The following is a 144,179-nucleotide window of genomic DNA, read 5'->3' on the forward strand; positions in this document are numbered from 1 at the left end:
AAGAAAGCGGCCGTGGCTTTAATTAAGGTACAGCCCCAGCATTTGCCTTGTGTGAAAATGGGAAACCACGGAAAACGATCTTCAGGGCTGCCGACAGTGGGATCCGAACCCACTATTTCCCGGATGCAAGCTCACAGCCGCGCGCCTCTATGCGCACGGCCAACTCACCCTGTTATTTAAGTTTTATGTATTCATATTATTTTTTATGTAACGACTCTTATTAATAAAAAAATGGTGTAAAAAAAGAAGTTCAACAGGATCTTCTCATTTACCATTGAAGTATGTCCATCTGGCCTTTAAAATTATTTGTCTGGACATGCAGAAAATGAGGACGAAAGTTCGGTAACATTTCAATGGTGATTGGCATTACAGATTATATGGCTTATGTTTACTAGGCTCGATGTTCAATAATTCGAGATGTAGACATTGCAATAAAGTATTAAATTTGGAGCTGTGTATTGCCTAGGTTATTTTATAAGTTCAAATTATGGAAGTGTTTCAACGGGACTGTGAAGTAAATATTCTCTTCGGTATACTTGAAAGAGAGCGTAAAACCTTTAACTATACCAAGCATTTAAAACCTTCATTCCTTCATAAACTTAAGACATTAATTATTAATCCTATAGCACATCTTTCGTGCACTCAACAGACTTGCTCTTGAAAGAGCTATGTCATTACCGTTAACTCGGACGTTGACAACATTATGTTAATGATTTGGTTCAGGAGTTTGAGTCATCCTTGGCCATCAGCCTCGAGTACTCACTATATTTCTCTTCCTCCCCTTCCCCTTCCCCTTCCCCCTCACCCTAATCTATCTATCTCTCTCTCTCTCTCTCACAGTATCATGGCTTTTTAATATTTTTGATCCATCGATTTACGAATTCTGCCAAAATCACGTCTGTCAAAAAATGTTTAACCTCCTGCTTCCTGGATGAATACAACAAAAGAGAATTAATTCATGAACAATGCTTTGCATAGTACATTCGCTAAACAGCCTTATTTTCCATGAGCCAGTGTTAATAATTTTGTAAATCTTTGACTGTAGGCCTAGGTAAGATAATTAGATTAACACGTTAATTATCAGCATTCTCGATATTTGCTATACTTGACGTTAACCATCGCACATTATTTTTGTGTAGTTTACGTTATAATGCTTAAGTTTGTTTTTTAGATTTCTAACTTTGGTGTGATTATATCCTTCGTTACTTTTTAATTTTGAAATAATTGTTCTGTATATGGTTTTCAACGTATATGCTATATAAACGGGCTCATTAGCCTCAGTGGCAAATTTTAGCAAACAAACTCAATTCAATTCTAATTCTGTGTAATTTTGTGTTTATTTGTTAGCTTTATTTTATATAGTGAGTGTCTGTCGTGAGATGTTAAATTGTATATACAGGGTATAGAAAACGTGCTACGGCAATGGAAATCAAGATAATTAAAATGTAGATTGGAACAAACACTCAAGTCCAGATCCTTAGCTAAATTCGGAGCTGAAGTAGTAGCGGTGTTGGTTGTGGTATCATTGGACTGACGATTCTTTGGGATATTTCGTAAAATACTGATTTCACTCTGCTTCTTGACCAGGGTATCTCTGTGTATTGCACGGTGAGCTCTGCCAACGTGTATGCCTACATCCCTATAGGATCGATAATATTTTCCACAGTGCGTACATTGTTCACCGTGTGATTGTTGTTCGTTGGAAAGATTTATTAGCCCTACTATGAACACGTATATGTCACAATACAACTTATAATTGAAATACTCTTATCGAAGCACTGTTATCCGGAAAAGAATATCAAACGAACCACCGTTGCAAACGCCTTGCCACTCGGTCTTATGGCATACCATCGGTATTTTTCAAATGTTATTTATTCGGGGCGTCGACCTAGAAAGGTCTTTTGCCTCTACTTTGCACCATATGTTATGAACCTGCGTGTATTTGGAAATTGCGGAAGTGTAAAGTGTTGAATGTGAGGAAAGGAGCGTTAAGGACGACACAAACCCCCAGTCCCCAGGCTAGGGATATTAATCATTTACAATTAAAAACCCCTGACCAGGCCGGGAATTGAACAAGGGGCCGCCGGGTGACAGGCGGACGCGTTGCCCCTACAACGCGTGACCGGACTACCATCGGTATGCTGAATACAATGTTTCTTCAGGCTGAAAGCATGCGTAAATATCTTATCATATAATAGGATTTCTCCCGAGTATGAATAGTTAGGTGATCCTTCAAGGAACCTTTACTCTTAAAACTATCACCACAAACAGCACAAGTGAGACAGAGCTACTAAGTCCGACTCGTTGGCTGAATGGTCAGCGTACTGGCCTTTGGTTCAGAGGGTCCCAGCTTCGATTCCCGGCCGGGTCGGGGATTTTGACCTTCATTGGTTAACATAATTCCTAAGGCGCGGGGGCTGGGTGCTTGTGCTGTCCCCAACATCCCTGCAACTCACACACCACACATAACACTATCCTCCACCACAATAACACGCAGTTACCAACACAAGGCAGATGACGCCCACCATCATCGGAGGGTCTGCCTTACAAGGGCTGCACTCGGCTAGAAATAGCCACACGAAATGATTATTTACTATGATTAAACAGAGAAGACTTATGCTTCTCAACTTACCTAGGTGGTACATGCGGATGCTTCTAATTCAAATAGTGTTCCTTTAATGTGACGATTTTGCTCGCTCAATTCTAACATCCTCTGTACGACGTTGAGGACAATGTATTCGTTAGACTGAAGAGCTCCGATGGTCTCTATCGGCTGTGACCATACTGCGGTGATTTTTTTCTAGGCTTATTCACCTTGATGTCGTTAAATGTACGATGACATCAGTTAATCACTGTTGTATATGGTGGACATCGATAACTAGATAATACCACAGATAATAATACAGTTTTCAGACTCATACCTAACAACTGTTCTCTTTCCTCGTTAGTGGTTTAAAAGTCCACTATCTCAGATAGGAAACCTATTTTGCGGACTATAGGATAGGAAAGGACTAAGACTTGGAAGGAAGAGATGGTGGCTTTAATTGAGTTAAAATGTGGTATGAAAATTAGAAATCACAGAAAACCATCCTATGGGCTTACGACTGCAGGGTTTGAACAGGAATTACGAGTAAATGCAGCCTGCATCATCTATATTTCTTATATTGTTTTTATTGTTTCACGTGGCGAATTCAAGTGGCTTGGCCCTCTCTTATAACTACACGAACATTATACTGAAGCATTAACTTATAATCTAATAGAGTTGCATTACTCTCTTGCATGAATAAACGAATTTGAGTAGTATTCGTACATTAGCCAGTATGAATATAAAGTGATATTGCTCAAATACATACAGAATATTTATACATACAGTATTAGATGACTATCAACTAGGTCTACACATACAAGAAAAACACTCCCAATCGTTTCTCATTTACACGCTCAGGTGTCAGATACGCGCATGTCAGTCGGTAGTTTTCAACATGTGGTTCCTGACACTGGTTGGTAAGGAATTTCGAAGACTGGAACCGGTCACAGCAAAGAAAAGACAGAGAAAAAGAAGAATGAAGAAGTTTGTTGTTATGTTAATCTGTTAATCTGTGGTGTATTACATAGTTATGATTTTCATCGTACACAGCAGTGATGCACTGATATCATCCTACATTTTTCTAAGTCATGGTGAATAAACAAACCAAACCAAACCACATGACGCAACAATCCCGAAGGACCGTTGCCTTCCAAGCGACCGCAGCTCAGCCCGAAGGCATGTAGATTATGATGTGTCGTGTGGTCAGCACGACGAATCATCTCGGTCGTTATTCTTGGCTTTCTAGACCAGGGCTGCTATCTCACCGTGACGAAGCTCCGTAGTCACGCAGGCTGAGTGGACTCCAAACCTGCCCTCACATCCAGTGAATAATCCCCAGCCTGGCCGCGAATCGAAGCCGAGCCTCCGGGTAAGAGACAGGTATGTTAACCTTACGCCAGAGGGCCCGTTAAAGGTGAATAAACCGGGCGAGTTGGCCGTGCGGTTAGGGGCGCACGACTGCGAGCTTGCATCCGGGAGATAGTGGGTTCGAATCCCACTGTAGGCAGCCCTGCAGATGGTTTTCCGTGGTTTCCTATTTTCACAGCAGGGAAAATGCTGGGGCTGTACCTTAATTAAGGCCACGGCCACTTCCTTCCAACTCCCTCCTAGGCCTTTCCTGTCCCATTGTTTCCATAAGACCTATTTGTATCGGTGCGACGTAAAGCCAATAGCAGAAAGAAAAAAAAAGGTGAATAAGCCCAGGAAAATATCACTGCATTATGGCCATAGTTAGTAAAGAGTTAGTAAAGTCTAGCAGAGCTACTGAGCCGGGAGAAGATATAGTCCTCAAGGTCGTTCATGAGGACTTGACCGAGTTGTCCTCTCTGGTGCGATTCTTTGTGGAATAATATATTAAGAACACCGTCACAAAGAAATTTACAGACAATTATCACGATATTGAAGTATGTCCTTGAAGAGGAATAGGAAGGGCAGTGAAAATGCGAAAGGAGAAGACGAAGTGAAATTTAGGGGAAATGTAATGAGGTGAGTAGCTATGCAGGGTATGCTATGTGATATATTAACGTCTTTTCCCTGTGTTCTTGATAATAATTTGTTCACTTTCTGACAAACAGCGTTCTTGGTTCAAAATTATAAGTCCCTGACATAAACCTTACCAGAAATGGTGAATACATTACTATAGATAATGTCCGATACTCATCACACGGAGGTTTTCAATAAAAGTGTGAACTTCTGCCCTTTTAGAAACAGTTTACATGAAAACATTCTCCACAACTTGCCCTAACAACTGCTTGTTACTTTCCTAACTTTATACAACTTCTTCTGTCTTCCTTTAAAACATTTCCTGTACCTTGGTGAATTTGCAGATGGGATCTTTGTCGTTCGTGAGGACTTGCCCCGGTTTTACAGTCTGTTGTCATGCTTGGAGCAACCTTCTTAGACGAATGTATAAAGAACTACACCATTATAAAGAAATGTTCAGACATTGATCGCGATATTCAATCTAACATTGTTTGGAAAAGGCTTTAACAAAGGATTTCTTTGGTTAGAACGGACATATTTAAGGGAAGCTTGGCTAATGATTAATATGTAAGTGTAACTGTAGATCTAATAAACAATTTGCCGAAAAATCATGCCAGTGTTATATTTAGTTACTGAAAAACATAAAATACTGAAAGAGTTTTTGATAACAAGAACATAATATCAAGGCCTACGAAACTATTTTACTACTACCGACAATCGATGAGTATATCAAAATATTAGTGTCTTAATACATCTATATCGTTTAAAATGGTAGCGAAAATATTTTGTAACATGAATTCCTGGTCATCTCTATATAAACATGATCGCTATTATTATACTAGCAAATGTGCCCATGCTTTGCTACGGTATTCTACATTGTATACGTAGGACATCGAAGCAAATTGCATGCAGTGAATAAGATTTTTTTAAACTGCACAGCAGGAGGAGGTTCCCATACGTTGTTTACAATGCAAAGTGCGAGTTGCGAAATTGTGATGATAACGGCAAGCTCACTTGCCTACTGCCATTCACAATCGACTAAGGGAGTTTTCATTATAATGGCAGACCCTATTACCTATTGCTCGGTCTCAATCGATTTGGGGAGTTTTCGTTAAAATGGCAGACCCCTTTCCCACTTCCAGATAGATTACGGTTGTGGAGTTTTTATTATAATGGAAGGCACCTTCCCTACTGTCATTCAAAAATAAGTTGTGCTGTTATCATTACAATGACAGCCTTTTTCTTAATCTTAGTCACACGGAGTTGGTGAGTTTCCATTATAATTGCAGGCCACTATACCTAATGCCAATCACATTTTAGATGAGTGAATTTGTTTATAATGGCGGGCACACGTGCCTACTCCCAAACACAATCGGTTAGGGGAGTTTTGAACAAAATTTCGTGCTCCCTTGACTTCTGCCAGTCAAACCGAGAAAGGAATAATTCATTACAATGGCAGTCCCCCCTTACTAATGCTAGTTGCACAGGAGTTGGAGAAGGATCCCATTCCGACTGCCAGTCAAAGTCGATGAGAAGAGTAATAATTACAATAGCAGACGCCCTTCTGTTGAGAGTCACTATCGATTTGTAAAATATTAATTATAATGGCAGAGACACCCTTTCTACATCGCAACAAATTGACTTCAATGGATAAATATAGTTTTACACACGAAGTATATGCATGTTTACTATACTCCAAACTTTCATTTACAGATTAACTGCTGCTAAACGATACGTCATATCGACAAACGGATTGTACCATAAGACGCCTCATTTAGCGGCCTAAATGGCTGGTCTTATGTTATTTTCTCCTGTTTAATCTATTTGTGGGTAAGGTTGAGTTATATACGTTGAATAGGGTGAAATTTGTGTAAGGTTTTCGCACAGTGCATTATTTTTGGATACCTATGCGACAGCTACAAACATAGAATCTGGCTCACATATTGATACTGGGTGGACCAATGTTCGTGTAGAATAAGATTATATATTTCTTAAAGTTGTTCAAACTATGAATTACACGTGTACAGTGTGCAAAATGTGCATATAGTCGAGAAATAAATACAAGTCTGACGTACAGGTAATAGAGATACGACAAAATGGCATAGGACCAAAGTTGTAGATCACACAAAATCGAACCGAGATTGTGCCATCCATTCTGTTATACGACTTACCGTTTATCCGCGAAATACCTCGAATCGAATATCTGCACCGACATTAAAATTGCCTCAATATTTCGATATATTTCTGGGGTAAAAACGTGAAATATTTAAAGATCTTGGAAACTTTCCGTCGCTTACAGGCCAAATGTTGCCAAATTTCAATATTCTAGCTAGAGAAAATCGACCGTTCATGATATCTCCTTTATTAATCCTCCTATCGCAAAAATGCACATGAAAAAATTTTTTAGAAATTGCTTTTCATCGAGGTCGGTCGATTTCCAGTCAGGTTGGTCTTGTATAAAAACTGGGAGAGTAAAATCACTGTATCGGTTCCCTATAAACCCCCAGTCCATTCCAATAATCTGACATGGTATTGACCTAGAAACCTACCTTTGGACATGTGGATGCTGAATATGAAGTTCGGTTGAAATATCTCCAGTAGTTTTCAAGTGATAAGAAATACCCGCTCTTGAGTTAAGTCCGGTGGGACTTGTACCGGAAAAACGGTCCGTTAATGATATCTCCCTTATTAATCCTCGCATCTAAATGATGCACATGACGAAAAATGTTTAGAAATGTATTTACATTAAGGCAAGCAGATTTCCATTAAGTTTGGTTGTGTATATGTTGCGGAAGTGTAAAATGACTATTTTGGTTTCGTATAAACCCCCAGTCAGTTCTGGGATTTAGCAACAATATTGGCCCTGAAACCTACCCAAGGACAGGTGGATTCTAAATATGAACTTTGGTAGAAATATATCCAGTAGTTTTCAGGTTATAAGAACTCTGACAAACAAACAGACAAACAGACACCAAAGCTAAAAAATGTGCAGATGGTCATTATTACACCTGAAACGGATAACTGAATGAAAATTTCGCCGAATAGTCAATGTACATACACACGGTCATTACGATTGTATTTATATAGAAAATTTTATTAGCACATGCAATAAATCTTACGTATTCGCGTTCAGAGTTACTCATATTTTCATGCTGCAGACAGCCTATGTAACAACGGTAGACCTACAGCCATGTTCTGATGTCTTAGTTCATTATTCTACCAAGGTTCATTGCAATCGATGTAGCCCATCTCGTGACCGTGATCAATAAGTCTTCATGGCCTAACACCGCGGTTATCCGGTTTGACTTCCGTTGGTGGATAGAAATTTCACAAAAAGAAAGAATATTGGCTGGCAGGGTAGGAAATGGAAAGGGGTATGGCTTTTAGTGCCGAGAATGTCCGAGGACATGTTCGATCGGTAGGCAACTTGCGTTGTAATGAGGATGAAATAATGGTGAAGCATCCGCGCCACTGGAATTAACCAATGATGGTGAAATTCCCGACCCTGTCAGGAATCGATCCCGGGAGCCCCGTGACCAAAGGCCAGCACGCTAACCATTTAGCTATAGAGCCAACGGTAAATATTTGGGAGATAAATATACATATCTTTTTTTCCTTTTATTGGTAAGGCCTTGAATACATATGACGTCAAAATAATGTCCTATTTCAACGAAGAAATGAAAATTTTATGTTTGTAGCTCAGGTAGTAGTCTATTTAAAGCATTGAGTGCCACGCTCGACCATAAGCGTTATGCCAGATTTTCCTTTCATTTTTACTCTTCTCTCTCTCTCTCTTTCCACGGCCGTATCGATCTCCAACATGTTCTGCCCTCTCTTGAGCATTACGATCTACTACTTGAGCTTAGTTTCCGAAAGTAAATAATATGTACTTTTTGGAGACGTCTGTCATCTACAGTTGGAGTTCGTCTGTGATGTAGAAAGCCTGATGAAACAACAGCCAAACACTTCACACCGCGTTGTGATTCCTGATCGAAATTTCCTTCATCAAATTTTGGTACTTCTTTTTCACTTGTAAAAGAGGAGTAACATGTAATATTCACAGCTTTTAGGAAATAATTTTACTTTGGACCCTTTAGCTTGTATAAAGGTAATGTAGATGAAGCCACAAAAATTAAAAATTACTGAGCCTAAGAATAAATTTAACGACAGTGAAGGTTTTCTCAATTTGTATTTGGTTTAATAAGGATCCAGTATTAGTTTTCTTGACATTTTAAGCCTGTCACTTCCCTAATAAGTTATAAGTCACGTCTTATACAAAATTTCTACCTGAAAATTGAAAGATAACTCAGTATTGAGGCAGCAAACAGTAAATTGGTGTCTCAGCACATCAAAGGTTAAGGACGTGCGATGCTTTGCTGACATTCATTAACATATTTTCCAGTGTGGAAACGTCGTTTCTTTTTCGTAAAATGTGTTCATACAACTCACTCATGAATACTGCCTGAAGCTGAATTGCAGTGATGTACTTAGTATTATTGTTTCTCGTACACTAACGCATGCATACGTCCTGAAGCCGAAGTGGAATGTATGTGTACAGAAGCAGTGCTGTGATGTGCTTAGAACTGCTTCACACACATCACGCATACAGAAAACGTCCTGAAGCCACAGTCAGTTGATGTGTGCAGTTTCAGTGTAGTGCTGTACTTAGAATTGTCTTGTTTACGCTTTACGCATACGTTCTACCTGAAGCAAGGGTGGTATAAGCCGAGGGGCAAACGAATTATGAATTACGTACCTCACAAACATCGCACAATACTCGGACAAAACATTCACTAAATTTGAAAAAGGAACATACATACGAAATCTCCCATACAACCTGTATGAGCTTTAATCATTAGATGTGTGCCAAAAGTATGGGTTCATTGCCAAACCTCTCCGCATTTTTGTCGGAGGGCGACGTCAAGCCTTAAACAGACCCCCTTTATTTTATCATCATCATCATCACACTCAGATGCACAGGTCGCCCATGGTAGTCACCTAGAAAGACTTTCCCCAGGCATTTCGGGAATATATAAAACTATTGATTCACCACGTCCCATTTAAAACTGCAACAAAAGTAGGCTAACTGCTTTCAAGTACTTAAATATTTATTTTTCGATGCGGAACGTCTTTCAGATTGGTGTTTGGTGGGGAGGAGTTGCAGTGTCAAGTGAAAAGTCGATGAAAGGCTTTTCATGAAACAGTTCAAAATATTAGGCTCATAGCTCAGAAAGTATTACTGTACACATACGATAATGTACCCTAAAGTAGAGGATGAGTGTGCAAGGCATGACAACAGCAAGTGACCTAGCGTATATAACATCATCAGAAGATGGCTGGCAAATGTTTTTAGCAGTCGAAAATCGCATACCACGCGGTGTAGCTTGGCGTGCAGAAATTGTGCAGAGGCGATTGAGTAACATTTGATTTTTCTCGACGAGATCTATCAGAAAACGAACGAAAATATCAAAATGTGACGTAAATATAGAAAATACTGAAGGTTTTGCGAATAAGACTAATTAGTGGATGAAAGTCTACATACACGCATGCGTAAGGAAACTAGACTCAATTAGGGATCGAATGAAAGCAAACCTGTATCTGCGAAACGAATGAGATGGCTACGCGAATGTCGCAAACTTGTGCTGGCCTCTTGTAATAATTCTCACATCATTCACCATTCTTCAATTATATTTTGATAATTGCTAAGAATTTTGCGGCTCCATGGCTAAATGGTTAGCGTGCTGGCCTTTCGTCACAGGGGTCCCAGGTTCGATTCCGGTAGGGTCGGGAATTTTTACCATAATTGGTTAATTTCGCTGGCACGGGGGCTGGGTGTATATGGGTGTATATTAATGAACATCCCCATCATTCGCCTGGTGTGAAAATGGGAAAATGGGAAATTTTGAACTGAATAATATAGTAATATAAGAGCTTATTAACAAAATAGGAGTGTACGAAGTATATGGGGCTACTGATTATGTAAAAACTAAGGGAAGAGAACCAGAACAACAATTGCCAGACTGTTTCCTCCCCCAGAAAAGTAGAGTTAACAGCATGAATTACCTGAAAAAAGCTTAAAGCCAGTACAGTGGAACGAAGGTGTTAGTTTTTGCTAGTGACTTTACGTCGCAACAACACAGATAGATCTTATGGCGACGATGGGATAGCAAAGGCCTAGGATTTGGAAGGAAGCGGCCGTGGCCTTAATCAAGGTACAGTACCAGCATTTGCCTGATGTGGAAATAGGAAACCACGAAAAACCATCTTCAGGGTGGCCAACATTGGGATTCGAACCCACTATCTTCCGGATGCAAGCTCACAGCCGCGCGCGCCTAACCGCACGGCCAACTCGCCCGGTGCATGAATTAGCTGGGGAAAAAAAGCTTAAAGCCAGTAAAGTGTAACGAAGGTGTCAGGAAAGAACTTAAAGCCTCCCTTAAAGTGAAGTGCTTGGCAATTATACCAAACAAAATTTGAGTGCAACCTCTCAGTATTATTTTAAAGGCGAAAGCGAGATAGAACGAGTTCCTTGAATCTGGCTAAATGTAACCGTGAGAGAGTACATGCAGAGCAGACTTAGAAGGCCACTTCTCTACCATCTGAGCCACGCAGCGCGGTACATCCCACACCATCTGAATAGTGAAGGCTCGAAAAATATCGACCAACACCGTTAGATGTTTCTAAACTGTAGGAGACGACTACTGAGAATGTCGTTAGCTATCTGAACCATCAATCACTCGGGTTTGTTTTCAACTCCACCTTCCTACGGCTACGTGGGATCGACAGAGTACCATGCTCCATTGTAGTGGGTGTAAGGTTAGATGACCTTCCTGACACCACAAGCATATCCCAAACTACTGGAAATCCCATCTGAAATCGACGGAATTCGAACCTGGGCTGTTTGGGTTTTGTCATTCTCCTTCGTCTTCTTTTTCTACCGCTTTTTCCACAGCCGTGGGGTCGCGGGTGCGAACTGTGTCGCATATGTGGATTTGGCCCTGTTTTTCGGCCGGATGCCCTTCCTGACGCCAACCCTACATGGAGGGATGCAATCACTATTGCGAGTTTCTGCGGTGCTGAATATGAAGAGGAAAGTGCTGGGACAAACAAAAATACCCCGTACCCGGGCCAGATGAATTAATCAGAGGAAATTAAAATTTCCGCAATCGAACCCAGGACCCCCTGGACCGAAAGCCTCAAAGAACGAATCAGTCAATATTGAATGAATACTTCGGTAACACGCTGAGTACACTGGAAACTCTTAGATACCTGGAGAGCTACATAATCTATCATGGAACTATATCATGAAGTAAACAAATGAAACAATAAAGGCTCCGCTTCAACATTGCGTGAAAACGGACCAAGAAGATGTACAACATCGCATAAGGGATAAAACTGTACAGTAGTCCATTTGTGTAGGGCCTATGTATGTGTAGGTCTCATCCTGGAGACCGACTGGGTTTGAAATTCTGTAATCAGTAGAGCCCGGAAGTTAGGCATAGAGACAAACATGTTTTCGTACGTTTGGAAACGGTAAAACGAGTTAATATTTTGCCATTGCTTGTGCCTATTTTAGCTTCCGTCGCGTATTTGATAGTTTAATGCCTTTATAAGTTGTTGTGGACATTTTCTGCTGTTATATATTAAAATTAATCTTCTTCTTCTTCTTCTGGTTACCCTCCAGGGTCGGCTTTTCCCTCGGACTCAGTGAGGGATCGCACCTCTACCGCCTCAAGGGCAGTGTCCTGGAGCTTCAGACTCTGGGTCGGGGGATACAACTTGACCAGTACCTCGCCCAGAAGCCTCACCTGCTATGCTGAACAGGGGCCGTGCGGGGAATGGGAAGAATGGAAGGGATAGACAAGGAAGAGGGAAGGAAGCGGCCGTGGCCTTAAGTTAGGTACCATCCCGACATTTGCCTGGAGGAGAAGTGGGAAACTACGGAAAACCACTTCCAGGATGGATGAGGTGGGAATCGAACCCGCCTCTACTCAACTGACCTCCAGAGGCTGAGTGGACCCCGTTCCAGCTCTCGTACCACTTTTCAAATTTCGTGGCAGATCCGGGAATCGAACGCGGTCCTCCGGGGGTGACAACTAATCACACTAACCACTACACCACAGAGGCGGACTCATATATAAAAATAACGTTTACACAAACGATATTTTCAATTTACACAAATCTCAACTGGAAACTCCACAAGCCAAATGGTCGAGAGAATTGCCAGGTTTCGTCCTTGCTATTTAAAATTAAGTGGTGGTGGTGATTATTGTTTTCAGAGGAAGAGCAACTTTACATACATACATACATACATACATACATACATACATACATACATACATACATACATACATACATACATACATATCTTTATTACCCACCCTAGTGTACACCATCGGTTTACAGGTAATAAAGACAGAGACAGAGCGAAACACAGAACAGACAAACAATAGGCACTATATCTCTCCTAAAACTACTTAACTAAATTATCTACCTCTACATCTACTCAGTGTCCTCCCATACGTACGCGGATAGCCAGGAAGCACCGCACTATAAACTACCCTATTCCCCTACACCTACCTACCACCTAAAAAAGAAAACTTTAGTAGACTGGTCGCTGCCTCAGCCCTGGTATGGAATACATGCCCACCAAGCCGTTGACCGCAGCGACCAGCCTCGCCACGTGAGAACTGATTTCATATCTCACCTACACTTGCTGACAATGTATTCCTACCCTACCATGTGTGACAAGCCAGCTGGCGGAAACCAGACCTAACACATGACCTGCCACACACTTCCGCTATGTACGTCACACCTACTCTGTTCATTGTCAGCTCTCTATCTTCCCTCCCCTTTTTCTTCCCGTGCGGACATGCTCAAGCCTAACTTCTTTGGATTGGGTCAAGGCCCAACCCCTCCCTCTTCCCTCAATACGTCACCTTCTCCTCTCTCCACATTTACATCAAACTGTACTAACACTAATCAGAAGGAAAATGGAAGAGGTTCGATACTTCGAAAAATGGAAGTTTTGTCGAAAGAAATGAAACCACCACGAAGAGCGCGAAAATGAAAGACTCTCTATGCCTTGCAAATCTGCCACTTTCTGGGTAGGAAAAAACAAGAGTTGACCAACGGAGGTCATACAGGAAAGATGAGAGCGAGGAATCTGACACAAGTAAGTGGAAGCAACGCCAGACTCAGCTAGGGGGTCCGTGGTCACCAACGCAAACTCCCAAGTTGAGAAGCCCTGGTCCCACTTCTAGTCGTCTTCTCATACGACAGACAGGACATACAGTTGACTTTATTCTACCATTCCCACCCACAGGGGGAACTAAGATTAAGTACTACAACGTTTGTGTTAAATAGCTTACATTAAAGCATTATTTTAGTGCCTATTTTCCTCACGACCGGGCGAGTTGGCTGTGAGCTTGCATCCGGGAGATTGTGGGTTCGAATCCCACTGTCGGCAGTCCTGAAGACGGTTTTCCGTGGTTTCCCATTTTCACACCTTAATTAAGGCCACGGCCGCTTCCTTCCAAATACCAGGCCTTTCCTATCCCATCGTCGCCGTAAGACTTATCTGTGCTGGTGCGACGTCAAAGCCTTAGCAAACAAAAAAAGCCCTCACGTAAATTGTAATGTACGAGGGTTGGAACTTAAATAGTGGCAACACTGCTGTGGAGGCGCTCTCTGATGACACACGTTGGTTACATACCTACCTTACCTAAGAGCAAATGGACTCGCCCTTCCCACATCACCTGCGTGCGCACAAGGGAGAGAAACACAGTCACGTGTGAGTTAGCGGTCTAACGTAAAGCTGTCACTATGTTTTCCAAACAGGAACAACGGAGTTGGATCAAGATTGAATGTGCCAGAGGTCGTACAGCACGACAATATCATCAAGGTCTTCAAGAGGCTTGCGGGGAATCTACATTGCCTTACAGAACAGTGGCACGTTGCATAAAAGCCTTCAACGATGGTCGGCAAACTGTGGCAGACATTCATCGGGCAGGTCGTCCTACGAGCGTCAGTGAAGAAGTGCATGCTCTTGACGCGTTACTGGACAGTGATCGAAACCAGACGATTCGTGAGCTCGCCCAAGAAACCGGATTAGCGCACTCGTCTGGGCATGCGAAAAACTGCATCACGATGGGTTCCACATGATTTGACGGAAATGCACAAATGGTTGCGTTACGACGCTGCTAAGATACACTTGGAGCGCTATGAGCGCGAAGAAGAGACTTTCTTACGCCGTATCATAACCCTAGGTGAGACATGGGCCAAATCGTACGAGCCAAAACTGAAACGCTAATCCAACGCATGGCGTCATTATGGGTCACCACGAAAGTCTAAAGTTCATCAGAGCCCCAGTACAGGGAAATTTATGGTGATCCTCGTGTACGACTGTCATGGTGTTATCCTAACGCATTGCATTCGTCCACGGCAGACCGTCAATGCACAGTATTACTCTTCGTTTTTGAAGCACCAATTGCGACCAGCTATGAGAAAGAAGCGGCAACACTTTCTGCAGAATCCACCCATCATTTTGCACGACAAAGCTCGGGCGCATACAGCGCAAGCTGTGGCTGATTTGTTCGGTCGATGGCAGTGGGAAGTACTGTACCATCCACCGTACTCCCCGTACTTAAGTCCTTGTGACTTCGATTTGATTCCGAAGATGAAGGAACCACTTCGTGGCATTCGTTTGAGAAGTGTTGGAGATATTCGACAGGCAGTAGACCGCTCCATTCGCGCCATCAACAGAACGGGCTCTGCTAAAGGTATACTACGACTTCCACATCGCTCGCTGGCAACGGGTTATACACAACGCTGGTGACTACATTGAAGGACAGTAAATGTTGCTAACATGTAACTCTTTTGTATCTGTTGTAAATAAATAGTTGCCACTATTTAAGTTCCAACGTTAGTAAATGGCCTATTTTAATAATTTTACTGCCTATTTGCTAAATTGTCCGCCTCTGTGGTGTAGTGGTTAGTACGATTAACTGCCACCCCCGGAGGCCCGGGTTCGATTCCCGGCTCTGCCACGAAATTTGAAAAGTGGTACGATGGCTGGAACGGAGTCCACTCAGCCTCGGGAGGTCAACTCAGTAGAGGCGGGTTCGTTTCCCACCTCAGCTATCCTTGAAGTGGTTTTCCGTGGTTTCCCACTTCTCCTCCAGGCAAATGGCGGGATGATACTTAACTTAAGGCCACGACCGCTTCCTTCCCACTTCCGTGCCTATCCCTTCCAATCTTCCCATCCCCCCACAAGACCCCTGTTCAGCATAGCAGGTGAGGCCGCCTGAGCGAGGTACTGGTCATCCTCCCCAGTCATATCCCCCGACCCAGAGTCTGAATCTCCAGGACACTGCCCTTGAGGCGGTAGAGGTGCGATCCCTCGCTGAGTCCAAGGGAAAACCGACCCTGGAGGGTAAACAGATTACGATACGACTTCCTAAGCAAAAATAAATGCCTGGACATGTGGGCTCTAGTAATTTCCCAAATCCACTGAATTCTATAGATCATCTGACCACAGAATAGAAATAACCTGACACCAGCGACTGACTGTATAACGATTTTTTTTATTGTTTTATGGGCCACTAACTACTTTTGTGACCTTTGAAAAGAGACAAGGTGCCAAAAAGTAATTATCTCAAGAGTTTTCTATGTATCAATGAATCTTCCGACGAGCGGTTGGTTTATTTCAGTAGCCTACCTACAAATACTACTCAACTTGGCAAGTTGGGCTCAGAAAGTCTGCTTCAGTTAGGCCGAGCCACTCATAAGTAGTACCAAACCACTCATACCTCAGAGTCTTTCATACTGTCAAAGACGAGACTGAGACACATCCATGATAAAATGGGCACGGCCTCTGTCGGAGCCACTACTTTGGACCCCAACTCGTCCAATATGACTAACAGCTCGTTCAAACTCTGTCCGTAAACGAAATTCCTTCCGAGAGAATTCAGACAGTCGGAATTCCTACACAGCAAATCCTCCTAATTCAAGCTCCCACTACATACGTAGAATACATCACATGGGCGTTTGAAATAAGGGAAATCGCAGAATTCAGATTTAGGATTCTCCTTTTTCGAATGTTGTAAAGTCTTTTATTTTTTCGATTTTCATCCATTCAATCACATTTTATTGACTGCCTTCGGGTGTATCTACCTTCATTGGCTGGAGGGAGTCAGTTCCTGAAAACTCAAAACAAGGCGTAAATATCTCTAAGCTACTCCGCGCCACTTATTCTACTCCTGACACCGATCTAACACACACCACATGTTCTATGCTCGAAAGACTTGAGATCGTGGCTCTGACAGCCTCCACCTAATTTTTCTCTGTGGGAGTCTCGAAGTTGGATCCCCAGCTCATTAAGCCGATGTCCGGAGACGAAATTCGTCGTCGGAGAGCGATCAGACCGTCGAAACTCCAGCAGGGATAATTCTTCTGACTCTAGCTCTCACTACCTACAGGATAAGGTCAGAACTGCACCACCGGAGGCTCGAAAGGAATGAATTTTTAATTACACGGTTGGCACATGTAGTGATTAACACGGGCTGTGGATGGAAAGGCAGAAGTATTCAGTCAGCAGTATGTAAAGGTTGTTGGTTACAAGGATAATGTCCGGATAGAGGAGGTGACTAATACTAAAGAAGTATTAAAATTTACTTATGACAGCAATGACATTTACAGTAAGATACAAAAGTTGAAAACTAGAAAAGCTGCTGGAATTGATAAGGTTTCGGGGGATATACTAAAGACAATGGGTTGGGATGTAGTACCATATCTGAAGTACAGGAACTTTACCAAATGAATGGAGAGTTGCTATAGTAGCCCCTGTATATAAAGGAAAGGGTGATAGGCATAACGCTGAAAATTACAGGCCAGTCAGTTTGACATGCATTGTATGTAAGCTTTGGGAAAACATTCTTTCTGATTATATTAGACATGTTTGCAAAATTAATAATTGGTTTGACAGAAGGCAGTTTGGGTTTAGGAAAGGTTATTCCACTGAAGCCCAACTTGTAGGATTCCAGCAAGGTATAGCAGATATCCTGGATTAAGGAGGTCAGTTAGACTGTATTGCGATTGACTTATCTAAGGCATATGATAGGGTAGATCATGGGAAACTACTGGCCAAAATGAGTGCCATTGGACTTGACAAAGATTGACTGAATGGGTGGCTCTGTTTCTAGAAAATAGAACTCAGAGAATTAGAGTAGGTGAAGCTTTATCTGTCCCTGTAAAAATTAAGAGGGGAATTCCTCAAGGCAGTATTATTGGACCTTTATGTTTTCTTATATATATAAATGATATGTGTAAAGAAGTGGAATCAGAGATAAGGCTTTTCGCAGATGATGTTATTCTGTACAGAGTAATAAATACGTTACAAGATTGTGAGCAACTGAAAAATGACCTCGATAATGTTGTGAGATGGACAGTAGGCAATGTTATGATGATAAATGGGGATAAAAGTCAGGTTGTGAGTTTCACAAATAGGAAAAGTCCTGCCAGTTTTAATTACTGCGTTGCTGGGGTGAAAGTTCCCTTTGGGGATCATTGCAAATACCTAGGTATAAATGTAAAGATCTTCATTGGGGTAATCACATAAATATGATTGTAAATAAAGGGTACAGATCTCTGCACATGGTTACGAGAGTATTTAGGGGTTGTAGTAAGGATGTAAAGGAGAGAGCATATTTGTCTCTGGTGAGACCTCAACTTGAGCCCTTACGAGGATCACTTGATTCAGGAACTGGAAAATATCCAAAGAAAAGCAGCTCGATTTGTTCTGGGCGATATCCGACAAAAGAGCAGAGTTACAAAAATGTTACAAAGTTTGGGCTGGGAAGACTTGGGAGAAAGGAGACGAGCTGCTCGACTAAGTGGTATGTTCCGAGCTGTCAGTGGAGAGATGGCGTGGGAGGACATCAGTAGACTAATAAGTTTGGATGGTGTCGTTAAAAGTAGGAAAGATCACAATATGAAGATAAAGTTGGAATTCAAGAGGACAAATTGGGGCAAATATTCATTTATAGGAAGGGGAGTTAGGGATTGGAATAACTTACCAAGGGAGATGTTCAATAAATTTCCAATTTCTTTGCAATCATTTAAGAATTTTTTTTTTTTTTTTTTTTTTTTGCTATTTTGCTTTACGTCGCACCGACACAGATAAGTCTTATGGCGACGATGGGATGGGAAAGGCCTGGGAATGGGAAGGAAGCGGCCGTGGCCTTAATTAAGGTACAGTCCCAGCATTTGCCTGGTGTGAAAATGGGAAACCACGGAAAACCATCTTCAGGGCTGCCGACAGTGGGGTTCGAACCCACTATCTCCCGATTACTGGATACTGGCCGCACTTAAGCAACTGCAGCTGTCGAGCTCGGTCATTTAAGAAAAGGCTAGGAAAACAACAGATACGGAATCTGCCACCTGGGCGACTGTCCTAAATGCAGATCAGTATTGATTGATTGATTGATTGATTGATTGATTGATTGATTGATTGATTGATTGATTGATTGATTGATTGATTGATTGATTGATTGATTGATTGATTGATTGATTGAACCATGAAAAAAAAGGAGGCTTGGTATTCCAAAGATCACACAGTTATAACATTTTCGTACAGTGAGAGAAAACAATTATCTGAGAGAATTCTAGAAAATGGATGGCGCTGAAAGGTGCCATGTAGTTGGAGCTGGGTTGAGTGAGGGGGTGGGGGAGAAGGGAATACAATCCCGGTTCTCTCGGGTGTTGTTTAAAAGTGTTCAATTACGCCAGGCTCGTGTCAGTAAAATTATCGTCATGTAAAGAAATCTTTGCACGACAAATTCCGTGACCACGAAGTTTCCATAAACTGTAATGATAGTTAGAGGGAAGTAAAACCAATAACATTATTATTATTATTATTATTATTATTATTATTATTATTATTATTATTATTATTATTATTATTATTATTATTATTATTATTTAGAATCTGTTTTCCGTCACACCGACACAGATAGGTCTTATGGCAGCGATGGGATAGTAAAGGGTAAAAAGTTTAATTACGTGTGGCTATTTCTAGCCGGGTGGAGCCCTTGTAAGGTAGATACTCCGATGAGGGTGGACGGCATCTGCCATGTGTAGGTAACTGCGTGTTAATGTGGTGAAGATAGTGTTATGTGTGTTGTAGAGTAAAGGATTTGGAGTGGGAAGGAAGCGAGCGTGACCTTAATTAAGACCCCAGTATTTTCCTGGTGTGAAAAAGTGAAACTACGGGAAACCATCTCCAGGACTGCCGACAGTGGGAATCGAACCCACTATCCCTCGAATGCAAGCTGATAGCTACGTGACCCAAACCGCACAACCACTCGCTCGGTCAACATTATTATTAAACTTCGGATTACTCTTATGATGTTAACTGTATAACATGTAGTCTAGGTCCCATTGTTGGTCGAAGCTGGTATTTGAAACTGTTTCCCATCACCTTAAACATCTTGTTTAATTCATCCTTGTTCCCTAATGAGTGCTTGGAGAACTCCCTTTCTGGTTTTAATGTGTTGTTCATTCCCTTTAACGGGGAACAAGATGTTACCCCAGCTCCCGAAACCTCATGAATAGCTATCTTGTTAGATCAAAGGTTGTGTTAGACAAATGATCCCTAGGTTATGGATACAACCGCGCCCAGGGATTTGAAGTGTGGGGAAAGTTGTTGCATGTTAATGATCTTTCAAAGCCCACTCTTCGGAATTTACTACTCGGGCTTAGAAACCATACAGTTTGAATTCTACTTTCGCTAGTAGATGGCAGAGTAATCTGAAAGCTTAAATGACCCCACTTCAGTAGGTCTGCAACGTGATGTTTTTGACCATATTATTATTATTGTCCGCCTCTGTGGTGTAGTGGTTAGTGTGATTAGCTGCCACCCCACCCCCCTCGGAGGTCCCGGTTCGATTACCGGCTCTACCACGAAATTTGAAAAGTGGTACGAGAATGGAACGGGGCCCACTCAGCCTCGGGAGGACATCTGAGTATATGGGGGACCGATTTCTCCCCTCATCCATCCTCGAAGTGGTTTTCCATGGTTTCCCACTTCTCCAGGCAAATTCCGGGATGGTACCTAACTTAAGGCAGCGGTCGCTTCCTTCCCTCTTCCTTGTATACAAGGTAAGCGGATTAAGAAGCAAAGAAATTGTATTATGATTATTATTATTTTTATTATTATTATTATTGTCCGCCTCTGTGGTGTAGTGGTTAGCGTGATTAGCTGCCACCCCCGGAGGTCCGGTTTCGATTCCCGGTTCTGCCACGAAATTTGAAAAGTGGTACGAGGGCTGGAGCGGGGTCCACTCAGCCTCGGGAGGTCAACTGAGTAGAGGTGGGTTCGATTCCCACCTCAGCCATCCTGGAAGTGGTTTTCCGTGGTTTCCCACTTCTCCTCCAGGCGAATGCCGGGATGGTACCTAACTTAAGGCCACGGCCGCTTCCTTCCCTCTTCCTTGCCTATCCCTTCCAATCTTCCCATCCCTCCACAAGGCCCCTGTTCAGCATAGCAGGTGAGGCCGCCTGGGCGAGGTACTGTTCATACTCCCCAGTTGTATCCCCCGACCAAGAGTCTGAAGCTCCAGGACACTGCCCTTGAGGCGGTAGAGGTGGGATCCCTCGCTAAGTCCGAGGGAAAAACCGAACCTGGAGGGTAAACAGATGATGATGATGATGATGATGATGATGATTATTATTATTATTATTATTATTATTATTATTATTATTATTATTATTATTATTATTATTATTGAGTACGAATATGATTACAAGTAAAAGGAATCTTGAGAAGAGATTTGAACCTTATGAAATCATCTTATTTTTCCAAATATATTTGGTCGGCACGTACAGGGATTTGGCCCAGTTTTAGGGGCGGATGCCATTCCTGACACAACCCTATGTGTAGGAATATCATCACTATCGCGCGCTTCTATGGTGTTTCGTAGTATGATGTGATTTGTGTAGATGAAAATGTGCGTTGCGACGAACACAAACACCCGGTCCTCAAGCCATAGGAATTAACGGACACAATTAAATTTGAATTGAACCCAGCGACCTTTGAACTGAAAGCGAACGAGCCGGACTTCATAACCTTCTGAAATACCCTTTGTTCGTTCCTAATCCTCTATTTTTTATAGTTCCATTACGGTACCAACTGAAAGGCCTCCTCCACTACATTACTTTCATCACCTACCTGATACACAATTTCCATTCATCATTTTATATATTAATATTTTGTCCCGAGTATTGTTATATCAATTTGTAAATATTTATAATTGTCGACGAAGATTTGTATGTGTGTGCATGTGTAAGTGTCTAATGTTTTAATTGTCAGTGCATAAACTGGAAATGTAAAATTGAAAAATTTCTCTATTGTTAAATTATGTATTCTACATTTGTATTCTTTTTTCTTAATCCGTGTACCTGCCAGGGTTAGTTTTTCCCTCTAATTCAGTGAGGAATCCCACTTTTACCACCTGAAGGGCAGTGTCCTGGAACGTGAGACTTTGAGTTGGGGGATACAACTATTCAAGAGGACGAGTACCTCGCCCAGGTGGCCTCACCTGCTATGCTGATCAGCGTGAGACTTTGAGTCGGGGGATACAACTATTCAAGAAGACAAGTACCTCGCCCAGGCGGCCTCACCTGCTATGCTGATCAGGCGCCTTGTAGGTGGATGGGAAGATCGGAAGGGATATATTAGGAAGAGGGAAGGAAGCAACCGTGGTCTTAAGTTAGGAATCATCCGAGCATTTGCCTTTAGGAGAAGAGGGAAACAACGTAAAACCACTCCGGGGATGGCTAGGGTGGGAATCGAACCACCCTCTCTACTCGGTTGACCTCCCGAGGCTGAGTGGACCCCCTTTTTAAATTTCGTGGCAGAGTCGGAAATCGAACCCGGGCCTTTGACGACTGGCAGCTAATCAAACTAACCACTACACCACAGAGGCGGACCTACATTTGTATACCAATTGAAAGTCTAGTCTAACTGTAATATTTCAATCTTTTCAATTTTAAATATTCCATCCAACCAAATGTATCAGGTATTGCATAGTAACTAACTATAAAATGAGTAAGAATTAAACTATTTCCATGAAAATGTAATGCATAGAATGCACCCATTCATAGCAATGGAACAAGAGGAAGATACAGGCTAAATGAAAATGTTTATATATTTCATTATCCGACATTACTCAGATCTTTCTAAAGTCCACTTGTAAGCTTGGACGTTGTGATAGTATAGATATCACAACCCCGATATATTTATATTATTAAATTTACTTTGTACAAATCTAATCGAGTATGTTAAATATAGAATTTATAATGTTTCCGTATTAGATACTGTTTGTTTATATGTGAGTACAGTAGAGTACAGTACCTTTTTTTTTTTTTGCTATGGGCTTTACGTCGCACCGACACAGATAGGTCTTATGGCGACGATGGGATAGGAACAGCCTAGGAGTTGGAAGGAAGCGGCCGTGGCCTTAATTAAGGTACAGCCCCAGCATTTGCCTGGTGTGAAAATGGGAAACCACGGAAAACCATTTTCAGGCCTGCCGATAGTGCGATTCGAACCTACTAACTCCCGGATACAAGCTCACAGCCGCGCGCCTCTACGCGCACGGCCAACTCGCCCGGTAGAGTACAGTACCACAACACCAGGAATTTCGGCGACTCGCCAGTGTTAGCAGGCACCGGGAAGTTGGATCCGTCAGGGCAAGCCGAGGGAAATGGTGATTGCTTTATAAGGGTGTGTTAGAGTGGGAAACCGTCTAGTAGCTATTGCCATTTGTCTATTGTAAGTGGACAACAGTATTACTTGTCACGTACTACAGTAACTGTTGTCAGTTATCTGAGATCTTGAACGCTATGTTGAACTGTAAATCACCATCATCTTGCGTCGCAAAGAAGAGGAATCATATTTTTCAATGTTCGTTCGTTCGTAATCTGTTTACCCTCCAGGGTCGGTTTTTCCCTCGGACTCAGCGAGGGATCCCACCTCTACCGCCTCAAGGGCAGTGTCCTGGAGATTCAGACTTTGGGTCGGGGATACAACTGGGGAGAATGACCAGTACCTAGCCCAGGTGGCCTCACCTGCTATGCTGAACAGGGGCCTTGTGGAGGGATGGAAAGATTGGATGGGACAGGCAGGGAAGAGGGAAGGAAGCGGCCGTGGCCGTAAGTTAGGTACCATCCCGGCATTTGCCTGGAGGAAACCACGGAAAACCACTTCCAGGATGGCTGAGGTGGGAATCGAACCCACCTCACATTGTGTATACGTAGATTATGTTATGGTGGAATATAAATACTTACTTACTTACTTACTTACTTACTTACTTACTTACTTACTTACTTACTTACTTACTTACTCTGTTTACCCTCCAAAGTTGGTTTTTCCCTCGGACTCAGCGAGGGATCCCACATCTACCGCCTTAAGGGCAGTGTCCTGGAGAGTGAGACATTGGGCCAGGGTACAACTGGGGAGGAGGTCCAGTACCTCGCCCAGTTGTCCTCACCTCCTATGCGGAACAGGGGCCTTGCTGGGGGATGGGAAGCGAGTAAGGGATAGACAAGGAAGAGGGAATAAAGCGGCCGTGGCCTTAAGTTACGTACCATCTCGGCATTTGCCTGGAGGAGAAGTGGGAAACCGTGAAAAACCACTTCAAGGATGTCTGAGGTGGGAATCGCACCCACCTCTACTCATTTGACCTCTCGAGGCTGAGTGGACCCCGTTCCAGCCCTCGTGCCACTTTTCAAATCTCGTGGTAGAGCCGGAAATCGAACCCAGGCCTCCGAGGGTGGCAGCTAATCACGCTACCCACTGCACCACAGAGGCGGGAATATAAATAATTTATTTAAATTCTTTGTGGAGGAGTTATTTCAGCAGTGTAACCGTTTTAGTAGTCCATTCAAGGCTTTTAGGCAAGGCCCGAGTCAGATGTGGCAGGACGCAAGCTCGTGTACACGCCCTGGCGGAGAAGAGAAGTAAGATCGAGGGATCCATTCTTGATGAACTCTGGAGCCTAAATCCCCAGAAAGTTCGGTGTTTATTATTTATTTATCAACTATGAGGTGAAGAATAATCTTATAACGTTATTGTTTTATAAATGTTAACAATGTGTTTATAATTATTACTATTTTATTTTAATAGGCAATTATTGTTTGCCTCAACAGTGTTGAAAATACATAAATGGTTAAACGAGACATGTAATACAGGCTATACATTGGCTTGCTTTCCACACTCTAAAGTTATGCTTAACGATGGCTTTTAGTAACTATGACCACAGCAGATTATAATCATAAATCTGTCCGGGTGTCACCTTCCACCAAGCAGATCCTCCGAAATAAAACTTATCCATATTCATAACAAAGAATCTGGTCCTCTTCCTGGTCTTTCATACAATTATCCGGGGTCAGATAAAGCCCAGTCTAACGACCGGATATCCTTCCTAGTGCCAGCCGTATGTGGAGGGATGTGTTTCTGTGGTGTATCGCCATAGCAATTATCTATAGGCAGTTAAAATCCCTAGTAGGTCGGGAATCGGTCCGCTTCTGTGGTGTAGTGGTTAGTGCGATTAGCAACCACCCCCGGAGGCCCGGATTCGATTCCCGCCTCTGCTACGAAATTTGAAGCGTGATACGAGGGCTGGAACCGGGTCCACTCAGCCTTGCGAAGTCAAATGAGTAGAAGTGTGTTCGATTCCCACCTCAGCCATCCTGGAAGTGGTTTTCTGTGGTTTCCCACTTCTTCTTCGGGCAAATGCCGGGATGGTACCTAACTTGAGGACACGGCCGCTTCCTTCCCTCTTCCCTCTATATCCCTTCCAATCTTCCCATCCCCCACCAAGGCCCCTGTTCAGCATAGCAGGTGAGGCCGCCTGGGTGAGGTACTGGTCGTCCTCCCCAGTTGTATCCCTAGACCCAATGTCTCACGCTCCAGGACACTGCCCTTGAGGTGGTAGAGGTGGGATCCCTCGCTGAGTCCGAGGGAAAAACTGACCCTAGAGGGTAAACAGATGAAGAAGAAGGTTGGGAATCGAACCCGAGCCCCCTGAATTGAAGGGCAGTACGCTGATCATTCATCCAAGGAGCTGGACTGTTAATAATAGATAATGAATATAAAAATAAAAATGTGGGTTAGCCAATAGGAATATCCTCAAACATCCGCCATTTCATCTTGCCATCTCGTCACACTCTTTATTGCCTCTCCTCGCCAAAAAAATTCCCTTATCAGAGATAATGTTCCCTCTCACAATCAATACTCGTACCTATCTTATCCAACTCGTTCTTTAGTCATAACTTCAATCGCAGCTTATAGCTAGTTAGAAAGGAAAGAAATGTAGATAAAAACATTGTCAGACTCAGCTGTGAATGTCTGCCAAAACCAGTCCAAAGGCGCGATAAAGTCAGCCATAATTTGCAATTCAGTCGAGCTCCACTTTGACAAAGATACTGGTGTGGGCGGTGATGGCAAACGGGTTTCGTGTTCATTGACTTGAGTTTTGTCCACACGGATATACATCTCCTAACACACCTGTATTCCGGAGTATTACGAAAAGTTCAGAGTTCAGGGAGTAGCAATTCTGGTTTTTATTTCTCGAGGACGTTAGAAACGGTACGTTGCTCAACATCAAAGCCAATATGATTAAACGAAAGGAAAAAAAGCAGGAACAAACAGTTTGAATGTCACTCTCTGTAGTGCCAAATCGTTAATTCCAGGAATGGCATAATACGACCTGTTTGTTTCCAGGCTGTTCAGAAACAAGTTCACCTTGCTTGGCCTTCCCCCTTGCTCACTGTGTCATGGTAGGGATCGCTTGGCTGGAAAGTATTGTATATGCAAACCGTAGATCTGACTTGCAGTATCTTCAAAGAGACACTCCTCGACTCTGTTCCCTGACGCACACTGCATATTAAGGGTTTTGGCCGGCCAAGACAGCTGCTGCCCTGTCAGACGTAGCGGTTCACGCGGTGATTGAGTGAACTGGGAGGGAAGCTACATTTTTTGCAATTTGTTTAATCGCACCAACTCAGTTCTTATGGAACCATTGGATAGGACAGGGCTAGGACTGGGAAGGAAGCGGTCATGATATTAATGTATAGTCCTAGCATTTACCTCGCGTGAAAATCAGAAACCATGGAAAAATATCTTCATGGCTGCTGGTGGTGGGTTTCGAACCACTATCTCCCTAAGGCAAGCCTACAGCTCTGCGTTCCAGGCAGGCAACTTGCTCGGTGAATAAACCCCATTCCAGTACTTAGTCCAGACCTAAAATCCTTGGACGAGCCAGGAATCGAACCTGGTGTCTCCAGGTAATAATCAGGCACGCTAAACTCACGATCTTGCGTCTTTAGTAGGTTCTAATAATAATAATAATAATAATAATAATAATAATAATAATAATAATAATAATAATACAAGAGCACTAGGAAAGTTTTGCAATGTGAGCGAGCGCTTTAGACTTTTTCAAAATAATTTCCAGCACACTCAATACACTTCTCCATACGTCGAAACCAGTCACTGAACCAACTCCGCCACTTTTCTTCGGTTACATTTTCACACTCTTGATCCCATGCTGCCAGAAGCTCCTCGTCGGATGCAAAACGCCGCCCTTTCAGCTTCGTCTTCACTTCTGGGAAGAGTGCGAAGCCACATGGGGCAAGATCAGGACTGTATGGAGGGTGATGAAGCACAGTCAACTCTGATGTGGCAAGAAAATCCATTGTTGCATTAGCACGATGTGCTGGAGCTTTGTCGTGATGCAAGAGCCAAGTGTTGAGCCGTGACCTTGGAGGGAGCTGCTTGAGAGCCTGGATGACCTGAGGTAGACAAGTCTCACTGTACCATTTCGCAGTAACTGTCCTTTGTGTTTCTAGCACAACCCGAGTCAGGATGCCTCGTTTAGTGAAGAATACTGCAATCATCCTTTTCTTCACTGACCTTGACTTTCGCAAAGTCACAGGAATACCCTCATCTTGAAACAGCCACACCTTGTTCTGGGATTTTGTTGGGAAATCGTAGTAATAAAGCCAAGTTTCGTCACCTGTAACGATGCTATTGACGTTACGCGAAGTCCCATTTTCAAACTGTTTTAGCATTTTTCGGCACCATTTCACTCGATGTGCCCTTTGTTCCTCTGAAAGGGAACGAACCTTGCTCACAGCTTCAATGTTTTCCTCAGTCACTGATTCAGACGGTCGCCCAGAACGAGGATCGTCTTGAACCCCAAAATTTCCCCTCTGGAGCTCTTTATATCAGCGGAAAATTGTTGTCCGATGTGGACAGTCTTTCCCCAGAACATGAGTCATTTCCTCCTGGCACTGGTCAACAGTTAATCCACGAGCAAAATTGCAGACCACACTGACATCTGAACTTGCTTTCAGCCCCACTGCTTGGTAACAACTGGTGTGAAGGTCGCACCTTGCTGTCTTCTAGACCGGTTTTCACCCCTCTTTTCATCCCTCACCATAACAGGGGTGACCAGCCAACCGCTTTTGCGTATTCCAAAATTTTCCTAGTGCCCTTTATAATAATAATTGTAATAATAATAATAATAACATAAATTTTACATCCTAATTACCGCTTTTTGTTTTCGGAGACGCCGAGGTGCCGGAATGTTGCCTCACAAGAGTTCTTTTACAAGCTGATAAATCTATCGATATGAGGCGGCTGTATTTTTCAGCGTCTTCAAATACCACTGGACTGAGCCGGAATCGAATCCATCAACTTAGACTCAGAAGGTCAGCTACCGTGTGAGCCTGGTTTTCGGTCCACGCATCACATTCTAAATGATTGCAGTGAGCCCAACGATAGCGACCCGCCACCTACTCCTGTACTCCTGCAAAGCAACCTTGTGGTTTTAATTGGTTGGATTATATCGTGATCATAGCCCCCTCACTTCAAGTTTTGCGTAGAATCCTGATCACAAGTGCATGACATTTCATTTCAAAACTCCCACATACATTGGCCACCTTGGTAAGAAGTCAGTGACGAAGCCACTCAAGTAATTCTATACGTTTCCTAGTTTAATTCTATAAAATAATTCAAAGCTTCCCGCAGTCTGGCTCCTTGGATGAGTGATTCAGACGGCTCAGATTTCCATTCCGGTTGGGCAGAGGATTGTTAACTTGGTATGGTTAATTCCTCTGGCTCTGGGACTGGCTGTTTGTGTTGTTCTGAATACTACATGTAACACACCGTACTACAAACCACCAGTGCCTCCGTGGCTCAGGCGGTAGCGCACCGGCCACTCACCCACTGGGTTCCATGGTTCAAATCTCGGTCACTCCATCTGATATTTGTGCTGAACAAAGCGGAGACGGAACAGATCTTTCTCCGGGTACTCCGGGTTTCCTGTCTTCTTCCATTCCAGCAACACTCTCCAATATTATTTCAATTCATCTGTCAGTCATTAATCATTGCCCCAGAGGAGTGTGACAGCCTTCAGCAGCCGGCACAATTCTTATCCTCGCCGCTCGATTGGGGCTTCATTCATTCCATTCCTGACCCGGTGAAATGACTGGAAACAGGTTGTGGATTTACATGCATTACCAATCAGCACAGGACCACGCAATAGTGAATAATGTATCCTTTCATAGTCGTTGACTTGGTGTCCGGTGCTTTGCATAAAGTGTAAATTTCGTGACCTTCAGTTCAAGGGGACCGTGATTCGATTCCCGGCCGATTAGGATAATTTTCTTCTCCATCCGATTGGTCGACAGCATTTCTTCTCCTCCACTCCTCTCTGTAATCCGTTAGCCTACTATCTTCATTACTTCATATAAGCCAGCTCCTACATCTTCTTTTGAATGACATATCTTTATTACCCACCCTAGTGTACACCATCGGTTTACAGGTAATAAAGACAGATACAGAGCGAAACACAGAACAGACAAACAACAGGCACTACATCTCTCCTAAAACTACTTAACTAAATTATCTTCCTCTACATCTACTGAGTGTCCTCCCACACGTACGCGGATAGCCAGGAAGCACCGCACTATAAACTACCCTATTCCCCTACCCTACCACCTAAAAAAGAAAACTTTAGTAGACTGGTCGCTGCCTCAGCCCTGGTATGGAATACATGCCCACCAAGCCGTTGACCGCAGCGACCAGCCTCGCCACGTGAGAACTGATTTCATATTTCACCTACACTTGCTAACAATGCATTCCTACCCTACCATGTGTGACAAGCCAGCTGGCGGAAACCAGACCTAACACATGACCTGCCACACACTTCCGCTATGTACGTCACACCTACTCTGTTCATTGTCAGCTCTCTATCTTCCCTCCCCTTTTTCTTCCCGTGCAGACATGCTCAAGCCTAACTTCTTTGGGTTGGGTCAAGGCCCAACCCCTCCCTCTTCCCTCGATACGTCACCTTCTCCTCTCTCCACATTTACATCAAACTGTTAGACTTATCCCATTTCTTCCATCTTATTAAACTTAGTACATAAACATCAAGAATCCAATCAATTTTACACCCCTCATCAAGGCATCTATACATCTTCTTTGATCTGCCTAGAGTACAGCAGTCTTCCTCTTCCTCTCTTGCCTTGAATAATTTCTTCCACGAAATAAACTATAAAAGTATCGTGCCTGTAGATATGGCCAATTAATTGGTCTCTTCTTCCTTATTGTTAATAATTAAGATTTTTTATCTATTCTAAGAATTTCTTCACACGTGAGTTTTGCTGTCCATGAGATCCATTCCATCCTTCTCCAACACAACATCTCAAACGCCTCTAGACGTTTATTATCGTATGCACCGAAAGTCCGCATTACTGAGCCATACAAGGCCATACGACAGACATAGCACTTAATTGTCTCTTTTTTTAGTCTCCACATTACTTGTTGTTTACAAATTGTTTTACGTCGCATCGACACAGGTATGTCTTATGGCGATGATGGGATAGTAAAGGACTTTGAGTGTCAAGGAAGCGGCTGTGACGTTAAGACACAGCCCCAGCATTTGCCTGGTATGAAAATGGGAAACCATGGAAAACCATCTTCAGGATTGCCGACAGTGTGCTTCGAACCCACTATCTCCCGAATCAAAGCTCACAGCTGCGCACTACTATCCGCATGGCTAAATTGCTCGGTGAAGGAAGTTAGAAAACTTGAATGAATGATATTCGACACCTTCAACTGATTTACTTTCTGGGATGAGGAATGATATTTTCTCTCTTTTCTAATTACTAATGAGCTTATTGTTGAGTTACATGTTCTACTTGTCGAATATTCTAGACTTGAAGTGGACTTCTTTTATTCTTGTTTGCCCACTAATGAGCACGGGAGAGACAACGAAACCAGACATCCATACTCACTTCGAAGAAATTTGAAGGTACAAGGATATCGAAACCAGTTAAGTTTGTTCATCATACCAGGTTCAATACAGGATGTCATCACATCTTGAAAGTTACTCACATAAATCAGTCAATCAATCAGGAATTTATCTTACTTCTGTTTCAAGAAAAGACAAGCCCTCGATATTCAACGAGTGATTTTAAACTAATGGAAGGAGTAGGCCTATTTTAAAACGAAGACGTTTCGTTTTAGCAAGGTATTCTTTTAGAAGTAGTAGAATGAATTTTAACAGTGAACCTTCAAACAGATACTAAAAGTGACTCATGTATTGCCTCTATTCCCTCAATCAGACTGCTTCTTCTTCTTCTTCTTCTTTCCTGGCATATTTTCAATTTTCTGGTTCGGTAATAAAGATATTAAGCCCAGATTTACGCTCGCATGCCCTTCAGATGCTAACCCTATTATGTGGTGTAGAGGGATGTGTTTTACTATCGCTTATTTCTGTGGTGCCTGGTACCGTGATGTGTTGTACGTAAATGTCTATCAAGATGATGATAAGTACCCAGCAACCGAACAAGGGGCGTTAACCAAACGCGGCTAAAATTCCCAGCCCGGGCAAGTGTCGAAACCAGGACTCTCTCACTTGCAGACTCTACGCTGACCACTCAGCCAGGGAACTGTACACAAACATATTATCTAATATTGCTCTAAATAATTTAACTTTTCTAAATATTGTACAAGATCCTGTTCTGGATGTGTGCATTACGTATCCCGCTTGTTTTAAGTCATGTTTCAAGAATTTACTCAATGTAAATCTTTGCAGAATGGTAAACGAAACAGGTCGGGTGGCGAGTAATTGAGTCGTGAGTGTGGTCAAGTTTTCAGAACTTTTGTCTTAGAATCACGGCCACCTTATGAAAAGTTATCCTCTAGAGTCATCTTTTAAGGAGTGTAGTTCTGATTTTAAATATTTGACCTTTTCTTAATAGAAGATAGCAACTCCCAGTATTATTTCATTCAATTTTTTTAAGGTAAATTTTTCCTCATCATCAGCTCCCGGTTTCGTAAATTTAGGATAAATCCTCAAAAAAGGCATTGAATTATCAATCATCACTGCAAAATTTTCTAAATAACGGGTCTCGAGCTCGATAGCTGCAGTCGCTTAAGTGCGCCCAGTATCCAGTATTCGGGAGATAGTGGACTCGAGCCCCACTGTCGGCAGCCCTGAAGATGGTTTTCCGTGGTTTCCAATTTTCACATCAGGCAAATGCTGGGGCTGTACCTTAATTAAGGCCACGGCCGCTTCCTTCCCACTCCTAGCCCTTGCCTGTCCCATCGTCGCCGTAAGACCTATCTGTGTCAGCGCGACGTAAAGCGAGTTGTAAAAAAATAAAATAAAAAAATGATTTACTACACCACTTAGAAGGATTTTTATGTTGCATCATATTACTTTCTACTGTTCATTTACATAATGCAATAACTTTCACAGTGTATTTATAGTGTTATTGCATATAAATATAAACTTGAAGATTGTCGATCAAATTTCTCTGTTCTCCTTCAATTTATCTTTTTACTTTCGTTATGAAGTCAAATAAAACTATCATCAGGACCAAATGTAACCTTTTTGGAAGGTTGAAACACTAATGTATAAATCCCACACATAATTTTTTATCTTCAGTGAGTTTACATTGAAAAGGACGCCGGATATTTCAAGTAACTTAATCCATGCAGATTCAGTATTTTATTACGCATTCTAATGTTCCTTATGAAATTTTTCGTAAATTATCAGTGACTTACCTCCTCCTACTTTTATTACATTTCATGATCATAATAATATGGTGATAATAATTAAGAGAAAACGAAGAATTGTGACATTAAAAGTCGGCAACCCCTGCAGCTAACGTACCATTCCACCCATCCTCTGTACCATGAAGATTTGCATCTTGGAACTTGGTGTAATCATGATTGAGGTTTGACTTATTATTTCACCTGCTCTCACTCAGCTGCCAGTCTGCTGTCCATCAAAAGGCTTTTCAGTTACATAGTGGCCGTCTACTCGGTCCAAACTTCCTGTGAAATATAATTTATAAACGTCGCGTGGCAAAGTGTGACCTTACCGGTGGCCGTAGTTCTACTATAGCTCTACAGCTCTGCCTTACGCCCGACCAATCGAGCAGAGTAAGCTCCAGTTTACCGATGGCCACAGTTCTACCGTGGCTCTACTGCTCTGCCTTACGACCGACCAGTCGGGCAGAGTAAGCTCCAGCTTACCGATGGCCACAGTTCTACCGTGGCTCTACAGCTATGCCTTACGACCGACCAGTCGGGCAGAGTAAGCTCCAGCTTACAGGTAGCCACAGTTCTACAGTGGAGACACACCTCTGTACCTCCTCCTCTCCCTACTCCATCTGGTTCACCCCCGCACTTTTCCCTTCTCCCCGCGCTTGCCGGCTGCTTAGCTGTTGAACGGGACCGGCTCTATACTTTACTTCTTTTCGTACTATAATTATTGAAATCCTTTAAATAACATTCCGTTTCACACACAATGATAATAAATAACTTGAACTAATATACCCATATTTTATTCAAATGTTATATTTTCATTCCTGCTAATTCCGGTGAGTTGTCACATTCGTGGGTACAACTCCGAGTTAAGTACTACCGCGCGTGGTCAAACGTGGTATCGAGGACCACGTCCTACCTACGCTTACATTATTATTTATTTACTTCTAAAACGCCTTAAAGCTGTCGGTAGTGCCCTTTAGAGTGGACATACATATGGAATTAAATTAAATCACCCACCTCTAAACAACGTTAAGTACCTTTTTTTAAAAAGAAATTACGTGCCCGAGTAGAGGATCTCAATGAATGTAATGAGATTCGGGACCTCGGGGTATCAAAACCTGGTTACTGGTCCAGATCTTCTTTTTATGTCCCCTGCCCCTCACCCATTTTATGTACGCTATCAGTTGTGCCATAACGAAACGACATCGCGGACGACAACAACTATAAACTCCGAGTTTGAAACTACTGGTATTTTCCGTATTGCGTACTCTGGTATAAGGAATAGGCCTATAGGTAGAATATTTTTATTTGTGCTTGAACTGAACGATTTACATATGTTTTGCAGCGACAGACACAACACATTTCAATTGCAGCAATGGTTGTCGAATATAAATCAATTTTATACATAGGCAACTTTGATATGAGTATAACATGGAATGTAGTAAAGTTTGACGTAATAAGAAAAGCCTTAAAAAATAAAAAGGATGTGCATTTATATATGCAGTAGACATACAGTAATCACAGGCAGACCTGTAGTCTTACTGTACCGGTACATTTGCGTTAGGGTATAGCTGACGAAGTTCTATGTATTCAACAAATGCCGATATTAAAGTATCACACTACAGTATTCTGGGTATAAAGGCAGTCACATACGCAAAACGTTAAATGGCTATTGTACGAACTGGTACAACAACAAACAATTACAAGGCAACACAATAAATGACTCCGTATAGATTACATCGGGTAAACTTTCCGTCAATAACTGATAGAAAACAAAAACAATCTTTGGTCTATTCGAAACATTAACAAATAGTGAAAAGAAAACCGAAACAAAACACAATTAACAACAGGCACCATAGTTTTTTTGCTAATTGTTTTACGTTGCACCGACACAGATAGATTTTATGGCGACGATGGGATAGAAAAGGCCTATGAGTTGGAAGGAAGCGGTCGTGGCCTTAATTAAGATACAGCCCCAGCATTTGTCTGGTGTGAAAATGGGGAAACCACTGAAGACCATCTTCAGGGCTGCCGACAGTGGGATTCGAACCCACTATCTCCCAGATGCAAGCTCACAGCCGCTCGCCTCTAACCGCACGGCCAACTCGCCCAATGAAAAAGTTTTCATAAACATTTCAGAAAATATAAACTGACTAATACAATGTGGAAATTACAAAGGAGAGATATGAGGAAGGCTGATAGAGTACGCAAAGTGAAGCACCGGTTCTTTACGACAGCTGAGCAGTCGGGCAGCGCGGGGAGAAGGGAAATTTGCGGTGGCGAACCAGAAGGATGGGCGGATGTGTGTGGGGGAGGAGGTGCAGAGGTGTGGCACAAAGCAGACAGTGTGCCGGCTAAGCATTGGCCAGCAGATATTCATCGCTGGTCGCGCGAAACTTGAAATGTCGCAACTTGTAGGGCCCTTAGTTAACGCCCTAATGTATATCGGCACCCAAAATTGATGCTAACATCATTTTTACGTGTACCTCAATGTGTTTTCCAAGTTTCATCGCGATCGGCGACTTAACCATTGCCGACGTTTCTTTGTAAGTGAGATAGAATAGTTAGCTTTATTCCCAACCGCCTTTGTCCTTTGGAATTGACCTCGCGCTCATTTTTGTATAGGTTGAGTGAACTTCAAGGCCATATGCCTTTCCAGAGGTGGAAAGCTTGTTTCCAAATTCTCCGACTTCCTGAGTAGGAATCGAATCTGTATGCTTCCAGGTGAATCTACTATGCCTTTAGCCCACGCTTGATGGCAGCTCCAACATTTTAAAGTAATGTGAGGATATTCTCCTTTTATTTAGTAATTTAAAAGAAAGCGATCTACAAATTACAGTCTATGAATTAGTTTGGTGCTTTTATGTACTGAGTTATTTACGGTAGGTTTCAATTAAAACACTCAAGAAATATTCACGAAATAGCCATTAAAAGTCACCTATAACTCCAGATCGGCAATCCGCTGATATGCTTGTAGTAAATCCACAGTAAATTTTCAGATATTTATGAAAGTGTAAGAGACTTTCCCTTATAATTACGAACTGAAAACAAACAAACGAATATACAGTTAATTTCATATGATCCCTTGGAGGGACCCTCCGAGGCTCAGGCCTTTCAGCGCTGGATTCCGTGGTTCAAATCTCGGTAACTCAATGCGAGATTTGTACTGGACAAAGCGGAAGCGGGACAGGTTTTCCCCGAGTACTCCGGTTTTCCGTGTCATATTTCATTCCAGCTACACTCTCCTATATAATTTTCTTTCATTTGTCAGCAATTAATCATTGCCCCAGGGGAGTGTGACAGGATTGGACAGCCGGCACAGTTCTTATCCTCGCTGTTAGATGAGGGCATCATTCATTTCTTTTCCTAACCGGGTCGAATGACTGGAAACAGGCTGTGAATTTTCAGTTTTTTTCATGATCCATTGAATTCCTTGACCTTCCATAACGACTGATGCAGACTCAGACATTGAGGTGACAAGTTGGTAGAGTGACGATTTCCTCTGCCTTATGGGTTAGCTCTCTTAACCTAGTTTAGTTCATACAACACGAGACAGTGTGTGCTCCTTTCCAGCCCTCAGTCCAGGATTAGAATCTTTGGACAAGCTGAGGCAGACACCTAACAACTAGCAACTACACTTCTGGACTGGACTCAGAAACATGACAGATGTTGAAAACTAGCATTTAACTCGACTTGTGATCGTATCATGACATCCTTTCAGCATTAGGCAAGTTAATTACACCAATAATCATTTCTATTTGTATATCTGTGTCATCCGAACTTCCAGATTGGAGGTTTGGTTATGAATACCGGCACCAATTTTCTATTTCGTTCCTCTTATCGGTTAGCGTTGTTTATATTATATGTTAATATGTTGATCTGTCAATATGACGATATATGTATGGCATGTGGATGACGTTAAATAATTCTGAGAACCACTAGGTGATAGTACGACTAGCGAAGGTAAGGCTGATTGTTAAGAGGTCGAAAGGTTATAAGTTGTAATCTGCTGTGATAATTCTGGTGTAGAAATATCCTGTAATAATATAACGACAGCTTCATTCATACAAGTCTTAATTTTCCTCAATAGTATTTAATTGTTCTCCCACCTTCAACACTGCAAATTAAATATAATTTCTCTCAATGGCAAGAAACTATTAAATTAAACATTTTATGATGAAGTATTATTATTTAATAATGTTATTGGCTTTACGTCCCATTAACTACTTTTACGGTTTTCGGAGACGCCGAGATGACGGAATTTAGTCCCGTAGAAGTTATTTTACGTGCCGGTAATTCTACTGACTCGAGGCTGTCGTATTTGAGCACCTTCAAATACAGTAAAACTTGCTCAAAGCGGAATCGCAAGGGACCAACATTTTTTCCCGAATTATACAAGTTTCCACATTACACAAAACATCGGCTTTTATGCCTTAAAACAGTAAATAGTAATTTTAAATATTACTTTGAGCTTATCCGTATCTGTCTACGCATGACACTTGGCTATACTGAGGTACCGGTACGTAGCTCCGTTGTGCACTGATTTATTTTTTATTAATCCCGCGCTTTATTATTACAAACATAATGATACACAGTATTTCATTTTGGTATTATCACAGCGATATATTATACTATTTCAGAACACAGGATATACGCCCCTTAAACTTATTTTCATCATAAAACTCTGTACAACACTAACCTTTCTTCCACAGATCAAACACACCTTGTTTCCTCTCCTTTTTAAGCGGCTTTCCTGAATGTAGTCCTGAACTGAGTACATTACTTCAGGAAGAGTGGAAGAGTTAGATGAAATGCCAAATTGTTTTACTTCACAAAAACATTGTAGGCCTGTTGAAAATCCACAGCCTGTTTCCAGTCATTCGACCGGGTCAGGAATGGAATGAATGGAGCCCCAATCTAGCGGCGAGGATAGGCTGCCGAAGCCTGTCGCACTCTTCTGGGGCAATGATAAATGAATGACAGATGTTGTTGTTGCTTTTTCGTTTTTTTTTTTTTTTTGCTAGTTGCTTTACGTCGCACCGACACAGATAGGTCTTATGGCGACGATGGGACAGGGAAGGAAGCGGCCATGGCCTTAATTAAGGTACATTTGCCTTGCGTGAAAATGGGAAACCACGGAAAACCATCTTCAGGGCTGCCGATAGTGGGGTTCGAACCTACTATCTCCCGAATACTGGATACTGGCCACACTTAAGCGACTGCAGCTGTCGAGCTCGGTGAATGACAGATGAAATGAAATGATATTGGAGAGTGTTGCTCGAATGAAAGATGACAGAAAAACCCCGAGTAAAACATACCCCGCCTCCGCATTGTCCAGCTCAATTCTCATATAGCGTGACCGGGATTTGAACCACGAAACCCAGCGGTAAAAGGACGGCGCGCTGCCGCCAAGCCACGGAGACTCCATGTTGGCCTGTTCGTGGTTCGATTATTGTTTCCATCTTCATCTTCTTGCTCGTCTCCTTTCTTCTCCACCAAGCTCGATAGCTGCAGTCGCTTAATTGCGGCCAGTATCCAGTAATCGGGAGATAGTGGGTTCGAGCCCCACTGTCGGCCGCCCTGAAGATGGTTTTCGGTGGGTTCCCATTTTCACACCAGGCAAATGCCGCGGCTGTACCTTAATTAAGGCCACGGCCGCTTCCATGCAATTCCTAGGCCTTTCCTATCCCATCGTCACCGTAAGACATATGTGTCGGTGCGACGTAAAGCAAATAGCCTTTCTTCTTCTCTTCTTTCTCGGCCTTTCTCACTGCTAGAAAAGCTGTAGCTGATTCGAAAATGTGTTGTGTTGTGTTGTACATTGTTCATCACTTCGAATGAAGTTCTCTGCCTCGCAGGGAACGTTTCTCGCTTGACATAAGTTGGATATTGCCGATGCATTTTTAAGCACTTCATTCGTTCCACCATCCGTATTATCATTCTCTCCAAACATGTGCGTCAGTTGTCCAAACAATGACATTGATCATACCAGCACCAGATATGCACAAATATTGTACGTGGGACTACATCAGTTCCTAATACTTTCCGCATTGTACAAGTCGATTTTAAAGTATTCCTTCCTTTTTCCGTTTCCGCTTTGAGGAGATTTCGCATTATACATTTTTTTTTCTAGTTGCTTTACGTCGCATCGACACAGATAGGTCTTATGGCGACGATGGGATAGGAAAGGCCTAGGAGTTGGAAGGAATCGGCCGTGGCCTTAATTAAGTTACAAGATCGTGAGCAACTGCAAAATGACCTCGATAATGTTGCGAGATGGACAGCAGGCAATGGTATGACGATAAACGGTGTTAAAAGTCAGGTTTTCGTCGCCATAAGACCTATCTGTGTCGGTGTGCCTGGTGTGAAAATGGGAACCCACCGAAAACCATCTTCAGGGCGGCCGAAAGTGGGGCTCGAACCCACGATCTCCCGGATGCAAGCTCACAGCCGCGCGCCTCTACGCGCACGGCCAACTCGCCCGGTTTATACAAAAGTAAGAATATTATAACGCCGTAAACCTCGCCAGGACCGAGTAAATATTCCGTGGTGGACAAGTTTCCGCTTTATTCAAGTTTCGCTCTGAGCACGTTTTACTGTACCACCAAACTGAGAGAGGATCGAACCTCCCTAGATGGGGTCAGATGGCCGTCGCCTCAACTTTCTCATCCACTCAGCTCGGCAGTAATAATATTCTCTGCTTTGTAAGTCACAGCTCAAAACGTAACCGAGATATCTAGAAACCCTGAACTTAAAAAGATCTCATTTCATTGCCCTTTCCCAACGAGTTTACGTATTGTTACAAATAAAACTGAGTCTATTTTACTGCTCCAATTTATTTCGGGATGACCCATTAAATCAGGGCCTCTCAAACGCCCAAAATCTCACGCGTGCAAACTGGGGCGCAGAGTTCCTGTGGACAGTGTATCGGTCCCATTCGGCTCAGCTCGGCTCGGCTCGGACCAACGCTTCGTATCTAAGCTACTCGGCTAAGCTCGGCTCAACTCGGCTCGGATGTGGAGCGCTACGGAGCAAGTGAGGAAGAGGGAGACAGGCGGAGCGAGCGAGACAGGCGTGGGGAAGGAGAGAGAGAGCGCTATTGCTCCAAATCGAGGAGTGGGGGTCTGCACTCTGGTCAACCAAGCGAAGTCGTCTTTTGCACCGTGCACAGTGCATGTACCAGGTGCATGCACACTGAGAGGCCCTGCATTAAATGTACACACACATATATTAAGAGGGGAATTCCTCAAGGCAGTATTATTGGCCCTTTATATTTTCTTATATATATATATATATATTGAACCCTTTAATCTTTACTTTATTTTTAATATTCCCCAGACAACAAACTAAAATTTCCAGAATGCATCTCCAAGTTATTCGCTTGATTAAAGTTATTTCAAAATGCGGTTTCACTGAATTTAATAATTTAATAAATTTAAATGATTTAACGAAATATTAACAAACAACAAATTTCATCTCCGCGGACTCTGGTTTCCTCACAAATTTCTACGCAGCTGTGATGTGAATTCAATATTGCGATGTTTATCTGGCTGGAAAAGAATTTGTTACATCATTCATGTCCAGCTATATATCTCATCTCGTGATATCACACTTTAAAATTCAATATAATCCTAACACTTGGATATCCTAATAATCTACGTACAAACCAAACAACTCGCCATATAATTACGATGTCATATCTCGTCATTACCATTATGAAATTTTGCACACCCCTCACAGACAAATCGATCATCACGACCATCGCTCTATATTTTGGACAACCCTGAAATTGGGTTACTCTGTTCCTTATACTCAAAGTTCGTGATTTCAAATGTTCATTACGTCCCCAATTACAGTATTTCACAATACTTAGATCATTACCGGCTGTGAAATTTCAACTAAATCCAGCATTTAACGTTTCCCTGGCCGAGAATACAGTCTCAATACCAAGCCTGTCCCGTTAGATAGCTGAGGTGTCTCACCCCCCTCGCTCGCTTGGCAGTTACAGGAACCACCTGGTTTATTCACAGTTGACTGACTTCTCAAAATGCTCCCTTTAAACTCTGCCGACATGATTCAACAAATACGATATTCTAACCAACAAAATGCACAGATTATGCTTCAAGATGCCCACACTAATTATACGCGTCGCCAATTATACCGCTATGGATTTCTATGAATTTCTTTCCATTCTCAACATTATAAATATTCTTCGGGCTATCATATCCCGGCTTCAATGACAGGACTCTAACCTGATTCGCACATCTCATCTCAACTCATATAAAACACTCCTCGGGCTTCAGTGTCCCGGCTTCAATGACAGGTCCAACCTGACTCACAAAACTAACCTCTGTTTCCCAGCTCCACAATTATCATTGACAAAGAACTGGAATAAAATCCTCACCAGAAATACCGACGTCTAATATCGCACAATGCATTAATCATGAATAACTTCGCATAAATGATATCGTATTTAATAACTTGATTTTTACGAGAAATGACTGAAACATTCTACTAGATATTTTTATTGTCAGTCAGACACAGTTTAAAATGGGCATAGAAAAACGTTTCTCTCCATGACCAAATTCATCACCCTTGGCTCTCACCCGACAGCGCGCTTCCACTCGATTGAAAATGAGTGACCATGGATTATTATTATTAACGTCAAATTGCAGACAGAAGAATTTTACGTCGAATGAACATCTTAATTTGACATCACAAAATATAGGCAGTACACTCACACGGATGACGATCTACATTGGACGTGATATCACTTCGGAATCCTATTCAATAACTTTTTACAACATTATACGGCCCTCGCAAGACTTCAAAAATTTATCCAAGTGGAAAATAAAACAAATGACTCTTTTAGTCGTACTCTCACATTTACAAAACTTAGTAGGGCGACCACTGCGTCGTATATCCCCATTCAAATACACTTTAAGAAATCACGAGACGAGATATAAGAGGTAGTAAGATGGAAAGTCACATTACCTTATGTAGTCACACCATTGTTCGTCATAGGGCTCACCTGCGACCCTGGCACTTTATTTAGCCATTTTTACATTCATGGCTGTACATATCATTGTGTTTCTTCAGGTTTCCTGGAATAAAGCATAAAAAAAAGAAAATACCCTTCACTTGATTGCTTGAACGCACACGATGGATTATAATTACTCCCGCACACGAATTACTTAATCACATTAGAATATTTCAGTACTTTGACCGTCCTATCTGATACACTTATTTCTCTCAAGAAAACTATCTCCCCATGGAGTCAAGACTTAGCCACACTGGCTAAAATTCGCAGTCGAACTCAGTCTACTTTCGTTGATTTGATTTCGCGGAGCAACTCAACAATTTCGTCCGCTTTGTATCACAAATGCCGGAGAAGGAAGCTTCGTCATGGCGTCCCTTTATATTTATAGCAGTTACCCCCTCTCTTCAGATCTCTCCCTTTGCCGCCAAGAAAATTTCTCTAAATTTTCTGACTTACCTAAACTGTAATTTCAAGAGTTTTGAAAGTGACTACATGCTTGCTACATTTCTGATGGTAGTGTTCATGGACATTTAAAAATTTTACGGGTTCGATTTGTGAGATGATTGACCTCCTTTGATAGGCACTATATTTTTTTGACTTGGCGTGGTCACGCCGTGTACACGCGCTTTGAAATAGTTCATAAAAATTACTTGAGATTCTTCCGCCGTCGACACGTGTGGTTGACGTCACGTACCCCAGAGCGTGGGACCGAAGGTAATCACCCCCTCGTCACGTGTCAAATCCATGCTATCAAGAATCCAACTTTTAGTTTAATTGTTACACTATGCATAATGTTCTTAGGGCACAAAGGTCATGGGTTCATATTTCCCCCAAGACACGAATTCCTTTCGCACAGTGACAAGGAATTTCCTTTAAATACTCCAGATGGCGAAATTTCTAATTTTGACGTCTGATGAAACATGACCTTTGAACATAAATTCCTTTCTTCTCTCTTATGCAGTTGGTCATCTTCTGGTGTGCGGATACTGGTTGATGCCTTCAGCTTCCTGGTAGTTCTTGGTTGCTTGGAGAGTTCGGGGTTGCGGGGTAGATCTCCAGTGAATTGTAGTTGACTTATTGGAAGTTAGGTGGTTTGTCCTTCCAACTTCTCGACGAACTTGCATTCACATCAAAATGCGAAGTTTCTGGGTTCAAATCCCTGTCCTCATTACTATCGTTGTCACTGACTTTCTTCATTTTTGCAGGTGGTTTACCGTTCTTCTTCTTCATCATTCTCGTCATCTTCTTCATTTTAGCAGCTGGCTGACCCTTCTTCTTCATCATCATCCTCATCTTCTTCATTTTAGCAGCTGGCTTACTCTTCTTCTTCACCATCATCCCCAGGTTCTTCATTTTAGCAGCTGATTTACACATCTTCTTCATCATCATCCTCATCTTCATTTTAGCAGCTGGCTTACCCTTCTTCGCATTTGCTTGAGCCTTTCTTGACGGACTATAATCGTCATTACTGGCATCCCCGTCTGAACGTTCATCCCTCTCGTCACTGCTGCTTTTCTTGGGTCTCTTCTTCTTACTGGCACCAAATCGTTTAGGTTTTGCTTTTTCCTCTTCAGACCCATGCCATAGATCTGAATGTCTGGATTTGTAATTATTCCATCTTCTATCGGCTTCATTTCCACGATGGCGTCTACGTCTTTGGTAAGAAATTTCCCGACATCGACCTTGGTTCCTCCTACATGGATCACGGCGTCTATTCCACTTTCCGTACAGGTAGCTAGGTTGTTCCACGTTCTTACTATCCTGGTTTAGTATGGTTTCAAACCCTTGCCCATTATTCTCTTGTATGACGGCCTGCGAAACATCCCTTTCCGGTCTACTCTCTTGGATGTGGTTTACAACATTCACTTGGTTTTCCACATGCTTAGTTACTTGTGGCGCTGATTTAGGAGACTTCATGTTAGTAAAATATTCAAGTAGACGGGCCAGTATAACCTCCACTGTGTCTAACTTCTTGTTCGAGTCTTTCGCATCCGCCTTTATATTTTCACTTGGTTCCTTCAAGTCTACCTGTACCTCCTCAATACTCCTAGCCGTTTCTTCCTGAGTTGTAGCTAATTTTCTCATATCCTCTTTATTCATCTGGATTAATTTAAAGTCAATGGCCTCAATACGCTGGTCTACAGTTGCCTTGACGTCTTCGGCTAACTGGTCTACTTTGTCATTTACGACGGCTATCTCTTTACACAACATTTCCTTATGTTCATTCATTGCTGTGAAGACCTTTGACTGATCGTCTTCACGCATGATGTTGAACTTCTCTACCTCTGTCTTCAGATCGGCCTTAAGCTCAGCTTGATCTGACATCAACTGCTGATGTAGTTCCCTACTTTCGTTGACGTGCCTATCGAGGTCCCCTCTAATTATGTCCTGATTTTCACTGAGAACACGATGTAGCTCGCGAGTTTCCATGAACTGCTGATTTATTTCATGTTTAAAGTCAACCTGTGCTTTAGTGTTCTGCTCCACCTTCACATTTAAGTCACCAATGTCCTTCCTAATATCAACGCTAGCTTCCTTACAACTATCCTGAGTGTCCTGCACTTTAATGTCAACATTTTGAACAACTTCCTTCATACCTTTTAATTCTACGTCTGCACTATCTAATTTTTCACTGATAGATTTTATACTCTCACTTAAGTCCTTGATCATTTGGACCAACTGCCCTTGGGCCAATTCTCCCTCCTGCATAAACATACTGTATTTAACAGAAAACGATAGGTCATCGGTGAGCCCGAGACTTCAACGGCGTATAATGGGACTACAACGATAAACATCACAACATCCTCCTATCTAACACATCACACTGTTAATGCAACATTCTCTAAAATTTTATTTAATAAAATGTGAAATTCAATGTTCACTCGATCAAAGTGATCAGCCAAAACACTCAAACCAGTATTCAAAAATTTGGGAAATTACACTAACACACTTAAATTATACCTTTCACTCAGTAGATAAATTATTCTCATAGTGGTATCTCCTAGCCTTACTCATCGGGCGTTTATCTATTTCTTCGAGTTCACTATCAACTCTGGCGCACGATTTTATCATCCATAATGTGGCATAGCCTCAACATTATTTCTCTTTTCCCCTAGTACACGATTTTTCCAAAATATCGTTATCGTTATCGTGACTTAGGTTCCCTCATCGTTATCGTGACTAATGCCCCATCGTTGGTGCGACATTTTAATGGTCGACCAACGTATACCAATCCTACAATTGGTCATCGTTTCACTGATGTCAATCAATTTAACTTGTAGTTCTTCTCTCGATGTACTTAGGCCCTCTCTTAAGTGACTGAAGCCACCACGTTGGGCAACATTTTAATGAACCCTTTAATCTTTACTTTATTTTTAATATTCCCCAGACAACAAACTAAAATTTCCAGAATGCATCTCCAAGTTATTCGCTTGATTAAAGTTATTTCAAAATGCGGTTTCACTGAATTTAATAATTTAATAAATTTAAATGATTTAACGAAATATTAACAAACAACAAATTTCATCTCCGCGGACTCTGGTTTCCTCACAAATTTCTACGCAGCTGTGATGTGAATTCAATATTGCGATGTTTATCTGGCTGGAAAAGAATTTGTTACATCATTCATGTCCAGCTATATATCTCATCTCGTGATATCACACTTTAAAATTCAATATAATCCTAACACTTGGATATCCTAATAATCTACGTACAAACCAAACAACTCGCCATATAATTACGATGTCATATCTCGTCATTACCATTATGAAATTTTGCACACCCCTCACAGACAAATCGATCATCACGACCATCGCTCTATATTTTGGACAACCCTGAAATTGGGTTACTCTGTTCCTTATACTCAAAGTTCGTGATTTCAAATGTTCATTACGTCCCCAATTACAGTATTTCACAATACTTAGATCATTACCGGCTGTGAAATTTCAACTAAATCCAGCATTTAACGTTTCCCTGGCCGAGAATACAGTCTCAATACCAAGCCTGTCCCGTTAGATGGCTGAGGTGTCTCACCCCCCTCGCTCGCTTGGCAGTTACAGGAACCACCTGGTTTATTCACAGTTGACTGACTTCTCAAAATGCTCCCTTTAAACTCTGCCGACATGATTCAACAAATACGATATTCTAACCAACAAAATGCACAGATTATGCTTCAAGATGCCCACACTAATTATACGCGTCGCCAATTATACCGCTATGGATTTCTATGAATTTCTTTCCATTCTCAACATTATAAATATTCCTCGGGCTATCTTATCCCGGCTTCAATGACAGGACTCTAACCTGATTCGCACATCTCATCTCAACTCATATAAAACACTCCTCGGGCTTCAGTGTCCCGGCTTCAATGACAGGTCCAACCTGACTCACAAAACTAACCTCTGTTTCCCAGCTCCACAATTATCATTGACAAAGAACTGGAATAAAATCCTCACTAGAAATACCGACGTCTAATATCGCACAATGCATTAATCATGAATAACTTCGCATAAATGATATCGTATTTAATAACTTGATTTTTACGAGAAATGACTGAAACATTCTACTAGATATTTTTATTGTCAGTCAGACACAGTTTAAAATGGGCATAGAAAAACGTTTCTCTCCATGACCAAATTCATCACCCTTGGCTCTCACCCGACAGCGCGCTTCCACTCGATTGAAAATGAGTGACCATGGATTATTATTATTAACGTCAAATTGCAGACAGAAGAATTTTACGTCGAATGAACATCTTAATTTGACATCACAAAATATAGGCAGTACACTCACACGGATGACGATCTACATTGGACGTGATATCACTTCGGAATCCTATTCAATAACTTTTTACAACATTATACGGCCCTCGCAAGACTTCAAAAATTTATCCAAGTGGAAAATAAAACAAATGACTCTTTTAGTCGTACTCTCACATTTACAAAACTTAGTAGGGCGACCACTGCGTCGTATATCCCCATTCAAATACACTTTAAGAAATCACGAGACGAGATATAAGAGGTAGTAAGATGGAAAGTCACATTACCTTATGTAGTCACACCATTGTTCGTCATAGTCAAGACTTAGCCACACTGGCTAAAATCCGCAGTCGAACTCAGTCTACTTTCGTTGATTTGATTTCGCGGAGCAACTCAACAATTTCGTCCGCTTTGTATCACAAATGCCGGAGAAGGAAGCTTCGTCATGGCGTCCCTTTATATTTATAGCAGTTACCCCCTCTCTTCAGATCTCTCCCTTTGCCGCCAAGAAAATTTCTCTAAATTTTCTGACTTACCTAAACTGTAATTTCAAGAGTTTTGAAAGTGACTACATGCTTGCTACATTTCTGATGGTAGTGTTCATGGACATTTAAAAATTTTACGGGTTCGATTTGTGAGATGATTGACCTCCTTTGATAGGCACTATATTTTTTTGACTTGGCGTGGTCACGCCGTGTACACGCGCTTTGAAATAGTTCATAAAAATTACTTGAGATTCTTCCGCCGTCGACACGTGTGGTTGACGTCACGTACCTCAGAGCGTGGGACCGAAGGTAATCACCCCCTCGTCACGTGTCAAATCCAACTTTTAGTTTAATTGTTACACTATGCATAATGTTCTTAGGGCACAAAGGTCATGGGTTCAATATATATATATAAATGATATGAGTAAAGAAGTGGAATCAGAGATAAGGCTTTTTGCGGATGATATTATTCTGTACAGAGTAATAAATAAGTTACAAGATCGTGAGCAACTGCAAAATGACCTCGATAATGTTGCGAGATGGACAGCAGGCAATGGTATGACGATAAACGGTGTTAAAAGTCAGGTTTTCGTCGCCATAAGACCTATCTGTGTCGGTGCGACGTAAAGCCGCTAGCAAAGAAAAAAAAAGTCAGGTTTTGAATTTCACAAATAGGAAAAGTCCTCTCAGTTTAAATTACTGCGTTGATGGGGTGAAAGTTTCTTTCGGAAAATCATTGTAAGACCTTCATTGGGCTAATCACATAAATGGGATTGTAAATAAAGGGTAGAGATCTCTGCACATGGTATTTAGGGGTTATAGAAAGGATGTAAAAGAGAGGGTGTATAAGTCTCTGGTAAGACCCCAACTAGAGTATGGTTCCAGAGTATGCAACCCTCACGAGGATTACTTGATTCAAGAATTGGAAAACATCCAAAGAAAAGCAGCTCGATTTGTTCTGAGTGATTTCCAACAAAAGGGTAGCGTTACAAAAATGTTGTAACGTTTGGGCTGGGAAGACTGGAGAAAGGAGACGAGCTGCTTGACTAAGTGATATGTAACGAGCTGTCAGTGGAGGGATGTCCGACTTGTTGGCTGAACGGCCAGCGTTCTGGCCTTCGGTTCAGAGGGTCCCGGGTTCGATTCCCGGTCAGGTTGGGGATTTTTAACCTTAATTCCAATGGCACGGGGGCTGGGTGTATGTGTTGTCTTCTTCATTATCTTTTCATCCTCATCACGACGCGTAGGTCGCCTTCGGGCGTCAAATAGAAAGACCTGCACCTGGCGATCCGAACCTGTCCTGGGATATCCCGGCACTAAAAGCCATACGACATTTCAGTGGAGAGATAGCGTGGAATGACATCAGTAGACGAATACATTTGAGTGGTGTCTTTGAAAGTAGGAAAGATCACAATATCTAAATAAAGTTGGAATTAAAGAGGACGAATTGGGGCAAATATTAGTTCATATGAAGAGGAGTTAGGGATTTTAATAACTTACCAAGGAAGATGTTCAATAAATTTCCAATTTCTTTGAAATCATTTAAGAAAAGGCTAGGAAGACAACAGATAAGAAATCTGCCACCTGGGCTAAATGCAGATAAGATTTGATTGATTGATTGATTGATTGATTGATTGATTGATTGATTGATTGATTGATTGATTGATTGATTGATTGATTGATTGATTGATTGATTGATTGATTGATTGATTGATTGATTGATTGATTGATTGATTGATTGATTGATTGATTGATTGAAAATACACACACAAAATTCTAATCAACTATGAATGGTCACACTCACTAATCGCTGTCTATTTACAAGTCTCTCTTCCTTAAGGTACAGCAGGCGGTCCGGCGCGTTGCTATAACTGGGGACGACTATAATCCTTACTTTCACTTTCTCAAGTCCAGTCACCTTGTACAGCAGCTGTGTGGAGACTGCTGTGTTTGAACACAGGGTTACGGGCTACACAAGACATGATGTCTATTCATTGATTCGACTCCAAAGACAGTCCGGTAATTCACACAGTCACATGCAGTGAACAACCAAACAGCAACAGCTCAACTGTATCCAACAGCAGGACGATATGCACAGAAATACGCAAATACATAATACTCTAAGGTAGTACACAGTCTTCTGTTCCGCACGTCGTCTGCAGTCCAGCTATTCGCTTGACACTCCGACACACACAACCTGGTTCAGACCTCGGCGAGACACTGGCAACAGCCAAGACCTCTGTCGCCCTCAGACCAGCCACCAAACCCCAACACACGAGTCTCACACTCCACCTCGGAGAACAATTCTGACGTCCTGTCCGCGGTTAGCCTTTCTTTATTTAGCTCGGGTGATGGGAGCCAGAATATTCGCGAGGTGACTAGAGGCGGAACATTCCCGTTGAATCTCCAAGAAACTCACAGGTAAGCCAACTGACGTGAACAATACACGGAAATACCAGCCATGCCCTCCAAGCCGGCTGGGAGCTCCCCGGTCGGCTGATCAACTAGTCCCTTCCAAAAAGTACCGGAAGGAGCTAACACAAGCTGGCGCGTAACAGTATGTACTCGTATAATGCAAGGCCATTAAACTTTACATAGTCATCTCGTATGAACATTTTGTAGAGTAATATGTGTTTTAATTTGTAAAAACGTTTGGAAAACAGCGAAAAATGGAGAAACGACGGGACGGGTGGGACAACATAAAATAACGGGACGTACTGTATGATAACTCTGGGTATACCGCTACCGTTTTCAGAACAAATGAGTAGTTTTGACGTTCGACATCCACGATAAGGCAGCTGATACGGGAAACTCAAAACAGGAAAACTTACTCCATGATGTTTGCCGATCGTCTGTTAGGAGATGGAAACAGAATCAAAAATAGAAGAAATTTTATATTATAGGTGATTCTCAGTATGGTGGATTTATTCAGTTTCAGATCAACTATTAGTGTGATTAAGTATGCTTGTAAAATGTTATTTGTCAAGCTTGACCTAGGCTGAAATACATTTTACGCTGGTGAAGATAGTAGGAGTCCGCCTCTGTGGTGTAGTGGTTAGTGTGATTAGCTGCCACCCCGCGGAGGCCCGGGTTCAATTCCCGGCTCTGCCACGAAGTTTGAAAAGTGGTACGAGGGCTGGAACGGGGTCCACTCAGCCTCTGGAGGTCAACTGAGTAGAGGTGGGTTCGATTTCCACCTCAGCCATCCTGGAAGTGGTTTTCTGTGGTTTCCCACTTCTCCTCCAGGCAAATGACGGGATGATACCTAACTTAAGGCCACGGCCGCTTCCTTCTCTCTTCCTTGTCCATCCCTTCCCCACCAAGGCCCCTCGCTGTTCAGCATAGCAGGTGAGGGCGCCTGGGCGAGGTACTGGTCATTCTTCCCAGTTGTATCCCCCGACCCAATGTCTTACGCTCCAGGACACTGCCCTTGAGGTGGTAGAGGTGGAATTCCTGGCTGAGTCCGAGGGAAAACCAACCCTGGAGTGTAAACAGATTAAGAAAGAAAGAAGATAGTAGGGCCTACTAGTGATTTTAATATCGGACGTATTTATTTCTTATCAGAAAAACCTATTGTGTCGAACCAACTAATATGACTTTAATTTCCTTAGTGCCATGAAATCAGAATGAGTCACTTGAAACCTTCGTCACGTCATGTTTAATCCCTTCAAGTTTAGGGTACAATTCGCACCATACAACTCCTTGTAGGTCAGGAGTTCGTTTTATGAAATATGCACATTAGCGTTTTATACATATAGATACTAGTGCCAGCCCGGAGCCCTTATAAAGAAGGAGGGCGAACGGTCAGGAATTGACCTCGTGAGGAGTATGCCTACTAATGCCGGTTACGTGTAACCGGTAACTCCCAATGAATTCTTCAACAGGCACAATTAAGCGAGGTCTTGTCTGCCAAGGGTTCTCCTCGGCAGGAGTTGTGCCTCTGGTTGGTAAGCTGTTCGTGCCCTGTCACAGATAATAACTATCCTGACTGCTCGTTTGATGACGACCACGACGGGAAAATGGACCAGCAGTAAATAGTTCTCAGGTATAAACAATAAATGTTAGAATATCATAATGATGACTGTATAAGAACATGGAAACTTAGAGATAGACCTACTTTCATGTGTATTTTCTTACTGGTTATATTACTTTCAACTCTATTAGCTTAAGTCAGGGCCTCTCAGGGTGCATGCGCGTGGTGCATGCACTGTGCACGGTGCAAAAGACGACTTGGCTTGGTTGACCAGAGTGCAGACCCCCCACTCCTCGATTTGGAGCAATAGCGCTTACTCTCTCTTTCCTCACGCCTCTCTTGCTCGCTCTGCCTGTCTCCCTCTGCCCCCCTTGCGCCGTAGCGCTCCAAATCCGGGCTGAGTTGAGCCGAGTATAGCCGAGTAGTGCCGAGCTTAGCCGAGTAGCCCAGAGACGAAGCGTTGATCCGAGCAATACCAAGCGGCACCGATGCACAGTGCATGGAGCTCTTGCGCCTCGCTCTGCACGCGTGAGATTTTGGGCGTTTGAGAGGCCCTGGCTTAAGTTGTAGTGACAGTTACTTACTATAAAATAAGCTTAATATTCTACTTGCAGTTTATTTTAAAGAAATAAATTTTACTGGTTATCATATTGCATTTTAACTAAACTCTCAAGGTATACCCATTCACATTGCTGTGAGTTTGTGTAGTATGAAGTCGATGAATGGAAAAAACAACATGATTGTTAGGTTGGAAAAAAAATATTCCATTGTTGTTTCAGGCAAACGCTACCGCTCTGCGAAGGGAACTGTTCTTGCCTGAAGTTCTTCTGTTAACTAACACTTTACTAAATGAGTTTGATTTCTTGTGATAATAGTCTTGAAAATTACGGTTTTAAGAGGAAGTACAACCGTGCGAGCAATCTCAGACTTTCATTTCTATATAGGTAAAAGTATTTATACCATTCTCTGCGAAACGTAAAGAATTTAATCTTGTTTTCTTTCCACGGCAAAAGCCCAAATGCTTATATCATGTCTGCAATTACTGGATGTAAAAGCATCAATCTAAACATTTATATATATTATCAAAAAACATAATTATTTCAAATGTGAATAAAGATATATTACACAATTATATACAGCGTACAAAAGGGAAACGTAACTGCGAACATGCTCTTTAGAAAGAAGTGAAGGTCTTCTAAATTGCCAGTAAGTGTCACTGTGTCATCTGATTAGGGGATTGCGTTTATTTACTTCCCGTTGATCTATCTTTATGGACTTTATCAACGGCAATTCGAACAATGGCTTCAGAGCATAAGTTTAAAAAAGTATTGGAGAAATGGTACAACGTTGTCTCACACCCATTTGTACGGTGATTTCTTCTGTAACATGGTCTCCGATTTTGACGCGAGCTGTTTGGTTCCAATACACCTTCTCGATGACGTCCGCATCTTTACTGTCGGCCCATAATATTTCAGCTGATGTCTAATGCTGTTAAAAGGTGGGTTTTTTAAATAATCAGTGAAGCGAACAAAGACTGTTTGTTGCTGGTCAACACATTTTTGAACTCAAACTTTGATAGACACCCTAGTAACGTACCAATGCAAAATATATATAAAATATTTATTTCACTTCCTAATTTTTAATTCAAAATTTATATCGACCATCCGCTCTTTGAACATTTGTAGCGTGTTGACTGACTGGAAATCCCATTACTCGCAGGGCCTCTCAAACGCCCAAAATCTCAAGCATGCAGATCGAGGCGTAAGACCTCCGTGCACTGTGCATCGGTGCCGCTTGGTATTGCTCGGATCAACGCTTCGTCTCTGGGCTACTCGGCTAAGCTCGGCTCTACTCGGCTATAGTCGGTTCAACTCAGCGCGGATTTGGAGCGCTACGGCGCAAGTGGGGCAGAGGGAGACAGGCGGAGCGAGCGAGACAGGCGTGAGGAAAGAGAGAGTAAGCGCTATTGCTCCAAATCGAAGAGTAGGGGGTCTGCACTCTGGTCAACCAAGCCAAGTCGTCTTTTGCACCGTGCACAGTGCATGCACCACGCGCATGCACCCTGAGAGGCCCTGCATTACTGTATGGAATGATAGTACTACAAATGGAAAGATGTAAATTAGAGTATTTGATGTCCGTGACTCTCTATGGAAATGTCAGACGAAATTTGCATAATATCCATGGGATCGAAACTGTAAAAGATGGCTGTTTTACTTTTGAAGTAGTAATCGAACCAAGGATAAACTAGTGAATACAGTTTTTAAGAAAGTGCTCGTATTGACATAATGTGCGTCACCTTGAAAACTCCAGGATAGAGAACTTATTCAAATGTCAATATATCAGATTGAACGTCCTCCACTTAATTATCCGGAAGCTGAAGATACGAAGCGAAAGGAGCACAGGAATTTCCATTGTTTCATAGAGATGATATCTCGCAGAGCAGCACTTCCTTGAGCAGCCCTTCTTCTCCTGTCGCTTGTTGTGCAACGGATAACATTATAGATAAACTAAATGACCCAAATTGCTCCTATGTGTAACATTGGACGGCTTATTACCTGTCGTGGAATGGGTATTCTGCGGAACCTTCTCATCGAGATAGCCGCCTTAGAACTTAAAATGAAGGGCAGGCAGTAGCTATTGTGTTACAAGAAACGTGATCACAAAAGAAGAACTTCATAATAAGGTGCCACTTACTTCAGCCCTGAAAAAGTTATAAATGGAAGTCAGTCAACTTCTTTAGTCAGATAAGGTATTGTTTCAAATTATGGTTATTGAAGAAAACGTGATTATGGTAATAGTGAAAATGCTATCTATAACTTCAAACATTTCATCGAACATAGCACAAAACTTTTTCCTTTCCAAAGACATGAACTCCTACACATTCAAAACTACGTCTGTAAAATTGACGCCTTAACCTAGCTTTCAATCGTTCATAAGAGATGATCACCAGGTTTATAGTGGTGGAATATAGTACGGTTTTATGCTGCTAATAACATACCATAATATTTTATTAATAATTTATATTGAATCACCACGACCAAATGTTGTAGAATGAATTACTAATGATAATATTTGCTGTTCACAAGCTGTCTTCTAGTATGGTGTAAGACGGAAGTCACACGTCAAAAATTCCCAGTGTCTCATAAATATCACGCTGCATGCACGGTGAAAACAATCCGACGTTCAAGCTCTCCTGTAGTGGAGGGTAGAAGACCACTATTTCTCATGCTAACGTTTTCTTCAGTAAAAAAAAAAAAAATCTTAATTTCTATTGATATTTGAAGAATGTAGCATGAGTAACTGACGAATAACTTGAGCTCATCGTTATAAGTATTTATGTAGTCTTTTTGAGTAAAATTACTTAATTGGTTATATACCATCAGCTGCTAAATTCTTGTGGTTTGACACAAATCGGGCGAATTAGCGATCACTTTGGGGGGCCCATTCTCGTCACTATCTTGCACCAGATCACCGTACTGGACACCATGATAAGTGCTTCCTGCATCAAGTCCAAAGATTCAAGGGAACATAATAGAACACTGATAAAATCAATTTTTCCAGATGGACATCAGGATTTGTTTACATGACGGACGTAGTGAACTATTGATATTCTGCCTTCAAATATCTCAGAACCGTGTCTAGGATAAAAACGACATTTTTTGAAGCAATAAACTGGGAACATCTTGATCATCAGAGAAGTCAACCAACGATTATGAACTAGTTAAAATAATTCTAGATAGATGCGGTGTTAGATGGTAAAACTTAAATTCAGAACTTGACACAGAAACAAATCGCCTAGTTGAAACCTGTGCAAGTATCTAGGGCTAGAGCAAATCAATAATAGGTGGTGATGATTATTGTTTTAAGAGGAAGTGCAACTAGGTAACTATCCTCTAATATAACACTAATCAGAGGGAAAAATGGAAGGGATTCGACACTTCGAAAAATGAAGGTATCGGCCAAAGGAAGACAAGGGCCTGAAGACTGCCTAGGCCTCGGGAACCTAATACCGTCGGGGTCGGAAAAGGAAAAGAGTTGAACAAGAGAGGTCGGATAGGATAGATAAAAGTGGGGAGCCTGGAACAAGTAAGTGGAAGCAATGCCAGGACTCAGCTAAGGGCCCTGTGGTCGCCAACTCATGCTCCAATGTCCACAGCCCCTGGAGCAAACGAATCAAACGGAGGAAATCGATCACATAGAAATCTTCTCCCATCTTAGATTGATGCCGTATACACCGACGGATCTGGCAGATCTTCAGTAATATACGATAAAGCAAAGGCAACATAAATTAAAAAACCAACGCAAAATTAACGTGTCAAGTTTTGCAAATACGTGATCAGCGTGTATGAATGTTACTGTGTATGAGTGCAAGTATGATTTAGAGCTAGGTGATGTAGATAGATAATATTAATCATTAGAAAGTAACAATCATAATAAGTTATAATATTACTCCATTAATTTAGGTGGTTTCTAGAGACAGTTAAACAATGTTATTTTTCTAATTCATGTGACTATGTACTGTACGTAGTGGTTAAGTGTGAGAGAAGTCCGTGAGCCCGAATTTCGCCACATAGAAAGGCATAGAATAAATAAATAAATAAATAAATAAATAAATAAATAAATAAATAATAGTGGATATTCCAAAACATTATTGTAAATTAACATTAAGAATCTTGAATACACTTCTCGTTACGGTGTTTATTTCCTCTATGACTTTTTTAGATCTGCGATACACTCTTCATGCAGTGTGAAATTCAAGTATTCGTGAAACGTATGAAGAAGTATATAAATATCGGATCTCTGCGACAGTTTAATTTACAAGATACCTGAACGTAAGATCACCGACATGCATCATCATTATCATCGTCATTATCATTACCATATCGTCATCATCATCTCATCATCAACTTCATTTCCTCTCCACTTCTTTCTGTTTCCGTTTACACTTTAAGTTAACTTTCACTTTGTTCTGAAATAATCGTGTATTGTATACAATGCAGACGCTACATAAAGTGACTCATTAGCCTCAGTGTCAATTTGTTACTAGTTAGCTGCAGGTTAATACAAATTCGAATTTCTTCATCATGTTCCAGTATCTAATCCGTAGTGTAACGGCTACCAATATTATCTACCTTCCTCAGAGGTATGGGATCGATTCCCGTCCTGATAATATATTCAATATTGAGAAGGGGATAGTGTGTGGTTGGGAAGCTACAGAAAACTCACTTCCGTTGGAGGAGGAAAGGACTGCAGCACCTCGGGGAATTATAGGACGCGAATTCATTTTGCCATGTACTAGTTCAGGTCCCGTAGCTTTATGTAATTCTTAACAAAGTCTATCATTAGTAATCTGTTCCCTCTCCTGTTTCGTTATGTTTCATCCTGTCTATTTTATTATTTCACTTTATTCAACTGTTTAATATGTACAAATCAACCCGGTCCATTTTCCTCAATTTTACCATTCAACGATTCCATCCTTACCTCTTTTCGTTGTAACGGTTCAAATCCCGTTACAAACTGACATCTGTATTTTTATTATTATTATTATTTCATCTGTGATATTATTATTATCATTATTATTAATATTATTGTTACCGTGTTTTTGCGGTAGTTATGCGTGAAAGAAGGTGCGGGGTGGTGAATAGGTCTCAAGCTACGAAAGTAAAATTAATTTAAAATTTAACAAGGTTATATTTTTCTTTCAAAATAAAGAAATAACAAGCATGGCAGGTACAGAGTAGCAAGTCAAAAGGTAGTTACAATATTTACAGGATTTGGGCTTCGAGCCCCGAATTCACATTTCTAGGGCAATTAGCCCAACCTTACTCCAAAATAAGTTTTACCAGAGGGGCCGAAAACCCCATTCATGTCCCAGAGCACTTGCTCCAAATTACACAGAAAAGCCTCCTCGAGGCATACAACACTCAATTTTCGAAAAGAGCCACTCGCTCTCAACTTTAAGCCTCTCAAAGGCCACACCAAACTCCACCTTCAAGTTGTCCTCTCGGGACATAGACACAGGGGTAAAATACCCAACCTACTGAGGTCTATTAAATGAAAAAAGGGGAATTACATGACCTCTAAAATAACAATTTGAGAGGAGGCGATCTTGCGCTCCTAATACGCTTTGTTTAACACCTACTTGGCACTAGGCCGTTAATACAAGGGCTAATCCCATACTAAAGAGGTGACTTAATAAGGAAATAATTTACATTAAGTCGAAGAAGAATAGGTTGAGAAAAATATAAGTTCACCTCAAAAAATATGAGTGGGAGCTCGAGAGGGTTAAGCACTCTCTATCCCAATATGTAGTTTAAAAGATAGAATAGATAGAAGTTTCTTTACATTTTAAGGAAGGTTACATAATGGAAAAACTTCGGACCCGCCCCGAGAGTTAAACTGCTGAGCAAGCAAGAAAAGAAGTAATTAGTCGGCCATTACCTGGTTGTTGACTGTCGCCGAAGAAAGAGGCGCTTCCCGCCCCCTGCTATGTACTTTACACACTGAAAGATGGAACAGAAGTGGCCCGGAGACCCAAAAATCAGCAGTTTATATCCTCTCGCGGAAGGTTCGAGGCGTTAGGGGAATGAGAACACCCTCCCACAAAAACTTTTATTGGGTAGGATACCGCAACATATTCCAGTTGGGGGAAGCTACATTCAATTGGTCAGAAATAAATTAAAGAAATTCGGGATAGGCTAAATACAAAACAAGGGGAAAGAGAGGGGTATACAGCCAACTTAAGCAATAACAGAAAGAAATTTAACAAGAAACAAACTTTTGAAATAAAAATTTCTCCAAAAAAAAAAAAAAACAGTTCTTTCACTCCGCACTAGGGTGCACTATTGTTGATCTTCAGTAGTGTCCTCTAGAAGAGAAAGTTCACACTTCTTACTACAAGCAAAACAAAAATACGTCGAAAATGACATAGTTCAAAAACTCCAAATTTTCCACGTAGTGACATCTTCTGAGAAACTTGAAAATTAATACCATCAATAAAGTTCAGACTTCCTCCAGCAGAGGAGTTTCAATTGGCGCACATTTTAAATTAGCGGCGTGGAGGTGTACCGCCCGGTACAGACCTCCCCCCCCCCCAAAAGTTCCTCCAGGGGTGACACATGAAATTTGTTTGCAAACAAGGTCCAAGTTTTGATGTAGATATGGAGATTAATTGCCGAAGAATTTATAAGATTTTCTTAATGTGGTTTGATTCAGTTTCAAAATTTTTGTTGTAACAGGAGAAGTAAAGTTTTTATGGTTGTAGAAGTTGAATTCAGAAGATAAACTTTTAATATTTGAAAGTGAAGAAAAATTTTGCAAGGTCCACCAAATATTGCTGTTGAATTCCCAAGTGCAGTAATTGCTGATAGTAATAGTTCATGTAGTTAATGTTGATTAAATTGGATGGCCAGACCGGCCGTTGCAGCTTGCGTCCAGAGGAGGCCGCTCGGACCCCTCAAGTACCCTGAGATACCGCTCGCCCGCACTATGAGGGGAGCAGTGGTGTTGAAGCACGCCGCGCCCGCGGTGAACATATACAGGCTGCGGTCCAGTAGCAGGTCGTGCGCCGCACATCAGCCTTAGCCGGGAGGAGAGCTCCGGCTCGCCGTGCCCATGTGGTCCTCGCTGGGGAAGAGGGGGCCCTTCCTCTGACCCAGTCGCAGCACGGCGCCGCGCGGCTGCGGGGGCACTGAAACATTAAAGCTAGGCGGCAGCATTGTTGGACCATCATCTTTTTTTGAGGGCACAGGCTTGGTGGAGAGGTTGAGGGGCCAGCGGCGTGCAGAAATCCATGGCCTTAATTAAGCCACTGTGTAGAGTGGAGCAGGAGACGGGAGCGTGGTAATGGCCGTGGCAAGGACAGGATGGCAGTTTAACCGTGCGGGAGGGGTTTACAAAAACTTACATATGAAACAAAATATTATAGAAGGGGCAGAATGCCTTAAAAGTGAAAACTCAAAAAAAAATATTACCTTCATATTCCTTTCACGATTATAGGAAGCAAGTTAACCCAGAAATTACACCGGTTTCACCTGTGACAGGTGAACCCTAAATATCCTCTCGGTAGCTGGATTACTTAATAATAACGTAACCGGCGTCAGGAAATCGAGAATGACACATGGCCCATGAAATCTGGGGGCAAGCTTGCCCGCGGCAACAAAATTCTTGACCATCACTTGGTCGCCTACCTTCAAATTGGTGGGTCTCCGTCCACGATCATACCTTTCCCTAACCTTTTCATGAGACACTATAAGATTGGCTTTAGCCTTCTTCCAAAGATCTTTAATGTTGTCCGGATCTATTGTCTCAGGTAGAATGTCACTCAGAGACCAGAGGTTAGAGAGCGGGGTGTTGGGAACAAACTTGAACATCAAAGAGGCTGGAGTAAATTTATGTGATTCATGAACCGCCGAATTCAAAGCAAAAGCTAACCAATGCAGGGACGTGTCCCACCTGGAATGATCTTCATGGTGATAGGCAATAAGCGCGGACCTGGGATTACGGTTAACCCGTTCAGCCAGAGATGGTTGAGGGTAATAAGCAGAAGTTGTCACATGAGAGATAGACAGGTCAAAGCAGAACTTACGAAATAGATTAGATGTAAAAGCCTTAGCATTATCAGATACAATATATTGGCACGGACCGAAAGAAGCAAAAATAGAATTTAGGCAAGTAATGGTGGACTGAGCGGTAGCCAGCTTAGTCGGAAATAACCAGGAAAATCTAGTAAAGCCATCTACGCATACAAAGATGAACTTGTTGGCATTTCCCTTTGACTGGGGGAAGGGTCCTACATAATCGATATACAGGCGTTCCATGGGACGCGACGCTTGATGCGAAGACAAAAGGCCTACCTTGGTGGACATGGTGGGTTTACTAAGCAAACAAGATTTACAAGCTTTTACTAGTTCACGGATTTCACCGTCCATACCCTTCCAGATGAACATTTCACGAATCTTCTCACGAGTTTTAAAGATTCCAAGATGCCCTCCTAATGGGGTCTCATGATAGTATTTGAAGATCATAGGCACAAGAACAGCTGGAACGACAACCTTCATCATCTTATCATGCCTCGAAGGGCAACATAGAACACCATTCCTCAGAACATAAGGGACAACATGTTCCCCAGAAGAAAGGGTTTCCATTATCGGAGCCAGCGTCGGATCTTCACGTTGGTATTTCGCGATATCCCTAAAGAGCATGGGAGCATCAGTTAAGATGGCATTGACACCAGATAGTATGGACTCGGGAGGTGATGAACTGTCGGCCGGTTTGTGGGTCTCGACGTCGTTGGAAAACATACGGCTGAGTCCATCAGCGACAACATTTTCGGTACCTCTGATATGCCGGACATCGTATTGGAAGGCAGAAATACGGATGGCCCAACGGGCTATACGACCAGTACGACGCGGCCTACCTAAGACCCAGCTTAAGGCTTGATTATCTGTCTCCAGGTCGAATTTGACATGTTCCAGATAGAGACGGAACTTCTCTAAGGCAAATAAGACTGCCAACCCTTCGAGCTCATAGATAGAATACTTGGCTTCTTGAGCCGACAAGGTCCTAGATGCATAGGCGATGGGTCGCCTCCCTAGTTCAGTCTCTTGAAGAAGGACTGCAGCTACTGCTGACGACGACGCATCGGTTTGGACGATGAATTTCTTCGAGAAATCAGGCATAGCAAGTACAGGGGCATTACAGAGAGCTAATTTAAGATCTTCAAAAGCGGCTTGTTGAGAAGGTCCCCACTCGAATTTGATGCCTTTCCTACGAAGAAGGTTCAAGGGCGCCGCTCTATTAGCAAAGTTAGGAATGAACTTCCTGAAGAAATTCACCATACCAATAAACCTGGCGATACCTTTAATGTCATTGGGAGGTTTAAAATCACGGATTGCCTGTGTTCTAGAATGATCGACCGCTACACCATCAGGTGACACAATATGCCCTAGGAACGACATAGAGGGCTTAGCAAAGGCCACCTTGGACAACTTGACAGTTAACCCAGCCTTACGAAGGCGATCGAGAACTTCTCGCAGATGATCTAGATGTTCTTCAAAAGTCTCTGAAAATACGACGACATCATCCAAGTAATGATATAAGTACTCAAATTTGATGTCGGAGAAGACCCTATCTAGTAGCCTGGTGAGTACAGCTGCTCCCGTGGGGAGCCCGAAAGGCACGCGGTTGTATTCGTATAAATTCCAGTCCGTGGCAAACGCTGTAAGATGTTTAGACTCTTCGGCAAGGGGAATTTGATTATAGGCCTGATTCAATTCCAAGATAGTAAGGAACTTGGCCTTACGGAACCATGAAAAACAAGAATGAAGGTCGGGAAGGGGCACAGATTGTAACACCACCTTCCGATTGAGAGCCCTATAATCAATGACAGGCCTGAAGCCTCCTTGGGGTTTCGGGACTAGAAAAATAGGTGACGAATACGCCGACTTAGAGGGCCTAATAATACCATCCTTCAACATCTGATCAATGATTTCTTTCAATGCCTTCATTTTAGGTGGAGATAGCCTATAAGGTGGAAAACGGACAGGAATCGAATCCGTGACCTCAATTTTGTATTCAATAAGGTCAGTAACACCAAGAGTATCAGAGAACACCTCTGGAAATGACTGACATAATTTACGAATACTATCAGCCTGCTCCTCAGGTAGATGTCTAAGGTCTAACAACATCTCATTCTGGGTAGGCGAAATAGATGAACATGATACAGAATTACACTTTAGCAAGGGAATTTTACAATTGGACGCAAATTTGAACGTGCACGACTTACTCTGAAGATCGAGCACAAGACCAGTGCGAGAAATGAAGTCCGCTCCCAGTATGATGGGGCAAGACAAGTGCTTAGCCACAAACAGTTTGGTTTTCCATGTGAATTTAAAAATACGAATTTTGACCTGTACAGAACCTAAAATTTCTAATGGAGATGAATTAGCCGAAACATATTGAACGGTAGATGAGCCATAGTCATGTAATTTACAAACAGACTTCAATTTTGAATACCATTGGTCCGAAATAATTGAACAAACACTGCCTGAATCTAATAGAGCTGTTATAGGCTCGTTATTTAACTCAATCTTAAGAAAAGGAACAGATGCGGGGGTATCCGCCGCAATCCTAAGACACTCTTTGGGGCATTCGAAAGATGGATTTGCAAATTGAACGTTCCCTGAATTCACGACCTTTTTGCCAGGGGCTGAGCCTTGAGAAGCCGATTGAGTCGACTCAGCCGAAGCCGCTAGTCACATTTTATTATTGACATTGGTGGAATTTGCACCAGAAGTTGAGCAGGAGGGGGTGCTATTTGAGTTTGGGCAATTCTTGACGATATGTGAGAAAGCCCCACATTTAAGACAGCCTTGTGATGAACCAGCTCCATTATTTGCCCTACTAGACTTCATCAGTGGACACTTATTGCGAAGATGGTCAGGCGACCAGCAAGCATAACATTTACGAGGTGTGACTGATCGGCGAGGTGGAGGCCGAGTATTACTAAAAGAAGGCGGGGGTTCTTTCGCGACACGCAAGGAATCAGCGTATCTCACTCCTTCCGCTGAGACGGCCAACGCTTCAAGTTCGGAGAAAGTTTGCGGGCACGCCGCGAAACACAAATATGACCTATAGGGAGGTGAAATTCCTTCTACAATAGCCTGTACAATTTGATCTTCAGGAAAATGAAGGGCAAACACCCTAGTATAGAATTTAATATCTTGGATAAATTCAGCCAATTTTCATCCAAACGCTGTACATGATAATAGTACTTCTGAATAAGGGAGGACCTGGCCCTAGCCGGGATGAAGTTAGCTAGCAAGTGGGCGTGGAAATTCTCAATAGATGATTGCTCGGCAATGGCTCTTACTATTTTATCAGAGAGAATACCAATTGCATAGGGATAGATAATTTGCAAAATTTGACATGGAGAAAGAGAAAACACAAGGGCATGATCCTGAAATTCAACTAAAAATCTTAAAAAGGAAATTACTTCACTAGTGGTATTAACGGAAAACTTAGAAATACCTCTGAGCAACATTGCCAATGGATGAGGCAAACTGCTGAACCCGGGTGACATAGTAGGTAAAGGTTTCAATGGCAAGGAAGTTAATTCCGAACGTATATTATTCAACGATGCACGGCGTCCAGACTCGTTGTCCAATGGGGCAGAGATAGTTTGAGCAGCAACGGTTATCCTATTAACTTCTCCCTTAGCAGGCTCTTCCTCGGAACCTGCATTCATCGTGGTGGGTTGATCAATTTTGGGAGGAATTTCCCCAGTTAACAATTGAGTGACCTTGCTAGATAACTCAGAAATAGTTTCAAGTAGCGTACTAGCTTCCTTCTTCTGAACGTCATTCAACTTCAGAGACAACAGATCGTTAAATCTATTTGAAAAATAAAACAGCCTGGCTTGCACACGCTTAATTTGATTAGGAGAAGGATCATTTTCATCAAAAAAACTAACTACAGAGGCTAGCCCAGTAATATTCTCGACGATCGTGGAAAGAGAGTCGTCAATTTCTTTCTCTCCCAAGGTGGAGATGGAAATTGGTAATTCAAGGGACTCTCTAAGCTTGTTTGTGTCTACCGCAACCGTGCCTCCAGATTGCACATTTCTAATAGTCAATTCATAGATCAACTCCTCCTTGCGCAAGTAGTTAAGATGGAGAACATCGCGAGGGCCGGGCATGATGACAGAACAATTTTGAAAAACTCAAAAAATTCCAGCAACTGAGAAAATGGTTAGAGTTCGGATCAAAACAATGTTTAGCCGTCAAAAGGGGCTAAAATGAGACCCATTCAACCACGCTCTGCTACCACTTGTTACCGTGTTTTTGCGGTAGTTATGCGTGAAAGAAGGTGCGGGGTGGTGAATAGGTCTCAAGCTACGAAAGTAAAATTAATTTAAAATTTAACAAGGTTATATTTTTCTTTCAAAATAAAGAAATAACAAGCATGGCAGGTACAGAGTAGCAAGTCAAAAGGTAGTTACAATATTTACAGGATTTGGGCTTCGAGCCCCGAATTCACATTTCTAGGGCAATTTGCCCAACCTTACTCCAAAATAAGTTTTACCAGAGGGGCCGAAAACCCCATTCATGTCCCAGAGCACTTGCTCCAAATTACACAGAAAAGCCTCCTCGAGGCATACAACACTCAATTTTCGAAAAGAGCCACTCGCTCTCAACTCTAAGCCTCTCAAAGGCCACACCAAACTCCACCTTCAAGTTGTCCTCTCGGGACATAGACACAGGGGTAAAATACCCAACCTACTGAGGTCTATTAAATGAAAAAAGGGGAATTACATGACCTCTAAAATAACAATTTGAGAGGAGGCGATCTTGCGCTCCTAATACGCTTTGTTTAACACCTACTTGGCACTAGGCCGTTAATACAAGGGCTAATCCCATACTAAAGAGGTGACTTAATAAGGAAATAATTTACATTAAGTCGAAGAAGAATAGGTTGAGAAAAATATAAGTTCACCTCAAAAAATATGAGTGGGAGCTCGAGAGGGTTAAGCACTCTCTATCCCAATATGTAGTTTAAAGGATAGAATAGATAGAAGTTTCTTTACATTTTAAGGAAGGTTACATAATGGAAAAACTTCGGACCCGCCCCGAGAGTTAAACTGCTGAGCAAGCAAGAAAAGAAGTAATTAGTCGGCCATTACCTGGTTGTTGACTGTCGCCGAAGAAAGAGGCGCTTCCCGCCCCCTGCTATGTACTTTACACACTGAAAGATGGAACAGAAGTGGCCCGGAGACCCAAAAATCAGCAGTTTATATCCTCTCGCGGAAGGTTCGAGGCGTTAGGGGAATGAGAACACCCTCCCACAAAAACTTTTATTGGGTAGGATACCGCAACATATTCCAGTTGGGGGAAGCTACATTCAATTGGTCAGAAATAAATTAAAGAAATTCGGGATAGGCTAAATACAAAACAAGGGGAAAGAGAGGGGTATACAGCCAACTTAAGCAATAACAGAAAGAAATTTAACAAGAAACAAACTTTTGAAATAAAAATTTCTCCAAAAAAAAAAAAAACAGTTCTTTCACTCCGCACTAGGGTGCACTATTGTTGATCTTCAGTAGTGTCCTCTAGAAGAGAAAGTTCACACTTCTTACTACAAGCAAAACAAAAATACGTCGAAAATGACATAGTTCAAAAACTCCAAATTTTCCACGTAGTGACATCTTCTGAGAAACTTGAAAATTAATACCATCATTAAAGTTCAGACTTCCTCCAGCAGAGGAGTTTCAATTGGCGCACATTTTAAATTAGCGGCGTGGAGGTGTACCGCCCGGTACAATTATTATTATTATTATTATTATTATCATTATTATGTCCGTATTAATCTTAATTTTTTGTGTGAGATTACTATTATTATATTATCATTCTTATTCAATTCGATTCTGCAATGCTTGTCGCTTGCATGATTGTAGTTAACTGTATGCATATATATGTGTGTGTAGATTAACACTAAAGACATGTACAGTGAGAATTGTTATATATCAGATGTTGGATGTGGCGTTGTTACATTGTGCAATACTGCTGGCATTACTGTCAAGTCATCGCCACGTCATGGCTACGTCATCGTGCTCATTTGGCGGTGCGCTCACGGTCTTGGAGTTTCTTAGGCCGCCCCAGGGGATTTCACCATTACATGTAATATCTGTCGCGAGGTGGGAGTCGATGATGGTTATTTCTGGAGATTACGTAGGTGCGTCAACCAACGTCTATATAAGGTGGCTGCATATTGTAGCGTCAGTCATTATTCTACTGAAGAAGAGACACAGTTGGCCATTAAGTGAACGAAATGGAGTGGCTTCAGTCAGTCAACGAGAGTCATTATTCAATTGGAAGGAGAGGCGACAGTTGGTCGGAGTGTGAATGAGATGGAGACCGCAGTCGGTCAGTCAGTCATTATTCTAGTGGAAGGAGAGGCTACAGTTGGCCATTAAGTGAAAGAGTCATTATTCAATTGGAAGCAGAGACCTAAGTCGGTCAGTCAACGACAGTCAACGAGTGTGAACGAGATGGAGAAGGCTCAGTGAACCATTAGTCTTTGGTCGTTGAGAGAGTGAGGCCAAAGTTGGTCGGTCATTTAGTTGAAGATACGGACGGGAAGGCTTACAACGAAGTCATAGAAGGATAGACCTGCAATGAGGTCATACAGTGCAGACTTACCAATAAGTCATATAATATGGAGAAGAAGCAGTTACAAGGATGCATCACCAAGTTAGGCGTGACACATCTACAGTAAACACCAGATCTTAGGAATATGCCGTAATTACATTCAAAGTGTTGAAGGTACAGTCAAGTGAAACAGTGAGGGATGTATTTCGTATGAATTGTTAAATGTCCGGTCAAGAAGAATTCAAATTCATGCCTAGCTTCTTTCAGTTGCAATGCCATAATTTCATATTCTCATCTGTTTTAATCGCAGCAGTTCTCACTATTTTATTGAAATTATTTAAAGAATATATTTTCTTCCATCAAATGAATTCGTAGTATTATTTCAATGACAGTAAAATATCTTAACCTCTAAATTAATGGGGAAACCGAACGCCAATCTCCTTTTCCCAGAACTTATATGGTATGTTGTTAAAAGTAAGCTTATTAGCCCACACCCTAGAGATAGTCAAGATTCTCATTCTATTATTGCTGCACTGAGTGGTAGGTGGCGCCCTTCAAATAACTTATGTGTAAGTAAGCAGGTAAGAAGTAAGTGTGAGTACAAGGTCCGACGATTGTGTATTTTATTTAATGAATATTAATTTTCACATTTTCCATTTTAAGTGCAGATTTATATGTTTCAAAAGATAGTCAGAGAGTTAGGAACATTACATCGTATATCTTAATTTGTTTCTTAGAGTTGCTTAATCGGAAAATTAACTTCAATATCCTGGCTTTTATGTTTATCCTTCTTCGTCAATGACCACGCCTCAGCTACATATGACAAGAAGGGTATGTGATATTCTTGGTACAGTATTTCTTCATTAGTACCTATACAATTTTCCCTGGTAGTTCTCCATAACTTCAAAATCCTTACATTCAGTTTGTATCGCTCCTTTTCCTTCACTCGTTTTCCATTATAATCACCATTGTCCTGGTTTTATTTGCACTTTTTCTTACTCTCTGTTATTAAATCTTCCAATTTCCCATTGACTATGATGAATGTAAAAACGAGATATGCACACAAAGAAGAAGGTATTGCATAAAATTCTTGGAACTTATAATTATTTTATTGTCGTAATCCGACAAAAAGGGCCGGCCCCATGGTGGAGGGGTAGCGTGCCTGCCTGTTACCCGGAGGCCCCGAGTTCGATTCCCGGCCAGGTCAGGGATTTTTACCTGGACCTGAGGGCTGGTTCGAGGTCCACTCAGCCTACGTGATTATAATTGAGGAGCTATCTAACGGTGAGATAGCGGCCCCGGTCTAGAAAGCCAAGAATAACGGCCGAGAGGACACACGACACCTCGTAATCTGCAGGCCTTCGGGCTGAGCAGTGGTCGCTTGATAGGCCAAGGCCCTTCAAGGACTGTAGTGCCATAGGGTTTGAGGTTTGGTTTGGAATCCGACAAAACGTTACTACAGCCCAGGTTGATTATTATCTGCTATGTAAGTAAAACTATCTGTGAATTATGGACGTAACTCCTGGGAGAAGAAGAAATCGTTCATGTGATTACAATTTATATTTATATTTAATAACACTGGTTTAAGGAAGCCTCCGTGGCTTAGGCGGCAGTGCGCCGGCCTCTCACCACTGGGTTCCGTGGTTCAAATCCCGGTCACTCCATGTGAGATTTGTGCTGGACAAAGCGGAGGTGGGACAGGTTTTCCTCCAGGTACTCCGGTTTATCCTGTCGTCTTTCATTCCAGCAACACTCTCCAATATCATTTCATTTCATCTGCCGTTCATTAATCATTGGCCCAGAGGAGTGCGACAGGCTTGGGCAGCCGGCACAATTCCTATCCTCGCCGCAAGATGGGGCTTCAATCATTCCATTCCTGACCCGGTCGAATAACTGGAAACAGGCCGTTGATTCTCATTTTCAACACTGGTTTCCTTACCACCTAGTAAGATGCTATAACTTTTACGAGGAAAACAATGCGTATGACAAGAAAAACTCCATGTAGCCCAGTAAAGAGCGGGTGATACACAGTTAATCTATCGACTAAATTAATTTCCTCATGAAAAACTTCGCAGATATTCACTGTGAGAATGGAATGTACTGAGCAGGGAGTTTCCCTTGTCTTCTTCTTTCGAATGCCATAAGTGTAGCTATCCCAAGTTAATCCCATCTGGGTTAGCGGGTACTAAGTGAGTACTCCTTCTTTTTGGAGTACAAAATCTGGAGGAATGTTTCTGTTTCTCAGAAGTCTTCCGCAGGATCTGCTCCACGTTTCGTATTGTCTACTTCTTCTTGCAGGTGGTTGTTCTCGATATTTAGGACTCTCTGAACAAGGTAATTTTCGTCTCTGCGTTCGACGTGTCCAAACCATTTCAACTGTTCTTCGCCCAGTTTGTCTGTTATCGAAGATACTCACATCGAGCCACAAATAACAACGTTCTTGATCCTATCTTCCCATCACACCCGTTAATGATGATGCACTATTGAAAATGAAAATAAATCTGACTACTAGGGCTTGCTACCTAGAAGGTGACGTCTCCCCTCAGGCCTAGGAAATCTGAATTGGTGAAGATGCATGGTGAAGGTGAGGCGGTTGGCGGCCGTGCCTTAAACTAGGAACTCCCGTGGTATTAGCCTTAATGTAGGAAAATGAAAAACCACGGAAAACTATTCTCAAGACAGCCGATGGTGAGGACAAGCCCCTCACCATCTCCCGAATGCAGTTGTGTAGATCCACGGTAGATCCTAAGCCTCCGATCCTCTTCTCAGTTGATGCGTTGGACTGCATAGTTGTCCGACCACGGTCTGGCTGTGTGCACTTCCTACTCTGCCTCCGCCAACAAATCTCACGATGTTCGACAGTAAAAGTCGTACGGTATGTAATTTTGTATGAAGGATTTATTTCTGATGCTAAACATTATTCCTACTGCAATGCATGTTTAAATAGAACCATACACACTGCAAAACAAAATGAAATATGACTCGATAATTTCACATTGCAGATTGTTTTAGGAGACTTTTTGCGTTCTATGGAGAGATAAAGTTGGGCGCCAGCCAACACGCTACACTCTAGCTGTCAGTGATGTATTATATAAGCAGCCTATGAGTGTTTATTAATACATAATGTAGCCGGTGTGTCAAGGATATGATCTAAGATAGTATCAGGATTCTGTATAACTAACCATTTTATAGCATCAACGGTCGTATTGCAAGGTGTGAAGAAAAACGATCAACAGATAATAGATCGCATGGTGAAACATTTTTCATGCAACAGGACTAATGGTGGTAGTAATAAGAATCTAACAAAATGAAAATTTCTGGAAGTGCTGCTTTAAGCAAGCAATCTCATACTCGGAAATGAAGGACTTCCTATAAGTGTCATCCATACGTAACGGAGATGAAGATGTTCACAATGTCGGTAGAAGTTTCAAAGGGGGATCACATCCGAAATGAGTGCATCAGAAGCACGTTACACGCGAAGAAGACGGTGATGGAGGAGGTTCAGCGCGAGCAGGTAACAGTTCGAGAAGGTGAACCAGCAGGACGAGAGTTATGTAACCGAAAGAGCCCTTCACTTCCAGCTACCCGGAGTACGGAGAAGACGAAGGTCCAGTAACATATTCATATATCAGGAATCAAAAAGGAAAAGGAATCCAAATTCCTACAATGGTGGGAGAAGAGGGTGAACACTATTTAACAGATACTGAGAAAGCAAACCTCTTTAGTAGGGAATTCAGAGATTCAGTAGATGATTGTCAGGAGTTGGAAACCGAAACAGAAGATAGAGAGGGAGAGACACAGAGGGAAACAAGAAGCTTCTCATTCACAAATGAAGATATTTTCAGAGAAATCCAACTGCTCCGGCAAGGAAAAGCAGCAGGAAGTGATCAAATTACTGGGGAGGTGTTAAAGACAATGGGGTGGTACATAGTGCCTTATTTAAAATTTCTCTTTGACTATGTCATAAATAATAGCGTAATACCAAAGGAATGGAAGGAATCTATAATAATACCAATTTATAAAGGAAAGGGTGATAAAAGGAAACCAGAGAACTACAGACCAATCAGCCTGACCAGTATAGTTTGTAAAATACTGGAGAGTTTAATAGCAAAGTACATCAGAGGGATATGTGACGATAAAAATTGGTTCATGAGGAGCCAGTATGGATTTAGAAAGGAATTTTCTTGTGAGGCACAACTGGTGGGATTTCAGCAGGACATATCAGACCAATTGGATTCAGGAGGCCAGTTAGATTGCATAGCCATAGATCTTTCCAAAGCCTTTGATAGAGTGGAACATGGAATATTATTAAAGAAATTGGAGGGAATAGGATTGGACGTAAGGGTCACACGTTGGGTAAAACATTTCTAAATTCAAGGGTTCAGAAAATCAAAGTAGGAAATAACGTATCGCAGGAAGAGAAAGTTTGGAAGGGAACTGCACAGAGTAGTATAATCGGTTCGTTACTTTTCTTAATATACGTAAATGATTTAGGGAATAATATAACATCAAAAATAAGATTGTATGCAGATGACATAATTGTTTAGAGGGAAATAAATACCACTGAGGATTGTTCAGAATTACAAAGGGACCCTGAAAGTATCCAACAATGGGTTGAAGAGAATAATATGAAGTTTAATGGAGGCAAATCAACTGTTACAACATTTACAAAGAGGAGTTTTAAAACTGAATTTGAATATATTTTGGATGGGGTAGTTATCCCAAAGGATGGCAAGTGCAAATACTTAGGTGTAAGATTTGAAAGTAATTTGCACTGGAAGGGACATGTGGATGACATTGTTGGGAAAGCATACAGATCGTTACATGTCATAATGAGGCTACTTAAAGGATGCAACAAAGAATTAAAATAGAAAAGCCTTTAGTATGGTTCGTCCATTATTGGAATATGCAACCAGTGTTTTGGATCCTCACCAAGAATACCTAATAAAAGAAATAGATAGTGTGCAGAGGAAAGCAGCAAGATTTGTAACAGGGGATTTCAGGAGAAAGAATAGTGTATCAGAAATGTTAAAGGAACTAGGGTGGGAAACTTTAAGTAAGAGAAGGGAGAAAACTAGACTTATAGGATTATATAGAGCCTATACAGGAGAAGCAGCATGGGGAGATCTCGGTGAGAGGCTTCAGTTGGAAAATAACTATATCGGCAGGACTGACCACAAATATAAAATTAGAAGGAATTTTAGCAGAAGCGATTGGGGTAAATTTTCATTCATTGGGAAGGGCGTGAAGGAGTGGAACGGTTTACCAGGGGTAGTGTTTGATCCTTTTCCAAAATCTGTACAGATATTCAAGAAGAGAATAAACAGCAACAGGGAAAATAAATGAAATGTTAGAGGGCATTCGACCAGTGCAGGTTTATGTAAATAAAAAATGTGTGTGAATAAATTAATTCCACCCCCCTGGTCTAAGGAGTTGGACAGCCAAAGTAGGGGACTTCCTGTAGGGGTGAAGTACAGTGGGGACTTTGAGGGCCCTGGGACTGCTACGGTAGCAGTGAAGGCCCTTCAGGAACTCTGAAATGTGGTGGCAAAAGGGGCTCTGGTTAAGACGCAGCAGGTCGTTATGCTACTTAGGTTCCAGAATGGGTAAAGGAAAATAAAGTAAATAAATGCAATGTAAATTTTAATCTTATACCAGTTGTACAGTATCATTTGAAGTAATTCCACATCAGTTGACTATATTTGTAAGTAGTACAGGAGATAGTATAAGTAGAATTTTGTAAACTATATAAATTTATTAAGGATGAGCTGTGTGTTTAATAGAAAAAATTGTTAGCGTAAATTGTATAATATTGTATTATAGGAAAATTTTCTTCTCTTGTTAATTTAATATTTAGTGCTTGACAATAATGTATTTTAGTGTACCATTTGCCACCGAGGTAGATACTTCATTTGCAAATAAAGAGATTTTGATTGATTTTATTGAACAGCTGTACCCAACAGATGAGATGACAATGACATATTTTCGGCCCCAATTATGTTGAGAAACAAGTGGTGCTAACAACAAAATCGGTTAAGATTGCCACGATTTCGCTGTCCAGTGAAATTGAGAAAGGCGCTATTTTAAAACATCAACACACGTCCGCGCCTTCAAAGGTACATTAAATACGAATAAGGCCTAAATTCTAAAACGTTTTCTCCGAACGAATATTTACGCTCATGTATCTTTTGTTATAAGTCGATGTCCATTCATCAAAGCTCAAAATGAAGCTCTAGCCTTCCTATTTAAAGCATTTAATTCAACGTTTATGTGCTTTCTAATGCTGTAGCTATAATTGACGAGAAGTTTACTAACTGATGAAACAACTTTCGGTGAATCTGAATACCTCTTTGATAATAAAAATGCTCTCAAATATTTCGAGGTTGCGAAGACACTGAATGGAAAGCCATGCAAGGCTGAATCGCCATCAGTAACGGATAGTACAGCCAGTAGAAAATACACACCAATTTCAATCCAGCTTGGCATGTTGCATGTAGTGTGTATATGACCGAATGTCGCTAATGGTAGCAAAACTGCGCAATGTAAATACTGCCTGGCTGTATTAAAAACTTTAGAAGTGTCAACCAAAGTACTACACACTCAACTTTCAACCAAAAATGGCACTGAGACGAGTGCTTATAAGAGCTTGTGCAGAGAGATCGTTCATACACTGACTGACAGAGCAAATGCAACACCAAGAAGGAGTGGTCAGAACTTTATGCCAATTGCAGGGTAGACTGACGTCACTGAGGTATGCTCATGATGTGAAATGCGCCGCTGTGCTGCGCACGTAGCGAACGATAAATGGGACACGGCGTTGCCGAATGGCCCACTTCGTACCGTGATTTCTCAGCCGACAGTCATTGTAGAACGTGTTGTCGTGTGCCACAGGACACGTGTATAGCTAAGAATGCCAGGCCGCCGTCAACGGAGGCATTTCCAGCAGACAGACGACTTTACGAGGGGTATGGTGATCGGGCTGAGAAGGGCAGGTTGGTCGCTTCGTCAAATCGCAGCCGATACCCATAGGGATGTGTCCACGGTGCAACGCCTGTGGTGAAGATGGTTGGCGCAGGGACATGTGGCACGTGCGAGGGGTCCAGGCGCAGCGCGAGTGACGTCAGCACGCGAGGATCGGCGCATCCGCCGCCAAGCGGTGGCAGCCCCGCACGCCACGTCAACCGCCATTCTTCAGCATGTGCAAGACACCCTGGCTGTTCCAATATCGACCAGAACAATTTCCCGTCGATTGGTTGAAGGAGGCCTGCACTCCCGGCGTCCGCTCAGAAGACTACCATTGACTCCACAGCATAGACGTGCACGCCTGGCATGGTGCCGGGCTAGAACGACTTGGATGAGGGAATGGCGGAACGTCGTGTTCTCCGATGAGTCACGCTTCTGTTCTGTCAGTGATAGTCACCGCAGACGAGTGTGGCGTCGGCGTGGAGAAAGGTCAAATCCGGCAGTAACTGTGGAGCGCCCTACCGCTAGACAACGCGGCATCATGGTTTGGGGCGCTATTGCGTATGATTCCACGTCACCTCTAGTGCGTATTCAAGGCACGTTAAATGCCCACAGCATGTGCTGCGGCCGGTGGCACTCCCGTACCTTCAGGGGCTGCCCCATGCTCTGTTTCAGCAGGATAATGCCCGCCCACACACTGCTCGCATCTCCCAACAGGCTCTACGAGGTGTACAGATGCTTCCGTGGCCAGCGTACTCTCCGGATCTCTCACCAATCGAACACGTGTGGGATCTCATTGGACGCCGTTTGCAAACTCTGCCCCAGCCTCGTACGGACGACCAACTGTGGCAAATGGTTGACAGAGAACGGAGAACCATCCCTCAGGACACCATCCGCACTCTTATTGACTCTGTACCTCGACGTGTTTCTGCGTGCATCGCCGCTCGCGGTGGTCCTACATCCTACTGAGTCGATGCCGTGCGCATTGTGTAACCTGCAAATCGGTTTGAAATAAACATCAATTATTCGTCCGTGCCGTCTCTGTATTTTCCCCAACTTTCATCCCTTTCGAACCACTCCTTCTTGGTGTTGCATTTGCTCTGTCAGTCAGTGTATTTCTTTCTTTTTTTTTTTACTGTTCCAGCAATACGTTCACTCTGGGGGTCTCCACCTTACTCTGATTTCTAAATTTGCTCGTGGACTGGAACCAAATAACATAGAACCGTTAGATTTTCAGAATACTTCTAATCGTTATGCCATATTCAAGCAGGATCTTCCAACGGTGGAATTACGTGGTAGAGATTGATTGGAGACCACGGCAAGCTAAGATGAACATGACTCCCTGATCTCAGCAATAGAACCCCCGGGAGGAGTGGAGCAACTACTAGGCTGAGCAAGACTATAAACCTGAGTACATTATTTTGTTATGGGAGTTTTTGACATTTGATTATACAGCAGTGTTATTTTAATTTCACGTTTCTCAGGAGTTGTTCGTGTAGAAGTGGAAGCAACAGTGCGTTTTGTCTTTGTGTGGCTTGTAATCATGGTTTAGAGGAGTGACTACTTCAGTTAAAATATGCTCAAGTGTAACGTCGTCATTTCGATAAACACCAAGATTTAGCAATAATGAACCCAGATGTTAAACCAATGTAGTTAAATAGTATATTTAATAACATTTTCCTCTGGATAATATGAATGGATTTATGCGAGGTCGTCCGGATAAGCGTCATGTGTCATGTCATGCGCAATTAGTTAGTCATTTTAACTTACATTTTCCTTAATTATAAACCACGGCAGGTTAATAGGTTGATTAATAAATTCAAGCTAGCATCGTCTTTATTATAGTGAAATGAAATGGCGTATGGCCCTTAGTTCCGGGAGTGTCGGAGGACATGTTGGGCTCACTAGGTGAAGGTCTTTTGATTTGACTTCCGTAGGTGACCTGCACGTCGTGATGAGAATGAAATGATGTTGAAGACGACACGTACACCCAGCCCCCACTCCCCCGTGCCAGCGGAACTACTGAAACCAACGACGGTTAAAATACCCGACCCTGCCGGGTATCGAACCCGCGACCTCTATGACCAAAGACCAGCACGCTAACCATTTAGCCATGAAGCCGGAGTTTATTATGGTAATAAATTTAATTAAAGTAAATTGAGTGTTTAATATTGTTTGATATTTGCTGGCAATACTCGGTGATAGGAAAGTGTGTTCATTTCTTTATTCTACGTAAATTTTCCAGACTGTTGGAAAATACAGTCAGGTCGTCATGCCTTTTATAATGTTATAGTGGAATATTTCAGAGCATCAGTTAGCAATAACTGTTATTGCTTTATTGTGGAGTGAATTTATTGTAGTTTTACTGCACACTCAACTAAGATAGAATGATAATAAGAAGAATGCCTGCCCATGTTGAAGAAAGGAATTTGATGGCATTTTTCTCGTCTCAACTCACTAGGCCTAACTTACTCAAAGTGATTTTATTCTTGTAGAACGAAAATGCCATTATTTTATTAAATGGTGCTTTTACAGCAATATTACAGTATTATATATGTTTTAACTAGAGTTTTAGACAAACTGAAAAGCTTTTATATTACATTCAGTAGAAAGTACCATGCTTGTAGGTTCTTCCCTGATCATTATTTACAGTACCGGTCAGAAGTTTAGGATCACGTAAAGAAATCACGAAATGTCATCTAGAACCTAAAATTGTGCCACGAGATTTCTGTAATTTTCTTTCTGAGCTCTCACATCTAATAGGATATATGCCGTCTGATTCCATTGAGTTAGTCGAAATAATGTGGATGTTATGAATTTTTAACTCTTAGACGGTCACAACAAAAGATCAACAATTTTGGTTATATAATGTACTGTACACTCTAATTGGTTGCAAGTATCACCGCCAAGATTTGTTTGTAGACTTAGAGACAGGTGGGGGCCATTTTAGTATAAATATAAAAATTCCGAAAATATGCGGCACCTTTTTTTGCGTGTTTTATCTTTTTCGAACCAGGGCCAAAATGGTTGATTTTTCTTTGCCTTTGTCATGTATGGCCCAAGGTCTCAGGACGAGCTATCGGCATGAAACTTATCTGTCCTGATAGTTCGATTTGCACGTTGTGGATGGCAACAAAGAACACATTTCTGATGACGATAGCTCACACTGAGACCTATGACAAGAACAAGGAAAAACTGACCATTTTAGAGCCGATTTGAAACAAAAAATAAAAGCACAAAAGTCGGTGCCGCATTTTTTCGGAATTTTTCTATTTATACCAAAATGACCCCCAATTATTGCTAAGTCTATAAAAGAATCTTGTTGGTGATACTTGAAGCCGATTAGAGTACATAGTACATAATATTTCCAAAAATGTTGACTTTCTGACGTGACCTTCCAACAGTTAAAAATGTATAACTTATACACTACTTGGCGTCAATCACTGTAATCATGCGACGTATATCATGTTAGATGCGAGAGCTCAGGAAAAAAAATACAGAGGTCTAGTAGCAAAATTTTATGTGTTGTAGATGGAACTTCATGATTTTTTAATGTGGTCCTAAACTTTTGACCGGTATTGTATATTGACTTCTCTCACATGTACGATGGTTCCTAGACAATGTCAATAAATAAAACGCAAGGCCAAGCCCAGCCTTGCCGGACAACATTCTATAAATCAGCTTTAACCTCTTTTTATGATTAGTAGCTCTCATTAATGAATAACTTATAGCCAAGTTTCGGTTGCCTAGCACCCGAAATTATACTGACCGTAATTTATTACCAATAAATTTACATTGGAATCAATATGACGAGGTTTTAAAGAATTTATAAGTAATGATTAATATTTATTGATCACAATTTGTTCTGGAAGTGAGGTCGCACTTCAAAAAAATTGTCAATGCCTATTTTATTACGTTACATGCGTTGGCATTGTGATTCTTGGTGATTTCCGACAAAAGAGTAGTGTTACGAAAATGTTTCAAACTTTGGACTGTGGTTTCCCATTTTCACACCAGGCAAATGCTGGGGCTGTACCTTGATTAAGGCCACGGCCGCTTCCTTCCAACTCCTAGGCCTTTCCCATCCCATCGTCGCCATAAGACCTATCTGTGTCGGTGCGACGTAAAGCCCATAGCAAAAAAAGCAAACTTTGGACTGGGAATATTTGAGTGTATGGAGACAAGCTGTTCAACTACTGCAAGTGGTATGTTCCGAGCTTTCAGTAGAGAGAGGGCATGGGGTTACATCACCGCTGGGTTCCGTGGTCAAATCCCGGTCACTCAATGTGAGAAATGAAATGTCGTATGGCTTTTAGTGCCGGGATATCCCAGGACGGGTTCGGCTCGCCAGGTGCAGGTCTTTCTATTTGACACCCGTAGGTGACCTGCGCGTCGTGATGAGGATGAAATGATGATGAAGACAACACGTACACCCAGCCCCCGTGCCATTGGAATTAACCAATTAAGGTTAAAATCCCCGACCCGGCCGGGAATCGAACCCGGGACCCTCTGATCCGAAGGCCAGTACGCTGACCGTTCAGCCAACGAGTCGGACACTCAATGTGAGATTTGTGCTGGACAAAGCGGAGGCGGGACTGGTTTTTCTCCGGATACTCCGATCTGTCCCTGTAATAATTAAGAGGGGAATTCCTCAAGGTAGTATTATTGGACCTTTATGTTTTCTTATATATATCAAAGATATGTGTAAAGAAGTGGAATCAGAGATAAGGCTTTTTGCAGATGATGTTATTCTGTACAGAGTAATAAATAAGTTACAAGATTGTGAGCAACTGCAAAATGACCTCGATAATGTTGTGAGATGGACAGCAGGCAATGGTATGATGATAAACGGGGTTAAAAGTCAGGTTGTGAGTTTCACAAATAGGAAAAGTCCTCTCAGTTTTAATTACTGCGTTGATGGGGTGAAAGTTCCCTTTGGGTCTTAATGTAAGGAAAGATCTTCATTGGGGTAATCACATAAATATGATGGCAAATAAAGGGCACAAATCTCTGCACATGGTTATGAGGGTATTTAGGGGTTGTAGTAAGCATGTAAAAGAGAGGACATATAAGTCTCCGGTAAGACCCCAACTATACGGTTCCAGTGTATGGGACCCTCACCAGGATTTCTTGATTCAAGAACTGAGCAAAACCGAAAGGAAATCAGCTCGATTTGTTCTGGGTGATTTCCGACAAAAAAAAGTAGCGTTATAAAAATGTTGCAAAGATTGGGCTGGGAAGACTTGGGAGAAAGGATACGAGCTGCTCGACTAAGTGGTATGTTCCGAGATGGCGTGGAATGACATCAGTAGACGAATAAGTTTGTGTGATGTCTTTAAAAGTAGGAAAGATCACAATATGAAGATAAAGTTAGAATTCGAGAGGACAAATTGGGGCAAATGTTCGTTTATGGGAAGAGGAGTTAGGGATTGGAATAATTTACCAAGGGAGATGATCAATAAATTTCCAAGTTCTTTGCAATAATTTAAGAAAAGATTAGGAAAACAACAGAAAGGGAATCTGTCACCCGGGCGACTGCCCTAAATGCAGATCAGTATTGATTGATTGATTGATTGATTGATTGATTGATTGATTGATTGATTGATTGATTGATTGATTGATTGATTGATTGATTGATTGATTGATAACTACTGCCTCATACATCTACTCTAATCTGCTTGTCGTATTCATGCCTTGGTTTATCCTTACTGTTCTCGTTTATTTGGCTTTTACAGGAATTTTTTATGTCAATCTTTATTTGGAATCCCATTTACAACCTTTTCTGTTATATACATTTCTCGAATAACAATAAAATATAAATTTCTTTATTTGCAGCAAACTAAATCACGAAATATCAATATTCAGATACCCCTAGTCCAATTAGCAGACTTTTAACTAATGACATATCATGAGAAGAGGATAACAGTGAACGCGATCTTATACGAGGATGAACGTTACTTAATAAGAACATTTTAACATTCATAACACAATTCTTGCTTCAATTTTACACGTTTTTAACTACGGTATGCATAAGTCAATTTTTAACAATCTACTGCGGATAATCCAATTAGGATCGAAATTTAAGTTTTTAAAATTAACGTTATACCACAATATATTAAATAAGGGGAATAGTTTAATAATAAATCGTTGCTATCGTGATTTAAAGATTATTAGTTTCTACAATAAAGTGAAAAATAAGAGAGGGGTACTTCAGAGTGGGCCTGAATCATGAAAGTCGATGTATCTCCCTTACGGTTGATTTTACAGGAGCATTGCTTGTTATAATATTTGTTTAATCTTGTTTACAAACATTTTTGTTTTTTTCCAATAGACTGAAAATACCGACAGTCATGTGAAAATTGAAGTCTAAGAAACAGTAACTAGCTGTTTCAAGAGATACTGTGGAGATCATCCAGGCAAGTTTTTAAAGGCTTTGTGCATCTATCTGCATTTTTTGGTCATTGATATTTATACTGGAGTGTTAAGATCCGTGTGAGGGACAAAGAGGGCAGAGAGAAGGTATTAACACGTAGAGAACAAAATGCGCCAACATCTCCATTTATCACATCATTACGTTATATTTCTTGCCTATTTCTAGATGATGCTTGGCGCTTACAGTACAGAGGATTAATATTATTTGTATTTGTAATTATAAATTATGCAAATGTATAGCCTTCTAGTGGTAAAGTGTAAGAGAGGCCATCAAGCTCTAACTTCGCCACAAAAAAGGCATCATCTATCTGTCTAGAAGCTTTCTATGGTCATCAGATGGAATTATCACTAAGCACTTAGAGGACATTACGAGCCAAGTACTGCAGCCATACGTAATATAAGTAGACTAGCGAATGTACCCGTGCTTCGCTACGGTATTCTACATTGTATTCGAATATCGAAGTAAATAGTGTACATGCAGTAAATAAGATAGTTTTAAAATTGCATGTCTCTTAGCGTTATCCGAGAAAGAGCATGGGGAGGTCCCCGTACGTTTCCAATGTAAAGTGTTTGTTACGGATTTGTGATATAACGGCAGGCTCACTTGCCTACTGGCATTCACAATCAGGTTGGGAAGTTTACATTATAATTGCAGGCCCCATTGCCTACTATGCGGACAGAATCGATTTGGGGAGTTTTCGTTAAAATGGCAGCCCCCCTTTCCTACCTCCAGACAGATTACAGTTTTTATTATAATGGCAGGCAATTACCCTACTATCACTCGAAATTGAGTTGTGCAGTTATCATTATAATGACAGGCCCCTTTTCCTACTGCCAGCCAGCGTACTGCCAGTCACACCAAGTTGGTGAGTTTCCATCAAAATAGCAGGCCACTATGCCTAATGCCAGTCACATTTTAGATGAGGACATTTCTTTATAATGATAGGCACCCTTGCCTACTGCCAAACACAATCGGGTAGGGGAGTTTTAAACAAAACTGCATGCTCACTTGCCTTCTGCAAGTCAAATCGAGAAGGGAACTATTCATTATAATTGTAGGCTTTCCTTACTAATGACAGTTACACAGGAGTTGGAGAAGGAACCCTTTCCTACTGCCAGTCAAAGTCGGTGTGGGGAGTACTGATTACAATAGCAGACCGACCCTTTCTCGATCGCTAAATCGACATCAGTGAATATATATAGATCGACATACGAAAGTATATGCGTGTTTACAATATTGAAGACCTTCATTTACAGATTAACTGCTACTAAACGTACGTCATATCGACAAAGGATTATACCATAAGACACGCCGGATTTAGTGGCCTAAATGGCTGGTCCAATGATATGTCATCTATTCTTGGGTCAGATTTAGAAACGTGGAACAGGGTAAAGGTTTTGTAAGATCATCTCACATTACATTACTTTTCGGATAATAATGTGACAGCTACATACGTAGCATTTGGCTCACATATGGCTACTGAGTGGGCCAATTTTCGTGAAGAGTTTGATGATTCTGTATTTCATATAAGTAATTGAAAGTATGAATAATGCATGTGAAAATTCCAAATTGACTTAACATCGATTAATAGAGAAAAATCAAACGTAAAAGGGATACAGATACGGCATAAAGTCATAAGACCAAGGTTGTAGATCATTCCAAATTGAACGGAGATTGTGCAATCCGTTACGTGATAGGAATTTCCGAAGGTCTGCACCATCATTAAAATTGCCTGCATATTTCGATATTCTTCGGGGATAAAAAATGAAAAATTTAATGATATAGGATTTTTCATTCGTTACAGGCTAAAACGTATAATTTTGTCAAATTTCAATTATCTTCTTATTCTTCTGGCAGATTATGCCACAATGTGGATTTTGGGCGAGGCGGGTAAAAATTAGGACTTTCAGGAAATCAAAAATTATGGAGATTGTTATTATTACCCCTTAAACGGAAAGCTGTACGAAAATTTCGCCAAAATAGTCAGTGTAGAGGTACACAGTCGTTACGATTTGATTTATATAGATAAGGAATCTGCTCCATGTAAAACACCTTTTGGGCTATGTCCGCTGGACTTAACCTGCAAAAGTGACCATTCATGATATCTCCCTTATTAATCCTCCTGACGAAAAAATGCACATGAAAAAAAAGGTTTAGAGGTGGAATTCCATCAGGTTTGGTCGATTTCCAGTCAGGTTGGTCTTGTTCTGTATATATTGTGGAAGAGTAAAATCACCATTTCGGTTCCTTATAAACCGCCAGTCCATTCCGGAACATGAAATGTTATTTACGTTTAAAACCTACCTTTGGACAGGTGGATGCTAAATATAAATTTTGTTTCGAATGTCTTCAGTAGTTTTCAAGTTGTAAGGAATACGCTTTACACGCACCCGCTCGTGAGTTAAGTCCGATGGGACTTGTACAGAAAAACGGTCCTTTAATGATATCTCCCTTATTGATCCTCGTATCGAAATGATGCACATGAGAAAAAAAGGTTTAGACATTAATTTCTACCAAGGTAGGTAGACTTCCATAAACTTTTGTTGTGTATATTTTTTGGAAGTGCAAAATCACTGTTTCGGTTTCGTATAAACCCCCAGTTAGTTCAGGGATTTAGAAACAATATTTGCCCTGAAACCTATCAAGGACAGGTGTATTCTAAATACGAATCTTGGTGGAAATGCATCCAGTAGTTTCTAGCATTCACGTACATACGGCGTAATTAAGGAAGAAAATAATACAGTTAAGAATGTTGAAACTAATAGAAAATGGATTATAACTGAGGACAGCCGGATAACGACAAATAAATAAATGCCGTGAGTTATGGATATAATAAAGCGCTAACAGAGGAGAAATTTAGGTTCAGTGATTCTTAGGTAAACAAATATGAAGATGACTAATGGTGTTATTACTTAATCTATTCGAGGGCGGTTATAACCTCCAACGATATTCCGCCAATATCCCGCAGATGAGCCGATTGATGCCTCTCTTGCCATCTACCCAAGGAACAACCACGAATTTAAAAGCATGATGAGGAAAATGGCAATACGTTACTTCCCTACTGGCATGCAGTCAGAGACGTTGCCATGGTAACCTGTAGGTTCGTTGTCGGTCTGTCGGTCACTAAATGCAGAGCATGATACCAGCAGAAAATTGTAAATTTCTCCGTCATGTGAAGAGTAAGGTAAATTATGGACATAACGAAAGTTGTTTATAATGAAGAGACGTTTCACGTACGGTAAACGAAGTTTACAGAAAATCAATAGTATAAGAGAAAATAGAGGAAAACCACTGTGGTTTTCCTATAAACACCCCGTCTATTCAAAGATTTTAAAATTATATGCATATCGGAACCTTTCCTGGGATGAGTATACTCTAAATATGAAGTTTGGCTGAGATCTATCCAGCCGTTTCGACGTGATGGTGGGAAAACCACTCTGGTTTTCCTATAAACCCCCCGTCTATTCAAGGATTTTAAAATGATATGCATATCTAAACCTTCCCCGGGATTAGTATACTCTAAATACAATGTTTGGTTGAGATCCATCCAGCCGTTTCGACGTGATGGTGGAAAAACCATTCTGATTTTCCTATAAACCCCCCATATATTCAAATATTTTAAAATGATATGCATATGGAAAACTTCCCCGCGATGAGTATCCTCTAAATATGAAGTTTGGTTGAGATCTATCCAGCCGTTTCGACGTGATGGTGGGAAAACCACTCTGGTTTTCCTATAAACCCCCCGTCTATTCAAGGATTTTAAAATGACATGCATATCTAAACCTTCCCCGGGATTAGTATACTCTAAATACAATGTTTGGTTGAGATCCATCCAGCCGTTTCGACGTGATGGTGGAAAAACCATTCTGATTTTCCTATAAACCCCCCATATATTCAAATATTTTAAAATGATATGCATATGGAAAACTTCCCCGCGATGAGTATCCTCTAAATATGAAGTTTGGTTGAGATCTATCCAGCCGTTTCGACGTGATGGTGGAAAAACCATTCTGGTTTTCCTATAAACCCCCTGTCTATTCAAGGATTTTAAAATGATATGCATATCAAAACCTTCTCCGGGATGAGTATACCCTAAATATGAAGTTTGGTTGAGATCTATCCAGCCGTTTCGACGTGATGGTGGAACAGACAAACAGACAGACAAACAGAAACAATTTTATTTATATAGATTTTTACACTCGTTCTTCACCCCCTTTCCATCCCCGCCCAAAGGAGTCCTATGAGTGCCTTACACAACAGTATATTTTTTTCCCAGATATTAAGTCTTATTTGTACCTATTTTGGTTGACAGCTATGCCCAAACGTACATGCATAATCTCACTGCTCTAGAATCCTGGAGCTGACGTTGCCATGGTTACGGCAGTTCATTTCTTTATCCGATTCCTAGAGCAGGGGTAGTGTGGTGCCAATATCTCCGTAACGGTTGGTTTTAGGGCCTTAAAACATGGTTTTCGGGCCCGTAGGGCTTACCGAGTTTTGTTCTTTGCGTCAAGAGGATTAAATTGAGCTTTGTCTCGTCCTTATACGACAAATTCGATATTTTGCCTATAATAGTATAAGAGAAAATGGAGGAAAACCGTTTTTCCTATAAAACCCCCGTCTTTTCAAAGATTTTAAAATGATATGCATATCGAAACCTTCCCCGGGGTCAGTATACTCTAAATATGAAGTTTGGTTGAGATCTATCCAGCCGTTTCGACGTGATGGTGGAACAGACAAACAGACAGACAAACAGACAAACAGAAACAATTTTATTTATATAGATACGTGTCGTATAGACTAATTTTGTTGTTGTAACCTCATTTAATTACACTCTGAGTAGAATGCTCAGTAAATAGTCGATAAAAACTTAATTATACACGTGTTAAGTGATTGTCCCGTCAAATAGCTACTAGTCCACATAGATCGACTCTGCTATAGCAATGAGACATGAACTACAATAATTTAAAGAATCACCTCATACACAACGAGATAATGTGAGCCGAATAATAGCAGTTCACAAATATGACCGCAAAAGAAACAAGAATTGAAAGTCTAGATTATCAGTCATGTTGTAGACACCGCTGCGTTCCTTGCATGGATTCGCTTTCTGACCGGGCCGTTTAATTATTTAATTCCTGTTGAATTACTGCCCATAAAGGACGTTAAGGAGATTTGTGCTAGAAAAAGTGGAGTCAGAACAGGTTTCTCTCCAGGTACTCCGGTTTTCCCTGCCATCGTTCATTCCAGTAACACTCTCCAATATCATTTCATTTCATCTGTCAGTCATTAACCTTTAGCACTCAAATTTGTTTACCTGGCCACATACCTCTACTCGTATTTATTTTTTCGAAATGCATGGCTATACTTCTATCTGTTATTAAGAATAAAGCAACTTATTTTGAAAAATTCCAGCTGAAAAAATGCCTTGATATGCTTACACAAACACTGAACATGCAGAATTGACAAATTCTGGAACCAACTAGAGGTAAAAGTATCCTGGACGTGGTGCTGGAAAGTTATGCGGGAACTTCATAAAATCAGCGTGGGTAGGGTTCTATGTTACCCAGTCAGGGCAATCATATTCTTGTAATGAACTGGAACCTTCTTCAGATTCACTGAATATTTCTGAAGTACTCAGTGTTCACTTCACAAATCAAGTTAGAGACAATCATCTTCACTCCAGTTCTGCGGATTGCCTGCCTAGTACAGGCTAATAATTATATTCAGAACGCCATGGATTCACACATTTTCTTTGGAGTAAACATTATATCGGAACATTTCCGACATACGAGCACAACAGAAAATCACGATGTTGGAACATTTCCGACCTAAGAGCTTAAAGGGTTAACCATTGTCCTGAGGAGTGCGATAGGCTTCGGCATCCGGCACAATTCCTATCCTTGCCGTTAGATGGGGGCTCCATTCATTTCATTCCTGAGCTGCTCAAATGACTGGAAACAGACTGTAGATTTTCATTTTCATTCAGAGGACTGGAACTTCGAGTCTGTCTTAATACACGCAAAACATCACATGTAGAGCATATACCATTACAGGTACACGCAACAGTGAATACGTACCTCCACATAAGGCTGGAGTTATACTGGATCAAGTCCACATATACAACACACATCGCACTCAAGACCCTAAAATGGTTTGGATAGTGTATCTCAATAATATTAATGAGAAGAAGAGAAGAAGAATCGATGCCGAAAAATGGAAACTGGAAGACCATCGAAGGAAATTATTTACTACAATCTCAAGGGAGAAAGTTTCATACGAGGAAGGGAGAGTATAGGACTCTAACTGGTCACCTACCCAAAGAAAAGGAGGGTAATGATGATTAATGAACTCTTTTTGACGAAAGAACAGTACTCTTACGTTTGTCATGACTACTAGCAACTAAAATCTTGTTAAGCCTGTAGTATTGACTTTATCACTTTACAGCATCAACAACAGATGTAAATCATATAAGTGAGTTGGTTTTCAATTAGCGCATAATAGATATTTTTCAATAATACACAGGGCATTTGTGTTTTAATCCGCTTGACACGCCGATCGCTGGAGTTAGAAGCAGCTCAATTTTCAATATTTCCATGGCCCTCGCGTTTCCATTAAGGAAGATTGTATAGATTCTCTGGGACTGATGACCTCTATGTTATTCTTTTAAAGGTTCATAACATTTTATTTTGTTATATCAGCAGTTTGATAGGTGATGTATTTAAAATGTTCATATACACATGCACCACAAAAGCATGCAAAATACTACGAGAATGAACAGCATCGTAAGAGAAATAATACGGTAGGTATGCGGCAGAAAAACGAACCCCCCAAACTCCAGGGCATTTCAGCCCTTGAAGGGCCTTGGCCTACCAAGCGACCGCTGCTCAGCCCGAAGGCCTGCAGATTACGAGGTGTCGTGTGGTCAGCACGATGAATCCTCTCGGCCGTTATTATTGGATTTCTAGACCGGGGCTGCTATCTCACCGTCAGATAGCTCCACAATTCTAATCACGTACACTGAGTGGACCTCGAACCAGCCCTCAGATCCAGGTAAAAATCCCTGACCTGGCTGGGAATCGAACCCAGGGTCTCCGGGAGGGAGGCAGGCACGCTACCCCTACACCACGGGGCCGGCAGAAAAACGGTATTGAAATTATTACTCATTTAAAGTCCACGTTTGTCAAGCAATAGTGTTTATTTGGTGTATACAGGGTGTATCAGAACTATACTGACAAAAAAGTCAAGGGATGCTCTTCGTATTATATAAAGAACGATGGTGCAATCGATGGCAGAAGAAACTGAGGTTAGTTTGTCAGTTCAGGGCGTGCGATTCACATTGACGAACTTGCCGTATTTGCTATACCAGAGTGTCAACCGCTGCCTCTTGCTGTGCGTCAGCTGAGGGAAGGGAAGAGAGGGGAAGTGGGAAGTGGAAAATAGGGGTGATGATCGGTGCGAATGCACAAGTTTCTCGTTTCTTTTCACATAGCAGCTTCCCAGCCCCACTCGTAGAAAGAGAAGATGAACTTGTACGAAGAATACAGGCAGCTTTCTAGGTCGTTCGCGACACACCACACATCCTGAACAGAGTCCAAAAGTCACTACTACACCGTTGTGAATTGTGCATCGAAGTATGAGAGGGCATATTGAACATCTACTGTAATCAACCCATTGGGCGTATTGTTTCCTTCGTTCAATATTTCATTCCATTTACAATGTTGCTAGTGAAGGAATACACAATCGTTGGGGGAAAGCGTACCATCTTTGAGTATGTTAAATAATAAAGAACGTTACTGCGACCAACAGACGAGAGGAGAAACGATCTGGTGCATTCTTTAACTTCATTACAGTGTGTTCTTGTACTGGGTGTGTAGTTATGGCTGTTTGATGAATGATCTGTGGATATTACCGGTAAGATACAAGGTCAATCATTGGCGAATCGAACGAGAAAACTTGTGCATGCGCGCGGAGTACTATCTCTGTCTCCACTATACAACTCACTTTCCTTCCCTCCCTTCTCTTCCCTGAAACACAGCAGCGACTTGGGCTCTGGCACTGCAAATACGGTGAGTTCGTCTATTTCAATTGCACGCCCTGAAGTAACAAAGTTACCTGGTTTTCTCGAAAAGAAAAATTTTCTCCGTCAATCCGACTGCACCACCGTTCTTAAAATAACACGAAGAGCATCCCTAATATTTTTCTGTCGGTATAGTTCTGATACACCCTGTATTGCATAATAGATTGTGAATTCAGTGTTGTGTTCTCCGGCTCCATGGCTAAATAGTTAGCGTGCTGGCCTTTGGTCACAGGGGTCCAGGGTTCGATTCCCGATGGGGTCGAGAATTTTAACCATAATTGGTTAATTTCACTGGCGTGGGGACTGGGTGTATATGTCGTCTTCATCGTCATTTCATCCTGATCACGACTCGCAGGTCGCCTACGGGAGTCAAATCAAAAGACCTGCACCCGGCCTCTCCGGAGGCCACACGCCATTATTATTATTATTATTATCATTTTCCTAGTTGCTTTACGTCCCACCGACACAGATAGGTCTTATGGCGACGATGGGACAGGGAAGGGCTAAGAGTGGGAAGGAAGAATTAAGGTACAGCCCCAGCATTTGCCTGGTGTAAAAATGGGAAACCACGGAAAACAATTTTCAGGGCTGCCGACAGTGGGGTTCGAACCTACTATCTCCCGAATACTGGCCACACTTAAGCGACTACAGTTATCGAGCTCGGTATTATTAGTATTATTATTATTATTATTATTATTATTATTATTATTATTATTATTATTATTATTATAGTGTTGTGTTGATTTCCTGAAGTATTGTTCTAATAACAGAGGAGTAGGGGTTTATCTTGAAACATTGTTTTCGGTCACACGGTATGAGGAGTTAGAATACGCCCAGTTTGTTTCACGTTAAAGAACAGTGTGAGGAGTGATATAATAAGGAGGCAAAAAGTAATAGAACAATGTTAGCTGTCGTTTGTAAGTCGTATGTGTGCGAAACGGGACAACATGGCACCCAAGAACGGTCACCGTAAACGAGAATAAAGGATGACTACTCCAACAGGCGTTACAATCCCTGAAGATTAGTCTACGACGAACATGACTGAAAATCAGTTCGAGCGATAGGCCAGTTATGGGATGTTTAAAGAGCTGGGTGGATTTGCATACAACATTCAAATTGCTCAGAGTTTAACAGAAAGGAATGAGTGATTCCGATTAAAGTATTGCAGTAGAGTGTTGCCCATGACGTAAGTTATGAGCATCTATATTTCATCTTGTATATGGTTTTCAGATGACAGCCATATTCACCTTCATGGCTACATCAACATGTTCAATAATCTCCAGAAACGTTATGAACAATGTATGGCACGCGATGGTACACATTTTGAACACATACTGTACCAGCACAATTAATTAATACTTAAGTGTTGTTTCTTTTGCGGTAGATGATTCTTTATTTTCGTTTCAGAAAGTTTTTCAGAGACATTCCCAGTTGTGCCACGATGAATTGATGCCCTATTTGTAGGAGTGAGGATGTACGGTGGATTTCATTTGAGTTTCTTGTGATATAGGCTAATAATTCTGCATATCTGAATTTACTTTTTTATTATTTGTTTTGTGATGCTGCTCATTCGGTTAGTACATTGCATGCTTTTGTGATGCATGCGCAATGATTTATGTTGCGTTTAGTTCTGTATGCCATCATGCTCGCTAACGCTTTCTGCCGAAGACCATCAAGTGAAAGGATTCTGCAGAGTTTGTGTACCTGTAAGGTTGGTGTTAACATGGACAAGTTAAAAATAATTTTCAGTTTTTTTCTGACCGGTACAAGAAACACCCAAAAAATACGGCATGAATGAGCAAATAAAGGAACAAGGCACAAATACTACTTACCTTGCCCGCAGTAAATTTAATAAACCAAATGTGGAAGCACACATTAAATTAATTAGAGGTATAAAGGCAAGGACTCAAATGAAAATAGAAACTTGAAAAGCAACTAGTGTTACTCTGAATACCAAATGATAAGACAAGACATTTGTAAGATGGAAACAAAATATTTAATAAGTAGTAAAAGTTTAACTTACAATTAATCAAACTGGGAGATGTTTCAAATACGTACTCATAGAGTTTAGCAAATATTTTTAAAAATATGGATGGATAACAGAAAACAATTCTCGTATAAATCTCAAATAGTGGCCAGTAAGTAACCTAGTTCATCTTGATAGTTACAATTAAGTTTATTGGATCCAATTGAATATATATATATATTGTGAACTTAATGAAAGTTGAAATTTGTTTCAAACTAATTAACCTTCATATTAAAATGGTTAAATAATAACCATAGCAACAACATCAAATTAAATATTCACATCAAATGCGAACTCAATGGAAGATGAAATTAATCTCAACCTAATTAAGCCTTCAAATTAAATGATTAACTATAAAATCACAGTAAAACATTCCTCGATATAATCACATAACGTTAAAGAAAATATGAGTTTTCCACCAAAACTGCAGAATAAAATCACATAAGAAAGGGAATGAAGTTGACAAGCCAAGCTACTACTAACAGACAAGGCCTGCTTAACCAAGCGTACTAAAAAAATCTATGCTAGTAATAATGGTAAGGAAGGAAACAAAACACAGATGTGGATCAGACAGGGGAGTGCCTGAAATAAGAAAAATAAAGAATTAGGATAATCAAATCTCAACTCTCTACATACCACGGTGATGATGATAATAATAAGAATTACATTAGATTGTATGATTTAAATTTCATTGTACATAATCATTTAATTTAACAGAGTACAAAATCGTGGTTATTGAATTTAATGTAAGGTGGCCTTGGAAGCGATATAATGGACTTATGGGGGAGAATTTAAACACCCAACACCAGAAGGAGAAGAAAAAGAAGAACGATCGCATTACGCGAAAATACCAACCACATGCAAAACTCACAATTATATAATAATACAAATAGAGTTTGCGTTACAAGCATAGGAATAACGTAGAATTAAAATACACCATAATAAAAATAAGAAGAAAGATACCCCAAAAGGAAAACAGGAGAAAATATCAAACACATGCAAGAATCCCAAGTAAATAAAAAGACTTATAGAATAACCTTTACGCTCACAGGCCCACTTGCCGCGATTCGAAATCACCTATTAAAATATTACTGGTGCCAAACAAATCTAAAATTTAGATATTTTAGAGAACATTTCTGAAAAGAGGATATGAGTAGTTCATCCACGTAATAATTCTCGGAAGTAATTTTGAGTTAATATCACCGCCGAAAGTCTTTTTAGATGATATGCAATCAATAATCAATCTTCTTCCCGTGGAGTTGTTAATAGCTTGGATAGACGCCACAACGGCATTTTTTAAGTCGAGTCAAACATGAGGCAAAATGCTCCTGCATCAATCCACCGAGCTGTAGAATAGGTTAGTCCATAGAAAAAAAATTGAAATTACTTATATCAGACGAGACGAAAATAATGTAATCCAACCCTTGTGATAATACTGTCACCAATATCACCACACACCGTTTGTAAATTTTAACACATTAAAACACTTCGATAGGCATCCAAAAAATCAAGACTAGATCTACACATAGAAAATTAAGTATGATAACTTAAATCAGTCTATCCTGGAGTATCAAACTCCATTCCGTCGACCACAGGACGTGTCCCAAAGGACACATACACATGCACATCCGTCTTGGATCGCAGACATGGGCAAAGTGCCGGTTGCCGGATATTTGCGGTCACCTGACATTTGCGGTCACTGAGATAAACGTGTGCCCACTCACAGAAATTCCCCAGCAGTCACAGGATATTTGCGGTCACTGCAGCAGGGGGTGGGCCTCATTAGCTTAATCTCGAGGTATCCCTGCTAACGTGCCTGGACTCCTGCTCGCTTCTTTTAGATGAACATTCTGGGTAAAGTGTAATGGCAATCAGCATTTTAAAACATATAATTTACCGTCGACCAAATTATTATATGTATTCGAGTTTGGAGGTTGTTCATTAAATAACCAATAGGCCTACGGAAAATCAAATGACGTCGTCATTTTCCTCGTTCAATTTTAAGTTTCATTTTATGTTAGGTACTGAATTTGTAATTATTTTAATAACTTTTATCGCAGGCGGAACGTAAGAAGTGCCCGTTTTTAAACGTGCTTCAACAGTTAGTTCATTTTAAGGCATTGTTACTAAAAAATTCGTCATCTGATCTAATCCAACTTTCAACACAATATACATGGGGATGTTTTATAATTTGTTTATAAATTGCAGAATTGTGTGTTTCCAAAGTCATAACATGACTTGTTCTTCTCCTTCAGACACACCCAGGTGACGATTCCATATCGACTTTCCCTATACTTTCTGTCTATATAACCATTGTAATGTTACTCTTATTATATTAGTAACTGTCAGTTCCATTACAGCACACAGCAGTAAATACTTACACCAGGACGTGTTGATATAGAACGGTGTTTGTGGCTGAAGGTATCGGTCTGTACATAATGCGCGCGAGAGAAGAATGTTGATCTAGAGCGAGCGAGCAGGATCCCCTGAGATTAAGCTAATGAGGCCCACCCTCTGCTGCACTGACATCAAATCTCCTCTGACTGCCGGGGAATTTCTGTGAGTGGGCACAGGTATATCTCAGTGACCACAAATGTCCGCGATTTTGTGGTGACCGCAAATGTCCGGACACTGAAGTGCCCAGTAATGAGCTCGCTCGAGCAAGAAGACGTTTTCAGCGCAAGCGCAGCAGTATTGATTGAGAGGTCAATCGCTGCATCCCATCAAGGACACAACAGTTACATATCACATATTTTAAATAATTGGAAACGGTAGAATTAAACAAGCGTTAAACGAGAGTTAAGCAGGAATAGTTTCCCAATACACAGGTTAAATATACTCCCAAGTAATAGAGTTTCACTTATGCACGTTGCATTTTCTATACTGTATCAATATTTCTGAACATGTCTTTACAGTATTCGATTTTTTTTTTTTTTTGCTCAACCCTTGTCCCGTTTCTCTACCGTGTAGGGTACGAGGTGAGATGAATATGTCGTGGCGGGTTTTTATAACCGGGTACCTTCCTGACGTCAACCTCATCAGAGAAGTTACTGAGATGAAATGAATGACGTGATATATGATAGTAGGAAGGGAGAGTTTGAAATCCGGTGCCAGCACATAACCTACTCCTGTCGAATAGTACCAAGGGGTCTGCTCAAAGCTTAACATCTCCATCCGACCCGCCAAACACCATCAACCTGGTAAAAATGAAATGGTGTATGGCTTTTAGTGCCAGGAGTGTCCGAGGACGATTATTTTTTCGATTATTCATTTGAATTTCCATTCGAATGAATGGGGCGATTGAATAGTGGATGCTTTCGAAATGCATTAAAGAAGATTGTAAAGTTTATTTGGGGCTGATGATCTCATTGTTATTGCTCCTTAACCAGAATAATGAATCATCTTCAGATATCCTCTCGTCTCTTTCGTGTACCTCTAGGAACTGAATGAGTAATGAATATTATCTGAATATGCTACCAGTTACCGCTTGCAGCTTATTTACATATTCTTGTCGAACGTGCCTTGTGCCAGGGATAACTTGATTATACCATAGCATTATTTCCATTTCTCTGTTTTACTTTCTCTGTTTTCATCCTAAATTTCGATAAATTTCAGAGGCAATAAACGTTGATTTCATTACAGAATTGGAATGAACAGATGTGCTTAACTCAGGAGCTGCAATATAAATAACGATAAGAGAATCTGCATCACTATTATTTTTTACAGATTACACCAGTTATTTCTAAGGTCGCTCGAGCAACCTTGTCTCATTTGTTCTTTGGTCAGGGGTTAAAAACTGGATACCATTCCCGACTGTACTTGACAATTTGGGTGAAAATTCCACCGTAGGATCCAACAGGAATCGTCTGCCGTTTGGGTCGCTAAGGTGATCACATTATCAATACTTATTAAATACGGGTGTTATTTCCTTAATCAACGATTAAACACTTGAGTGACTGACCTTACATAGCTTCTGTACACCCCTGCCTAACCGAAATTTAAAATAAGCGAGCTTAACCATTTAACAAGTGATACTACAATATGATTCTATTAATTACTGCACTAGTACATTAAGAATATTAGATACATGAGTAAAGTGATGGTAAAAGTTATTGTGTTACTGGGTAAAAACGTATTCAAGTAGGTACTGAAAATATAACTGATAAAATGGTCTACTTTAATCCTCTACCCTACTGATTCAAGATCAGTCTTATTATTGGCTGCGTTGTGATTACACCGCCAAAAAGTCACTGAAGAGGAATTATAAACTTAGAATTTGTTGGTGTCATAACAGTAGTGATATATGTAGTGCAATGGACCTGCAGGTGCTGCTTGTGCTGCTAATTAGAATTTCTTGTTGGCTTATCAGTATAGCCGGTTGTTTAAGGAATATATTCGCGTAACGTGCTTTTTATAACAATATGTCAGAAAACACGTTTACTGTTTGACAAATAATGTTTGTTTCCTTTTAGGCCCGGATATGCAACCCCGAAGATTGTTCTTAAAAGGAGTATTATAGCTGCATTTCGAGGCTATTTGAGTTACAACAGGACACATGTTCCTACTGTATTTTTTTTACAAAATAATGTATATTTTGAGTTGTCATGTACCGTATTTAAGACACAAAAGTACTACAGAACTCATGATGTGTTATACAAGTTCTAACTATATGGTGATATACAACTTTCTACCACGGAGTTTTCTCACTGTAATCCTTCTATGGTACCTTTTACATACAAATATAATTATTGTTTAAATAAGAAGGAGTAAGTGTAAGTTTTATTTACAGAATAAATTTAACCCAGACCTCCATTATATAAAGAACTACTGGTTTTTCTTTCATTCATGTAAAGTTACCAATTGTGATATATATCTTTCTTTCAGGGCAAGCTTCACTTCTTCCCGAGGGAAATATGATTTTTGTTCCCATTGTGAGATCTTCGACGATTCCTGCAGGTCATTCAGACGTGCTGAATTGGCTGTTACAACAGAAAAAACTGTGCCTGAGTAGCTGACCGGTATGGATCACGTAGCTATGAGGTTGCATTTGGGAGATAGTGAATTCGAACCCCACTGTCGGCAAATTGTTGGTACGTACATTATTTAAGGCCTCGGTCGCTTCATTCTCACGCCTAGCCCTCTCCTATCCCATCGTCACCGTAAGATATATCTGTGTCGGTGCGACGTAAATTAAATTGTTAAAAAAATGGATTTCATATATTGAATTACTCAAAATATTGCTTGTAGGATAGCAAATGTATACATATTTTACTTTATTTTATTCCTCCTATTATGTGGTGTATATAACTTGTTTAAATTATAATTTCAAGTACTGTTTATTGTGGGTGTATTTGTAAGCGTGCGTATGAGAGAGTGGTTGTAAATGAGCGTGTATACAGGGGTATGAGTGAGGGTATAAATTACTGGATCTTCTTACTCTGATATGTATAGCATAAATCAAGATAATTTATTATTGTTCAAAGAGTACAGTGTTTGGAGTATAAATATGTAAATTTAAAATTGCCTACACATATGTAAATATTCAGTAGAGTTTATACGTGGAGATGGAGGCACTTCCGTGTATGTGGGGCTTGCTCATTCCCCACCTAATACAATTCGAGGAAAATAAATAAATAAATAAATAATAATGTGCCATTTCACCGTTCTTATATGGACTGATCGGAACAAAAATGGAGATCAAGTTACTAAAACGTCAATGTTAAAACATCAAGCGTCAATACGAGCTGGAATGATAATATTTTCATCAGGCATTTACCGAAGGAACCGTACATAGAAGGCGGTGGAAAAAGAATGACGAATGCAGATTATTTGAATCTATTATTAAAATTAAGATTTTCTTCTGACTTCATTCTTTCAGTTTCAACTGACCTACAGGAAGCAAGTCGCAGTCGACTACGGGAAGAGAATTCATCTTATCGGGAGTAAACTGCGAAGATTGATAGGAATTTTAATTCTCGGAAACACGCAACAACGCTAGCTGCAAAAATTAAATTGCTGCGCGAAATTAAACTACCTGTGAAAATAGATATCAAGATTACTACATTGATACGTCACAACAGTCCTTAGACGACCTATATTTGGCCGATACTGCTTATTTTAAACAGCTGAGAGGTTATCCAGCTGACAAGAACATTTAAAACAAGGAAAACATAGAGAAATCATTTTTGCATTCTAGTCAAGAGAAATAGATACTACCTATCCCAGCTTATTTGAGACAAACTTACTGAAATAAATTGTCCCAGAGCAATACGTAGATATTGTAGGCATATTGAAACAGATATCAACCAGAAGATGATGACATTGAATAAAATGTTTTATTATTCTGTTCCAAATGCACAAGTCTCCACCATGATGCTGTAAAGGAAAAGGCGATACTACTCGGATTATGGCAGCGCGATGCGATGTTGACAGTCCAGGATGACCAGGAATCAGCTAAAAGGAACAAATATGTACCCAGATGCTTAAGAGAGAACCATGGAGCGATGTCCGCATATCCAACGACCAGATGCGAGACGGCAGCAGGACTCCTTAAGCAAAGTTAAGTCCTCTATAAGTCGTAATTGTAAGTAAGAATTTGTTTTGGCTATGTGTTGTCATAATTTATGACGGTGTGAATATGTGCGTAAGTGGTTATCAAAGTGAGGTTGCAGGATGTAGATATTCTTCTACCTTTAATGTCAAGTCCACATGTAGGCGTAGTCAGCCAGTGATAACCGTTCGTAATGTTGTCAATGCGATGTGAGAGAAGGTAATTCGTATTTCGCTCGTTGTCAGTGAAGTGCACAGAGTGTGAAATAGAAGTTAATTTCACATGTGTGGTAATTTTACCAGGCTAATATGATAAGAGATCCTATATAGGAAATGTTTACAGTAAAGATATGAAATAGTACATCTCAGAATAATGATACGTTTTTGATACTATGACAGTAAGAATAATTTTGTAATATGAGGAGATTGTGATACATATACGTCGAGATTAATGAAATAATGTGTTTATTGTGTAATGAAATGTTTTTACGTAAAGTATGGAATGATGGTTGATGAATAAGAGTAATGATATAGGATTGTGATGTTTAGTGATGGTGATATTTACTATTCTTCGAGAGGTTCGTCATAGTAGTCTTATTTGAGATGATGTTGTTTCCAATTTATGCATTCTGAGGTAGATATTGAAATCGTGCTACTTTCAATCGATGACTTTAACCCAAAGTGTATTCGGGGTAGCTTAGGATACGATATCAGCACTATTAGAGCAGTGTTATTATAAATATTACGGGTCATCAAACGAGCTATGATGTGAGCGATGACAATAATTTAGCCTTCACTGAAATATTTCTAATGATTATAGAGAACTTTCTCACATGATAAGCTAATTTCAGATGTTATTTAGACACCCTGACATATCACTGGTGACTTAGTTACACATATGAAGAATAATAGTTGAAGATAGAGTCTTCTGACAAGATAGATTTTCTACTTGTGGTATGTTTTGGTAGAAATATAGCAAGATACGTTCATTAATGCAACTTTAGCTAAAATACGCACTTGAATTAATTGATAACCTTGAAATAAGATAATAATTTCTTAGAATTTACCACATATGTCATATGATTATGCTATTTTAAGATACATTTCGACTTAAAGCGGAGATAGCTTTGCTTATACTGAGATAAAACACCAAGAAACAAGAGGCTTGTATACCATGAAACCTCATGTTAACTATCTGATGTTGTAAGAAAGATGAGAACGATTTTCCATGTTATTTTCAGTTGTGTATGGACACAAAACGTTAAGTGCAGCCCAGGATAATGTTTTCTATTAATCAAGTATGAGTTAAATAATAGCTGACAGAACTTTTGAGTTAATTTATGGAGCAATTTAGTTCAAGAGGAAGTGATTCCAACTCTTAAAGAAATATTTACCAAATATTTTAAACTGCGTTCTACATTCTCAGAGTCGACCTCGATCTGAAATGATGTACATAGTAATTGATGTAATTTTCTTTTCATTTTTACTTTGTTAGATGTATCTAATGTTTTCGTTATCATTTAGTATTTTTTTAATAATCATTTAATACTCCCATTTTTAGCTGATTTTTCCAAATACTATTTAATATTTTACGTAATTATCAAATGATTTCGTGTGGCCAATAATTTAATGGACTGATATAATCATGGCCTAGGACTTTACTACTTGTTATTAATTTCACGAATTTAACTTTTCTTTCATTTCAATTTGACAGTACTAGACTACTGTACTTCAAATTAAAGATCGATAGAGATCGAGATAACTTCATTTTCAAGCGATTTTGACTAGATAAAAGGAATTCTATGAATACGACGAGGTACATTACTCAATGCTACATGATTTAATGAAGGATTAGAGAAACATTTCCTCATTCTTTGAACTAAGTGGTTAATAAATGATGTATATTGAAACCTCATAATTCTTTTAATGTCTTACTAGGATAGTTATTAGTTGTAAGACTGTATTTATTTCTTTTACTTGCGATTTCTCTGGTGATATATGTGGAATCTAACTAATAGCGTGTAGGAGACGTCCTTCGACGTAAGTTAGGATTTACCACGAATTAACCGGCGCGCTTTCTCTAGCGGAACTCATAGCCCATAACTTTGAACAGCGAGTACCATTTACAATTAGAGCTACTCTGGATCTTGTGCGTCCTTACCTGGACGCGGGAACGGCGCAATAATAATAATAATAATAATAATAATAATAATAATAATAATAATAATAATAATAATAATAATAATAATAATAATAATAATAATAATAATAATAATAATATTGCTTCTATCTTGAAATATTATATGTCGTTTTTTATTTTCTGTATGACAATAATTTAATGTAAGTTTATTGCAAATGGTTGTACCGTCGAAATAAATAAATAAATTAAATAAATTAAATAACGGGAAACGTGGAAGAAGACTGAGCTTTAGACCAATGAGAGCATAGGCAAGAGTGTGTTAGATGTCGGACACTTAAAGTTGTTATTCTAATAATTTTATAAACAAGGTAGCCTAAGGAATGAAATAATTTGGGCCAGCCAGTTGACTGAAGGCCACGGGTTCGGTCCTGCTTTAATCTGAAACTGGGTCGTTGAAACTGGGTCAACTAATTCTCCGTGCCTTCAAATAAGGTGCCTGACCAGATGAACAGCTTATCGTTCAGGAAAGTTATGTAATTGGCCTTTAATTGCTTTTTTCTTTTTTCCTTTCCGAACTCTTAATAGGTTGTAGTAAATAATTCGTTGTATAATGCTGTCATGAATTGAAAATCCTTACATATGCAGTTACTTATTCTTTAGCTTTCTGATTCCACGATATCAGGCTTGAACCTTGATGAAGTCAGTTGCATTTAAGGGTGTTTAAGTGCAACAATACCAAGTCGTTAGCTATCAGCACGTTTAAGATCTCTAACCAAAAAGTTAGTCTATACTAAATCCACTGACCTCCCATTCTATTAAAAACTTTTGACTCTTGCGAAAAGTGCTGCCAACCCAGATGATCTGGAGATATTGTGGTGTCATATAACCATCGTGATGAATCTTTGAACGTATTGCTTGGTTTTATCGACTCTCATACTGATGTGAGCTAACTCCTCAGTGAACCACTCGTCAGGCCTCAGAACAGAATTAAATTATTTTGGCAAACTAGTACATGAGTTCTCCCTGTAAGAGGTGGACTTTACTCTTATATTCGTACTACGCACCTGACTGTTGGAGAAATCCTGAGAGACAAAATTTCGCCACCTTATCGTCCGTTAAGTTTGTTAACAATTAAAACTGACCATTGGATTTCATATGTACCAAGTATTCAGGACTGCTAAACAAATAAGTTACAATCCCCTTATATAGAGCAGCTTTAATAAGAAATTATAGAAATTATATTTAACAGTGTTCTTTTTTTTTTTTTTGCAAGTTGCTTTATGTCGCACAGACACAGATAGGTCTTATGGCGACGATGGGGCAGGAAAGAGCTACGGGCGGGAAGGAAGCGTCCGTGGCCTTAATTAAGGTACAGCCCCAGCATTTGCTTGGTGTGAAAATGGGAAACCACAGAAAACTATTTTCAGGGCTGCCAACAGTGCGGTTCAAACCCAATATCTCCCGACAGGGTTCCTTTAACCAATTCGTAAATGTTATAATGGCCTCTCCTTATACACTTAACATGTACTGAATTCTGTTTGCTGCGCTGAGTGGCTCAGATGGTTGAGGCGCTGACCTTCTGACCCCGACTTGGCAGGTTCGATCCTAGCTCAGTCTGGTGGTATTTGGAGGTGCTCAAATACTTCATACTCGTGTCGGCAGATTTACTGGCACGTAAAAGAACTCCTGTGGGACTAAATTCTTGCACCCTGGCGTCTCCGAAACCGTAGAAGTAGTTAGTGGGACGTACAGCCAATAACATCATCACCATAATCATCATCATCGATTTCTGTTTGATCCTTCTGGGAATGGATCCTGATAAATCGGGAACATATGATGAACTTTTCTTCAAGATAACTCCGTTACTCAACAACCTATACGAATATTCTATACGAGAGTTGATTAAAAAATGATGGCAAGATTTTTCTCTCTCGTAAAATCCCCAGTACAGGAATTGTACCAAGTACATTTGGAACTGTACAACAAGAAATGTTTAAAGTTGTCACCATATGGGGTAATAATGCAGGAGTCTCTAGTAAGGTAAGAGGACAAACATGGAATTTCCAAATAATTATTCATTCATTTGTTTTATTCTCATTCAACCTGTATATAATAAGTTTTGAGCATGGTACAAGCTGTTTAACATCGTTCAAAGTAGTCTTCTAGGTTGTCTGTGGTTCGTTGCCATCGATGGGGAAGGCGGAAAGTACAACCAGCTGAACAAGATTCATCAATGTGCACTACCTCACGTCGAAATGCTCGTACTATGTCTTGTTGGCTGGCAAAGCGTTTCCGACGCGATGGCTAATTAAGTTCGAGAAAAAGATCTAAGTCACACGGACTAAGATTTACAAACGCTGCTCGATTTCGGTCACATCCATTACGCACCGCTGTCATCAGACAACTGACTTACGTAGCGTGATCACGGACAGTATTAAGTATTAAGAAGTTCATGTAACGTACTATCAAATGTATATGCTACATGTTTAGCGTTGGCACATTTTCGGAAAATAAACAATCATTACCAGGACTTTTGAATCAACCCTTGTAAATACAGGGTTTATGAAAATTACACACATTTTTAGGCTATTATGCCTTTCAGAGTTCAATCTGCAAACCACTGCGAATTAACCGCGCTTCTCTACAATCCTCTGATTACAAGTAGTTCTGTTGCCTCGTTTCGTTCCACACTTCTTATATATAAACCAAGTCTAACCATCGCCAGTTAGGCCTCCCTCTACTCCTCTTACCTTCTACTGCCGAGTACCATATTATCATTGGTAACCTTTCTTCATCCGCTTGCCTCGTATGAACCCCCAACTAACCTGGTTTACACGTACATCTTCCTCCGTAGAATTCATTCTTAAAGGGTCCATTAATATTCGAGCGGGTTCGCCAACCGGTCCGTAGTTGGGCTCGACGTTGGGTCCGTGTTGCCTGTTCGACAGATAAACCGGCAAACCCGGCCGGTCGACCAACCTGTCAGTGTGTGCATGGCCAACTTCTTGATCGGCTCGCCGAGCTTTTGTCGGTAGCTTCATCTAGTTTCCAAGTATTTCTGAGTGAGTTAATTTGTGAAGTTAATTACCTCGAATAACAATATGATTTTTTGAGGAGAACAAGCAGTTTTGAAAAGAATTTATTGAAATGTACCGGGCGAGTTCGTGCTTCGTAGGAGTAACATGACAAAATCGTGGTTTATCCCTCAACCATTCCTTCATCCATACGGGTTCCACCTTCTTTCTTTCATCAACGAGCAATTGCTGCAACAACTACAGCCACTTAAGAAGCCACATTAGAATGTTTTGCTTGGGTCATAATGAAATCCTAGGCACTGCACATACTATTTCCAAATCGCAGTGAACTTCCCAGATTGGGGTATACTTAAAGACTGGCTAACCAGTGCGCCAACCGATTCGCTAGTGACGAGTGATGTCCGCGAGTGACGCTTGGACTCGCGAGATTCGAATCTGGCGAGTCCGAGCCTCTCCGTGTAACCCGTACGAATTACTCGAGTCTCCACGGCGACGTCACGCTCCGTAACTGCGACCTGTTGTCGAGCAGTCGGAATAAATACTCCAGTCATTAAGTACTATTACAACAGCCAAGTAAACGATGACCATAATGAGAAGCACGCGAGTGTAAGAGTAACATATTTGTTTCGAAATGCCATTCCTTTAGTTTGTCATACGACATTCTTCTTTATTTCCTTCGTCTATATTTAGTTGGGCTCTTTCATTACAGCGCGTCTGTAGTGTAACGGTTAGTGTTATTAGTTGCCATCCTTGCGAGCCTGGGATCGATTCCCGGTACCTCCAGAAATTTTAGAATGTCAGGATGGCTGGTATGTGGCTGAAATGGTACATGCAGCTCACCTGCAATGAAAGGAGCTGCACCACCTCGGGATGAGGACATGGGTTTGCATTATATCACCCATTAGGTTAGACTTTGGTAACTTGAGATACGGAGTGAAGATTAGGAACATAATTTAACTATTCATTGTCGGTATTACATACTTCTTCCAGGGTGGTGGTGGTGGTGGTGGTGGTGGTAATGATTGTTTTAAGAGGAAGAAAAACTAGGCAATCATCCTCTATATAACACTAATCAGGGAGAAAACATGGAAGGGATCAGAAACGTCGACAAATTAAGGAATTGGCCAAAGGAAGTCAAGAGCGTAAAGTAATTCTCTTTCTTTCTTTCTTTCTTTCTTTCTTTCTTTCTTTCTTTCTTTCTTTCTTTCTTTCTTAACCTGCTTACCCTCCAGAGTTGGCTTTTCCCTCGGACTCAGCGAGGGATCCCACCTCTACCGCCTCAAGGGCAGTGTCCTGGAGATTCAAACTCTGGGTCGGGGGATACAACTGGGGAGGATGACCAGTACCTCGCCCAGGCGGCCTCACCTGCTATGCTGAACAGGGGCCTTGGTGGAGGATGGGAAGATTGGAAGGGATAGACAAGGAAGAGGGAAGGAAGCGGCCGTGGCCTTAAGTTAGGTACCATCCCGGCATTTGCCTGGAGGGGAAGTGGGAAACCACGGAAAACCACTTTCAGGATGGCTGAGGTGGGAATCGAACCCACCTCTACTCAGCTGACCTCCCGAGGCTGAGTGGACCCCATTCCAGCCCTCGTACCACTTTTCAATTTCGTGGCAGAGCCGGGAATCGAACCTGGGCCTCCAGGGGTGGCAGCTAATCACACTAACCACTACACCACAGAGGCGGACGCGTAAAATAATGCCCGTTATAATTGAAATAGATTAGTCGAAAATGTACTTTTGTCCTGCCTAATCTCTAAAATTTCACACTGTGCGCCGGTAAAATGAAACGGCGTATGACTGTTAGTGCCGGGATTGTCCGAGGACATGTTCGGCTCGCCAGATGCAGGTCTTTCGATTTGACGTCCTGGCGACCTGCACGTCGTAACGAGGATGAAATGATGATGAATACAACACACACACCCAGCCCCCGTGCCAGCAAAGTTAACCAATGATGTTAAAATTCGCGACCCTGCCGCGTATCGAACCCGGGACCGCTGTGACCAAAGGCCAGCACGCTAGCCATTTAGCCATGGAGCCGGATTGTGGTACATAAGCACCTGTGTCCACACGTTCTTTAGTTTACGTTACAATAAGGTTTTGTTGTGTAGGCCTACACATTCATGTATATATGGCATAATGCACATGTCATCATCATCATCATCATCATCTGTTTACCCTCCAGGTTCGGTTTTTCCCTCGGACTTAGCGAGGGATCCCACCTCTACCGCCTCAAGGGCAGTGTCCTGGAGCTTCAGACTCTTGGTCGGGGGATACAACTGGGGAGTATGACCAGTACCTCGCCCAGGCGGCCTCACCTGCTATGCTGAACAGGGGCCTTGTGGAGGGATGGGAGGATTGGAAGGGATAGGCAAGGAAGAGGGAAGGAAGCGGCCGTGGCCTTAAGTTAGGTACCATCCCGGCATTGGCCTGGAGGAGAAGTGGGAAACTACGGAAAACCACTTCCAGAATGGCTGATGTGGGAATCGAACCCACCTCTACTCAGTTGACCTCCCGAGGCTGAGTGGACCCCGTTCCAGCCCTCGTACCACTTTTCAAATTTCGTGGCAGAGCCGGGAATCGAACCCGGACCTCCGGGGGTGGCAGCTAATCACGCTAACCACTACACCACAGAGGCGGACATAATGCACATGTTCGGCTGTATATCTTGTTGTGTAGCAGAACAACGCATGCCCTAGTTCAACGTCCACAACGTTCAATTGATTGAAGGAATGCTCTGGGCATTTGGTGATGTAACCAAGAATAACATAATTATATTATTTCCACCTCCGGTATTTTGTCCTGCCGGATGATATCGTACTTATTTTTTTCGGTAAGGTATGCTTCGGGATTAACGTTCGTTCGTAATCGGTTTACCCTCCAGGGTCGGTTTTTCCCTCGGACTCAGCGAGGGATCCCACCTCTACCGTCTCAAGGGCAGTGTCCTGGAGATTCAGACTTTGGGTCGGGGATACAACTGGGGAGAATGACCAATACCTCGCCCAGGCGGCCTCACCACTATGCTGAACAGGGACCTTGTGGAGGGATGGGAAGATGGGATGGGATAGACAAGGAAGAGGGAAGGAAGCGGCTGTGGCCTCAAGTTAGGTACCATTCCGGCATTTGCCTGGAGAAGAAGTGGGAAACAGCGGGAAACCACTTTCAGGATGGCTGAGGAGGGAATCGAAACCCCCTCTACTCACCTGACCTCCCGAGGCTGAGTGGACCCCGTTCCAGCCCTCGTACCACTTTTCAAATTTCGTGGCAGAGCCGGGAATCGAACCCGGGTCTCTGGGGGTGGCAGCTAATCACACTGACCACTACACCACAGAGGCTGACTTTATTATTATTATTATTATTATTATTATTATTATTATTATTATTATTATTATTATTGCTGTTATCTTTAAGTTATGGCTCAATTATTTCCTAGTTAATTTAATTGTATCAGTTTGATGAAGTATCCACCTCTGTGGTGTAGTGGTTAGTGTGATTAGCTGCCACCCCCGGAGCACCGGGTTCGATTCCCGGCTCTGCCGCGAAATTCGAAAAGTGGTACGAGGGCTGGAACGGGGTACACTCAGCCTCGGGAGGTCAACTGAGTAGAGGTGGGTTCAATTCCAACCTCAGCCATTCTAGAAGTGGTTTTCCGTAGTTTCCCACTTCTCCTCCAGGCAAATGCCGGGATGCTACCTAACTTAAGGCCACGGCCGCTTCCTTCCTTCTTCCTTGTCTATCCCTTCCAACCTTCCCATCCCCCACCAAGGCCCCTGTTCAGCATAGCAGGTGAGGCCGCCTGGGCGAGGTAGTGGTCATCCTCCCCAGTAGTATCCCGCGACCCAAAGTCTGAATCTCCAGGACACTGCCCTTGAGGCGGTAGCGGTGGGATCCCTCGCTGAGTCCGAGGGATAAACCGACCCTGGAGGGTAAACAGATTAAAAAGAAGTTTGATGAAGTGGTTAAACTGGGTTTAGTGCAATAGAAGGTTTTATAGCCTTATGTAGGCCAAGCAAACCAAGGCAAATAAATAATTATAAAAGAACAATGACTTATTTGAACTCGGCCCTTCTGAGAGAGCTGAAGAACGTGCTACACAATCACAGATAAATCCGGTAGCAATCTTATTATCTCGAAATTGGTCCTGGTTAACACTTGGCTACTTGTTAACTGACGTTGCAATATCGAACTGCCCAGACGAGATATTTCATCATCCAGAATGGCAAGACGGGCTGGCGGGAGTAAGGACGTAAAAATTGTAGGAGCTACTTCCTATCCGCCACGGCCACTTTCATTTCCTCGTCCCTTCTTAATGTTTCCTGGGTGTTAATCACTATTTAATAGGACGACCATCGATCAAAATAATCCAGTGCTGAAAGACCCTAACCATAATTGGTATTTTCGCGGTGTTCAGTAAATGTACGAGGCCTCGGTCATAACATGAATAGTTTTTGAGATTTCCGCCAAGAAATACAACGAAATGCCGAAATATTGCCTCTCTCTCCAACTGCTGTGACTGTAGATGAATGTCGTTTAAGAGAAAATACATACGTTTCTTTTTTCAATTTGTTTTACGTCGCACCGACACAGATAGGTCTTCTGGTGACGATGGGACAGAAAAGGGCAAGGAGTGGGAAGGAAGCGACCGTGGCCTAATTAAGGTACAGCCCCAGCATGTGCTTGGTGTGAAAATGGGAAACCACGTAAAACCATCTTCAGGGCTGCCGACAGTGGGGTTCGAACATACTATCTCCCGAATGCAAGCTCACAGCTGCGCGACCTAACAACTGGACAACTATTCTCTCAACGGAAGGAAAAATAAATTTAAAAGGTGCGACCCTTCAAAGAATGCAAGTATCAGCGAAGAAAGGGAAGGGCCACGAGCGCCCAAAGACACACTAGGTCTCGCTAGGCTAATACAGTTGGAGTCTGGAGAAAACAGGAGTTGAGATTATACAGGAAAGTTAAACGTGAGGAGCTTGGCACAAGTACAGGAAAGCCACGTCAGAATCAACTAGTGGCCTCGTGGTTGCCTCACCAGTTGAGCCCCTGGGGGAATTACGGCTTTTAGTCGCCTCTTACGACAAGCAGGGATAGCCCACTCCAGGGGGAGATCCTGACCCCAAATAACTTCAAATATACACATACATGTACACAAAACAACAAGCCACGACGACCACCACCACCAACATCATCATCATCATCATCATCACAGCTCCCGTGAATCAGATACTTTTTATTTGACGTCATTTAGGCTGCCTGCATGTCAGTTTCGACATTCCGTCTTACTCCTCCATGTGACGGAGAATCCGGGACTCAGTTGGGCAATGGACGGCTTAGTTTTAATTATTTCAAGGGATCACCAATGTTATCACCAGAGATCTTTTACATACTGATAAAGTACGACATGGAGTGCCGAATGTCGATCTTAAACTATCTGATCACTTCTACCATAACTGAAACCACTATCTTGGAACCTGGGGGCCGACAGTCCACCATCGTTATGCACAGAGTTACGTTCTGATAGCTGAGTCACATTGTCGTTAATTTCTGCGTATGCGGCCGCTGTACAAATCTCAGTTAACACATGCAAGATTTATGAAATTTAAAGGTAGGCCTACATTTCTTTGATAGAGTTTCCATAAAAATCTGTGGTACAGATAGTACACTAGTGTCCAAAAGTTAAGCATAAGTTACGAGTAAGCAGAGCAACAGGAAATAGACCGCAAATCGCACGGCATATGCACCTACGAACCTTACGTGTTCGCTCTATATAGGAAAGGAGTGTTTCATGCTTTGACTAGCGGCGTAACCGCAAGGTAAACACAGCCAGTGCCTGCGCCCCATATTCCCTCAGTCGTGTTTGCCCTGTTATAGTGTGCGGTGTGTAGCTTCATGATGAACGGGACAACATAATGGCACAACGACGCCATTTGGACCCCATTTTGCAGGGTAGAATACTCGGCCGCCTGGAAGCAGGCCAGACACAGACCGAAGTCGCCGTATCCTTCGATGTGCCACAAAGTGTCATTTCCAGGCTTCGGAGACGATTTCGAGACACAGGAGATGTTAGTCGTAGGCCAGTACCAGGTTGACCAAGGGTAACCACCCCACAGGTGGAGCGATATCTGGCCTTAACCGCCCGACGAAATCGGAGTGCACCTGCAAGACAATTGTCGGCGGAGCTTGCAGCCGTCTCAGGGGTTGCCGTTTCCCGGCAGACTGTGTACCGGAGGCTCAGAACAGCAGGGCTGTTTGCTCGACGTCCTGCGGAGTACGTCCCGCTCACTCCAGCACAGAGACGGGCCCGTTTACTGTGGAGCCGTCGACATCAAAACTGGACCATGATAGAATGGAGGCATGTGCTATTTAAAGATGAATCCCGCTTCAGGTTGCAGAACGATTCCCGTCGCACATTAATCTGGAGAGAACCGGGAAGTGTGGGGCGGCATCATGTTGAATGGTCGTACGGACGTGTATATCTTCATGGGTGGTCCGAGGAACAGTTAACACTCGGAGATGCAGGGATGAGGTACTGAAACCATATGTTCAACTCTTCAGAGGTGCGGTTGGTCCAGACTTCCGCTTAATGGGCGATAATGCCCGACCACGCCGCGCTGCTCTGGTGGATGAATTTCTGGCTGCGGAAGACATTCATCGCAAGGACTGGCCAGCGAGTTCTGCGGATCTGAATTCTATAGAACATGCCTGGGACGCATGGGGGAGGCGAAATGCATCCCGTCAGCCTCCACCAAGGGCCCTCCAAGGCCTTGGCATTGCCCTTTCGGAGGAATGGGATCCACTGCCACAAGAGCTCTTGGACCATTTGACAGAGAGCATGCCACGTCGCTGCGAAGCATGTGTGGCCGTTAGGGGTGAACATACACCCTATTAACAGCATATTTTGTTGTGGAAGACACTGCGAAGTTTTGTTAGTTGTTGTCAAAGGGGTACCTTAGCTATCAGAACCTTTCTAACACTGTTGTTTTGGACAAGTTGTGTGGAATATGATGTGTGAGTCAGCTTCCGTTTGTTCAGCAATCTGTCTGACATTCCTATAAAGCGGTATGGATTCCTTTAGTGATTATGCTTAACTTTTGGACACTAGTGTAGTAAGGCACATTGCGCAGTGCACCCTCAGTAAATTCGACATACAGTGTGCCGTACCATAGTTGATTAGATGCTCGTCTTTTAAGCTTAAAGCAACGGGATCAACTCAGCGTCCCTGAAAAACATAGCAGTGATTAAGGAATGTAATGCCAAAATAATATTGTTTTTGCTAGTGGCTTCACGTCGCACCGACACAGATAGGTCTTATGGCGACGATAGGATAGGAAAGGCCTAGCAGTTGGAAGGAAGCGGCCGTGGCCTTTGTACCGGGCGGTACACCTCCACGCCGCTAATTTAAAATTTGCGCCAGTTGAAACTCCTCTGCTGGAGGAAGTCTGAACTTTATATACGCAATTAATTCGCTACCTTCTCAGAAGATGTCACCACGTGGAAAATTTTGAGTTTTTGAACTGTGTCATTTTTGATGTGTTTTTGTTTTGCTTGAAGTAAGAAGTGTGAACTTTCTCTTCTAGAGGACACTACTGAAGATCAACAATAGTGCACCCTAGTGCGGAGTCAAAGAACTATTTTGTTGGAGAAATTTTTATTTCAAATGTTCGTTCTTTGCTAAATTTCTTTCAGTCATTGGTTAAGTTGGCAATATTAACCCCTTCTTTCCCCTTGTTTTAAATCTAGCCTATCCCGAATTTCTTAAATTAATTTTCCACCAATTATGTGTTTCTTCTTAGTATTGTGTAGGGGGTTTATGGATGAACCAATAAAATCCTCGTGGGAGGGTGTTCTCATTCCCCTAACGCCTAGAAACTTCCGCGAGAGTATATAAACTGCTGATTTTAGGGTCTCCGGGCCACTTCAGTTCCATCTTTCAGTGTATTAAGTACATAGCAGGAGGCGGGAAGCGCCTCTTTCCTCGGCAGCGGTCAACAACAAGGTAATGGCCGATTAATAACTTCTTTCTTTGCTAGCTCAGCAGTTTAACTCTCGGGGCGAGTTCTAAGCGTTCCACCATGTAACCTTTTCCTAAATGTAACTACTCTTTTCATATATTCTCTTTTAAAGCTACATACTGGGATAGAGAGTGCTAACCCTCTCGAGCTCCCACTCATATTGTTTTGAGGTGAACTTATTTTTCTCAACCTATTCTTCGTTAACGTAAAACAAATTGTTCTCTTCTTGAGTCACCTCTTTAGTATGGGATTAGCCCTTGTATTAACGGCCTAGTGCCAAGTAGGTCTTAATCAAAGTGTATTAGGAGTGCAAGTTCGCCTCCTCTCAAATTGTTACCTTAGAGGTCATTTAATTAACCTTCTTTTCATTTAATAGACCTCAGTAGATTGGGAATTTTACCCCTGTGTTTATGTCCGTTGAGGACAACTTGAAGGTGGAGTTTGGTGTGGCCTGGGAGAGGCTTAAATTTGAGAGCGAGTGGCTCTTTTGAAAATTGAGTGTTGTATGCCTCGTGGAGGCTTTTCAGTGTAATTTGGAGCTAGGGCTCCTAGGTATGAATGGGGTTTTCTGCCCCTCTGTTGAAACTTGCGTTTGGAGGTAAAACTGAGCTGATTGCCCAGGCATTGTGTTTTCAGGGCTCGAAGCCCAAATCCTGTAAATATTGTAACTACCCTTGGACTTGCTACTTTGTACCTGCCATGCTTGTTATTTCTTTGTTTTTGAAAAGAAAATATAACCTGATTAAATTTTAAATTAATTTTACTTTAGTAGCTTGAGACCCGTTCACCACCCCGCACCTTCTTTCACGCATAACTACCACAAAAACACGGTAACAGCCTTAATTAAGGTACAGCCCCAGCATTTGCCTGGTGTGAACATGGCAAACCACGGAAAATCATCTTCAGGGCTGCCGACAGTGGGATTCGAACCCACTATCCCCCGGATGCAAGCTCACAGCCGCGCGCCTCTAACAGCACGACCAACTCGCCCGGTACCAAAATAATAATAATAATAATAATAATAATAATAATAATAATAATAATAATAATAATAATAATAATAATTACGGATTGTAAATGTACCAAATGTGATCGATCTTTATGTCATTCTATTATTATTATTATTATTATTATTATTATTATTATTATTATTATTATTATTATTATTATTATTATTATACACTTTGGTCCCGTTCCTGATGCGGTGTCAGGGATGAGGTGAGATGAAATATTATGGCTTGTTTTCACGGCCGGATCCCCTTCCTGACGCCAACCTCAGTTGAGGAGCTAATGAAGATGAAATGATTGAAGATAGCTAATGAAATTCGATAAGGAGGTGGAACGAATCGGCTGTGACCTATGAACAGGAACTGTGCCGGCTTTTGCTGGAAAGTAAAATAAAAATACTGTAGAAGCACAGAAAACAATTCTCAGGAGAGCCGACGGTGGGATTCGTACCCATTCTTCTCCCGAATGCAGAGCTCGGCTCCACAGCCATAGCGCATTAACACGCGCGGCCTCTCCGCTCGAATATATTTATTATTATTATTATTATTATTATTATTATTATTATTATTATTATTATTATTATTATTATTATAACTGAATAGAGATATTGCCAAGGTAAATCGAAGTAAGTATGAAAGTTGTCAGTGGAGCAATTGACAGTGAATGGAGTGCAGAACTTCTCTGTGAATGACGTGTATTTAAGTAAACCTTAAATGTAAAAATTACAATAAAGAAAAGCAAGAAAACTAGGTGGCATTAAGTTTTTTTTAGGGTTTGTAAATGAACCAAATGTGATCGATCTTTATTTCATTCCATTTGTTCAAAATGTTAAAAGTCAAACTACCGAGCAAATTGGCCACGCGTTTCGGGTAGCGTAGCTGTAAGCTTACATTCATGGGATAGTGAGTTCGAATCCCACCATCGGCAACACTGAAGATGGTTTTCGTGGTCTCCCATTTTCACATCAGGTATAAGGCTGTACCACGGGAGCTATATTCCCAGTCGAAATCATGTCTCATCCTGTGTCGCCCAAAACCTTCCATGGGTTAGTGTATTAAAATACTAGCAATAAATAAATAAATAAATAAATAAATAAATAAATAAATAAATAAATAAATAAATAAATAAATAAATAAATAAATAAATAAAATATGGCTCGCTTATCACTCCTAATGCAGCTGTTGGTCAGCTTATAACCAGTGGACAATGACAAGAATGTCATTTTAGCAACTTGTCATGCGATGTAGCGCTACGGTTTCCTTCTTCAAGATCCATTAAATTAGTTTCAGCTCAGGTGTACGATCCTCAACATCTCCGTTATCATGAGGTGTGAGGTTGTTTGGCGGTCCGGAGTGAGTGCCTCAGATGGTTGAAGTGCTGGCCTTCGTCCCCCAACTCGGTAGGTTCGATCCTGGCTCAGTCCGGTGGAATGTCAAGGTTCTCATATACGTCAGCCTCATGTCGGTAGATTTACTGGCACGGAAAAGAATTTGGACAAAATTCGAGCACCTCGGCGTCTCAGAAAACCGTAACAAAAATAGTTAGTGGGAACGTAAAAACAATAACATCATTTTATTATTGTTTCCCGTTGCTTTCTTCACCAAGTCAGAAGTTGCTATTACATATCAGTCGGCGAAACCCACTGAAATGCACGCACCAACCGATCTTAAGTAGTTCCCTTTTCATACCATTCATAACAGAGACTGGCTGCATAAAGAGTAGTGTTACTAGCATCGCTCATACCTCAGTCACTTTCAAATTTTCAAAGCCAAGCATAAGACTGAGACAGGTCAATGAAAGTTAAACATTTGATATAACCTATTGTGACCGTGAGGCCACAGCTGAATAGACAGGTGTTGGTATGGCTTGTGTTCGCTTGTCGGCGAGATGGGGTGTGCGCGACCTTGGACGAGGACGAGAACGAGTTTTTTTACGTGAAGAGGGCGGCCGACTGGCTAACAGGATAAAAATGAAAAAATGAAGGTTGGCGAGAGAAAGAAAGATACGAGCGCGTGTCACCTGTAACTGCGAGGAACGATATGAATGAAATATTTATAATATCTTTGGTGGCGACGAGCATAATTACGGAAGGCTCAAGGATTAAATTAAAATAAACTGGATAAAAAATAGCACATTTAGAGGATATAAATTAAAAACTGAAATTTTGAAATAATTTACACGACCTTGTGGCTAAAATGGTAATGAAGTTGTATATTCGTACAGTAGAAGAATTTAGTATCTAAATTGACTCTACTTCCGTGCATGTGCACCAGACACGATATTTAAGTCATGTGATACAAGTACTCACTCTCACACACACTGACGTGTTCCTGGACTATCATCTGCAGTCGCTCAGCGTGGAACGTCGTGAATACTGTCGTCAAGAATAGTGGCTTCACTCCTGTGCTCTACACCTCTGATAATCGTATACAACTTAGAACAGTGCTGTGATCAGACGTCGAATGTGCAGATATTAATCCCTTAAGTACGTGTCATTTCCAAAATACAGTTACGTGTGTGTTTGGAGTTTATGCTAAAGCACTTTGTGTAAGTTTCAGCTTTCTCACGAGTGGACGCGGAAGACGTGGACGTGATCATTTCCAGAAGAGGACGGAACTTCGCATTATGGATTACCAGTGCTTCACCATGAAGTTCTAAACTATCGACCACCGTTGGCGGCGTCGGGATGCAGATTCTTTCATCCTAGCATGGCTGATTGAGAACCCAGACTTCCAGACGTGAAGATTTCTCCTTAAGTTAAGTCGATTACGTCTCATTTATATCTGTTCTATGTAGTTTTGTTCTTTCTTTCTTTCTTCTTAGTAAGCTATTTTGACACATTTTATGGTTGTTTATTTGCTCGGGTATGTCGTAAAACTGACACATGCGATTACTTCATGACCATGTGGCCATGAATTTGACAGTGAGGGTTCTGATAGAGTTATCCATGTGTTATCGACACCATCTTTGCTTATTGAGTGAATTTCGTCACGAATATGAATTAATTTATGTCCGATGGATTTAATGGTAGGATATTTCGCCCATATTTTCAATATTTTTCTTGAAATGGAACTTCTACTTGTACCTCGTGTTTGAGATAACGTGTCATCGGGATATTGAGTCTGAATTCTATATACGAATTTAATGTGAATATGTGCATTGGGGGCATGTGATAATTAGTTGGAGTAATTGATCATCGAGACACATTTAAGTGGATATTATGTATTTGTAGGACGATGGTAGGTCCTGATATTTCGTGGTTACACATATTTGAGATTAGGATGCGACAAGTTAGAGTCGTCATGGTAGTACACTGTACGTGTGGAGTATATGGAATAATTGCGCATGACATGGATCTTCGTGAAACTGAGCTTTTCACATGTTAATGGATTATTCGCGATGAATGCAGTGTAGTCTAATATTAGCGTCTTCAGATGAAAATGATGAAAGTCCATGTTAATCGATGTACTTCTTAATTCGTGGGAATATCCCAACTTTTCTCAAGTAATTCAATAATTTCAAGTTGAAGGTACAGGTGAACGTTCGAGAAGGCCTTAGGTCTAAAGAACAGGTCTTCGACGAAATATCTAAATAATATTTGATTCGTGACTATGCAAGCTCATTCGTTGGTGCAATTTTTCGCTCTCATGAGGTAACTCAATCTTGCTGTAACTCAATAAATCTGTTAACAGGAGAGTAATATGATTGATCGACACTCGTCGACATGTACATAGTGTAGATATTTTCTTCTTGGTAATCACAGTCTTCTTGACAATTTCCGTAGTTAGCTGTAGAAATAGTAATTTGTTAGTAGTTAGAGAATTATTTTCTATATGTTCTGTTCGGGAAATATGTGACACTTTTTTATTATCGAGTGATAGTGGAAGGGATTTCCACATGGATGATATTCTCCCCATTTACTTACGTTCGCAAGCCCAGAAGGCGTTTTATTTTGTTTAATTATTGATTAGATATTTGAAGTTCAGTATTAATTCTCACGAAAAGAGATGTGAGATGACGTGAACAGGTATATACGACGTCTCGGATTAACTTAGAGAAAACCAAGGCAAATTCAACTTTTCATTTTATAATTACAAAATTGTTAAGATAACGACTGTAAATTTTATTTTTGCTATAATTGTTAACTTTTTGAATCTTGGAAATTTCTTTATTATACTCGTTTTTACAATTACTGCATTTTTTCCAGATTGTCGATGAAGGCTTGGCCCAGACCTCATTTTTCTGAACGACAATTTTTAGTTCAACTTTAAATAAATTATTCAATAACTTTAAAGACGATAAAAAAAATTTTCACCATGTAAAAACACTCTGTTAGAATGTTAGGGAAACAACTGCCGTGTACCATCCCATTTGTTTGCGCCTAGGTTTGTTACATCAAGAGCCATATTAAATTCCATAACGTAGTGATCATAGTCATAATCACAGACTTCAGGATGGCGAAAATTTCATTCATTAAATAAAAGTGTCATATTTGTTCTAAACTTGAACGTGCTTATTCGATGAACCCTATGAAAATCCTGCCACATTCATTTAGTTTATAAGCCTACAGCCACCGAACTGAGCACCCCTGGGGTGTCTCGTGTTCGCAGACTGACTATGTCGGGTACATCTTAAGTGGCTAGTTCCTTCCGTGGGGCTCGATTTGTGGCTTAAAAAGTGGCTAAATCCATCGTGGAACTTGATTAATTGCTTCTCCACGTGGTTTAAATCGACTTGATCAAATTATTAATTATTCAAGGTTCGGCAGATTCATTTCAGATTTAATGCCATCCCAGTTAGGTAGAATTCTAACAGAGTACGCGGAATTTTCAGAATATTTTACTTATGATGATGTGTTTCACATGGAAAAATGAGGGTTAGGAATTTTCTTCATGAAACTTGAATTTGCCTTATCACAATCAACATGTCTGGGGGGAAAGTCTCTGCATTTCGGTGTTTGCTGACACAGGTCACTTTATGAATAATAGAATGGATCTCGAGGAGATTAGGAAGTTATTAGAAACTATGACAGAGGAGAACAGCAGAGCACAGGAAGAGAATAAAGAGGAACTCAGAAAAATACAGGAAGGGAGTAGAAGGATACAGGACGAGAATAAAGAGGAATTTAGGAAAATACAGGAAGATAGTAATGAGCGAATAAGTCAAAAAATGAACATTATGGGTGCTGCGATACAGGAAGAGAATAGGAAGGCACAGGAAGAGGCGAAAAAGGGTCATGACGAACTATATGCAAAACTGGAGGAAACTAGTTGTCGGATTGACAATATCGTGTTAGAGTGCAGGGAAAATCAGAAAAAAAACCTGAAACAAGTTGTTACTTTGACAAGCCAGATTAAAGAGGATAATAAGGTAATCACTGGGAAGGTCACCGCTCTTCAGAGTGATGTAGTCCTAGTAAGAAATAACATTGAATCCGTGAGGAAGGAGATAGATGTTATAAAAGTAGAGATTTCTACGGCACAAGAAGAGATGTCAGAACAAGTGAAAAATCTTAGAGGAGAGGTCACAGAAGACTTAAAGAAAATAAAAGAGAAGGTCGACGACGATCTCCGATCCGTAAAGGACAGTATCTCAGTCAACCAAATGGAGATACAAGATATTTCACTCCAGTTCGATGATATCAAGAGCATGATTGACAAGGACAAGTCGGAAATACTTGAACAAATTATTAATCTTGCCGGAGATGTCAAGTCCGGGAAACAGAAAATGGAGGAAAATATGGACGCCCTCCAAAAATTAGAAAAGGAAGTAGGATTCTTGAAGTTGCAGGATAGGAGCACTAGGGTCTTAGTGACATCGTTAATGGACCGACAGAGTAATGTCGAAGAGGTCGTACAGGCTAAATCTACTGTAACAGAAGGAATATCGCCAGTAGCTGAATCGTCTCAGAATATTACCCATATTGAACAACCCACAGTAAATCCAAGTACTACGCCGGCACAAAGTGTACCTCAAATCATTAATTTTATCCGAATGAGCGAGGACAGGCCTAGAAAATTCAACAACTTAAATGGGGTCACACCTAAAAATTTCATTAGGGACCTTGATGAATATATCCGCGAACAGAAGATCCCTACCGAAAAACATCTTCGAACAGCGGAGAAATTTTTAGAGGGAGACGTGCTCAACTGGTACCACGCTTTCCGTTATACGTTTGAAGACTATGCAGGTTTCAAGCGCTTGTTCCTACAGATATACTGGGGAGCGGATTTGCAACAAGCACTACGGTTGGATTTGTATTCACGAAAATATTCCATAGATGGGCAGACGCAGTACGCTAATTACTTCTGTAATCAAGTACGACGAATGAAAGACCTCGACACTCCACCATCTGAAAATGAGTTGGTCCAAGCGATAACAAAGCAGTTTCCTGTGGAAGTACAGCGTTTACTCATTGCTGCCAATGTTCAGACCGCAGTGCAGGCTGAGGCTATCCTCAGACAACTCGACCATACCATGAATGTCTCAACAGTACCGAAAACTCAAAGGAGCAATACTTACAAGGTCAACGTAATAGACACTCCGAAAAACCGGAATTCGCCTCCAATGCCTGAAAACGGAAGTCAAAGCGGACCTAAAGAGTACAAAAACTATCCCAGAGCGTACGACCGTCGATGGGAAGAGAGAAGAACGAGACCCAGAGAGGACAGGATGGAAGATCCGAAGAACGTCCGAAGAAGGGGAAATTACAGGACACGGGACCGACCACAGGACTACAGGCGAAATAGGCCCTATGATAGGCCTGGATATTATTCAGATCGTAACTACCGGAATTTCAGAGATGAAATGGAGAACCGTCATCGAGAAAGTATGCGGTACATTGAAGAATTAAGGAAGGAAACTGAAAAAGGCTCAAAATGGAAGGACGCCATTCATAATCAAGACACCGATCCAGATGTGATGGGAGCCGAGAGCCCACAGTTCCAGCGACACCGGAATTCACCTCAGGACGATAGATTAAATCCTTCGGCACCACAATATCAACCTGAAAATCAGGGCGCCAGAAGAAAGACTCCAATGTGAAGATATCAAACTATTACTCTCCTACGAACAGTTATATTCAATGCCTCGAACCTAAGACTCTACCGTAAAGCAGAAGAGTGAAGAAAGAAAAAAAAGAAGAGACCCAGGTCGGCCGTCAAAGAAATACCAGTTGTGTCGTGCAGAATGATTACCGTTCAGACAAGTGACAGATGCTTGGAAATTATTAATACCATGGAAAATTAAACAGTGAGGTAGACAACATACGGACCACATTTTAAGGAATGAACATGATTTAAAAAATTTTAACCTTGTTTAAAATTTTTTGTCCCATTAAGAGGTGGATGTGACCGTGAGGCCACAGCTGAATAGACAGGTGTTGGTATGGCTTGTGATCGCTTGTCGGCGAGATGGGGTGTGCGCGACCTTGGACGAGGACGAGAACGAGTTATTTTACGTGAAGCGGGCGGCCGACTGGCTAACAGGATAAAAATGAAAAAATGAAGGTTGGCGAGAGAAAGAAAGATACGAGCGCGTGTCACCTGTAACTGCGAGGAACGATATGAATGAAATATTTATAATATCTTTGGTGGCGACGTGCATAATTACGGAAGGCTCAAGGATTAAATTAAAATAAACTGGATAAAAGAATAGCACATTTAGAGGATATAAATTAAAAACTGAAATTTTGAAATAATTTACACGACCTTGTGGCTAAAATGGTAATGAAGTTGTATATTCGTACAGTAGAAGAATTTAGTATCTAAATTGACTCTACTTCCGTGCATGTGCACCAGACACGATATTTAAGTCATGTGATACAAGTACTCAATCTCACACACACTGACGTGTTCCTGGACTATCATCTGCAGTCGCTCAGCGTGGAACGTCGTGAATACTGTCGTCAAGAATAGTGGCTTCACTCCTGTGCTCTACACCTCTGATAATCGTATACAACTTAGAACAGTGCTGTGATCAGACGTCGAATGTGCAGATATTAATCCTTAAGTACGTGTCATTTCCAAAATACAGTTACGTGTGTGTTTGGAGTTTATGCTAAAGCACTTTGTGTAAGTTTCAGCTTTCTCACGAGTGGACGCGGAAGACGTGGACGTGATCATTTCCAGAAGAGGACGGAACTTCGCATTATGGATTACCAGTGCTTCACCATGAAGTTCTAAACTATCGACCACCGTTGGCGGCGTCGGGATGCAGATTCTTTCATCCTAGCATGGCTGATTGAGAACCCAGACTTCCAGACGTGAAGATTTCTCCTTAAGTTAAGTCGATTACGTCTCATTTATATCTGTTCTATGTAGTTTTGTTCTTTCTTTCTTTCTTCTTAGTAAGCTATTTTGACACATTTTATGGTTGTTTATTTGCTCGGGCATGTCGTAAAACTGACACATGCGATTACTTCATGACCATGTGGCCATGAATTTGACAGTGAGGGTTCTGATAGAGTTATCCATGTGTTATCGACACCATCTTTGCTTATTGAGTGAATTTCGTCACGAATATGAATTAATTTATGTCCGATGGATTTAATGGTAGGATATTTCGCCCATATTTTCAATATTTTTCTTGAAATGGAACTTCTACTTGTACCTCGTGTTTGAGATAACGTGTCATCGGGATATTGAGTCTGAATTCTATATACGAATTTAATGTGAATATGTGCATTAGGGGCATGTGATAATTAGTTGGAGTAATTGATCATCGAGACACATTTAAGTGGATATTATGTATTTGTAGGACGATGGTAGGTCCTGATATTTCGTGGTTACACATATTTGAGATTAGGATGCGACAAGTTAGAGTCGTCATGGTAGTACACTGTACGTGTGGAGTATATGGAATAATTGCGCATGACATGGATCTTCGTGAAACTGAGCTTTTCACATGTTAATGGAATATTCGCGATGAATGCAGTGTAGTCTAATATTAGCGTCTTCAGATGAAAATGATGAAAGTCCATGTTAATCGATGTACTTCTTAATTCGTGGGAATATCCCAACTTTTCTCAAGTAATTCAATAATTTCAAGTTGAAGGTACAGGTGAACGTTCGAGAAGGCCTTAGGTCTAAAGAACAGGTCTTCGACGAAATATCTAAATAATATTTGATTCGTGACTATGCAAGCTCATTCGTTGGTGCAATTTTTCGCTCTCATGAGGTAACTCAATCTTGCTGTAACTCAATAAATCTGTTAACAGGAGAGTAATATGATTGATCGACACTCGTCGACATGTACATAGTGTAGATATTTTCTTCTTGGTAATCACAGTCTTCTTGACAATTTCCGTAGTTAGCTGTAGAAATAGTAATTTGTTAGTAGTTAGAGAATTATTTTCTATATGTTCTGTTCGGGAAATATGTGACACTTTTTTATTATCGAGTGATAGTGGAAGGGATTTCCACATGGATGATATTCTCCCCATTTACTTACGTTCGCAAGCCCAGAAGGCGTTTTATTTTGTTTAATTATTGATTAGATGTTTGAAGTTCAGTATTAATTCTCACGAAAAGAGATGTGAGATGACGTGAACAGGTATATCCGACGTCTCGGATTAACTTAGAGAAAACCAAGGCAAATTCAACCTTTCATTTTATAATTACAAAATTGTTAAGATAACGACTGTAAATTTTATTTTTGCTATAATTGTTAACTTTTTGAATCTTGGAAATTTCTTTATTATACTCGTTTTTACAATTACTGCATTTTTTCCAGATTGTCGATGAAGGCTTGGCCCAGACCTCATTTTTCTGAACGACAATTTTTAGTTCAACTTTAAATAAATTATTCAATAACTTTAAAGACGATAAAAAAATTTTCACCATGTAAAAACACTGTTAGAATGTTAGGGAAACAACTGCCGTGTACCATCCCATTTGTTTGCGCCTAGGTTTGTTACATCAAGAGCCATATTAAATTCCATAACGTAGTGATCATAGTCATAATCACAGACTTCAGGATGGCGAAAATTTCATTCATTAAATAAAAGTGTCATATTTGTTCTAAACTTGAACGTGCTTATTCGATGAACCCTATGAAAATCCTGCCACATTCATTTAGTTTATAAGCCTACAGCCACCGAACTGAGCACCCCTGGGGTGTCTCGTGTTCGCAGACTGACTATGTCGGGTACACTATATCAGAAGATATAGTGGACTATAAACACTAGGTCTCGCCAGCAAAGGCACATCAGTTCAGGTATCAATGTTTAATTTTGATCAACGCACACAATCGAACTTACGGACATCAGGATAGCACCCATTTAAAATGAGCGGTTTTGTTGAGGTTACGAAAGGACATAATGTTCGATATAACGCTTCCCTGAAAACAATTAGAACCATTCTATTCTTGTTATGAAAGGTCATTGACAGGGACCATTAATATTCTAACTCCGGGAGATATTATTTACTTTCTACTCTACGTCAACCACGCGCACAGAGCGTAATAGCTCATTGCAGTCGACCACTGTTTTCGCTGATCGATATAAAGACAGGAAAATAGTAACAACAGCAATCAGAAGTTGGTCAATGTTTTGATATTTCTGATTGTCACTCTCGCCACTGAGATATGGACTGCAGTAGGACGAGGATGGACGCATATGAAAATATATAAGGGTCCTACGAATATATTGGAAAAACCGGTGCTTCAAAGCATCACTTCTTGAAGAACTAAAAGTAAGAATAAGCTAACGAAACAGATTAACACTAGATAATACTTTGAACACATCTCCGGACTAACAGAAGCAACGGAAAAGCTAGCGGCAGAAGGAAAAGTGCAAAGAAGACGACTTACTGGGCGAATACCAGAAGATGAGTGGACCAAATGAAATCTCCCCATGACGCTACGCAGTTGGCTTAGAACTGTAAATCTTCAAGTTCTACTGTACATGGCATGCCACCACACCTTGTCAAGGGTACAAGGATGGATAGAGAGATCCCTATTTCTGCAAGGCAGGCAGATGGATTCGAATTTCACTCAAACATACTGGAATTGTATGAGTACGAATTTACTCACTTACAGGACGCGGAACGTAACGTTAACTACACAGCGAGTGTCTGCCGTTTAAGAGGGTGCATAATATTCTGAAAAGTGTCCTGACAACCCAGATTACGTTGTGCACTATGCAAGAATTTCCTGGACATTATTACTTCGACGTATAGGAAACCGAAATTATATGCTTTCCTTTAACAGTGATGTTGCAGTATTATAAAATATTCGTATAGTGGTTCGTATAATAGTGCCTCTACTGCGAACATTGTGCTTAGCGTAAAGATAAGAAAAAACCTTCCAGAACACCTCGAAATGTATGATTAAACTCTATAATAATCATTAAACTAGTGGGACTATTCGCTCTCTCGAGATGTTTTCTATTCCTAAATTGATATCTTTGTAGGGTCACTCGAATTTTCATTCCTTAACGGCGAATAACTTACTTGGAGTCCGCCTCTGTGGTGTAGCTGCCACCCCTGGAGGCCCGGGTTCGATTCCCGGCTCTGCCACGAAATTTGAAAAGCGGTACAAGGGCTGGGTCCACTCTGACTCGGGAGGTCAACTGAATAGAGGTGGGTTCGATTCCCACCTCAGACATTCTGGAAGTGGTTTTCCGTGGTTTCCCACTTCTCCTCCAAGCAAATGACGGGATGGTACCTAAAGGCCACGGCCGCTTCCTTCGCTCTTCCTTGTCTATTCCTTCCAATCTTCCCATCCCCCGCCAAGGCCCCTGTTCAGCGTAGCAGGTGAGGCTGAAGGGGCGAGGTACTGGTCGTCCTCCCCAGTTGTATCCCCCGACCCAGAGTTTGAAGCTCAAGGACACTGCCCTTGAGGCGGTAGAGGTGGAATCCGTCGCTGAGTCCGAGGGGAAAACCAACCCTGGAGGGAAAGCAGATTAAGAAGAAAAAGAGTACTTGGAACTGTGTACCGAGTCAATATTTTACTACTACGCTGTCGCTTGTGTCGGCTATAATACCACTGGCGAAATCAATATGGTTCTAACACATGTTCTGACAAATTGTCCACTGGATCAGTGGTCGGAGAACTCCACCTCTCTTGGGTTGAGATGTTTTTAAAAAGATTGAATTGGAAGCTATATGTGACATTCGTTTGTTATGGTTATGTGATTACTAGCAGAACAGGTTCCCGGTTCTCACCGTCAGATAAACGTGTGCACTGTTGATCAGACATACGTTCAGACTGTACATGTCTATGAGTATGGTAATGTCGCTACTGATTAAACTTGTGATTATTCATGAATTCATCTGATGAAACTCAACATTCTGTGCACCAAGTGAAGGTTCAGTTCAACAACTGCATTAGTAATAGTAGTATTAATTTAGAAAAAATTCGGTTCGATTGTGTTCCTACCTCCCAATGTGGCTCAGTTTAGAGTGCTGGTAACCTGAGTTTACTTATACGTTGGTGAGTTCGATCTCGGCTCAGTTCGATGGTGTTTGAGGGTGTTCAAATATGCTATCCTCGCGCCTGTAGATTTACTGGCTGGTAAAAGAAATGCTGCGGGATAAAGACGTAAGCCGAGTAGCCCAGAGATGAAGCGTTGGTCCGAGCCGAGCCGTGTGGGACCGATGCACTGTGCACAGGAACTCTGCGCCGCTGTCTGCACTCATGAGATTTTGGGCGTATTGCGTATTGCTCTGATTGTTACCTACAAATGAGAAACGTAAAGCGAGCATTTTAGCCCAGGAAAATCGACTAGACCGCCTCTGTGGTGTAGTGGTTAGCGTAATTAGCTGCCACCCCCGGAGGCCCGGGTTCGATTCCCGGCTCTGCCACGAAATTTGAAAAGTGGTATGAGGGCTGGAACGGGATCCACTCAGGCTCGGGAGGTCAACTGAGTAGAGGTGGGTTCGATTCCCACCTCAGCCATCCTCGAAGTGGTTTTCCGTGGTTTTCCACTTCTCCTCCAGGCGAATGCCGGGATGGTACCTAACATAAGGCCACGGCCGCTTCCTTCCCTCTTTCTTGCCTATCCCTTCCGATCTTCCCATCCCTCCACAAGGCCCCTGTTCAGCATAGCAGGTGAGGCCGCCTGCTCGAGGTACTGGTCATTCTCCCCAGTTGTATCCCCGACTAAGCGTCTGAAGCTCCAGGACACTGCCCTTGAGGCGGTAGAGGTGGGATCCCTCGCTGTGTCCGAGGGAAAAGCCGACCCTGGAGGGTAAACACATGATGATGATGATGATGATGAAAATCGACTAGATGTAATCCTCGAGCCGTAAGGAACTGAGCACTACGCAAATATACAGTTTATTGCTTTCACCTATATTTTTTTTCTTGCCAGTGGTTTAACGTCGCACTAACTCATCGAAGATTTTCGGCGACGTAAGGATTGGGAAAGGGCTAGATTGGCATTTTCTACTGGGGGTGCGACCAATTTAAGAGAAATCAGGTGCTGACAAGTGTGAAAACTTCCGGACCATTAATTTAGTATCTCACGGTTGCAAAATTTTAACACTTCTTATTTTAAAAAATGGAAATACGAGTTGAAGCTGAGGAGGGAGAAGATCAGTTTGGCTTCAGAAGAAATGTAGATACAAGTGCATCAATCCCGGCTTTACGCCCTTTTTTATAAGATCGAATTAAAGAGGACAAACCCACGTATATGGTATTCGTTGATCTAGAAAAGGTATTCGATAATGTTGATTGGACCAAGCTATTTGAGATTCTGAAGGTGATCGTGATGAGATAGCGATACAGAAGGATTATCTACAATCTACACAAAAGTCAGTCTGCAGTGTCAAGACTCGTGGGCTATGAAAAAGAAGCAGCAATCCAGAAAGGAGTGAGGCAAGGTAGCAATTCGTTTCCTCTTTTTCAATGTTTATTTAGAAAAGGCGGTAAAGGAAATCAAAGAGAAATTTGGAAGGAGAAACACAATTCAAGGAAAGGAAATCAAAACTCTGAGATTTGCCGATTATATTGTATATGAGTCTGCAGAAGATGCGGAGAGACTGCTGAATGGTTTGGACACAGTCATGGAGAAAGAGTATAAGATTAAAATAAATAAATCCAAAACAAAATGGAGTGCAGTCGAATGAAGTTTTAAAAGAAATAGATGAATGTTGTTACTTGGGTAGCAGAATAACTAACGATGGCAGAAATATATATATATATATATTTGCTATTTGCTTTACGTCATACCGACACAGATGGGTCTTATGGCGACGATGGGACAGGAAAGGGCTAGGACTGGGAAAGAAGCAGCCGTGGCCTCAATTAAGGTACAGCCCCAGCATTTCCCTGGTGTGAAAATGGGAAACCAGGGAAATAGGTGGAAATATCAAGTTTATTTATTGCAGCTATCGAGCTCGGTGGCTGAAATAAGGAGGACATAGCATGCAGACTAGCACAAACAAAGAAGTCCTTTCTTAACAAATAAGTTTGCACATTTTGAACATTGTTATGGGAATTAGACAAAAAAAGTTCTAAAACTTTTGTCTGAAGCCTGCCATTGTATAGAAGATAAATATAGACGATAATTAGCTCAGAAGGAAAAATAATAGAAGCTTCTGAAATGTGGTGTTACAGGAGAATTCTGAAGGTGAGATGGGTAGTTCGAATTATGAATGAAGAATATTGAATCAAATTGTGAGAGGAGAATAATCGGGCGAAATTTGATCAGAAGAAAAGATGTCATGATAGGACACATCTTAAGACACTCAGGACTTGTAAGACTACTTTTAGAGGAAGGTGTAAGCGGTAAGAACGGTAAGGGTGGACAAGGGTATGAATATGACAAACCGGTTAGAATAGATGTAGTAGGTAGTAGTTACGTAAAATCAAAAGTTGTAGGAGGTAGTAGTTACGTAAAAATCAAAAGATTAGCACAAGATAGGGTGGCATGGAGTACTGCATCAAACCAATCTACGGATTGATGACCCGAACAAGAACAGCAGCAACAACGACATATGTTTATAATGTTTAAGTATGTAGGCCTACTTCATATTTCAAACTACAGATATTAGTTTAATTTTCTCCTGTTTTTCTCTGTAATACAGTCATTGTTTGTGTATTGTTTTCAATGTAGATGCTATGTTAAGGGGCTCATCAGTCTCAGTGACAAATTGTAACCAATAAATTCGATTCAATAAGATTCAGTTCAATAAATTAATATACTCTATCTGTTATTTACCCTTTCTATTTAAATACGAATTTTGACTTCATTAGTAGCCTAGTTATAAAGTTAATGCAAATTAAAATCTTGTTTGTAAGAGTTCGTGTCACTGTCTTCTCTTTTCTCTAATATTTCCGACTCCATATCACAGAGTAGAATCCCTACCTCTCATCCGGGGGCTATTTCCGTTTCCAGTGCAAATAGTGACTATCCTGAGTGTGGATGTATCCCTGGCTTTAGATAAATCCCATAGCTCCTACACTCAAATGTATACAATTACGCACATTGTGATCGCAACAGTGCTTATCACACACGCACACATGATCGTACATGGTACTGGAGATCAAATGTATCCATGTTGTGTAATATGAACCACTAAAAACCAAATGTCTTATTGACAGAAAATCTCGTTATGCACATATAGTTTGTTATTTCCGCCACTTTCCAGTGGGAGAAAGCTTCCTCGGACTTATGGTCGGCTACAGCCGATCACCCTGTCAGTAGCACATGTCTTCCTTGATACGAGTGCATCCCGCTCGGACCAATTTCCACTAATTATCGGCACGCGCGAGCTTGGATCAGTTAGAGACAACTTGTTCGGACCAGAAAAACCGGACCGTTTCGACCAAAACGAAATTTCTCTTCCTAATTTGCATAGACTTTTGACTGGCATGCTGAAAAATGTTGTCATTAACCTTCGAAGTCTCTAAAATTTGTCAGAAGTAAAATAAAATCTCAAGATTATACTTGTTCTGTCATAGCAAACACATTTAGTGTAGTGTAGCTGAGTTGCTGCTTCTTCCACATACAGTATAATAGGCCTATAAACCCGTAACTGAAATGAAATGGCGTATGGCTTTTAGTGCCGGGAGTGTCCGAGGACATGTTCGGCTCGCCAGGTGCAGGTCTTTCGATTTGACTCCCTTAGGCGACCTGCGCGTCATGATGAAGATGAAATGATGATGAAGACGACACATATACCCAGCCCCATGCCAGAGAAATTAACCAATGATGGTTAAAATTCCTGACCCTGCCGGGAATCGAATCCGGGACCCCTGTGACCAAAGGCCAGCACGCTAACCATTTAGCCATGGAACCGGAACCCGTAACTGTCCGCCTCCGTAGCTTAGCACTATTAGCCGCCTTCCTCGGTGGTCGGGGTTAGATTCCAAGTACAGCCAGATATGGTACAGGCTGCTCATCTCCAATGGGGGAGTGACTCAAAAGAGCTGCACCACCTCACGATGAGGACATGAGTTTACTTTAGCCCGTAATACTCTGCTTACGATATTTCATTTGCATCTCTTGATTAGTTAACGTTGTGGATGACAAACAGTGGTTTGGAATTCTTTTTAACATTTCTATCACACTTTGTAATCGGGAGGGGGGAGTGGGGAGGATTTTCCAAGGTTGTTATATCTCAGACTGCCCACATCGCATTATTCACTTGTATTGGCTGTTAGGCCCATTTACAACGAGCTGTTCAAACGCCGCTGCTTGGTCGCCTGCTACCACCTGCTACCACCCTTAAAATTTGCAAACTGCACGCGACCAGCGATCAAAACGCTCGGCTATACTACACAAACAGTTAAAACGCTATTGTGCAGGTCACTTGCAAAATTGACTTTGTGTAGATAGGGTGTATTGCGGAATTTATTACAGTCGAGGAAATGCGTAAAAAATCGTGAAAAGAGACGTGGATCGACTCACCCCATGTTATACAATGGCCTTTTAACAGGGCAATGTCATGCCATATTCGGTAAACATAGAATAGTCTATATCGGGACAAGGTCTTTCATTTCTAAAAATTGTCCGGCTCCATTCCTAAATGGTCATCATGCTGGCCTATGGTCCCAGGGGCCCCGAGTTCGATTCCCAGCATTCACTGGTTAATTCCGATGTTCGGAGGGTGGGTGAGTGGGCCGTCTCCACCATTACAAATCATCATAGGTAGGGCCCCATTCTCACAAATGCGCAGGTCGTGCGTCAACTCGAAGGACCTGCCCCAGATCTCTCCGGAGGCCACAGCACAGTATTTATTTAGTTCTACAGAATGTCAGTTCTCTCACTCGATGAACAATTTTATTTTGTAAGTCATAATGTTCATATTGCCGAACGTGGTGCCATCATGAGGAAAAGTATCACACCGGCATAAGAGAGATACAGTGCAGACCCTGTTCAACCCCTGTTACTTCCTCGTGTAGCAGTTGCAACGCCTCATAAGACGTTTTCACCGCCTGTAGCCTGTTAAACGCCAACGAAGCCCGCCGTGAAAATGCTTGTATAGGCGCAATGGAAAGTTTTCGTCTTATTTGCCAGGAGATGTTCGAAGGCGCGGTTGCAGGCGGCCAAACAGTGGCTTTTAAACAGTTCGTGTAGAATGTGCCTCTCAGTAGCGACGTCATCGAGCTATCCCCGCAGTTCAATCACTACTGATCTGCATTTAGGGCAGTCGCGCCGGTGACAGATTCCCTATCTGTTCTTTTCCTAGCCTTTTCGTAAATGATTGCAAAGAAACTGGAAATGTATTGAACATTTCCCTTGGTAAGTTACTCCAATCCTTAAGTCCCCTTCCTACAAACGAATATTTCCCCAATCTGTCCTCTTAAATTCCTACTTTATCTTCATATTTTGATATTTCCTAATTTTAAAACACCACTCAAACTTATTCGTCTACTGATGGCATTCCACGCCATCTCTCCACTGACAGCTCGGAATATACCACTTAGTTCAGTAGCTCGTCTTCTTTCTCCCAAGTCTTCCCAGCCCAAACTTTTGTCGGAAATCACCCAGAACAAATCGAGCTGCTTTTCTTTGGATTTTTTCCAGGTCTTGAATCAAGTAATCCTGGTGAGGGTCCCATACAATGGAACCATACTCTAGTTGCGGTCTTACCATGCCTTCTCCTTTATATCTTTACTACAACCCCTAAATACCCCCAATAACCATGTGCAGAGATCCGTACTATTTATTTACAATCCCATTTATGTGATTACTCCAATGAAGATCTTTCCTTATATTAACACCTAGATGCTTGCAATGATCCCCAAAAGGAACTTTCACCCCTTCAACGCAGTAATTAAAACTGAGAGGAATTTTCCTATTTGTGAAACTCACAACCGCACTTTTAACCCCGTTTCTCATCATGCCATTGCCTGCCGTCCATCTCACAAAATTATGAAGGTCATTTTATAGTTGCTCACAATCTTATAACTTATGTATTACTTTATATTGAATAACATCATCTTTAAAAAACTATCTCTGATTCCACTTCTTATATCATACCAAGCTCGATAGCTGCAGTATCCAGTATTAGGGAGATAGTGGGCTCGAACCCCACTGTCGACAGCCATGAAGATGGTTTTTCGTGGTTTCCCATTTTCACACCAGGCAAATGCTGGGGCTGTACCTTAATTAAGGCTACTGCCGCTTCCTTCCCAGTCCTAGCCCTTTCCTGTCCCATCGTCGCCATAAGACGTATCTGTGTCGGTGCGACGTAAAGCCCATAGCAAAAAGAACCTCATATCATTGATATATATAAGAATACATAAAGGTCCAATGATACTGCCTTGAGGAATTCCCCGATTAATTATTACAAGGTCAGATAAATATTGGCCTACTCTAATTCTCTGAGATCAATTTTCTAGAGATATAGCAACCCATTCAGTTACTCTTTTGTCTAGTCCAATTGCACTCATTTTTGCCGGTAGTCTCCCATGACCCACCCTATCAAATGCTTTAGACAGGTCAATGGCGATATAGTCCATTTGACCTCCAGAATCCAAAATATCTGATATATCTTGCTGGAATCCTACAAGTTGAGCTCCAGTGGAATAACCTTTCCTAAACCCGAACTGCCTTCTATCGAACCAGTTATTAATTTCGCTAACATGTCTACATGCAACGCAAGTCAAACTTAATGGCATGTAATTTTCAGCTTTATGTCTATCACCCTTTCCTTTATACGAGTACACAGGGGATAATATAGCAACTCTCCATTCATTTGGCATATCTCCTTCATGCAAATAATGATCAAATAAGTACTTCAGATATGGTACTATATCCCATTGTCTTAATATATACCCAGAAATCTTTTCACTTCCAGCCGCTTTTCTAGTTTCTAACTTCTGTATCTTAGAGGAAGTGACTAATGCTAAAGAAGTATTAAAATTTGCATGTGATGACAATGACATTATGGAAATGGAAATTATCCTTGCAGCCAATAATCTTTACATAGTGCTGACTGGATACTTCTGCCTTTTGAAGATCCTCGCATACACACTCCCCTTGTTCATTAATGATTCCTGGAATGTCCTTCTTGGAACCTGTTTCTGCCTTAAAGTACGTATACATAACGTTCCATTTTTCACTAAATTTTGTATTATTGCCAACTACGCTTGCCATCATGTTATCCTTAGCTGACTTCTTTGCTAGATTCAATTTCCTAATAAGTTCTTTCAATTTCTATTTACTTCCACAGCCATTTCTAACTATATTTCTTTCCAATCTGCACCTCCTTCTAAGTATCTTTATTTCTCTATTATAATAAAGTGGTTCTTTACCATTCCTTATCACCTTTAAAAGTAAAAATATGTTTTCACATTCTTCGACAATTGCTTTAAAACCATCCCAGGGCCTGTTTACATTTTTATTTACCGTTTTCCACTGATCATATTTACTTCTTTTAAACTCCCTCATGCCTGCTTTATCAGCCATATGGTACTGCCTAATAGTCCTACTTTTAAGACGTTCCTTTCTTTCACATTTATTTTTAACTACGACAAAAACAGCTTCATGATCATTAATACCTTATATTACTTAGGTTTCTGTCCAGTTCCATGGCTAAATTGTTAGCGTGCTGGCCTTTGGTCACAGAGGCCCCGGGTTCGAATCCCGGCAAGGTCGGGAATTTTAACCATAATTGCTTAATTCCGCTGGCACGGAGGCTGGGTGTATGTGTCGTCTTCATCAGCATTTCATCCTGATCACGACGTGCAGATCGCTTACGGGAGTCAATTCAAAAGACCTGCACCTGGCGAGTCGAACATGTCCTCAGACACTCCCGGCACCAAAAGCCATTTCTTATTTTTTTCTTTTTTACTTCGGTTTCTCTATAGAGCTCATCTGGTTTTACCACCAAATCGTCCAGGATATTTTCTCCTCTAGTTGGTTCCATCACTTTCTGAATCAGCTGTCATTCCCATATTAGCTTATTTGTCATTTGTTTGTCATGCTTACTGTCGTTCGCATTACCTTCCCAATTGGCATTTGGTAAATTCAGATCTCACGCTACAATCACATTCCTTTCCATATCGTTTCCCACAGAGCTCATTATCTTATGAAATAATTCTGAATCAGTGTCAGCCCCCTGAAGGCTGCAGAGAGGTCCACGTGTATTCTTTTCCTCCCTCTAGGAGGGGTGAATGTTGTTGTTTTTGTGTCCGCCCACATGGCGAGGAAGGAATGTGCCATTTATTAATTGAGCAGCAGAGTGACGTTTTAGAATAATTTTTTCATTATGGAATACTAGCAGTTACCCGCGGCTTCTCTCGCGTGGATTTCGTAATTTGTTAAAAGTAATCGTTCCTCGGCATTTTACTAAGACATTGTCTGAAAATCCCTAAAGTATAAAAACTCACCAAAAAATTTAGTTTCATTTACCCCAGAAAATCTTTGTAAACCACGTTCGTGGTATTGCATTTTGGGGCTTAGATGACCATGCGACATATAACTGTACACATGAAAACGTCTTCTCTCAAGTACAAATAAAGAGTTTCTTTACTTTTAAAGGAGATTTGAAATACATATTTCCACATCTGTAACTTCTTCAGCCTCTTTATCAGCCCTTCCTCCAACCCCACCTAAGTGGATTTTCCGAAAACAAAAAATACATGTTTCTTTATTTTAAAAGGACTTTCCCAGTAGCAATTTTCAAGTCTGTAACATGTTAAGTTTTTGACGTACACTGCAGATATTCTGGTATTCATTTTAAAAATTTACCTGATTTTTCAGTTCTTTTTAGCCCCTCAAGTAGTTTTCCGTCCGCCTATGTGTTGTAGTGGTTAGTGTGATTAGCTGCCACCCCCGGAGGCCCGGGTTCGATTCCCAGCTCTGCCACGAATTTTGAAAAGTGGTACGAGGGCTGGAACCGGGTTCACTCAGCCTCGGGAGTTCAACTGAGTAGAGGTGAGTTCGATTCCCACCTCAGCCATCCTGAAAGTGGTTTTCCGTGGTTTCCCACTTCTCCTCCAGGCAAATGCCGGGATGGTACCTAACTTAAGACCACGGCCGCTTCCTTCCCTCTTCCTTGTCTATCCCTTCCAATCTTCCCTTCCCCCGCAAGGCCCCTGTTCAGCATAGCAGGTGAGGCCGCCTGGACGAATTACTGGTCATCCTCCCCAGTTCTATCCCCGACCCAGAGTCTGAAGCTCCAGGACACTGCCCTTGAGGCGGTAGAGGTGAGATCCCTCGCTGAGTCCGAGGGAAAAACCGACCCTGGATGGTAAACAGGTTAAGAAAGAAAGAAAAAAGTGGTTTTCCGAAAAAATCGTGTTTCTTTATGTTTAAAAAATTTCAAATGTCAGTTTTCACGTCTGTAACATCTTCAGTTTTTCAGATATAAGCATGCTCATAAATAGGTCAACTTATTCGTCACTTCTTTCCACCCTTCCCCCTTAAGTGAATTTTCCTGAAACAAAAACTACGTTTTTATTTATAAAAGAGCTTCGAAATACCAATTATCACGACTGTGACATCTTCAGTTTTTGAGATATTTGTATCCTCATGAAAATACTTCAACTCCCATTTCTCATCCACCCCAAGGTTGAATTTTCCCCAATAAATGCGTATTTTTTAATTTTTAAAGGAGATTCCAAATACTCGTTTTACACGTCTGTTACGTCTTTAGGTTTCTTAGATATAAGTAGCCTCATACAAATAATTCAACTATAATGTTTCAATCCTTTCATTCCCTCTTAAGTGGATTTTCCGAAAACAAAATTATACGTATTTCTTTCTTTTTAAAGGAGACTCCAAATACTATTTTTTACGTCTGTAACATCTTCAGTTTTTGAGATATCTGTATATTAATAAAAATAATTCAATCCATTTTTCAGTCCCTTTTACCCCCACATTATGTGGTATTAAAAATACTATTTCTCACATCTGATATATACTGTAGACATGCTCATCTGAAAAATTCACACATACCCACTTTTCAGTCCTTTTATCCCCCCCCCCAAGTGTTTTTCAGAAAAAAATACATATTTCTTCACTTTTAAAAGCGATTATAAATACCACTTCAATTTTGGTTGGCAGCTATGCCCAAACGTACACGCGTCATTTCGCTGCTGTAAAATCCTGGAACTGACGTTGCCATGGTTACGGCAGGACATTTCTTTATCCGATTCCTAGAACAGGGGTAGTGTGTGCCAATATCTCCATAACGGATGGTTTCAGGGACTTAAAACATTGTTTTCGGGTCCGTAGAGCGTACCGAGTTGTGTTCTTTGCGACTAGGGTCTTAAAATGAGCTTTGTCTCGTCCTTTGTATGCTCATTTCACCTATTTCACCTATATTAGACTATTATTTTCATATCCCCCCCCCCCCGTCGCTCTCCCACCTAGAATTGTTTTGAAAATAAAATACAGCCATTGTCCCTCAGGGATTATGTGTACCAATTTTGGTTGGCAGCTATGCCAAAACGTACATGCATAATCTCGCTGCTGTAGAATCCTGGAGCTGACGTTGCCATGGTTACGGCAGTTCCTTTCTATCCGATTCCTAGAGCAGGGGTAGTGTGGTGCCAATTTCTCCATAGCGGTTGGTTTTAGGGCCTTAAGACATGGTTTCCAGGCAAGTAGGGCTCACCGGATTTTGTTCTTTACGTCAAGGGGCTTAAAATAAGCTTTGTCTTATCCTTGTACGACAAATTCGATATTTCGCCTATATTAGCCTATTACTTTTATATCTTACCCCACATAAATCCCTCGATTTGTTTTGAAAATAAAATATAGCCTATAGTATTCAGGGATATCTTTCTCTTAGTGAAATAATTTTTTAGAATCCGTCCAGTAGTTTCTGAGATTACCCTCCAAATATACACAAACTCACAAAATTCGCACTTTCTCTTTATTATATTATTATTAGTATAGATAAACCACTCATCTTTCTCAGCTCATGTCAATTACCGACAGAGGCCAGTAAACCTTTTTAGAAATACATTAGTAGTAGTAGTAATAGTAGTAGTAGTAGTAGGGATTTCAGCCCCATCTTCAGTTGTCGCAGGAAATGAGTTCGGATTTTGAAGGCACCTGCAAATTACGGGTTGTTTCTTCTGCAACCAGATGTATTCACCGTACTATTTTTCTTTGTGTATTGGTTCTATTCTATTTTATATTTGATGATTGTGTTCTGGAATGACTTTCGTTTTGACGCAATGGTCAATTTATGTCATGTGTCCATAGTCGCGGGTTTATTTCTGACCCGTAGCATTTTAATGATAATGTTCGTTTATTTAGGACGATGTAAGTTATTTCGTAAGGTAACATGTTAAATCTAGGTTAGCATTCACTCAGACGTGTTAGTAATTTGTGTAATAGCACCCCAGTATAAGTGTGGGGATAGTTTGAGTAATTTTTTTTCTACATGCGAGATCATGCTAAAGACGTTATGTAACGACTGTGCTAGGCCTCGACCTCAACATATTTACACAATTCTCAATATATTAGCTGCAAAATTTTTAATTGTTCATGTGCATTCAAAATTGTTTATTTTGTACCACGTTCCACAATCATCTGAAGTATAATAAACCCCTTTATTTAAAAACTAGCAAATGTACCCGTGTTATACATGCAGTGAAGAAGATTTTTTTTAAAATTGCATGTCTCTTAACGTTATCCAGAAACAGCAGGGGGAGGTTCCCATTCGTTGTCTCCAATGTGACGTGCGAGTTGCGGAGTTGTGATGATAACGGCAGGCTCACTTGCCTACTGCCATTCACAATCGAATAGGAAAGTGTTCATTGTAATGGGAGGCCCCATTACCTACTGCATGGTCACAATTGATTTGGGGAGTTTTTGTTACAATGGCAGGCGCCCTTTCCTACTTCCAGACAGATTACAGTTGAGGAGTTTTTATTATAATAGCGGACACCTTCCCTAATGCCATTCAAAATTGAGATGTGCTGTTACCATTATATTGACAGGTCCCTTTTCTTAATGACAGTTACAACGAGTTGGTGAGTTTCCATTATAATAGCAAGGCCACTATGCTTAATGCCAGTCACATTTTAGATTGGTAAATTTGTTTATAATGGCGGTCACACTTGCCTACTCTCAAACACAATCGGTTAGGGGAGTTTTGAACAAAATGGCATGCTCCCTTGACTTATGGCAGTCAAATAGAGAAGGAAATTGTCAATTACAATGGTAGTCCCTCTTTACTAATGCTAGTTGCCAAGGAGTTGGAAAAGGATCCCATTCCTACTGCCAGTCAAAGTCGATGTGGAGAGTAATGATTACAATATCAGACGCCCTCCTGCTGAAAGTCACTATGGATGTAAAATATTAAGTATAATGGCAAACACACCCTTTCTACATCGCTACAGATCGACTTCAATGAATTTATATATAGCCTATATATATATATATAGATCGACATACGACGTATATGCTTGTTTACAATATTGCAAACCTTCATTTACAGATTAACTGCTGCTAAACGATACATCATATCGACGAACGGATTCTACTATAAGATACCACATTTAGCGGTCTAAATGGCTGGTCTTAAGATATTTTCTCCTGTCTCATTTACTTATCGTCTCATCTACTTATGGGTTACATTGAGTTAGAAACGTTGAATAGGGTGAAATTTGGGTAAGGTACTACAAACATAGAATTTGGCTCACGTATGGATAGGGACTACTGGGTGGCCAATGTTCGTGTAGAATTAAATAATTCTCCCTTTCGTATAAGTGATTCGAACTAAAAATTATACGTGTACAAAGAGCAACATTTAGGTATAATCGAGAAATAGAGACAAATGTAACATATAAAATAGAGATAAGACGAAACGTCATAGGACCAAAGTTGTAGATCACTCCAAATTGAACTGAGTTTGTGCAGTCCGTTTTGTGATACGACTTACCATTTAGCCGCGAAATACCTCGAAACGAAGGTCTGCACCGACATTAAACTTTTCTCAATATTCCGATATTTTTCGGGAGTAAACAATGAAATATTTAAAGATCTTGGAAGCTTTCCGTCGATTATAGGCTAAGACATATAATTTTGCGGAATTTCAATTTTCTAGCTCGTCTGGCAGATTGTGCCTCAATCGTGCTTTCTGGGGGGAGGGGGGGTTATAAAAGAGGACTTTCAGGAAACTAAACCTAAAAATATGCAGATGGTCATTATTAGACTTGAAACGGATAACTGTACGAAAATTTATCCAAAACGGTCAATGTACAGACACACAGGCCCGGTTTCATCAACACATGTTAAATATATACTAACAAGTAGTTAGTTAATACGGAGTTAGAAATTTAACATCTTGTTAGGTTTCTTGCGTTTCATCAAACTTTTCTTGTGAAATGTTAACTAATCGACTGTTAACTCTCCCAATATTGCGAACTGGTGCGAATCAAGGAGGCAGTAGTACGAACAAGCTGTTTTACAGCGCGCTCCGATGCGCTTTTGTTTTGAGCACAGCTGTAAAATATGGCGCGTGAAGTGAAACGGAATCGTAGTTCTAATTTTTCCTCCTTCGAAAAAGAGTTGTTAATTGAATGAGTTATTAAATATATATATAAGTTATTGAGTGCAAGCGCACAGATGGCTTGACGATAAAAGAAACGGACGAGGCGCGGGAAAAGTCCGCGAGGGTTTCAATGAGGTAAACAGATACTTTTTTAGCGGAAATCCACTGTCACCTAACAAATTCACTTCGTTAATTGTCCCACTTCAAACTGTGCTCCGATATGGGAGTTATTAAATATTGTATTGTCGCGTGCAGAACCAGACCACCTAGCAAGTAGGCCTATATCCCTGATTTGGAGGTTAGGCTCACTAATCACCTGAACATTAACATTAACAGAGAAATATCCCTTTCGATTACGATATATTTCGGCCCAATTGCCTCCAGGTGATTGGATTCTTACATGTGTGCAATCTATTGCACGTAGAACAAACACTAGGAAAATGGCTTATTTCATAGAAGTCGCGGATAATTTGCTGACGTTCTTCTACTGAAGGGAATGTTATATACCTCCTTCTCATGGATGCTATTGCTGCAGACACTCGACAAACAACTCAATTAACAGTGTCTTTAGAAATTCCAGCGTTGTATCCGGCCATTATGTGAAAATAACCAGTAGCAAAAACTCGTAATATTATCAGTACCTGCAACATTGGAGAAAGAGGTAAGTTTCCCTTCGTAGGATATTCTAACCTCACTTGAATTTCGTCAACAACCTTAGCAACGACTGTTTTCGATAACCTGTATCTATGAAGAAATTTTGGATCCGTCAAATTTTCAAAGTCATTACGTCGCTGAACTCTTCTTCGATCAGGATTGTTTTGTAAAAGATCTAAATAGAGCAATTCCGCCTCGAAAGCGAGATTCACAGCAGCCATTTTGGAACAGGTTGCTAAATGCTAATGTTAGCCATTTAACATTGGAAATGGCTGATGTTAACTTTAATACGCTGTTTAAAATTTGTTGATGAAACGCAAATTTTCTTAAATCGTATGTTAAAATGATTTAACACCTTGTTAAGTACTAACATGTGTTGATGAAACCGGGCCCTAGTCGTTACGATTCTGTTTACATAGATAAGGAATCTGCTCTACGTACAACATCTTTCGAGCTATGTCCGCTGAACTTAGCCTGCAAAACCAACCGTTCAGGATATCTCCCATATTAATCCTCCCGTCGAAATAATACACATGGTAAAAAAAAGTTTTAGACATGGATTTCCATAAAGGTTGCTCGATTTTCACTCAGGTTGGTCTTGTGTATATTGTGGGAGAGTAAAATCAGTTTCGGTTCCATATAAGTTCCCAGTCCATTCCGGGAATGTGACATGGTATGGACCTCAAAGCATACGTTTGGAACGGTGGACGCTAACTTTGAAGTTTGGATGAAATATCTTCCGTAGTTTTCAAGTTATTCTTAAGAAATGCACTTTACACGCACTCGTTCTTGAGTTAAGTCCGGTAGGGCTTGTATCGAAATGATATATGTTAATGATATATTACACCTCGTATCGAAATGATGCACATGAAAAAAAAGGTTTAGAAATGGATTTCCATTAAGGCAGGCAGATTTCCATTAAGTTTGGTTGTGTATATTTTGTGGGAGTGCAAAATCACGGTTTCGTTTTCGTATAAACCCCCAGTCAGTTCAAAGATTTAGAAACAATATTGGCCCTAAAACCTACCCAGGGACAGGTGGATTCTAAAATGACGTTTGGTAGGAATATATCCAGTTGTTTTAAAGTTTTAGACAAACAGACGGACAGGCAACAAAGCTTAAAAGTATGCAGATGGTCATTATTAGACCTGTAACGAATAACTGTACGGAAATTTCACCTAAATATTCAATGTACAGACACACGATTTTATTTATACGGATGATAAATAATGTCCTCATTCGATTTTAATTAGATGACACCCCGATGTTCCTACCCAATTAATATTATCATTATTATCATTATTATTATTATTATTATTATTATTATTATTATTATTATTATTATTATTATTATTATTATTATTATTTACATCGATAGAGTTTTCCAGAACTTCTGCTAGATTTATACCAACTTCATTCAGATATTTTTGCACCTCTGACAGCCAGCGTTAATGAGTTTTTCATTTCCCTTGAAGAATTACTATATTATGAGCCATCTCTCTTCAAGTGATCGCAACACTTCAACTTCCCCTATCTCACTAAGGTATTGATGTTTTCGGTATTGGTATATACTTTCTAGTACGATCTCAGGTGTACGTTAATGCTTCTGACACTTTCGCTATTATAATTATATTATTATTATTATTATTATTATTATTATTATTATTATTATTATTATTATTATTATAACTTCTGATACCAAAGACGAACTTCGATTTTCCTCCCTTTCATGAACCTTTTAATTCTTTATCCGACATGATCATATCTTGAGGCGTTTTAGGTCTTCTCTTCCTACCAGATAAACTGTTCTTTAATTAATTATACTTCTGTTTTGCATATTTCAATTATCTTTCTGCCCGATGATGTCACGTGACATAAACATTTTAAGAAAAAATCCTGGTAGTTTCCAGTTTGATATCATATTTTATCTAGATTTACATGAAAATTCCCTTTTCCCGTCACTCGAGCGAACTATGTTGGTGGTGGTAGTGGTGATGGTTATTATTTTTAAGAGGAAGTACTGCTAGGCGTCATCCTAACACTAATCAGAGGAAGAAATGGAAGGGATTCGACACTTCTAAAATTAAATATATCGGCCAAAGAAAGATAAGGGCCACGAAGGGCGTGAAAATGAAAGACTCCCTAGGTCTCGAATGCTCTAATACCGTCGGGGTCGGGAAAGAACTAGAGTTGACCAAGGGGACCGAATAGGATAGATGAAATTGAGGAGCCTGACACCAGTAAGGGGACGCAATGCCAGGACTCAACTAAGAGTCTCGTGGTCGTCAACCCACGCTCCCAAGTTCAGAGCCCCTGCGGTCCCTTTTAGTCGCCTCTTACGACCTCAGGGAATACCGTCGGTGTTGTTATACAGCCCCCACCCAGAGGGGTATGAAATGGCAGGGGATATCCCTCTGCAGAATTGAAGGTGGCAATAAAAGGTCTGGAAGATCCACGAAGAACGAGGTTGGAAGAGGAAAAAATTGACCAAGGGAAGTTGAACTGGAAAGTGGTCGCCAACCCACTATCAACCGCACCCGCACGAGGGACAGATTTTTTTTTCTTTTTTTTTTTTTTTTTTTTTGGATACGAGCATGTTCAGTTTATGTTTCTGAATGTCGCCTGAGATGTTCATGTTTGATGACGCCTGAACCTGTCTCACGTGACCCGTACTGTTGTAACGAGAGTACACAACTCCCTCCAGTGTCAGAAACAGGTTATCTAAAATTGAACTGACGGTCCATGATGTTGCGGCGGACTTAAAAGTAAGCATTTGAATGGCCCTAAATGAAGCATGCAGTTTGAAATAGCCTGTTGAAGTTACGAAGAAACTAAAATAAGCGTTCTGCTCCTCATCGTACGGCCCGTTCACTGGACGGACAACGTCTCAGAAGAATAAAGGTTAGTTTAGGAATAAAACAAGCAAGGCACGCCCAGTTCACCGAGGATCAGCTGATCGCTTTAACGGGACTCTGCTGGTATTATGACGTGCACTTCACAATGATGAAGCGGATTGCATCAGCCAAATTGGTACAGAGACCAAAACGAAAGTGGTTCTGGCTCCACCTACCGCTTTTCTGCTCTTAACAAGCACTCACAGACGAAGATCTTGACCTCTTCTTCGTGCATAATTATTTGCCGTATTATGAGAGAAGAGAATTCAGAAAAAAACTAACTTTTTTACCGTTTATGTATCGTAATTTTCTTCACATTAGCTGTCAATTTTTTTCGTTTTAACAGCCAATAAATTGACAGGATGAGTAACTCTGGCGGAAGAGCGTTGGCCTTCTGAGCTCAAGTTGGCGGGTTCGATCCCGGCTTAGTCAGGTGTCATTTGAAGATGCTCAAAGACGTCAGCCAGGTGTCGGTAGATTGGCTGGCACATAAAGGAACTCTTAAGGGGCAACATTCCGGCACCCCCGCATCTCCCAAAATTATAAAATAGTCAGTGAGGTGTAAAACCAATAACATTATTATTATTATTATTATTATTATTATTATTATTATTATTATTATTATTATTATTATTATTTAGTTGTTTTACGTCGCAACGACACAGAGAGGTCTTTTGGCGACGATGGGACAAGAAAGAACTAGGAGTGGGAGGGAAGCGTCCGTGGCCTTAATTAAGGCACAGCCCCAGTATTTGCCTGGCGTGAAAATGGAAAACCGTGGAAAACCATATTCAGTGCTTCCGACAGTGGGATTCGAACCCACTATCTCCCGAATACTGGACACTGTCCACACTGAAGCGACTGCAGCTATCGAGCTCAGTATTATTATTATTATTATTATTCAAATTTGTATTTTATTGAATCACTTTACCCTCCAGTGCATTGGCTGAATGATCAGCGTACTGGCCATTGGCTCAGAGAGCCTCGGGTTCGATTCCAGGTCGGGCCGTGACAAAATGCAACACGCAAAAGTGAATACATCCCTTCAACATAGGGCTGAGTTGAAGAAGGGTATGCAGCCCTAAATCTAAGCTAAATCCATTCAAAGTTCCAACGCCAGGTCGCTGGAAAAAAGGCCAGGAGGAAGAAAATTGAATCACTCTACTGAAACTCGTTTACATTATACGGAGTGTTTAAGGGGTCGTAGTAAACACTTACGGAGTCAGTAGTACATACCAATTCAAACATATAACCATGTTTACAATGTGCAATGTGTGAGGAATTACAGCTGTTTACGAGGTACGCATAAGAACAACTTTTCAAAAGCACCCATTGCTTTTCTTATTTAATCAAAAGGAAAAGGCTGTGGGAAGTCATCGTTTGGTGGTCGAACCATATGGTGAACATACTCCATCGATCAGAATATGTAAGACACTTTCAACGTAGTGATAGACAGTGGGCGCTCTTGTAGCGGTATTGCGTATTATGACCTCTTGAAGCCCGGCGAAGCCCCTAATGCACAGCGCTGTCGCCAACAAATGATTAATTTAAATCACGCATTGATCGAAAGACGACCGGAATGGACCAGAAGACATGACAAAGTGATCATGTTGCGCGACAATTCGCCCTCTCACACAGCAAAACAAGTGAAAGACGCCTTGAAATCGCTTCGATGGGACATCCTTCCGCACCCGCCGTACTGCCCCGACCTGGCGCCATCTGTCACCTGACTATCACCTCTTTGCATCAATGGGGCACTTGTCTGTGTTGGTATGTTAATGTCAGACGAGCAAACTAACGTATGTGTCAAATTCATACGCTGCGTACTGTTCGATGGCGCCATCTCTTAGTGAAGCCGGAAAAGACTTATGCATACAGCTAGTAGTACGACCACACACATAACAAAGTACATAAATGTTTAAAATAATGACCTTTCTTACTCGAAGTAGTGTTTACTATTCTCCTGAAACACATTACATTACTGACAAGGATGGCCAAGCTGGATAGTCACTGGCTTCTCATCAAGGCTGCCGAGGATCGAATACCGGCCCATGCATGTGAGATTATTTTATATGAAAGGTCACGTACATGTGTTTCAGATTCCATGTTGTCCGACTCGTTGGCTGAATGGTCAGCGTACTGGCGTTCGGTTCAGAGGGTCCCGGGTTCGATTCCCGGCCGGGTCGGGGAATTTAACCTTCATTGGTTAATTCCAATGGCTCGGGGGCTGGGTTTTTGTGCTGTCCCCAACATCCCTGCAACTCACACACCACACATAACACTATTCTCCACCACAATAACACGCAGTTACCTACACACGGCAGATGCCGCCCACCCTCATCCGAGGGTCTGCCTTACAAGGGCTGCACTCGGCTAGAAATAGCCACACGAAATTAAAGATTCCATGTTGCTTTGTTCTACCACCTGGTGGCTGGAGTGCGAGGGCTGCAGTGTACGACACGCGGACTGGGGCTGGTACTAGCGCTTAGCGCTATAGCTCATTCCACGTTAAGAAAACAGTATTGCTCTTACAGACCTACAAGGAGTGAACACACCCCCTCTTAGACACCCATAATTCCTCGTCATTATACTGTACTTTGTAATGTATTATGAAAGACATAAAAATGATGAGGCATTTTTGTCCGTGGGTTATAAAAAAATATACATAACATTTTCTTTCTCATAAATATATCCGTAGGGAGGAAGCACACTGGAAGAAACAGCCATCGTAGGGAGGAAGCACACTGGAAGGAGCAGCCATCGCTTCGTTGCCTTCCTTCATTTTCCTTCTTCTGTGTTGCTCTGGTAGAAGCCTCTTGTAGTCCCTCACTCTGTGAACCGCCGGCAGCTCACTTCTGTAGTGAAGTCATCTACAGTATTTATTTGTTGCGTGTATGGTTTTAGGCTTTGAATCAGTGCGTACTTGTCTTGTGTTCAGTGAGAGATGGTTGTATATTGCATAGTATTTGTGTGTGTTCTATTATTTCGTACTGTACAGAAGTTGTAACTGAAGATTTTGGTGTTGTGGTGCACAGCGATACGTCATGCCATAACTTGTACTGTTAAGAAATTTGCCGTGTATTTTGTTTGCTTGGTTTTGTTATTTATCAGTTCTTTCTTAAGCGCATTTTAATTTTACCACTTCTTAGGACCGCATTTAATTTTTACTATTTACTATTGTTTTTGTGAGCGATACGACAGCACAGTAGTACCCCTCGTTGCCTGGGCAAATTTATTAAAAGCAATTAAATGCATCCCCCACCTCTCGAGCCCATAAAGTATGTTATTTTTCTATTTTATGTCCCAGTTTTCCTTACACTTCAATGCTGAGACACAAATAAAAAATATCCCCTGTAAACCCCCGTCCTCTATAGTTCATAAAAGTAATTTACAGTTTAGTTTCTTCCGCTTTTTATCTTGAACTTAAATACTGAATTTCACAAATTTTTGTGCCGCCGTTTTCCCGTGATGGTGTTGAGCAGAGCTCTTCGATATGGCAACCCTGTTGTCATAAGATCATTACTGTTTTCTTAACATGGAAGGACCTATAGTGCGAGAAGCTGCTGATTTGACGGCGGGTGAATTAGCGTTTTGGGCTGCTCGCTGCTTTCTCCGAAGGTGCTTTTTGGCTGGATGTTGGCAAGTGATGTATCGCGCATGTTGACTTGGTTTTGTTTTACGACCAGATGCCCTTATTGACTCCAAACCTACGTGGAGGGATGAATTTACTATTGTCTGTTTCTGTGGTGGATGGCAGTATGGTGTGTTGTGTGTATAACGGGGAGTATTGAGACAAACACAACCCCGAGTCAGAGTAGCTAAAAGCACCGAACCGGCCTGGAATCGAACCCTGGACCCTCTGACCCGAAGGTCATCATGCTGACTAGCCAAGTAGGCGAATGAAACGACATTACAATTGAAAGTAACAAAAACCTTCATGAGCGAGGGTAGACTCGGAAACTTGCGGCTGTAGTTTAACGTTATAGTCCAAAATTATTACTTATTAAATTGAAATTGTAAAATCTGAATTGGAATAGAAAAGATAATCTCAGAGGGACATATCGAAGAGACTCAATATTAATGAAAAAGAAGGAATGTGTTGTGGGTAAAGTTTATTAGCCGAACAGAGTAGGCCTATTTGTTAGAAGTTTTCGATTTGAAAGGATTCATTGTAACGCGATAACTTGATAAATATAAAATTATAATCAAATTGAGCTTGAAAATCCACAGCCTGTTTCCAGTCATTCGACCGGGTCAGGAATGGAATGAATGAAGTCCCATCTAGGGGCGAGGATAGGAATTGTGCCGGCTGCCGAAACCTGTCGCACTCCTCCGGGGCAATGATTAATGAATGACAGATGAAATGAAATGAT

This window comes from Anabrus simplex, chromosome 1, assembly GCF_040414725.1.
Source record: "Anabrus simplex isolate iqAnaSimp1 chromosome 1, ASM4041472v1, whole genome shotgun sequence".
NCBI classification, from domain to species: domain Eukaryota; kingdom Metazoa; phylum Arthropoda; class Insecta; order Orthoptera; family Tettigoniidae; genus Anabrus; species Anabrus simplex.